This window comes from Oncorhynchus gorbuscha, linkage group LG17, assembly GCF_021184085.1.
Source record: "Oncorhynchus gorbuscha isolate QuinsamMale2020 ecotype Even-year linkage group LG17, OgorEven_v1.0, whole genome shotgun sequence".
Lineage (NCBI taxonomy): Eukaryota > Metazoa > Chordata > Actinopteri > Salmoniformes > Salmonidae > Oncorhynchus > Oncorhynchus gorbuscha.
Window position 1 is genome coordinate 49,887,764 of NC_060189.1, and position 144,179 is coordinate 50,031,942.

Here is a 144,179-nt window from a genome sequence, read left to right on the forward strand (position 1 = left end):
ATTGACAAAGACTCCAGTCACCCAAGTCATATACTGTTCTGTCTGCTACCGCACGGCAAGTGGTACCGGAGCGCCAAGTCTAATTCCAAAAGGCTCCATAACAGCTTCTACCCCCAAGCCATAATAGGACTGCTGAACAATTAATCAAATGGCTACCCACATTATTGGGTGGCCATTTGTTTTTACACTGATGCTACTCGCTGTTTATTATTTATGCATAGTCACTTTACCCCTACCTACATGTACACATTACATCGACTAACCTGTACCCCAAGACATTGACTCGGCACCGGCACCCCCTGTTGTTATCATTGTTATTTTATTCTGTGTATTTAGTAAATATTTTCTTAACTTTTTTCCTGAGAAAAAAAGAAACCCACACACTGCTCTTGATGGGATCACTGCTCTTATATAAGCTTTACATATCGACCTCAAGGCAAAAAGCTCTGATGAAGGCCTTGAGCCCGATACATAAAGCTTATTATTAATGAGCAGTGTGCGGGGTTCTCATTTTATTCAACTGTTACCTTACACCTGGAAAAAAGATAGCTCAGATGTGTGAGTGCCTTTTGAATTTTTAACTGTATTTTCCTAAAACTGCATTGTTGGTTAGGGGCTTGTAAGTAGGCATTTAACAGTATGGTCTTCACCTGTGGCATTCGGTGCATTTTACAAATTAAATGTGAAAGTATTTTTTTATTATTAGCTAGGAGACACAAATCACAGGGAAGAAGTACATTGCTGAAGGCATAGTAAGAGCTATCTTGTCATTGTCATGGCCGTCGAAAGAAGTGGACCAAAGTGCAGCGTGGTGAGTGTACATTCTCCCTTTCATTTAAAAATGTAGTCAACAAAACAACAAACGAAGAACCAACCGTGAAGCTTACAGGGCTATAGTGCCACTAACAAAAGTCACTACCAACTCTGAAAGGAGGGAAAAAGGGCTACCTAAGTATGATTCCCAATCAGACACAACGATAGACAGCTGTCCCTGATTGAGAACCATACCCGGCCAAAACAAAGAAATACCAAAACATAGAAAATAGATTTAAGTTGTAGTACCTACACGGACCATGACTGTCACGCCCTGACCTTAGAGAGCTTTTTATGTCTCTATTTTGGTTTGGTCAGGGTGTGATTTGGGTGGGCATTCTATGCCCATAAATTAAAGTGGGGTTTGAGCACCCTAACCACAACTCTTCTCAAGTCCTTGTTTTAATCCCTGTGATATGTCTGTCAATAGCCAACTGTCAATCATCCTTTTCATGAAAGAATGTAGACTGAAACCCCAATGGAGATAACAAACATTACCCCCACAAGCTGATCTTCACTCCTCCATTTAATAGTCATGGTTGGGATTGGATAATCTCTCACACACACAAAGAGAGAGAGAGAGAGAGAGAGAGAGAGAGAGAGAGAGAGAGAGAGAGAGAGAGAGAGAGAGAGAGAGAGAGAGAGAGAGAGAGAGAGAGAGAGAGATGCGCACGCAATCAGAGCAACAAGATTTGTGGCTGTTGCCATGTGAAAAGGGCAACCAGTGGAGCACAAAGAGCATTGTACATTGTAAATACCACCAATATTATCTTCCCCTTACTATTCATACTACAACTATTTTCACATTGCTAAAACACTGTACATAGCAGATAATACAGGGCGAACACTTGAAATATTTACTGTTAAATTATAATATTTTTTTGATTCATGTTGTTCAATGAGGTATTGGTGAATGGACATAGGACAGGGATCAGCATGCACCGGATGACTGGTTCGCATCACACTCAAACGTGCACTTGGGGGTGTGTTAGTTTGTGGCCGACCTGCACACAGCATGGGGTTAATTTCTGGTATGTGGCTGTGACTGCACTGTGGAATAGTAGTCTGTGTTTGTGTTTTCCACTTTCATGCATGTTGACCCTATATATAAAGGGTATATAACATATTTTCCATATATTGCATTTTACAGTCATTTCATGAGTTCATGCAGACATTTGCAGCCTAATGTAACCATATAACATAAATGATAGCCTACACAACCTTAGTTTATGTTCAACAGGGAAAGTAATTGTTATGGTCCTGTAGCAAAGCAATTGAGCATTACCAACGAGTGAATCCTTTTGGCTATTTTATTCTTTCAGACTCCTAGTCGCTTTGCTTTCTAGTTGAACGTGTATGGGAATCAGCAAGTAAAGCAACGAAGGCGTGTGAGCCTCGTTACGTCACTGCTTCCTAAACCCGAGGCATCCCGGTAGAAACAGTAGGCTACACTGCTGTTAAACCGAGGTTGCAGCCGAAGTGCACGCAGATGAACGATCGTGGACTCCAAAGTGCCATACACGCTTGATGAAAATGTCGCTTTTACGTATTTCGGAGGAGTTGAAAATGTAAATAATGTGGAATAACCGGTGTCGGATTGGTTCCTGTGTGTCACTTTATCGTTTTCTGCGACATGCTCGCAAACAAAATTTGTCAACATTTTCTGGGATTTATTTGAACAGAACTTTGGAGAGGTAGCGTCATCCAGCTCGTCTGGTAAGTAATCTAGGAAATAGCATTGCTTTACACTGATAGAGTAACGATAATGTATTGCATAAAACAATTGAAAATAGCAAGAGTCTTTCATAATGATCACCATCAACATTATTGACATGATAAACTTCCGAGGAGGCTTTAATAGTACATTTTACTGGCAGCCTATGCTTCACAATCTCCAAGATTCCACTCTCACTACACACACACACACACACACACACACACACACACACACACACACACACACACACACACACACACACACACACACACACACACACACACACACACACACACACACACACACACACACACACACACACACACACACACACACACACACACACACACACACACACACACACACACACACACACTATAAAGTTATGGGTGAGCAGCAGCATGTGCCGTCCAGAGCGCAGTGCTTTGGAGAGAAAATACCCTGAACAATAGTGAGAGAGCGCCATCAATCGCATATCGGTCACACTCCCATGCGCACAATTTCGGGAATAAGATATTATCGCAAATTTATTACTACGAATATTCCAGCGTGAAGATACTTTTTGAATAGCATGCGTGTAAATGTGCACTGCCTCTCGTTGCACACGTCTAAATTAAATTTGAGGTTGTAAATAGGAAAACACGTTTTCCCCCACATAGGCTCATAATAAAAGGTTGTAGGATATTTGAACCTCACTACTGTATAGGCCATTGTTTAGATTAATAGGGATACCATTCACACAAACGGTATTTAGAACAAATCAAACCTACACCCAAAAAACTATTTCAATTTGCTTGGATTACCTCAAACAATATTGGCACCGTGCGTAAATGTGCCAAAACGTTGTAAGCCTACATTGGGGGAATAAATTGTAATGTTCACTTTATGGATGCATGTCATATGCAATCATATAGGATAATAGTGCATAGGTATTGGCATGATTTGTCCCTATGAAATCATATTTTAAATGATTTGCCTATTAATATATCCAGCCTGCATCACATCCGGCAGTGATTGGGAGTCCCATAGGGTGGCGCACAATTGGCCCAGCGTCGTCCGGGTTTGACAGGGGTAGGCCGTCACTGTAAATAATAAATTGTACTTAAACTGACTTGCCTGGTTAAATAAAGGTTGCATAAAACACATAATAATAGTAATTATAGCATAGGAAGGAATAAATCATTGAAATTAGATTAGGAAATAGAGCCGATCAAAATTAACCGTTATCTCGGTTCTTAAAGCGGGGGAGCGAGCTGGTTGTTTTATCTTCATGCCAGCAAAGTAGATCCGGGCGTGCGCAACGCGGAGAGATACTGGGCGAATTCAGTGTTGAAGAAAGGGAGCAACGAGAAGAAGTGGAAAGAGTCGCGGAGAGGGAAGTCCACGTAGTTACCATGCAGACATTTGTACCTTACAAACTACATGAAAAACCGCCAAATCCACGCCGTTAATGAGGCAATAGGTATGTAATGTGATGTGTTTGTTGTATTGCTTTCCCTGTAAATGAGCAAGTTGTTTTTGTGGTTTGTGAATCGGAGTTAATAAAAGTTGAGATAGTCCGACCGGACTAGTTCTCTGTCAGTGGCGCTCGAGCAGTGGACAGAAATCACAGAGCCCTTTCCTTCCTCCAGTGAAGTTTAACGTTTTAAAGTGTTTAGGAAAGGTATTAAATCGGCTACTATCGAAATGAGAGGCTTTGGAAGTTGGTCACTGTTTTACGCTTTTTGTTTATGTGTGGGAATTGTTTTACACGTTGTGTTGTATTGGCGGTTCGGGCATTGTTGCCATTTCTTTAAACAGTCCATACATCTGGCTCCCGCACGGCTGCGGTGTCTACGTGAAATGAATTGGAATGGGGATCGCTGGTGGATGTGTTGGACAAATAAACAACAGACAGCAAGCAATGATTTTCACGAAGCTGTTTAGTTTTTGTCTTTTGCCATCCTCCAAGAATATGAATTCAGTAAAAAAAAGTTCATTATTCTATATAACATGGGAAAACGTGTGTGTGTGTGTGTGTGTGTGTGTGTGTGTGTGTGTGTGTGTGTGTGTGTGTGTGTGTGTGTGTGTGTGTGTGTGTTTTGTCATTCATTGATTTGCCAGGAATAGCCTAGTTCAGCAGTCGAAAAATCCTGGATGTGTATACAGACTTAATAAAAAATAAAAAACATTGTACATGTATTTATTTTACTTACGATTGCTTACTAACCTGATATTACCGTGCCATAAAGCCCTACACTCAAGACATGAATAGTTATCCTAATCCTCAGGGGGGGGGGGAATATATCCTCAAGGCATACTTTTTGTTGTTGTTGAAAGTTCTCATGCATGCATTATGCTACTAGCCCCATAAAATGTATAGATGTAGTCTATTGCCCACATACATTCAGCATGATCTAAGGCAGCTGGACAGCAGTGTCCGTCATTAGGCTGGGATGTGCTTTTCCGGATGGCAACCCTCTAAAAGCCCAAAGAGCAGCGCTGTGTTTATTATAGCACAGCCTACTAGACAGAAAGTAGAAAAGCTCAGGAACTAAGGCCCCAGAGTCAGTGTAGAAACAGCTTTTCGGGCTAGAATTCAGTTGTTTTGATCATACACTATTTCCAGGCATAATAATGTACTTGTGATATACATGTGAAATCCAATATGAGCACAAACCTGTATGCCTGAATGTCACTTCCTTTCGTGTTAGACCGTCTATTTTGAGTCAGTTTGCATATCTGGTTATGCGAGGACAGTACCACTTTTCCACCATTTCCAACCCTTTCTTCGTGTAATGTATCTGCTTGAGCTATTTTTTTATAATGACATGTAGATCAAAGCATTTCAAAGATGTACAATTAAAGGCTGGTAGAAGGAATAGTGAAATCTGCTTATCATAGCTTTGAAGTCCATTTTCGCTTGACCTGTAATGGAATAAGTGAGACTTGAATGCCTTACAGCTATTTGGTCATTACCAATGACCCCCGTCATCATTTCTACATAGAGGGTTGAATTAAATTACTATATATGTTCTGAAGTGAAGAGACTGGTCTCTGAATTGTGCTTTGAAACAGTAAAACATATTTACGTAGTGTGTCTTTTCTGTTAAACCTGTTGCTGAAATATTAAGAGGAATGCCGGCTAAGATAAATAAGTTATTTGGCCTATATCTTTTCTCCCTCTTCCCCTCTAACATAACACCCATTCATCAGCCTGACCATCATTTGTCATGCCATTTAAAGGAGTCCATTGAGGCTCACAGTAAAGAGAGGGATAAGGTTAGAGAGCTTTGTCGAGCAGATATTAAAGACAGCCATTCACCGTGCCACTGTAAAACCACAGTTCTCTTAGGAAGGTTCAACATTAAGCCCTTTTGCTTGTTAGCATAAAGACGTATTTTATTATGCTCTTAAATTAAAGCACTGATCCAGTCCTATTGAGATTTTCTGAAAAATGAATTAAATGTTTCATTTTATGTTTATTTATTTTTGCTTGATTCTAACCTTCTGTTTTGTGTGTCTCCAGGTGGTTTGGTAGAGAACACGGTACGAAAATGGGGAAATACTTGACTTCACTGCTCGTGCTGATCCTGCAGCTCCTCTGCGGCTGCACAGGGAACCAAAGGACGGAGACTGCATTGGTCCTGCAGTTCACTCACTCTGTTTACAATGCCACCATATACGAGAACTCTGCTGCTAAAACCTACTTAGAGAGTCATGCGAAGATGGGCATCTACATTACAGACCCCACCTGGGAGATACGGTACAAAATAGTGTCAGGAGACAATGAGAACCTTTTCAAAGCAGAGGACTACGTCCTGGGAGACTTTAGTTTCCTGAGGATAAGGACCAAAGGAGGCAGCACTGCCATTCTGAACCGGGAGGTCAAAGACCACTACTTGCTCACTGTCAAAGCCGTGGAGAGGGGCACCAACGTAGAGGCTCGCACCCGAGTCAAGGTCCAGGTCCAGGACACCAACGATCTGAGGCCTCTTTTCTCTCCCACCTCCTACAGCGTCTCGCTGCTCGAGAACACGGCCATACGGACCAGTGTGGCCAAGGTCACAGCCACGGACGCCGACATTGGGACGAACGGGGAGTACTACTACAGCTTCCGGGAGTGGACAGATATGTTCGCGGTCCACCCCACTAGCGGGGTGGTGACGCTGACGGGCAAGCTGGATCACGCTGAGACCAAGCTGTATGACCTGGAGATCCTGGCCGTGGACCGAGGCATGAAGCTCTACGGCAGCAGCGGCTTCAGTAGCATGGCCAAGCTGACGGTGAGGGTGGAGCAGGCCAACGAGCACGCGCCTGTCATCACCGCCGTCACCCTGGCGCCCTCGGGCACTGACCGCGACCCTACCTATGCTATAGTGACCGTTGAGGACAACGACCAGGGACCAAATGGGGAGATTGCGTCGTTGAGCGTGGTGGCGGGCGACCCCCTCCAGCAGTTTAAGGCCCTGAGAACTAGTCCCGGGAGCAAGGAGTACAAAATCAAAGCGGTCAAGGATGTAGACTGGGACACCCAGACTTTCGGATACAACCTCACGTTACAGGCCAAGGACAAAGGAAGTCCCCCACAGTTTTCTTCAGCGAAAGTGGTACATGTAACATCCCCACAGTTTAAAGTGGGCCCCCCTAAATTCGAACGTGCTGTTTATAGGGTCAATCTCAGTGAATTTGCCCCTCTCCATACACCTGTTGCCATGGTAACTGCCTTGCCAAAGTATCCACAGTTGAAGTATGCTTTCAGATATAAGGCAGAGAAGAATCGTTTTGCTATTAATCCAGACACTGGCTTAATCACCACAACTGGACCCATCTATGCGGATTATGCCACACAATTTGAACTACAAGTTATTACCATTGACAAAAAGGCAGCGACTAAGGTTATCATTAACATTATAGATGTTAACAATAATGCCCCTGAGTTCCAACGGACCTCGTACAAGGCCACTGTGGATGAGAATGTACCCGTAGGGACCAATGTGTTAGCAGTGAAAGCCACTGATCTGGACAGTGGCGAGAACGGATATGTGACCTACAGCATTGCCAACGTGAGCCCGCAGCCGTTTGTCATCGACTACTTCTCTGGTGTCATCAGCACCTCAGAGGAACTGGATTATGAGCTGATGCCAAGGATTTACAATCTCAAAATTAGGGCTTCAGACTGGGGTACCCCTTTCCGACGGGAGGTGGAGGCATCAGTTACTGTCACACTGAATAACTTGAATGACAATAAGCCTCTATTCGAAAATGTCGACTGTGAAGTCACGGTGCCTAGAGACCATGGCGTGGGAGAGCAGATAACGACGGTGTCTGCTATTGACGCAGACGAATTACAGCTCGTGCGGTACGACATAAAAGCTGGGAATGATCTTGATCTCTTTGAGTTGAACTCCAACTCGGGTGTGCTTTCTTTGAAACGAACACTGAGCGAAGGGGAGGCAGCTAAAGTGTCCTTCCATAGCTTACACATCAGAGCCAGTGATGGAGAGCATGAGACTGAACCAATGACTATGAACATCACTGTCATCACAGCTCGCAAGCCTGTCCAACTGAAGTGCGTCGACACTGGGGTTGCTACCATGTTGGCAGAAAAGCTGCTTCATGGCACTAAGATCCAAGCCCCAACTGAGCCCGACGATAACTTCATGGACATCCATTCGGTTAACCGCTACTCCCCTCAGTTTGCAGAGTCCTTCCCCAGTGTCATTGAGGTCAAAGAGGACCTTCCGATTGGGGCTAGAGTAGTCCATCTAAGCGCCTCAGACACAGACAGTGGTTTTAACGGAAAACTGGTGTACGTTATTTCAGGAGGAGATACAGAGAGTCGTTTCATTGTAGATATGAACACCGGTTGGCTTTTGGTTCACACTCCACTGGACAGGGAAACGACGGACCACTACACACTGAACGTCACAGTCTACGATCTAGGAATACCCCAGAAGTCCTCCTCCCGTCTTTTAGACGTTAAGATCTTGGATGCTAACGATAACAGTCCGCAGTTCTTGCAAGACTCATATTCGGTGGAAATAAGTGAAAACACACCAGTGGGGACTGAAATTGTCCAGGTGGATTCCACCGATAAGGACCAGGGAGATAACGGAGTAATCAGGTATTCAATTGTGGCCAACACTGACCAGTTTGCCATTGACGAGCTGACTGGAGTAGTGACTGTGAAAAAGCCACTGGATCGCGAGGTGCACCCGGTTTACATTCTGAAGATTGCTGCACGTGACCAGGCCGTTAATGAACCTCAACTCGTGTCTACAGTGTTGCTAAAGGTCATTCTCGAGGACGTCAATGACAATCCTCCCAAATTCATCCCGTCAAATTACGGTGTGAAGGTGAGGGAGGACCTCCCGATCGGCACTGTGATTATGTGGCTGGAGGCTCATGACCCGGATGTCGGGCTGTTCAGTCAGGTACGGTACAGCCTCATCGATAACGGGGATGGCAACTTCGATGTGGACAAAGTCAGCGGCGCGGTACGCATCCTGCAGAATCTGGATTACGAGAAAAAGCAGGTGTACAACCTCACGGCGAAAGCCAAGGACAAAGGGAAGCCCATTTCCTTATCGTCAACATGCTTTATTGAGGTGGATGTAGTGGACGTAAATGAGAATCTGTATCGCCCGTGGTTCCCCTCGTTTGTGGATAAGGGATTTATAAAAGAGGACGTCCTCATTGGGACATCCGTAATGAAAGTAACGGCTCAGGACGAAGACAAAGGAAGAGACGGAGAAATACACTACTCCATACGGGACGGTTCTGGCCTAGGGATATTCACCATTGATGAAGAGACTGGTGAGTTTCTCACTTTCTTTTCCTCTGTCATTACCATATTGCCCCTATGTGGAGGCCCATTTGGTTTATAATTGATTATTTAAGGCACCAAATGGGCATGCATGAATTGTAAATGACTGGGATGCAAAATGGGGTACAATCCCCTGTATCTGTGCAGACTGTGCTCTTCTGCCCATGCCCCCCCGAAATATCAGCGGTGGGGGGAAATGGTGAATAGAGGTGAGGTTCGCTTCCTGGAGAACTGCTAAGCTTCCTGATTCCTTTCATTTTTCTGTCTGAGAAAAGAGAATTGATGTCAGGAACAGCTGGAGCAGCTGTCTCCTAGACCTGTAGTAGACATTCCAAACTAGTTGCCGTGGAATTAAGAGGGTTGCTTAGTGATTTTACCCACTGACTCCCACTTTCCCACACAAGCACTGTTGTGCTGAACACTGCATTTTGTTTCAATGTTGAAAAATGAGTCATATGCAAATTTAATAATGCTTCATGCTGGCTCATCCCACATGAGATGGAAATTGTTTGCACAATGAAATAGGTATTTTTCTGTGATTGTCATATCTGCTTTAGTATTGCAAATCTAAATGGTTGTGTTGCTGGCGATATGCACTTTGCTGGCCTCTTTGTGGTCTTAAAAGGAAAGTAGTAATATTTTTTCAGCTGCTCACGGACGTTACAACACCTGTGCCAAGGGTTTAAAAATAAACAGTCTGGAATTAAAACGGTTTTGCCACAAAAAGCTACTGGTCACCCCCGTTTTGGGTGCGTCAGACCTGATTTGCTGCCCTTCGTTTTAAACATAGGTACCATTCTCTGGGTGGCTTAGTGCCAGTTTTTCCCTTTTTAAAATGTATTTCTGCATAGGAATATACATATTTAATGTACAAATGAAACTTGATGCATAAAACATTAGGTTTTTAGCATATATGTAGTCTATCCCCTAAGTCTGGAAGTTCAATGCAAAGTCTCTGGAAATGTAATTCACAGATTTTAAAGTATCTAAATGAGAAATTGACGAGAGAATGTTAATTTAGATTCAGGTGGAGGCATACACTTTATTAAGTGGAGTAAATTAGTTGGGCCTTCCATGAACCTGTGGGGAAATCACACTTTCTTTGCTGGTAAATTTAGCATGACGGGATGAGCTGGCATGAAGCATTGCTCCTTAAGGACCATCTGTCGGCTATTGTGCCTGTCCAGTCTTAGTGTGATTGTTCTCTCTGGGGTAGTTGTCAGATTGTTGCTTGTAGATATTTCTACCTCTTTTGTTCAAAGATACAGAGGGAAAATGTAAATAGAGCGAACTGGAGCGAGCCTTTGATTCTTGAAATGCAATTTGAAACTCATCTGAGATTGGTTTAAAAATGGCTTCGGTCCCACTCATCAAAGTTTTAGAAACTTTCTCACACACAATGCACTCTTTAGGGAATTGACATTTGAAACAAAGTTTTTATATTTAGGCAACAGAGATTTCTGATCTGTGGTTTGTTAGTTGAGAATCGGCCCTTGGCTTGGGGCTGTGGATCTTGGGACGAAATCTTTGAAGTGTTCTTGTTTCCGTAAGGGACACCCACTTCTTGTTTGATATCCCACTCCTGAATGTATTGGATGCAGGTCACCGGGAGCTCCTGACCTGCTCTTCCTCCCCTGCCCTCGACCTCCATGGCCGTCAGAGTGATTTATCAGGAGTGGCAATGATAGGATTGCCCTGCTATTCAGTCCCGTTGTTAGGGTTCACAGCCAGAGCTGGTAGCAAACCAAATATGCCCAAGGCAACGGTGTGCCTCCTGGGAATTCATGCATTGACTGAAGGTGGTTTGTGGGGTTGGTCTGGTTCTGAGCAGGGGAAAGGGGGTGCAAGGTTCCCACATGAGGATTATGCACTACAAGAAATCGATGTCAAACACACCCAGCATCACTTTCAACAAGTCATGCAGCCACAGCTAGTGCTCTCCGACAAGTAGAATAACAAGGGTTGAGAAGAGAAGAAAACAAATGGGAAAAGTGCTAAAACGAAAGGGTACATGCCAGAAACCACACACACACCTTAAGCTCTGGAAAAGCTTTTCTGAGGTGGCTAGTATGGGAAGGCTGGCTAACATCTGTGGCTGGTTAAGTTAAATGCCGTTTGGAATCTCATGTTCTCTGTATATGCATGCTTTATTCATCCCCTGTATCCTTTTGAAACCCCGGGTTTGAGAATGGAGGGGTAGTGATGAGGAATGTGCAAATGACAAGGTCTTCAGTGCCAATTTGACTCCCATACCTATCGTCTTACCGCCAAGAAGATACAATTTTGGCTCTCAGTTTATCCCCTTAAGCCTAAATCTTGAACTTTATAGTTAGGTACCAGCTTAATTTAGTTCAGTGAACAGAGGCGGAAATTCATTTATGTAACTTCAGCTTTCAATATATATATTGTTAACCCATTTCAGGGTTTTGTCTTTGCTAACAGCAGTAATTCAGCCATTTTTAGGTCAAGATAAGATTAGCAAAACCCAGAAAGTTGTTACTTCTAAGATAGGAATCAACATGTTTCCCCCTATCCAGTTCTTATTGTCCGACTGTAGACGGCTATATCTGCCAAACGTCTGGCCCGGGCCCATCTGGATCTCTGGCCCTTGTATTTACGTCTGCACATCACACAAACATGTTTAGAGCTGGGGGCTATGTGGAGCCCTGGTGAGATGTTGTGTGCAGTCCAAGTTAATTCTGGCCTCGTGTGCTCAGACACTGCTGTTGGGGTTATCGAGCTAACGGGGGCCTGACACACTTAAGGCCAGCTAGGTATGCCGCTCTCCTGATTGATGTTTCCAGGGCCAGGCATGGAATCTAGTTCCTTGATTTAATGAACATTCAGTTAGAAAAAGGAACAAACAGCTGGAGCTTGAGGTCATGATACAGAGCTAAGAACAACAAGATGGACTCTTCTCACAAAGTAGGCTAGTTCAGGCTTCAAGTGAAAGGGTGGCTGTTGTGGTTGGGCGTAGAATTTTAAGGCTGGGAATTGCCAGGGACCTCAAAATAAGATCTTATCACAATACTTAGGTGCCAATAAAGTGTTTATTGTATTTTTCATGATTCTACTGAATATATATTGCGAATCTATACTGTGATTTTATTGCGATTCGATGTTCCAAACATATTGCTCACAATACGTCTGCTGCAGAGGGGCAAGAGAGAGAGCCATGAAGAAACAAGTTTTGATCAGTCATAGTAGATGGAGAACAAGCACTGAAGGAAAAATACTGGTGCAGGTACAGCCACCTAGCTATATTGCGATATCGTTGATATATATATAATACACCCCCCTCATCACGAGTAGAAGTTGTTGTTGTGGGGTTGCCGAGGTGGTGAGTGGCATTCATTTTGGGACAAAGCCACTGGACATTCCATTCTCTCCGTGCATCTAAATTGAGATCGACTCTTAATGGTCTTCACTCTTCAGTGCACTATGAATGCTTTCACCAACGTTCCTAATATTTTTTTTTTAAAGACAGTAATGCAGCTGTTATTGCTGAGGGAAGGGTGGATGATGTTTGTCGTGGGCTGTGCTTGATTAGTGGTGAGGTAAGCTATGGACCTAGACCCTATATGTCCCCTACTGGTACGTTGTTGTCGACGCAGACAGTTCTCCAAGTAGATCAATTAGACTTGGTGCTTGCCAACAAAGGATTGATTGCCGTTTTATGAGGTCAGGGTTGGGGTCCTCTGTGATCAATTAAGCGCGTCTTTCTGTTAGAACTCCTAATACCTTGTATTTCAGCCTTTGACGTAAAGAGCTCGTTCGACCAGACTCTCTCTCGTTGTGTTTCTTCTCCAGGGGCTGCTTGTTTTGATGCTGTTTTGACAGCACTATCGAATGACTGTCTTTTTTAGTTCGTTAGCCTACTTTGTGAACTGTGGTGAAAATTCTATTTGCACTGATTCACTTAACTGGAGGAAGAAGAGCATTGGAAAAAAGAGTTGAAAATGCATATTGATAAGTCTCCAGGCTTACAATGTACTAGTAGTAAAGGTGTACAAATGTGTAGGCCTTCATGTGGTGTGTTTGCATTTATGTAGGAAAAAGGGAAGGAGTCTCAAACAGCCCCAGTGAATCACCTCTTCCGTCCAGATGCTCGTTGGATAATGTATGCATTGCCCTTTGCTCATTGGATAATGTATGCGTTGCCCTTTCGCTTCAAGTTGGAGGCAGCCGGTGTGCTGAAAGAGCTCTTTGTGGAGGCAAATTAAATAGTTTGATGTTTAATGGCAAATCTCTGTGAGCTTGTGTTTTCCCCTCTTCAAATCGGGCCTTCTTCCCCAAATTGCCCCCCCCCCCCCCCCCCCCCATTGCCCTTCCTGTCGAGAGTAAGGTAGGGCCGACCCTTAGTGATGCCAGATAAGGGAAGTATGTGCCGAATGGTTTTTGTCTTTTCATGTTTGGCTGCCTTCACTATCCCAGGGTGAGTGGGGTGGGGCGATAGTGGGAGGCGATAGCCGTGTCTGCACAACCAAAGCTTCATGGGAGATTGATTGAACCCAAGCACCCGTGCCCGGTCCCTTCTATTTTTTTGTTGATTCTATACGCAGAAGCTCAAGCCAGAAGTGTGACTCCTTCAGCACACTGAAAAGAGCCACATGACTTGTAATGGTCTTTACTTGAGCGCTGTTGCTGGGGCGACGGGACCAGGAATGTACAGCGGGCCGAAGTTGATTGTAGGATGCTAAATGAAAAGCACACTTTCCCCAGTTAAAGTTTGTTGCTTCTCTCAGCCCGTTAAGTATTTTTTTTGGTTGAAAACCTGTAAAGGTGCCGCGTGCAGATGGCGTGCTCGATTGCGAATGAACTCTTGTCATGCTAATCTAGTCAATTGAGACCAACGGCTAATAATGGTTGGTGACATTGTTCTTTTCTTTTTACATGTAAAGTAATGGTTGCACAGACATTCTGCAGACACATACAAGACTGCAGTAACTCCATGTTTTGTCACACATTTGACAGGATCGAAAAGCATCAAATTCAATTTTAGTGAAGTTTACTGGGATAATTAGAATGCTGAAACTTGGGCCAAGAAACCATTTTCCATGGTTGGGCCAAGAAACCATGTTCAGTTCTCTATCTTGGCGTTGTGTTCCCATGTTACTTTGAAAAGAACTGCAGTTCCCTGTGGCGTGTTCAGCTGAATGTGAAGTCGTTGTTTTCCGATCATTGCCCCAATCAAAATGGAGTTTACCGCAGTGAAAGGGGGTAACCGACAGAGGCTTAGCTGGCTGTTTATTTTCTCTGGATTATGCATTGGCTATCAAAGCGTAACTGACTGAATGTCAAAGTGAAATGGTACTTGGCGTACCGAGTCTTGAGGTTTCATGTGTTGAAAGACAGCCACTTAAAATCAAACAGCGAGAGATGATGCTCCTTTCGAAATTCCCCCCGTCCGTCATGTTCGCTGTTAAGCTGCCAATGTAGAGACCAAAGACAGGAAACATCAGAATTACGGTAGCATGACCAGAGACAGCAGCTTAATGGCACTGGGTTCAAGTCCCGTGTTATACAGATGGAGACAGTGATGTATTTTGGCCTAGGTGCCATGGTTGCCTCTTAGGTTTGGAAAGCTTGGAATAGACAATGCTGCCCAAACATGCATTTAAACTCCAACATTCCTGTCATACCTCTCAACAACTGTAATGCCTCTTTATTTATTTATATATATATATATATATATATATAGAGTCGACCGATTAGGATTTTTCAATACCGATTATTGGAGGACCAAAAAAGCTGGCCGATTTGAAGAAGAAAAATATATATATATTGTATTTGTAATAATGACAATTACAACACTACTGAATTAACACTTATTTTAACTTAATATAATACATCAATAAATCAATTTAGCCTCAAGTAGATAATGAAACATGTTCAATTTGGTTTAAATTTGGTTTAAATTGGAGAAAAAGTAAAAGTGCAATATGTGCTATGTAAGAAAAGCTAACGTTACAGTTCCTTGCTCATGACATGAGAACATATGAAAGCTGGTGGTTCCTTTTAACATGAGTCTTCAATATTCCCAGGTAAGAAGTTTTAGGTTGTAGTTATTATAGGACTATTTCCCTCTATACCATTTGTATTTCATTAACCTTTGACTATTGGAAGTTCTTATAGGCACTTTAGTATTGCCAGTGTAACAGTATAGCTTCCGTCCCTCTCCTCGCTCCTCCCTGGGCTCGAACCAGCAACACAACGACAACAGCCACCACATCGAAGCAGCGTTACCCATGCAGAGCAAGGGAAACAACCACCCGAAAGGCTCAGAGCGAGTGAAGTTTGAAACGCTATTAGCGCGCGCTAACTAGCCAGCCATTTCACTTAGGTCACACCAGCCTCATCTCGGTAGTTGATAGGTTTGAAGTCATGCTGGCAAAACGCACGAAAGTGATGTTTGAATGAAAAAGTGAATCTGTCTTTCTGCCCCTGAACCGTTCCTAGGCCGTTATCGAAAACAATGTGTTCTTAACTGACTTGCCTAGTTAAATAAAGATTAAATAAATGTGTAAAAAAAAAATCTGTTAAATCGCCGCCCAAAAATACAGATTTCCGATTGTCATGAAAACTTGAAATCGGCCCAAATTAATCGGCCATTCCGATTAAACGGTCGACTTCTAATATATATATATATATATATATTTTTTAACATTTTATTTAACAAGGCAAGTCAGTTAAGAACAAATTCTTATTTACAATGACGGCCTAGGAACAGTGCATTAACAGGGCAGAACAACACTTTTTTACCTTGTCAGCTCGAGGATTCGATCTAGCAACCTTTCGGTTACTGGCCCAACGCTCTAACCACGAGGCTACATGTCGCCCGAAATAGGCAGTATATAGGGGGCGGCAGGTAGCCTGGTGGTTAGAGCGTTGGGTCAGTAATCGAAAGGTTGCAAGATCAAATACCACTCTAATCTCCAAAGACAATAATAATTGAATGAAAAAAAATTATCAACCTTTGTAAATGTCAGGATTGCAGCCTCTTGGAAAATGAGAGCTGGCCTATATTTCAAGGCGCCTTATCTGTCTTCAAAAAAGACCTTTCCACGGGAACCATTTACCGCAGCGCATTGAGTACAGTCGGTGTCAGGGGGGCTTCATAAACATTTTGCAATAAGGGGAAGACAGACGGTGCATCGCGCCCGCTATTGTCAGAGGAACGGGGCTTGGCACCGGAGGGCCGGGAGGTAACAGGCCTTAAATTTATAACGTGATATTAAACCAGGTGCCCAGCTCACAGGCCCGCTCTGAGGCTTTCAAAATAACACTGCACTCTGTGACAATGGAAACTGCCTGGGCATGTCCCAATAGGCTTCCTCAACTGGAATTAATGGGCTAAATTCTGCCTGGGAAAAAAAATAGAAAAATCCCATCAGGCATGTTCTCATTGCATCACTCCCCTTTTGTTCATTAAAGACTCTCTCTCTTCCACTGTCTATCTTGCTACGTTCTCCCCTATCCCCCTCACTCCAGATGAATGCAGCCATTCTTTCATTTTTTTTCCCTTGGGCCAGAGAATCTAGAATAGGATTCTTATTTTATTGCACAGTGTCATGAAGCTATAGTTTTGAATATCCATGCCACTGTAAAACATGAATGTGCCACTGGTCTGTTAGTGCAGTTTTAGTAAATGGTAGTTGTTTTGTGCTTTTGGTTAGTACCCTCTCCTTTTAAGACTATACGACTAGGTCAGTATGTAGAGTGAAGCACACTGCTCCACATTGTTAAGTTGTCTGAAATTATTCGGTCTGTCTAAAGTTTTAAGGTAGCGTTTCCCTTAAGCCCAGCTGTTGATAGTGCTGGTTTTTGCCTCTGGTGGTGATAATCTTTTTTTTTGTAACATAATAAAATAACAATAATGAGGCTTTACACAAGGAGTACCGGTACCGAGTCAGTGTGCTGGGGTATGAAGTAGTTCAGGTGATTGAGGTAATAGGGACATGTAGGTAGGGGTGAAAGTGACTAGGCAATCAGGTTAGATAATAAACAGAGGAGCAGCAGTGTGTGTTGTGTTGGTGTGAAAGTGTGGCGTCAATATGCAGATGTGGTGTTTTGTGTGTGTGTGTCGGAGTCTGTGTAGTATGCATGAGTGGGTGTGTAGTCCAGTGAGTGTGCATAGAGTCAGTGCAAAAAAATGTAAAGGTCAGTGCTAATATTGCGGGTAGCCATTTGATTAATAACTATTCAGCAGTCTTATGGTTTGGTGGTAGAAGCTGTTGGTTTGGTGCTCCGGCACCACTTGCCGTGCGGTAATCACACGGCAAGCAGAGAGACATGCACTTTTTGTGTTGAGAGACTCCGTGTGAACTCCATCATGCATCTGTTTGGATGATTTGTTTTCCCGGATCTATACCGATGTACTGAATACCCCCTGAATGCCGGTCACTCTTCAAAGCACCACCATATTTGGTCAATGACCCCGATATGGTCTTTGACACTTCAATAGCCTGCTAAGTCCTCCTTTGCATGTTGATTCTAAGCCTTTTGCCGATGTGTTACCTTGTGTAACTCAAGCTGTCTGCAGTATTCAGAAATATCCACCATTCTATAAGGTAATAAAGACGATGAGTGCGACCGCGAGCCCTGTAGGCTATGTGGTCATCCCCATGAGGTGGAGTTTTTTCCTCCTTTGGCTGCACTTCATAGCCTTGTGAATTTTTCAAAAGTTTCAGGAATTAATACTTACAGTATGGACTGAAAAATGTTGGAAGTGCAGGGCTTAGCTTCTGAGAACTCTTGGAACCAAAGAGATGATTTGATTTAAGTTGCGGGGGCATGGGAAGCTTAGCTCAGGACTCTTTTTCTAATACACCCAGGGCTCTACGTGCTGGAGGAATTTGAAGCATTTCGCCAGGGCCGGTGGAAAGAGGGGGGGGGGGACTGAGAAAGTTTATGTAGACATGTGAGGTAGGAGTCCTAAGAAGGCTGAGGAATGCGAGGGGAAAGGAGAGCAGAATTACCAAGAGGAGGTTCAAAGCAGACGTCTGACTTTTTCAAGTGCAGACCAAGGGAGTGCTGGTGTAAGCCGAACGAGCTGATCTCTCGGTCTTGAGAAGACACGTTTTTGTTCTCTCGTGGTCTCCGAAGCGCGTAAATTATTCCTGTACGGCCTCTTGTTGTGAAGGTCATCGGAAGACCATCTCGACTCCTTTAGATATCTTTGTCGACAATAGAAAAACTGCAAAACTAGTTTTTCTCTGGGCTGTGTAAAGTTGACTGCAGCCTAATTCCTCATTACACGGTTTTCAATGCCAGAAAAATGTGATATTGACTCAGTTTCTGAAGTAGACGGCGTGTTACCATATGAAAATAAGCACAGGGGATAAACAGGGTTTTGCAAATCCTAATCCTTTTTTGACAACTGGTAATCTTTTTGGCGCTCTAATTTGTTTCAATTGCCAGCTTTTGATATCCATGACATGTGCAATCCCCTCCATTTGTGGCGGCGCCATTGTAGTTACAAGGCCTTCTGGGGAAAAGAGTTTGTCTCTCCCCAATTTAGCCCCCCGCCCACTAATTACCCCCTTTCATGACAGGGACCGTGGTCCTATACATGCCAGAAATACTGAGTACACCTCATCCTCGGAACTAAATAGGGAGCATCATAGTATAGTTCTGCAGTTACTACCCCCACTGTGTGGTACATTTTTGTTTTTTTCCCAAGGATCAGCTGGCTTTATCCAATCTACTGTGATAATTGCTGTAGCAGTGCAGAACTTCAGTAATATAAAGCCATCTTCTCTTTGCTGATGGCATAAGGACTGGTAGTGGGCTGCTAAAAGCCTGACGCTCATGAGCGAATGGAATGAAATGGTATGGGTGTGATTGCTAAATCCTTCTGATTCATCATTTATACACTGTAATTGTCCAGTCAACTATTGATTTGACATGTTTCGATAGACGCTTTGTCTCCTGGTAGGTTTATTTAAAGCCAGTCACGCTTTCATGTTTGAATAAAAAGTAAATGTCAACTGAAATTGTCATTGTGTTCAGTTAGAGGTTCATCGAAATGGGTTCTCTTTAAATTGAACTATTCTAGGCGTCAGAGCCTCATCAAACTATACATTTTTTTTGTTGGACTTTCTTACTTCTGCCGGTCGACCATTACAATGCTATTGTACAAATTGTCCTTATCTACCACAGTTTGTTTACGTTTCCTGTGAGGGGTGAGTTTGGGTCAAGGTCCTCTATGACGATGTAGTCTTGTTAGCCACCTGTTGCAGTGCAGAACTGCACTAATATAAAGTATTCTTCTCCATGCTAATGGCTCTAGGGTTGGCAGCGGGCTGCTTAAAAGCCCGACACTCCTGAGCGAGTGGAATGGTTCTGTTATGCCAGTGTCTCCCAGTCAAACGGATGAGCACTCAAGCATGGGCATCGTCTTGGCACGGGCACAACAAATGTCTCATCCCTCTCGCTCTCCCTGTTCTCTTTCAACTTCTATCACACATTCTCATCCTTACACGGAAAAGTACAACACACACACACACACACACACACACACACACACACACACACACACACACACACACACACACACACACACACACACACACACACACACACACACACACACACACACACACACACACACACACACACACACACACACACACACACACACACACACACTCCCTCTATCTTAGTCTCTCACTCCATTTTCTTTCACCCACTCAACCGCTCTCTCCATCTCATCCTCACTCCTTCTTTTCCCAGTCTCCACCCTCTCTCTCTCTCTCTCTCTCTCTCTCTCTCTCTCTCCGCCTCTCACACACTCAATCATACTCTTTCCCGGTACTCTCGCAGGACGCTAGCAGTCAGATTAGCACTCACGTTTCTTATTCGTGCTTCACATTTGCAAATCCCTGCACATCTGGTCTTCCCAGAAGCTATCTCAACGAGTGCAGTGAGTAGTTGACAGTGCTTCCGTGAGAAAAAAACTCCCACTTGCACATTTTGACTACTTTTCTGTTTGGCAATATATATATTTTTGTAATCTGTTTACTTCGTTATATAATCACTTTTTTTTCTCTTCTCGATTTCCACCTCACGATCGCCCCTTTGGGGGCATTTCACATTCGGTGCCAGCCGGCAAGCCTTGACAACCCTGTATGCCCATATGACATGGACCATATTACACCCTGCATGCCTTCAGAAAGTATTCATACCCCCTTTACTTAATCCTTTACTTAATTCATACCCCTTTTACTTAATTAATTGTTGTGTTACAGCCTGAATTCAAAATGGATTAAAATATATATTTTTCTCACCCATCGACACACAATACCCCATAATGACAAAGTGGAAACAGGTTTTTAGAAATGTTTGCAAATGTAGTAAAATAAAGTACAGACATATCTAATTTAAGTCCTCTGAGTCAATACTTTGTAGAAGCACCTTTTGGCAGCGATTACAGCTGTGACTCTTTTTGGGTAAGTCTCTTTAACAGCTTTTGAACACGTGGATTGCGCAACATTTGTCCATTTATTCTTTAAACAATTCTTCAAGTTCTGTCAAGTTGGTTGTTGATCATTGCTTGACAACCATTTTCAGGTCTTGCCATAAATGTTTAAGTAGATTCAAGTCAAAACTGGAACTTGGCCACTCAGGGACATTCACTGTCTTCTTGGTAAGTAACTCCAGTGTAGATTTGGACTTGTGTTTTAGGTTATTGTCCTGTTGACAATAACAATCTCCTATTGTCTGGTTGAAAGCAGAATGAACCAGGTTTTCCTCAATGATTTTGTCTGTGCTTAGCTCCACTCTGTACATGTTTTATTGTGTGAAAACGGTTACAAGCATATCCATTAGGTTTGGGCGGTATCCATATTACTGGCTTAGTACACAAGGGGCACCAAAAAACAGAAAAAAGCCCATTAGGCATCTTTTACCAGAATGCTAACAAAGTTATAGATACAGTGCCTTGCGAAAGTATTCGGCCCCCTTGAACTTTGCGACCTTTTGCCACATTTCAGGGTTCAAACATAAAGATATAAAACTGTATCTTTTTGTGAAGAATCAACAACAAGTGGGACACAATCATGAAGTGGAATGACATTTATTGGATATTTCAAACCTTTTTAACAAATCAAAAACTGACAAATTGGGCGTGCAAAATTATTCAGCCCCTTTACTTTCAGTGCAGCAAACTCTCTCCAGAAGTTCAGTGAGGATCTCTGAATGATCCATGTTGAACTAAATGACTAATGATGATAAATACAATCCACCTGTGTGTAATCAAGTCTCCGTATAAATGCACCTGCACTGTGATAGTCTCAGAGGTCCGTTAAAAGCGCAGAGAGCATCATGAAGAACAAGGAACACACCAGGCAGGTCCGAGATACTGTTGTGAAGAAGTTTAAAGCCGGATTTGGATACAAAAAGATTTCCCAAGCTTTAAACATCCCAAGGAGCACTGTGCAAGTGATAATATTGAAATGGAAGGAGTATCAGACCACTGCAAATCTACCAAGACCTGGCCATCCCTCAACTTTCAGCTCATACAAGGAGAAGACTGATCAGAGATGCAGCCAAGAGGCCCATGATCACTCTGGATGAACTGCAGAGATCTACAGCTGAGGTGGGAGACTCTCTCCATAGGACAACAATCAATCGTATATTGCACAAATCTGGCCTTTATGGAAGAATGGCAAGAAGAAAGCCATTTCTTAAAGATATCCATAAAAAGTGTTGTTTAAGCTTTGCCACAAGGACCTGGGAGACACACCAAACATGTGGAAGAAGTTGCTCTGGTCAGATGAAACCAAAATTGAACTTTTTGGCAACAATGCAAAACGTTATGTTTGGTGTAAAAGCAACACAGCTCATCACCCTGAACCGACCATCCCCACTGTCAAACATGGTGGTGGCAGCATCATGGTTTGGGCCTGCTTTTCTTCAGCAGGGACAGGGAAGATGGTTAAAATTGATGGGAAGATGTATGGAACCAAATACAGGACCATTCTGGAAGTAAACCTGATGCAGTCTGCAAAAGATCTGAGACTGGGACGGAGATTTTGTCTTCCAACAAGACAATGATCCAAAACATAAAGCAAAATCTACAATGGAATGGTTCAAAAATAAACATATCCAGGTGTTAGAATGGCCAAGTCAAAGTCCAGACCTGAATCCAATCGAGAATCTGTGGAAAGAACTGAACTGCTGTTCACAAATGCTCTCCATCCAACCTCACTGAGCTCGAGCTGTTTTGCAAGGAGGAATGGGAAAAGATTTCAGTCTCTCGATGTGCAAAACTGATAGAGACATACCCCAAGCGACTTACAGCTGTAATCGCAGCAAAAGGTGGCGCTACAAAGTATTAACTTAAGGGGGCTGAATAATTTTGCACGCCCAATTTTACAGTTTTTGATTTGTTAAAAAAGTTTGAAATATCCAATAAATGTCGTTCCACATCATGATTGTGTCCCACTTGTTGTTGATTCTTCACAAAAAAATACAGTTTTATATCTTTATGTTTGAAGCCTGGAATGTGGCAAAAGGTCGCAAAGTTCAAGGGGGCCGAATACTTTCGCAAAGGCACTGTATGTAGGTAAGACCTACCGAATGCCATTTTTGGTGAGTTTGGACATTTACAAGCGAATGTGAACGAGAGATATTATGCAAATGAACAAATGTTTGACGCATGCTTGTCCTGAATGCAGAGTCTGGGAGTCGCTAGGGCCACGGGCCTGCCTGCTCTGCTTGGTTAAGATGGGGCAGGAGCAGATGGTCTAGAACGGAGAGGAGAAGAAACGCAAGGAAATCAATCTGCAGTGGTAGCTGTACAGATAACTCATTCGAAGGCTTTTGGCTTCTCAAACACGGCAGAAAGCTAACACAATATGATGCCCCTTATTACTGACCTTATTAATTCAGCCGCTTACTTAGATAACTAGCAAGTTAAACTTAGGGATCGACCTGTCTCAGAATTGTTTTGTTTTTCACACCATTTTAAACAAAACGCATAAGAAATATATTGCTGTTTTGTAAATACAGATCTAAAATGCTTCTTATTGTAAATTTTGCTCAGCATCAAACAATTGTGCTTCAGTTGCACTTTTCCACTAGGAAGAGAATTCACGAATGAGCATTCTATCAAACGACAGCGCTCTGACTGACGTGTAACTACTTTTCTCTGATACTTTTCTCAGTGTAGCCAGCCTACTCTTCTTCGGTAAAATGCAATATTAACTTTAAGAAAAACATTAGGAAATCTAGCTGGTTCCTTTTTTTCTATAATAGACATTAGAAATATGATGGCCATGCATTGTTTTTTTTGCAAAAAAAGACTGCTTTTTTCACTTTTGTTGTCATTTGATGAATATTAAGCTTTTTTTCTGCTAAATGTATTGCACTAATGTGTTTTCTGTGAAGGAAGACTATAGCTGCACGTCGGTGATCAGTCTTTTGAAGCAAAAAAAGACTGGTTACTTTCAATATAAAACGCGATCCCTGTCAATACACAGCTGGTCTCATCTGCTCCCACTTTCTCCCATTGTGCTGTTTACAAACAAACACGCGACTGGTTCAACTGCTTTGGGGAACAACGGTAAGCTTCATAATGAAACATAATGTGACAGATGAAATGGAGAACGCGATCTGCTTTATCTCCTAACCTATTGCACAAGTTGACTGCAGGTATTTACTTAAAAAAAGTAACTACAAATAATAAAATGTACGGTATACGTCCAAGCCTAATACCATAACATGATGCAGCTACCACTGTGCTTGAAAATATGGAGAGTGCAGTATTTTTGCAGTATTTAGTGCCTTCTTGCAAACAGGATGTATGTTTTTCCTTATTTTGCCCTTGACAATTATGTTAGTATATTGGAGAAATTGCATTTTAGTATTTTGGTCATTTTGCAGATGCTCTTATCCAGAGTGACTTACTGTAGTGATTCCATAAATGTTTCTACAACATTGTTGTAACTACAGTTTTGCTCCATCCTCAGGTTTCTCCTATCACAGCCATTCAACTCTGTAACTGTGTTAAAGTCACCATTGGTCTCATGGTGAAATCCATGAGCGGTTTCCTTCCTCTCCGGCAACTGAGTTAGGAAGGATGTCTGTATATTTGTAGTGATTGGGAGTATTGTTACACCATCCAAAGTGTAATTAATAACAATGTTCAAAGGGATATTCAGCAATTGCCTTTTTTTTCTTTACCCATCTACCAATAGGTGCCTTCTTTTCGAGGAATTGGAAAACTTACTTACTAACTCCATTTCAGGTTTAAATTTTGTAGAAATGTCAAAATGCATAATTCCACTTAGATGTGGTATTGTGTATAGGTGACAATTTTTTAAAAATGTAATCCATTTTAAATTCAGGCTGTATCACAACAAAATGTGGAATAAATCGAGGCGTGTGAGTATTTCCTGGGTCCGGTTATACCCCCACGTGGCTGTAGGAAGTGTTATGGAGTGTTACAGTGCTATCCATTTCCCTCTTTGCCGCACTGCCTCCCTGCCTTATTACACGCCTCAAGCTAACTGCTATCCCTGGCTAGCAGTAATGATGAGTAATGACAAAAAGCACCTCAGACTCAGACATAAGATACAGTAAATCTGAGGTGAATAAAAACTCTGAAATCCCTGAAAAGTGAAATGTCAGTGACAGGTGTTTTGGAGTTCTCTCTTTTTTTCCCCGGAATCTTTCTATTCCCCCCTGAGGCATAATGTAGGCCTCTCTCTCGGTTACAGTCCTGCAGTGCAAGTGATTGAGTTACAGGGAGCAACAAAGGTTTTTGAAAGACAGGCCGTAGGAAAAGTAGGAGAGGTGCCATGGAGCAGTGTCTTATCATTCTTCGGTATATGGCACACTAGGACAGTGTTATAGACTCTCTGCCATATCTAGTGCACAGCAGTATGCAATTACCGCTTGCCTATACACGGGAACCAGGCCCACGCCCTGGCTTTATTATAACTTATTATCGTCGGCGGTGGGCCGGTCCAATGATCTCACTTTTTTACTGCTTTCGATAGCAGGTCATTGTGACCTTTTTTAATGTTAATGTTTACTTAAATCGTGCGGAAAGAGATTTTCTAGAGATTGTCTGCTTAACAACTGAGTCATTTCCTATTGCTTTAGCCCTGACATGACACAACACAAGCCTGCCTCATGATCAGATATATTTTTAAAGCCCCAAATAAAATGTGCATGAGAAACCACATCATAAACGTTGGGTAATCCTCGAGGGAAACAATTGTGCACCCATCCAGAGAAGGATTGCTGACTAGCCTGCTTTCTAGTGTGCCGTTTTGATGGTTCCACCACTGATCTCCTTTCAGTCATCGGGGTTGGGGGGGTATTGTTGTGAAATGTTAGTCCTAACAGGTCTTTTGAAAGCTCCTCTGTTTGCTCAGCTGAAAGCTATAGGCCCCTCATGGCATATGGCCTGCTGTAAAACACCAGGCCTGTCATGTAGAAACAGACAGTAGGGCCTGATGTCAATACCAACCTTCTACCCTACCATATTCCCCACACTGCTGTGCACCGACACCTACCTATGATTAAAATAGGGAGAAAGAGAAACTCATTCAGTGCCATCTTTCCTTTCTCTTTTTTTCTTTGTTCTCTTTCAAGTGCTATCTACATACTGAAAAATACATTTTTCCTAAGCGTTTGTTTGATCCCCTTAGCAGAATGCTGAATGCTCTTTGAGCTACATTTTGAGTGCTGGCCTTATTGTTTTTATATGTATGGACTAAGACAATTTCCATCTAAAAAGCTGGGAGTGAAATGGTTTTCCATATAGAAAAATTATATTAATTTTTCTTTCAGAAATCTTGTTAAGGTTCCGTCAATGGGACAGTTGTAAATCATGCAGAGCGTTATATTAGAGAAATAACAGGTCGGTACATATACGGTGGGGCAAAAAAAGTATTTAGTCAGCCACCAATTGTGCAAGTTCTCCCACTTAAAAAGATGAGAGAGGCTTGTAAGTTTCATCATAGGTACACTTCAACTATGACAGACAAAATGAGAGAAAGAAATCCAGAAAATCACATTGTAGGATTGTTAATGAATTTATTTGCAAATTATGGTGGAAAGTAAGTATTTGGTCAATAACAAAAGTTTATCTCAATACTTTGTTATATACCCTTTCTTGACAATGACAGAGGTCAAACGTTTTCGATAAGTCTTCACACGGTTTTCACACACTGTTGCTGGTATTTTGGCCCATTCCTCCATGCAGATCTCTTATAGAGCAGTGATGTTTTGGGGATGTTGCTGGGCAACACGGACTTTCAACTCCCTCCAAAGATTTTCTATGGGGTTGATCTGGAGACTGGCTAGGCCACTCCAGGACCTTAATGCTTCTTACGAAGCCACTCCTTCGTTACCCGGGCAGTGTTTTTGGGATCATTGTCATGCTGAAAGACCCAGCCACGTTTCATATTCAATGCCATTGCTGATGGAAGGAGGTTTTCCCTCACGATACATGGCCCCATTCATTCTTTCCTTTCGATGGATCAGTCGTTCTGGTCCCTTTGCAGAAAAACAGCCCCAAAGCATGATGTTTCCACCCCCATGCTTCACAGTAGGTATGGTGTTCTTTGGATGCAACTCAGCATTCTTTGTCCCCCAAACATGACGAGTTGAGTTTTTACCAAAAAGTTATATTTTGGTTTCATCTGACCACATGACATTCTCCCAATCTTCTTCATCCAAAAGCTCTCTAGCAAACTTCACACAGGCCTGGACATGTACTGGGGGACACGTCTGGCACTGCAGGATTTGAGTCAGTGCTACGTAGTGTGTTACTGATGGTAGGCTTTGTTACTTTGGTCCCAGCTCTCTGCAGGTCATTCACTAGGTCCCCCCGTGTGGTTCTGGGATTTTTGCTCACCGTTCTTGTGATCATTTTGACCCCACGGGGTGAGATCTTGCGTGGAGCCCCAGATCGAGGGAGATTATCAGTGGTCTTGTATGTCTTCCTTTTCCTAATAATTGCTCCCACAGTTGATTTCTTCAAACCAAGCTGCTTACCTATTGCAGATTCAGTCTTCCCAGCCTGGTGCATGTCTATAATTTTGTTTCTGGTGTCCTTTGACAGCTCTTTGGTCTTGGCCATAGTGGAGTTTGGAGTGTGACTGTTTGAGGTTGTGGACAGGTGTCTTTTATATTGATAACAAGTTCAAACAGGTGCCATTAATATAGGTAATGGGTGGAGGACAGATGAGCCTCTTAAAGAAGAAGTTACAGGTCTGTGAGAGACAAATCTTGCTTGTTTGTAGGTGACCAAATACTTATTTTCCACCATAATTTGCAAATAAATTCATAAAAAATCCGATAATGTGATTTTCTTTTCTCATTTTGTCTGAAATAGTTGAAGTGTACCTATGATGAAAATTACAGGCCTCTCATCTTTTTAAGTGGGAGAACTTGCACAATTGGTGGCTGACTAAATACTTTTTTGCCCCACTGTAAGTGCCTTATATCGGCTGAAAACTTAAATTCTTGTTAAAATAACTGCAAACTACATTTTGAAATCTTGCTCTGATTTATCATCCAAAGGGTCCCAGAGATAACATGAACTGTCGTTTTGTTAAATAAAATTATTTTTCATACCCTAAAAAGGTCCATATAGCACGCAATCATTTTTGTATTTCCACTCGTTCAATTTGCAAAGAAAGGAATCTGTGAAAATCTCACCCTAAATGTTGTTTGAACAAGTCAAATCACATTAGTATCTATTCCTCAGAGGTCCTAGAAGGTAACAAGACTTCACTGTTTCATTAGTGGTGTAGTTTATCCTATAGGACACCATATTTGGTCAGAGAGCTACGCCTTTATGGCACGCCGACGACTCGGGCGGCCATCACTTGAACGGCTGTATCTTTCTCAAATAAGCACCAATCGGGGTCAATCAAAGCTAGCTAGATAGCCAATGAGCTGGGCTTTACGGGAGTTTTGCCCAAATGACTCTGGAGACTTCACACTAAAAGTCTTGTAGGTCAGTCATTCTTCAAGTTATCCATTTGAAATTTTGCACATACACCGCTACCATCTTGTGGACCCTATCGGAATTATAACCAGAGTGACAGCTATAACAGTGACCTTTCTCTTGCATTTCAAAGATGGTGGTAAATAAACACTGGTTGGTTTTCTCTTTGTATTTTATTCTACCAGATCTATTGTGTTCGATTCTCCTACACTCAATTCACATTTCCACAAACTTCAAAGTGATTATTTTAAAATGGTACCAAGAATATTCATATCCTTGCTTCAGGGCCTAAGCTACAGGCAGTTCGATTTGGGTATGTCATTTAGGTGAAAATTGAAAAAAAGGAGGCTATCCCTTTTGGTTTTCCATTAAAAAAATATTTAATCATAATAAAAGAGCCATAAGAACTAATGATTCTCTCTTTCTTTCTCCCAGGGGTCATCAGAACCCAGGAACTCCTGGACCACGAGACCACCCCGCACTACTGGCTGACTGTGTACGCCACGGACGGCGGCGTGGTGCCCCTCTCGGCCTTCGTGGAGGTCTACGTGGAGGTCCAGGACGTCAACGACAATGCGCCGCAGACCTCTGAGCCCGTCTACTACCCGTCGGTGGCGGAGAATTCGCCCAAGGACGTGTCCATCATCCAGATCGAGGCGGTGGACCCGGACGCCCGGGCCGGCGACAAGCTCTCCTACAAGATCACCAGTGGCAACCCGCAGGGATTTTTCGCCATCAACCCCAAGATGGGTAAGACGAAGGCAAAGGCCGCCACTTTGAATTTTAAATTTATTGATTCCCAAGGTGGAATTGAATTCTCGCAGGCAAACATGTGTAGTGCTACTATGCTTTAAATGAAGTGCATTGACAGAATAGTAAAGGTAGAAAGAAAACAGCCAGTTAAGTTCATGCGTGTTATTAGTGTTATCCATTTGTGGTACAATGAAATGTATTGGAAATGGCCTTGTCTTTTGCTTCACATTTGCGAAGTGTGTTCTGTAATATGAAACACGAAGCACGTACAGCGCCTTGGATTTATCCTCCCACGTATAATGTGTGGCCAGCAATCAATTAACCATTGCCTAACAGATTGTAGGCAATAGGCTACATACCAACTGAGAGTCGAGTGTATGTAATGTCATGTCCAAATTAACCACTTGAAAGAATCCAACTCCTCTCACAAGGTCGTGAATATCGCTTCTCCATAAAGAATAAATGTCGAAAGAATAGATGTTCAATTGCCCTTTGAGGCTTTAAGGGTAAACAGGGCCAGTTGTAGGTTATCTAGGTGATATCAATATTTTTGTTTTTGTTTTATAAGAAGCCTTTGGTATCTCCAGTATGCCCACGTGATTTTAGCATGGTCGATAGGAGTGCTGTCTACAGGGATTTTCCCCACTAACCACAGAGCACAGTGTGTTCACATATGGTGTTCTAAAAATGGACGAACGTTGAATATTTCATCGTTATTCTTGAGGGGGTAAAGCCCACTGGTGCAGACAGTGATTTGACTTCAACATGAGCGGAAATAGTAGGAAAACGAGTACATGTTGCAAACTGAAGCTTTTGAAATGAAAGCTGAAGTTTTTGAATGTGGATGTTGTAGTTTTTTTTCTTCAGAGGACTGTGCGTTATTTTTTGGTGGGGTTTTGAGGAATTTTTCACACTTTATATTCAGTTTATATTCACCATGTTATTATATATATATATATATGAATGTGATTTATTAGTATAATATCATAGAGCTTGACTTTGTTCAGTTGGCTTTCATTACAATTCAGTCTGGACTTCAAATGCGTTATCTGCAGTCCCCATGCCAAGTTATGGATTTGCAGTAGTTACCATAGCAGCTGCTCAATATGAAAAGTCTGCTAGACTGAATCAAGTCAATCAGCAAAATTAGATTTGTATGTCCCCTTTTAATAATTAACACAGCATTGTTATTACAAACAAGCTTGTTTACTTTGATTGCATTGTGCAACCTTGTATGTCTTTCAGTAGCTGCTAATTAACAAACTCCATTTAAATCCTTCCTCTGAGTTTTGCGTACTCGTCTCTTGTTGCTTTTTTAAACTGACATGAGGAATGGGCGGTAGAGCAGTCGTCTCTCCCATTTCCCCCATTGACTTGTGTGGTCCCATAATCCAAAGGCGGTCCTCCCATCAACAAACTGTGGTTATTTTTGTAATAGCAGGGGCCAATGTAAATGTCCTTGACCAAATAAGGGTTCGTCATATAGCATGCTCTCTCTAGCTTTCCCGACTGATGGCAACTCTCCAAGGAGAGACAGAAAAGAAAGGGGAGAAAGAAAGAGTGCCCCCCCCCCCGTTTTTTTTCTTTCTAAGGCGCATTTGGCTGCATTTAGATCATTTAGGCATAGGTTTGATCATGAAGGTGGCAGTTGTGTGGGAGGTGGAAGGTTTGTGTGAGTGTGGGTGTGTGTGTGTGTGTGTGTGGGTTGACTGTAAGATTCCACTTAGACAGATAAGACATCCTGAACACAGTGGGCAAAGTGTATTTATTGCAACGGAGCAGGCATTCTTGAAGTGGAGCAGGCATTCTTGAAGTGATTTACAGTATAGACTAGTAGAGATGAGTTCGCCAGACTCATGCTGTCGAGATAATAGCCGTTGTTGGATTTTAGGAGTTGGCCTCGATTTTGAGTTTCTCCTATTTGTAGTTAGTATATAGGGCAGACCAGCCTAGACATGGATGCACACCGGTGATTAATCACATAAGATCTGATCAGCCGAAGAGGTTTAATTTCACCCAACGTTTTAACAGGATTGTCTGATTCTATTATACTGTGTTCCCTTAAGAGCTCCATTGGTGCCCTCTGATCAATGGGCAGGTCCATATTTGACCCCGGCCATTGATTTGGGCTGACATCCAATGATTTTCTTTTGACCTCTTGAGATGGAAAGCACGTCTCCGCTGTTGGAAACCCAAAGGCGTGTCTGAGAAAGTGAATTTGACGTGTCGGTTTGTCTATTTTCCGGTTAGCTGCTCAAGATCGGCCCCTTAGTCGCTTACACCGTTGTGTATTGTAGTTGGGTGTTTTTGCCTCCCATTCAGAGTCTGGATTGAAACTCCACGTTCTTTCTTCCTCACGTATCCGATATGAGTCACGTTCTTTCTTCCTCACGTATCCGATATGAGTCACGTTCTTTCTTCCTCACGTATCCGATATGAGTCACGTTCTTTCGACGCATTGTTCTTGGAAGTTCTAAAAACGACCCTATTTAGCTCCCACAGAGCAGATTTCAACTTGCCCTTTGAACCAAATGCTTCTACTTAGCCTACATATTACCAGCAAATATGTCCCCCCTTCCGGATTACGGGGTATTTAATGAAACTCAAAGCTTTACGGGGCTACTGAGTCTACCTGTTTATGTTCCAAACATGCACATCTGCTCCGGTTGCTATGTCGTTCTTCTCAAATGGTTCACACGAAGGACGGTGGTGAGCGAGGGATGAAACCCATTCATGCATATCAAAGTGTTTTACTTATTTTTTTTTCTATCAGTGGAACACCAGGGCTCCTAGCGTCAGGTACAAAGAGAAACTTTAACCAAATCACTGCCCCCGTATGTGTTTGTGTCATTTCTCTGGAGGAGAAGAAGAAAGTGAGAGTGGGGGGGTTGAGTGCATCTCAACTGTTGCTGAATACATTAAATGTAATATTCAGAAGTGAATGGGACACATTTGTAGAGAGAGAGAGAGAGGTTCAAAAACAGCAACGGGAGCAAGGCCCTGTTTTGGCATATCTACAAAGCTCTAGAAAGGAGTGGGGGGAAATTATTGTGTGGGTTTTGGCAAACGTTGCATACACACGCATAGCTAGCTAGCTTATTAGCTTTGAAGCTAACATTTCTTCCCTTCAGCCGTCTGCTTTAAAGTCTGACAGCTTCAAATGCAGAGAGATGAAGGCTTCTTCTCATGCCACTTTTGGGTCACCCTTTTCCCTATTTTGGTGAGCATTGCAGACACGTGTAGCTTAGCTAGCTATCATTGCCGCTAGCATTTTCCTCCTGTAGCTTATTGCCCGACAGTCCAAGGGCTTCAAACGCAGATGAAGGCTTCATCTCCTGGCTGCTTTTGTGTCACCTTGCCCTTTTCCCTGTGCAGTCCCCGTATCGGCTGGCTAAATCCCTGGACGAAAGGCTTACTTTATTTCTGCAGAGTAAACAAGTCCGGCTGTTTAGTTCCCTGTAACTCTAGGGGTTTCATTTAAGTGCAAGGCCAGCTCTCTCCTTCTCTCTCGCAAGACACCATGGCATTCCCATTCGGAGAAAGCTGACAATGGGAATTCATGGGATTTGGTGTTTCGCTTGGTCTGGAATAAAAAGAGTTCCTCCCCGCTGTTTGAATGTTTTTTCTTTTCCCCAGTCTTTCGAAGACGCCAAGGAGAATTGGGCCACTTGAATACTGTCTGCTTTGTGAGATTGACTCCTTGACCATCAATGTATGTATGCAGTCTGTGTTTGTAGCGTTGTATGTGCCTCCTCACATAACTCAGTGGTCTGTATCCAGAGCTGGTGTGAACGACTCTCCCCCTTTCTCCTTCACCTGATCTAGTGCTAACCCACCCACTCGCTGTGTTGAAGCGGATCAGGTTTATCATGATACACATACCACAGGATTCCCACCCTGCCTCCTCTCTCATTCGTCCCTCCCCCTCTCTCTCTGTGGGTTCAGCGTCCTTTTCAAACACCGCTCCGGTCGGAAAACACATTTCTGTTTTTCCCACCCTCGCTCGGCTTGACCCCCAGCGAGCTCTTATAGAAGTAGAGTTATCGAGTTACCCACCTCCTGCTCTGTACAAGCCTCCACTCTCACGTGCACTCTCCACTCTTTAAATCGCTACAAAGCTCTCGGGCAGTCGTCAGGGAGAGGTGGACGTGAGCTGCATCCCTGCCTAGAGGGAGACGAGGAAGACTGTTACTGTTAATGATACCTGGCGAAAGAGGGATTGAAATGACGAAGGCAGCCTGCTGCGACGGTTTGGACTGGGCTTTAAACAATGTCGGGAACTGGAGGTTGTGCTCAAACAGCCGTGACTTCTCGTCGGATGTACACTTGCACTCAGGAAACAGGGAGGGAGTGGGAGAGGTCAGCCAAAGGTCACAAGAATATCGCAGAGTCTGCGATAGCCTAATTCTAACTCGCTGGCAATCCTACTATGTAGTCCAAAGGTGATAGATCATGTGCTGATGATTATGATAAAGGTGATGATCATTGTGATCTGTAAAGAGCAAGAGCACCAATAGTCTCTGGTTCAGTATTTCAGTGTTTAACTACGATCCCTCTAGGACTCTCTTTTAGGACGATAGGTTCAAGGTTCCCGAGGAGCGAGATCAAACACTGTCCTTGCCCAAGAGACTATTGTATAGTCTGTTGTATGAAAGTTAGCCTTGGAGCGCAAACACACAAAACCTCCCCTTTCACAATGAGGCACTCAATGTTCTTCACTTGACAACAGTACAGCATAGCCCATTCACTTAGTTCTGCCTCCTCTTTTAGTCCTGACAATGGCGTGTCCTGTGTGGGACAGAGTTGTGTGTGGTACCACATTGTTTCCCCCGCATTTGTCGGCAGCAGTTGACCCAACGTATTGAAATTAATGGGAAAGATAAACCCAGGTGATTATTATTATTATTATTTAAAAAATATGTTTTGGCCACCATTGCTAGTCCTCCTCAGAGAGCCAGTCATTGTAGTAAATTGAAAAGGAATATCTCGGTATTGCGTTGGCAAGCATGGTTTCCTCTGACAGCTTTTATATGCATTTCTAATGCCGGTATTTGTATGAAAAGCCGTTGGAACAGGAAAAACTTTTAAAAAATAGCCGGTGGGGTCCGGGCTTCAAATCATCCTCTCCGTGATATACTCATATCGGCTTTCAGCGGCGCCTTCTCTATTAGAAAAGGGGAGAGAAAAAACATCTGACAATGTGCACCCGCGTTTTATCAAAGCGCCCAGGCCGAGCGCGAGGGGAAGCCAGATAGGAAATGGATAATACTACCAACAACTTCCCGCCGTTTCCTGCTATTCGGGGGCCGAACAATGAGCACGAGACACCAAATGTTGTTAAAGGAGCGAGAAAGGAGAGGGATGGAGTATACTTTTCTCAGGGAAAACTAATCCACCGCTTCACACCTGAACCTAATCCACACACCTGAACCTTTTGTAGGGTGTTTTTCTGTGTGTGTGTGTGTGTGTGTGTGTGTGTGTGTGTGTGTGTGTGTGTGTGTGTGTGTGTGTGTGTGTGTGTGTCTGTCTCTCTGTTTGAGAGTGTGAGGGAGGCCTATAGCACTAGGCTTCGAGGTTCATTAAGTATGGACTTAGGACACCTGTTCCTCCCGGCTCGCCCCTTCCTAAGCTCCTAAGCACCTCCCTCACCTCTCTCTGGGAACAGCTGAATCTACATCCTGGCACACCGGCCAGACTGTCTGTCTTCAGCGCGTGACTGAGAATGGGAATGTACACAGGAGCCCATGTAAAAAAAAACATACAAAAAACATGGCTGTCATCTGCCTGGGATTGGTGTTTTCTCACTCACACACAAGGTGTTTCCGGTCTTTCACTGTCTATTTTGCTCTACCTTTCTCTTCTTACCTCCCTCTCTCTGTTTCTCTCTTTCTCCCTCCCTCTCTCCCTCTAAATTGAAGCCAGACACATTACATTCAGGCATAATATAAGCAGTATAGCCAGTATGTAGATCCCAGCTGGTAATCAGCTCCACAGTATCCAATTACTCATCCTAGTCACCAACCCATACATCAATCACACTCTCAAGCAGGCATCTGGAGAGAACACCCCCCCCCCCCCCCCAATAAAAAAACAGATAGGGGCTGCATTCCTATAGGGACACCGTTAGCACAATGTTTTGCAACAGGAGATGAAAATGTGTGCCTCTCCTTGGAGAAGTCCCTCACTGTTTTAGCCAGTTGTCTTCCGTTTGGTGCCCTGTGAATGCGACCCCCCCCCGTCATATTTAACAATGGTAATCAGAATCAGTCACACCCAGGTGGCTCTGATACGCTTTCAATGTACCACGACCACAGATGACATTGACCTTATAAAAATTGGTCCGCGAAATTGCGTTCCTTCAGTGTCAATATTTATTTCTGTTCGTGGTCGTAAGCAAATGTGCTTCCTTGTGCTTCCGCTTATCGTCAGTCCTGCACATCCTGTCGGGGGAAAATTCCCAAGCTTCCAATAGTCCTCAGCTTCCATCATATGAATATTAGTTTTGGAGATTATATATTTTCCCAGATCTCCTGTATCCGTCCTACTCGAGAACTGTCTACAGAGAGACAGTGAGCTCATAGTAGGGGTCCCTCTTTTTGTGTCCCTAATGGGAACCTATTCCCTACTTACTGCATTACTTTTGACCAGGGCCCACTGTCAAAAGAAGTGCACTATGTAGGGAATAGGTTTCCATTAGGGACGCATGCATTGTTTGTTTATATGCCCTCTTATGAATATCCATTAGATGAGTCCTATTAGCTACCTGGTAGGAGGGTAATGAGGTAGGAAGCATCCCTATCCCTCCTTGGGGTGTGTATGCGTTTAGGGGAGCGAGGCAGGCATTTTAGTTTTGGAGTGATATAGCTGTCTCTCTCTCTCCTTCGCTAAATGCTAGCCATTTTCACAAAGAGCCCCTCTTAGCAGCAGGTGTGGGAGGGTCACGGGAGGGTATTGTCTGAGTCCACTTACACTGTGTCTGTGTGTGTGCCTGTCAGTATGTCCCTGTCCGAGTGTGTGGCAGGTTTCTATCTTGTTCTGTGAATCTGTGTCCCTGTCTGCATCCCTGTTTGTACGTGTGAAGTGGGCTCTTACGGGGACGCAGGGGCCTTTTTTGTAAGCTGTGTGAAGTGCGGCATTTCTCCCCTAGCTAAATGATACATCTGCGGAGGCCCATCATGGTCCCCAGTCAATGGCTCTGTGGCAGCTCACCTTTTTAAAGGAACACCCAAACAACCCCTTCTCTACTCTTAACTGTTTATCCTGCCTTATCTTAGAACCCCTCACACAAGTCGGCCATGCTTTGGGCTACTTCTTTTGGGATACTTTGCCGTGCGACACACACTTTGGGATAATGACGGTTTTCTTGGGCTGTGTGATGGAGCAACAAGTGCAGGAAACAAATGGCTGTTTTTTTTACCTACATTTTGGGTTCTGCTTGTGTCTCCCCGGAGACTAGCTTGGAGCTAGTTGGTAGATTCTACAATGAAACATGAAGATGTTGAAATTATTGTCTTCGGCACTCGCAGCTAGGAGAGGTTAAATGTTTTCTCCTTATGAGAAAAACGAGTCGCCCTGGGCCGTTATATATATTTTTTACCCTCAACACAACAGAAAAACAGCAATCCCGACCTAGATCAAATAATGAAATCTCGGGGAGATTTCTGCTAGTTTTTCAACAATTACGGTAAATATCTCAAGGCGCTCATATAGCTCGTTCATAACCGGGGAGGGTTTTAACCACCCACTGCAGACACCAACAAGATTCCCACACGTCTGCAGTCGACAGCTAAATATGTGTCACCCTGCTAGACTGCTAATCACTGCAGTAATACCTGGGTTGTGTCGTCCCAGCCTGGCATCGTCCCGACCAGCTCCCCCGGCCTCCATTTTGGAGACGCGGTTGTGCATGCTGAGGAGCGACCTCTCTTCTGCAACTGTTGTTTTTCCCCTCTTCTCAAAACAGCCTGGCTGTAATTACTGTCGGCCCCGGCTCAGCCCACTCCTGAGGAGGCTTGTGTGTGTTTGGACCGCTATATTGTGGATTATAACGGCAACCTTCTCTCTGCTGTCTTGTGTGTGTGTGTGTGTGTGTGTGTGTGTGTGTGTGTGTGTGTGTGTGTGTGTGTGTGTGTTTTTTTGAGAGCTGGTTTTTGGGTTTGGAACGGCAAGCTTCTCCCTGATGGCAGGCCTATATGTAGCCTGTTGGCAGGCCTATATGTAGCCTGTTGGCAGGCCTATATGTAGCCTGATTGCAGGCCTATATGTAGCCTGCCAACAGCTGTACAGCTCCTCTAATCTTAACACAATTTAGTCATGTTGACTTCTCTGTACTCTGTATCTAGGACTAGTCCCTATAGCTATACACCGACTGTAAAAAAAAAACTTTCCATGACATAGACTGACCAGGTGAATCCAGGTGAAAGTTACGATCCCTTATTGATTTTTAAGCCCTGAGACAATTGAGACATGGATGAAAGCATGAAGTGCCTTTGAACAAGGGATGGTAGTAGGTCGCAAGGCACACCAGTTTGTGTCAAGAACTGCTGGGGTTTTTCATGCTCAACATTTTCCTGTAGGTATCAAGAATGGTCCACCACAAAAAGGACAGCCAGACAACTTGACACAACTGTGGGAAGCATTGGAGTCAACATGGGTTGGGCATTCCCTGTGGAAACGAGTCCACGCCCGACGATTTTGAGGCTGTTCTGAGAAGAGAAGGGGGGGGGTGCAACTCAATATTAGGAAGGTGCTCTTAATGTTTGGTAAACTGTGTATAGTACTTACTGGCGGCAGTGTATTTCCAATCCATAGGCAGAATTGATCTTCAGAGGCTGGATGCCTGGAGCCGTGGCTCAGATAAAGATTGGAACGTACGCTAAGCTAAGAGTACCACTTCATAGTTGTTGACGCTTCTAACCCCACATCAAAGGACCGCTCCCGAGAGCTAGGAGACAGCTAAGATACTTTAAGAAAAAAAGAAAGATAGCTCCAGCCATCCGGATCAATTTAGAGCAACCTTTCCTAAGAGTTGTACCTCAGTTAAATTTAGCTTCTCGCTAGGATGGATGTGCAGAGGAGTCAACCCCCGTCCCTTCAATTAAAGCTGTGGAGGATTTTCAGCCTGGCACACTTGGCAGCTTGACAAAGGGGAACGTGTGTTTGTTTGTGTGTGTGAGAGCACAACCCCCTCTCTTTGCCAGTCTTTGTGAAATATGGGTAATAGTATTATGTATGTATGTATGTATGTATGTGTGTGTGTGTGTGTGTGTGTGTGTGTGTGTGTGTGTGTGTGTGTGTGTGTGTGTGTGTGTGTGTGTGTGTGTGTGTGTGTGTGTGTGTGTGTGTGTGTGTGTGTGTGTGTGTGTGTGTGTGTGTGTGTGTGATTCTCTCTTTCATTCTTTGGGAAATGGGGGTAATACGATCACTTTGTTCATGTCCATTGAGATGCCCTGCAAATTGTCCCAGTTTTCAGGACAGCCCCACCGATATGCCTTACCTTCTTTTACAAAGAGCCTTGTTCGCCAGTTAGCTGCTAGTCTCAACCCATAACACTACCCATGACCAAACTACCCAGCATTATTACAACAGTACAGTGTAGCCCATTGACTTAGCTGTTGCATTTGTCCTGACAGTGGCATGTTGTCAAGCGTCCTTCCTTTCTTAATTGTTCCCAATTTCCCGGACAAGCTTTTCCAACTTGTAACGCCTTCATTAGCTTTGTTCAATGTATTGCAAACAAAACAAAAACTAGCTTAGCACACAAGGGAAACATTGTCTTTCTCTAATGCTGATAGCGCTTTGTTTTTTATTTATTTCAAATTCCAAATGAACATTGTTACTTTTTAGGGTAAGGTATGACGCCCGGGGGAGCTCTGGCTCAGTTGAGTCCTTAATTTCCTGTGCAGGCCTATTTTGAGAGGTGCTGTAAATTGTGGGCTTGCTATTCTGGTTTGCACCATATGTGCCATTGATGAGCTCGGGTTTCGGAAATCCTTTTTTTTTTTTTGCTATGATAATCAGGTCGACCAGCCGGCTCTGGTGCGGTCTGCTCTGGCACGTCTACTCTGCACTCATGTCTACTGCAAGGTTACAATTACGCCGGGAGTGAGAATACGCTGCTTATTATTTGAGGAGAAGAGACTGCTCGTATAATGTAGCCATATATTTAAAACAAAATTATCTCTCTTCTCCCCGTCCTTTGGTTGAATCTGATTTCAAATCTCGAAAATCCTTAACCAAACCGTGGGGATCTCATTCGAAACCCCTACACAGACGAGTTGAGACTCTGGCGCTCGGGCTTGGGGCTGTAGTTGACTGTGTCTGCCTCTTGACTGCCCGCCTCTGTATTTGTTCAGCTTGCGCTATAAGCCTCAGTTAGAGTTTTAGAGGCCACCGCTTGTTACAGAGCCCGTCAGCGGACCTCCGCGATATTTCACTTGTGGCGGACTGTAAATCAGCTATTTGCCCTTTCATGCTTTGGTGTTAGTTTAGCTTTAGGAAGCATGTCATGCGTCTTGTAATGAAGTTTGTCTGCCATTACAAATATGCCTTTTTTTCTCAGTATTAGCTGCCTTTTTCTCTATGGTTTTGTGATTTCATTTTCATGATTGCATCAAGTCAAGAAAGTGGAATATCACATTGTCCTGTAGCAAGACGATGTAACATTGATGCAACATTAATACATTGATCGGGGCCATAGTACTAACAAACCTCTCTTTTCTCTCAACAGGTCTTGTTACAACTACCTCGAGGAAGCTGGATCGAGAACAGCAGGATGAGCACATTCTTGAGGTAAGCACCTTGTTTTGTCTGGTCTACCACTAACAGAAAGGGGGAGGGAGAAAGAAGAGGGGGAATAAAAAAAACGGTCTACTTCCTTGTCTGTCCGTCTGTGTGAGCCCTCGTGTTTGTTTGGAGAAGCATTAGCAGCACTGCTAATCATCAGAAAGGCCCTCAAGGACGACCTCTTCAGCCGAAACGGCCTTTAGGCTTGGCTGTCTTCAACCTCCAACCAACGTACTTTGGCCGAGCGCCAAGTGTTGCCAACCAAAACAAGCTGGTGCACAGAGTCGCAGCGCATAGTTCCACACTAACCGGCGGAAGGGGGTTTGGGTTTTGGATCATGATTCCGCTGTTTGAGATTACCAGGGGGGAATCAGGGTGACTGTGTCTTTGTTCTTCTCCAGTGTACCGTCACGGGATCGAGGGGGGCAAGCCGGGGCAGGAAGCGAACCTTCAACGCCGGGTTGATGTTTAAACTTGTGGATACTCACTTTTTCTCTCTCTATCGCTCTCTCTCTCTCTCTCTCTTTCTGTCTCTCCCTCTCTTTCTTTTCTAACCCCACCCTTCTTCCACACCCCCACTCCCCACTTCATTCCATTCCCTCTGCCCAACCTAACCAAACGTTTAACGCCAGCACATTTAATTTTGTGCCAAGATCGATTAACCAGATTGGGCGCTGCTTAATTATCGTTATAGGAGTTAATGCAATTTGCGGTTCATTGGATGCCAATTAATGCAGATGTGTGCCCGCATGCCAGCCACTCCCTGTGTTTTCATACTCAATTTACACAGTGGGACGCACTCATTTTATTCTGGGACTGGAGAGTAAAGATAGTGGGGGAGAGGAGGGGAGAAATCTGTTCTCCCGAGGGAGACATTTTACTGCCTCCCGCTTCTCCTTCTCTTCCTCCTCTCTCTTTCTCTGTCTCTCTCTTTCCCTCCCCCTCTCTCTCTCATTCTCTCCAACCACATGTATGACAAATTAAATGGCCTACTCTTAGATTTGAGTGCCGAGTTGCAGAGGCCTCAAGAGAGAGGAAAACTAAATTGAAGCTTTCGACACCAAAAGCCCTTTTTTAATTTGTTAAAGTGACCAGGCCAGGAGCCATCTGTGAAAACGACTGAGCAGATTCCCAGGGCAGTCAGAGTCCAAAGCCACCCTTGAGGGTTAATCTCAGGGGCATTGGTTGGTGTGTGACAGTAGAATTAAAGATGAAGAGAGCTGATAGCCGCTGTGTTTTTCCAACAGGCTCCTGTTTTTACGAATACATAGCCAGAGCCCGTTTGTTATTACTACGCTGTTCATTTGTCCCGTTTGAAGAAATGCTCCAGCAGACGTTAAATAACCACATTAAATGTTAACAAGCTCAAAGCGCTCCTCCAGTTCTTTCATGTTGGGGCCAAATTAAAATGCACAGTGACATTCGTAAACTTCTTTATACATACATACATACATACATACATACATACATACATACATACATACATACATACATACATACATACATACATACATACATACATACATACATACATACATACATACATACATACATACATACATACATACATACATACATACATACATACATACATACATACATACATGCATGCATGCATACATACATAACCCGTCAAACGTTTGGACACACCTACTCATTCAAGGGTTTTTCTTTATTTTTTAAAGTTATTTTCTACATTGTAGAATAATATTGAAGACATCAAAACTATAAAATAACACATATGGAATCATGCAGTAACTTAAAAAGTGTTAAACAAAGCTAAATATATTTTAGTTTCTTCAATGTAGCCACCCTTTGCTTTGATGAAAGCTTTGCACTCTTGGAATTCTCTCAACCAGCTTCACCTGGAATGCTTTTTCAACAGTCCTGAAGGAGTTCCCACATATGCTGAGCACTTGCTGGCTGCTTTTCCATCACTCTGCGTTCCAACTCATCCCAGACCTACGGCTCCCGAGTGGCTCAGTGGTCTGAGACACTGCCTCTCAGTGCAAGAGGCGTCACTGCAGTACCTTGTTCAAATCCAGGCTGCATCACATCCGGTCGTAATTGGGAGTCCCATAGGGCGGCGCACAAGTTGTCCAAGTTTGGCTGGGGTAGGCTGTCATTGTAAATAAGAATTTGTTCTTAACTGACTTGTCTAGTTAAATAAAGGTTATATTAAAAAAATGTCTCAATTAAGTTGAGGTCAGGTGATTGTGGAGACCAGGTCATCTGATGCAGCACCCCATCACTCTCCTTCTTGATCAAATAGCTCTTACACAGCCTGGAGGTGTCTTGGGTCATTGTGCTGTTGAAAAACAAATGATAGTCACACGAAGTGCAAACCAGATGGGATGGAGTATCACTGCATAATGCTGTGGTATCCATGCTGGTTAAGTGTGCCTTGACTTCTAAATAAATCACAGACAGTATCACCAGGAAAACACCACAGCACCTCCTCCTCCATGCTTCACGGTTGGAACTACACATGCAGAGCTCATACGTTCACCTACTCTGCGTCTCACAAAGACACGGCGGTTGGAACCAAACATCTCCAATTTGGACTCATCAGACCAAAGGACAAATTTCCACTGGTTTAATATCCGTTGCTCGTGTATCTTGGTCCAAGCAATGCTTTTCTTCTTATTGGTGTCCTTTAGTAGTGGTTTCTTTGCAGCAATTCAACCATGAAGGCCTGATTCACGCAGTCTCCTCTGAACAGTTGATGTTGAGATGTGTCTGTTACTTGAACTCTGAAGCATTTATTTGGGTTGCAATTTCTAACTCTAATGGGTCTTCCTTTCCTGTAGCGGTCCTCATGAGAACCAGTTTCATTATAGCGCTTGATGGGTTTTTGCGACTGCACTCGAAGAAACTTTCGAAGTTCTTGACATTTTCCGGATTGACAGACCTTCATGTCTGGACTGCCATTTCTCTTTGCTTATTTGAGCTGTTCTTGCCATAATATGGACTTTGTATTTTACCAAATAGGGCTGTCTTCTGTATACCACCCCTACCTTGTCAAAACACAACTGATTGGCTCAAACGCATTAAGACGGAAAGAAATTCCACAAATTAACTTTTAACAAGGCACACCTATTAATTGAAATGCATTCCAGGTGACTACCTCATGAGCTCATTGAGAGGATGCCAAGAGTTTATAAAGCTGTCATCAAGGCAAAGGGTGACTACTTTGAAGAATCTCAACTATAAAATATATTTACTTTTTTGATAACTCCATGTTTCCATCTGTGTTATTTCATAGTTTTGATGTCTTCACTGTAAAATGTAGAAAATAGTACAAATAAACACCCTTGAATGAGTTGGTGTGTCCAAACTTTTGACGTGTGTGTGTGTGTGTGTGTGTGTGTGTGTGTGTGTGTGTGTGTGTGTGTGTGTGTGTGTGTGTGTGTGTGTGTGTGTGTGTGTGTGTGTGTGTGTGTGTGTGTGTGTGTGTGTGTGTGTGGTGGTTGTGGAGAAAGGGGTTCAGACCAGGGTTTGAGGTCTTCCCACCTTCCCTCCGCCACCTTTGTCTTATAAGCTGATCTTAGGTCAGTTTTGCAAATGCCAGGCTCACCAAGATTAGCCGGGCATTTGCTCACTCAGAGACCTCCCCCACTCCCACTGCCAGTGGCGCTCACATGCATACGCGCTGGCATCTGCACACATGCACAGATGCAAGCATGTACACATACACACACCACCACCTACCAACCCCTCCCCATCATATACTCCATTCCTTTCCCCATCCACCTAGCCACCCCCCCTCCCGGCTGACCCAAATTTAAGGAAAACTTTGACTATGTACAGACGCAGTGAGCATAGCCTTGCTTTTGTTACAACACTGTATATAGACATAATATGACATTTGCAATGTCTTTATTCTTTTGGAACGTCTGTGAGTGTAATCTTTTGTTTATTATCTACTTCACTTGCTTCGGCAATGTTAACATATGTTTCCCATGCCAATAAAGCCCTTGAATTGAGAGGGAGGGAGGGAGGGAGGGAGGGAGGGAGGGAGGGAGGGAGGGAGACATGTTAGGACATGCTCGCCCAGTTCTGAAAGAGAGGCAAGTTTAATGTTCTGCTCATAGGCATATCTCTGCACCAACTTCCCAAGTGTCTATAGTCTCAGCCACTTTCTTGATTAATGCCCTCTGAAGTGTCTAGGCACTAATGCTTCACGACGACAGACTTGACAGTTGGCCGCCATTTGACCAGGGGTTTGTTGCAGACGTGCAACAATACGCACCAAGTGTAAACATTTAATTCCAAAAAGCCTGAGAACCACTGTGACACGGTCTTCACGTTGCTGTGACTGTCTGTCGGACATGGTGAGAGACTGGCCTCTGGTAAAGGCTTTGTTTTGAAAGAGTAGGATGTGCTGATGAGCAACTGTCTAGCACTGCTCGGAAGCGCACTCACCCACTCACCCACTCACCCACTCACCCACTCACTCACTCACTCACTCACTCACTCACTCACTCACTCACTCACTCACTCACTCACTCTGTCTGACTAGGTAAAAATCTGCCGTTCTTCCCCTGAGAAAGGCAGTTAACCCACTTGTTCCCCGTACAGTATTAGAGTTCAGTTCGTTTTTGTAATTGATGCTCCTATCTTGTCTCTTTGGTCGCTCTGCAATAATTACCATTTATGTTACATCCCAAATGGCACCCTATTCCGTATTTAATGCACTTGAGGCCTGTGGGCCCTGGTTGAAAGAAGTGCACGATATCGCGAATCGGATATAATTTGGGATGTACACACACACAGCCGAGTTCAGCTGTTCACATTAGCCCGGGTCCTCATCTTCAGCTTTTTTCCATCCACTGCTTTGATTTCACAGACGGAACTGTGGACAAAGCGTGTGTACCAATGACACTCTACTCCCTATATAGTGCACTGCTTTTGAACAGGACACCTAGGGCTCTGGTCAAAAGTAGTGCACCATGTCGATGTAGGGTGCCATTTGGGATGCATGAATATAATCTGAAAACGGGGCCAAATGAACTCATCTGCCCGTAATGGCAATGTTCATTACAGAATATGAGAATACGGGCCAACGTACCGGCAACACTGCTCCCGAGAGGCGCACGCCGCCCCAAACTCGAATGGTCCTCGTCATCCCATTTAATTAATTTTGTTCGGGCAAATAACTCGGGCGGCCTTGGACCGACTAGGCGCAGGAAAACAAAAACACATTATGCCGCTAATTGTCGCTGCTAGTGCCAAATGGCGTGTGACCACAACCCCAAAGTGTTTTTGCTAAAGCGCTGAGCAGATGGTTTTAAATGACTATTGTTCAGCTCTTTTATTTTTTATTTCTGACGCTTTAAGCTCAGAATTGCTCACATCTCTCCCGGCTGTGAGATAGACGATCCCCAGTTCAGTTTCCCAGTTACTCATGAGATTTAAGTGTGTTGTTTGTTTGGGTCATCTAAGCTTATTGCTGGCTGCGTACATTAAGCTGGCTGTGCATTTCATTTGAAAGACACCATTAAGCCAGGCCTAATTGACAAAGTGTTAAAGCAGCTGTGTTCAAACTACCAAGTGTTAAAACTAATGTTAAAACCAACTTAAGTCTCTCAAGCAAACTATGGGCTGTAGGGTTTCATCATTATTTTTGAACTATTTTTAATCAAACCTCTCCAAATGGGTTAACACATCGTGCCATTTGTGTTTTTTATTTTTTTAAACCCTGTTCCCAGATCAGTTTGTGCTATGTGTCAATGACCATGGTAATTGTCAAGAACGCACAAACTGATCTTGAAAATAAGAATTTGATCTTAACTGACTTGCCTAGTCAAATAAAGGTAAACCAATTTAACGGAATATATTGTTTTTGGAGCACTAAGAAGACATTGGGGAAGGGGGATACCTCTGAATCAGAGAGGTGCTGGGGGGCTGCCTTCATTGACATCCACGTCTTGGGCGCCCCGGGGAACAGTGGGTTAACTGCCTTGCTCAGGGGCACATTGCTCACCAAAGAAACGGGACCTGCTACATCCCCAAAATAACGACGAGTCTCATTCGCCTGTGGCAGGAAAGCAAAGCAGCAAAGCGAGTGCAGTCTTTGGACTGTCTTGTTGCGCTCGTCTCAGAAAAAAACGCCAAACTATGACTTTCCTCTCACATTCATTGAATCCATTCACCATTAAAAAAAAGAATGAGTGAAAGGGAAAGAAAGAAAGAATGAAAGGGAACAATTCAACTTCAATAAGCGAGCGAGTGAATAACAAGCCTGTTCCCTTCGCATATTGGTTCCTGGAAGCACAGCGTGGGTCTTTGAATAAAATGACTTGACAGCTCGCTAATCTCGGGAAGGAATTGCTTCAATTTTGGCAGCCAATTGACTAACTGAGAAACATTTGTGAGCACAGCAATGACATGGAGAGAGGGAGGAAGAGGTAGGGGGGAGAGAGAGAAGGGGGAGAAAGCGAGGGAAAGTGGAGAGAAGAAAGCGAGTTTGCTTTTTTACCTCTGCTCTCTTTGGTTAGTTCAAGGGCTTCGAATAAGGAACATCCTCAAACGTTGGAGCTCCGGTCATTACATATTTACTAGATGCAGAGTTTACTGCTTACACATGTGCTCCATTATTGCCTGGTCCCCCCCCCTCCTCTGAAGTACAGTGCCTTGCGAAAGTATTCGGCCCCCTTGAACTTTGCGACCTTTTGCCACATTTCAGGCTTCAAACATAAAGATATAAAACTGTATTTTTGTGTGAAGAATCAACAACAAGTGGGACACAATCACGAAGTGGAACGACATTTATTGGATATTTCAAACTTTTTTAACAAATCAAAACCTGAAAAATTGAGCGTGCAAAATTATTCAGCCCCCTTAAGTTAATACTTTGTAGCGCCACCTTTTGCTGCGATTACAGCTGTAAGTCGCTTGGCGTATGTCTCTATCAGTTTTGCACATCGAGAGACTGAAATGTTTTCCCATTCCTCCTTGCAAAACAGCTCGAGCTCAGTGAGATTGGATGGAGAGCATTTGTGAACAGCAGTTTTCAGTTCTTTCCACAGATTCTCGATTGGATTCAGGTCTGGACTTTGACTTGGCCATTCTAACACCTGGATATGTTTATTTTTGAACCATTCCATTGTAGATTTTGCTTTATGTTTTGGATCATTGTCTTGTTGGAACACAAATCTCCGTCCCAGTCTCAGGTCTTTTGCAGACTCCATCAGGTTTTCTTCCAGAATGGTCCTGTATTTGGCTCCATCCATCTTCCCATCAATTTGAACCATCTTCCCTGTCCCTGCTGAAGAAAAGCAGGCCCAAACCATGATGCTGCCACCACCATGTTTGACAGTGGGGATGGTGTGTTCAGGGTGATGAGCTGTGTTGCTTTTACGCCAAACATAACGTTTTGCATTGTTGCCAAAAAGTTCAATTTTGCTTTCATCTGACCAGAGCACCTTCTTCCACATGTTTGGTGTGTCTCCCAGGTGGCTAGTGGCAAACTTTAAACGACACTTTTTATGGATATCTTTAAGAAATGGCTTTCTTCTTGCCATTCTTACATTTCTTCCATAAAGGCCAGATTTGTGCAATATACGACTGATTGTTGTCCTATGGACAGAGTCTCCCACCTCAGCTGTAGATCTCTGCAGTTCATCCAGAGTGATCATGGGCCTCTTGGCTGCATCTCTGATCAGTCTTCTCCTTGTATGAGCTGAAAGTTTAGAGGGACGGCCAGGTCTTGGTAGATTTGCAGTGGTCTGATACTCCTTCCATTTCAATATTATCGCTTGCACAGTGCTCCTTGGGATGTTTAAAGCTTGGGAAATCTTTTTGTATCCAAATCCGACTTTAAACTTCTTCACAACAGTATCTCGGACCTGCCTGGTGTGTTCCTTGTTCTTCATGATGCTCTCTGCGCTTTTAACGGACCTCTGAGACTATCACAGTGCAGGTGCATTTATACGGAGACTTGATTACACACAGGTGGATTGTATTTATCATCATTAGTCATTTAGGTCAACATTGGATCAGTCAGAGATCCTCACTGAACTTCTGGAGAGAGTTTGCTGCACTGAAAGTAAAGGGGCTGAATAATTTTGCACGCCCAATTTTTCAGTTTTTGATTTGTTAAAAAGTTTGAAATATCCAATAAATGTCGTTCCACTTCATGATTGTGTCCCACTTGTTGTTGATTCTTCACAAAAAATACAGTTTTATATCTTTAAGTTTGAAGCCTGAAATGTGGCAAAAGGTCGCAAAGTTCAAGGGGACCGAATACTTTCGCAAGGCACTGTATATGCATTGTTTCGCTAAACTGGTTTTAAAACGTGCCTTTAATTGGAAATGTTTACGTGACAACACTCTTTTCAAGGTTGCATGGGAATATGGAACACAATGTCCGTTCAAAATGTGAAATGTGATGACAGTTAATTCACATAGATCCTTTGAGGCGTTTCATTCAACATTTCCCTCTTTTCCCTCTCACAGTCTCAAACAGGATTCCAATTGTAATTCCATGTTTTCCTCACAAATTCTCTCACGGAATTCCCATTATAATTCCATATTTCCTGCTCTTTTTTAGTTGTTGTTCAGAATAGTCACAGGCATTATAATGTCCATACTCCCATTTTAATTCCATGTTTTTCCAAACTTTTCCCAAATAGATCACCGTCACCGACCACGGGGTTCCCGCCAAATCCACCACGGTCCGTGTCATCGTCAAAGTCCTGGACGAGAACGACAATCGGCCACAGTTCCTGGAGAAGATCTACAAGATCAAGCTTCCAGAACGGGAAAAAACGGAAAAGGACCGGGCTCTGAAGCGGGATCCCGTGTACCGGGTGATCGCCTCGGACCGCGACGAGGGGGCCAACTCGGAGATCTCGTATTCCATCGAGGAGGGAGATGAGCACGGGAAGTTCTTCATCGAGCCAAAGACGGGTCTGGTGTCATCCAAGAAGTTCTCCTCGGCCGGGGAGTATGACATCCTCACCGTGAGTAGCCTAGCGCATTTTGATTCATCGTTTTTGTACTCTGAATTTTTCGCTAGGAAATTCCTCCGCATCTTATACTTAACAAAAATATAAATGCAACATGCAGCAATTAGATTTTTTTTTAAATGGAGAAAGTTCATATAAGGAAGTCAGTCAATTGAAATACATTCATTACGGCCCAATCTATGGAATTCACATGACTGGGCAGGGGCGCAGCCATGGGGGGAGGGGTCTGGGAGGGCATAGGCCCACCCACTTGGGAGCCAGGCCCAGCCAATCAGAATGAGTTTTTCCCCACAAAAGGGCTTCATTACAGACAGTTTCATCAGATGTCCGTGTGGCTGTTCTCAGATGATCCTGCAGGTGAAGAAGCCAGATGTGGAGGTCCTGTGCTGGTCTGTGGTTGTGAGGCCGATTTGGACGTACTGCTAAATTCTCTAAAACAACTTTGGAGGCGACTTATGGTAGAGAAATGAACATTACATGATCTGGTAGTAGCTCTGGTGGATGTTCCTGCAGTCAGCATGCCAATTGCACGCTCCCTCAAATGTAGACATCTGTGGCATTATGTTGTGACAAAACTGGACATTCAAGTGGCCTTTTATTGTCCCCAGCACAAGGTGTACCCGTGTAATGATCATGCTGTTTAATCAGTTTCTTAATATGCCACACCTGTCAGGTAGATGGATTATCTTGGCAGAGGAGAAATGCTCACTAACAGGGATGTAAACAAATTTGTGCACAACATTTGAGAGAAAAAGCTTTTTGTGTGTGTGGAACATTTCTGGGATCTTTTCTTTCAGCTCATGAAACATGGGACCAACACTTGACAGGTTGCGTTTATATTTTTGTACATATCGGACTGGGGGCTTTGATTTATTCACATTGATTTACTTTTACATTTCCAATGTACATGCCATATTGCATTTGTTGATAGCATTTTGAGGTTTAGGATAGTCACAGTACTTTTATGTCATAGTACTTTTGGGCCAGTGTTGCCTGTGATAGATTTATCTCACTTGACGGAATTAGACACTTAACACAGTAATCTCCCCGGACATCTGTTTAACGGGGGATGCCATGGTAACAGGTGTTCTGCTCGGTGGTTGTTTTTTTCCATGTGGGCTGGCTGGCCGTTCTTTGACCCCTTGGCCTATCTGTCTCTGTTTCTCACTCTATTTCTCTCTCTCTCTCTCTCTCTTCTTGCTCTCTCTCTTTCCTCTCCCCTGTCTCTCTCCCTGTGTTTTAATTCAAGTATTTTAATTCATGCTTTTTAAGTGCTATCCGCTGGGAATCCAGTGTGTTTTGTTGTATAATTTAGTTACCAAAAATCAATTCAAATCAATTCATTCCCTCTCTCTTTCAGATCAAAGCGGTGGACAACGGGCGCCCCCAGAAGTCGTCCACCTGCCGGCTGCACATCGAGTGGATCCCCAAGCCGGAGGTGGCGGCCAGCGCCCCACCCCTGGCCTTTGAGGAGCCCCCCTTCTTCTTCTCAGTGATGGAGAGCGACCCCGTGGCGCACATGGTGGGGGTCATCACCACGGAGACGTCGGACACGCCAGTCTGGTTCGAGATTACAGGTGAAACCTTGACGAGTGGCTGCAGGGTTCCGTTTCAGGTTGCGTGTGGGTCTGTGCATACGCGCATGCGTGTGTATGTGGGTCAGTTGAATGCGCTCTAGAAGGAGATGAATCTAGTTGTATAGACAAGGGAAGACATCCCCGGCATAGATTCTTGTAGCATTCTTCTTAGCACTAACCCAAGCAAAGCGAATATGTGTGAACCCAACAAACCCAAAAACAAAACCAACGTACAACCTATTTTCTCCTTGCTCCCTGTAATAATTGAGTCTCTAATAGTGACTTCTTTGCATGGTGAATGTTAACATCTCTACTGCATAAATTTCCTGAAAATACTTCTCCCTCCTCTCTTCTAACCAACGTTTGACTGACGCCTTGCCTCTCTCTTTTTTTCTCTGTGTTTTCTTCTTCTCTGCTTCTCTTCTCTTCTCCTTTGGGAATGTCTCTCTTGTACTGGATTTGGTTTGTCCAGAAGGAGACACGGGGGAAGTGTTTTACGTCGTTCAGATGGCTTGCGACCTCAACTGTACAGCGGAAGGTAGATCTGCTGTAATGGGATCTCTCTGCTGCCCTTGGCTGTATTAAGTGAACTCTCTAGTACCGTTGGAGATTGTTGACTGTGATGTTTGTCATGCAGATCTGGGTTCAAAAACGATTTGAAATCATTTCAACTGCTCTAGGTGTGCTTGACTGAGCTTGCCTGGCTTCATAGGCCAATAGGAGTGCAAACCCCGCCCCAAGAGTTCAAATGGCGTTTGAACCCAGTCGTGCTGTCACGTGGCTGAGCTTGTGCATTTTTTTCTGTCGTTCCTGTGATCGTGTGACAACAGATTTACGCCAACACATATACCGCACGTGAACATGAGCATATGGCTCCGTTTTGTCTATGTACCGTATGTGTATTTCATTCACGGTGTCTCGTGGAATCTATTGACACATGCAACTACCTGTATGTGATTGATGTATACACATCATACCACTTGCACATATGGTTCCATAATGAGCCTGGAAAGTTAACATAATAAGTACAGGGAAATGTTTCTTACATCGGTGATACACAGTGCAGTACATGTGTGCTTCTGTATGTATCAACAATAGGGATAATGTTGCTTATCATATTGATGTAGGCAACAGTATGGATAATATACATGTATTATTATACATGGATTACATACAATTTATGTATAAGTTCCTCTTGCCTAATGCCACGGCCAAACAGAACCGTATGTCACTGTTAGCTTACCTAGCTCCAGTACTGCGTTATAGTTTAAACAGGTGATGATGGCCCCACTCATTTCCTGTCCATTTTAATTTGTGCGCCCGCCTAACCCTTCCTTCCGTCGTTTCCACCAGGTGGGAACTACGACAGCCGCTTTGACGTGGGCAAGGCCAGCGGGACCCTGATTGTGGCGAGGCCCCTCGACGCCGAGCAGAAATCCAATTACAACCTGACAGTGGCGGCAACGGACGGGACGCGATTTGTCAGCACCCAGGTAATTGGAACGTTAATGTTTGTTGACGGCGGTAGAGTTTGTCACGGATCCTATGAGGTAGGATGAACCATGAACCATGGTTTGCACAAGAGTCCTCATTCTGTGTCCATCCGTTTTCAATGCTTTTAGTTGTGATTTTCGGCACTCTTGCCAAATTGAAATGAACTTGTGACTCCCTTTGTCAGACAGACAGACGAGGGGTTAAGCAAGGAGGTGGATCTAGAGTGAGGTCAGAAATTCCGTGCGCCCATCCATTGCCTGTTTTTGATTAGACTCGTGCGTGGGTTAACACCACACCGGGCATACTCCAGGTGCTCGCTTTTCCAAACTTGACCCCTAACATCATAACATGTGCTTGGCGGACATTCCTTCTTCTCTCTGTCCACATCTACCGGCGGCAGAAGAGGTCTACATCCCAAATGGAACCCTGTTCACTCTATCTTGCACTTTATAGGGAACAAGGTGCGATTTGGGATACAGGCAAGGAGCGTTCAGAACCGCTTTCTTGGCAGACCAGCTCCGGGATTCTTCCATTGTCTCATTTCTGATGGGCCTAGGAGCGAGGGAGGAAGAAGGAGAGGAGGGCGGAAGAACGGTGCCTGTCTAGCCAGGCGCTTTTTAAAAAGTGTGCATTCCACAGCCCGTGTTTGCAGCTTCGCCCCTCCTTCCCCCTCACTGAACCCGCATGTCTTTTCTTCTCCTTTTCTCTCCTCACTCCTCACTCCTCTCGCTCTCTCTCTCTCTCTCTTTCTGTATCTCGCTCTCTCTCTCTCTCTCTTTCTGTATCTCGCTCTCTCTCTCTCTCTCTCTTTCTGTATCTCGCTCTCTCTCTCTCTCTCTTTCTGTATCTCGCTCTCTCTCTCTCTCTCTCTTTCTGTATCTCGCTCTCTCTCTCTCTCTCTCTCTGTATCTCGCTCTCTCTCTCTCTCTCTCTCTTTCTGTATCTCGCTCTCTCTCTCTTTCTGTATCTCGCTCTCTCTCTCTCTCTTTCTGTATCTCTCTCTCTCTCTCTCTCTCTCTCTCTCTCTCTCTCTTTCTGTATCTCTCTCGCTCTCGCTCTCGCTCTCTCTCTCGGGAGATATGAAAGTGCATTGAGGACTCCCGAAAAGACTGGGGCTAAAGAAAAGTGCAGGTCCACTTTACATTCTTTAATCCCGAGAGGAACAATCTCTTGAGGTTTAGAGGCGTGCAGAGCTGTAAAGGTTTTATGAAAATCCACAACTAGTCACCTCCAACTCATGGCAGATGCATAATGATATAGCGATTATGTGAAATTGTTAACTTATTGGCCTCTCCGTTTCCAATCCACAGTCCAGACCGGCATTCAAATAGCATTTGTTTACATTCAAAGTGTTTCATTGTGCATGTCTAGTGACAGGTTTGCTCTTTTAGGACTATCCTATTCATTCCATTGTGCCAGGCAAGCTCAATCAAAGTATTTGAAATAAAACACACACTATTTCAACTAGAGGTTGACCGATTTATTCGGCATGGCCAATTAATTAGGGATGATTTTCAAGTTTTCATAACAATCGGTAATCAGCATTTTTGGACGCCGATTATGGCTGATTGCAGGCCAAGGTAAGTTGCTAGCTAGCATTAAACTTATCAACTTATTAAACTTATAAAAAACAAATCAATCTTCACATAATCACTAGTTACCTACACATGGTTGACGATATTACTAGGTCATCTAGCTTGTCCTGCGTTGCATATAATCAATCGAATCACAGCCTACTTCGCCAAACGTGTGATGATTCAACAAAAGCCCATTTGTGAAAAAAGCACAATCTTTGCACGAATGTACCTAACCATAAACATCAATGCCTTTCTTAAAATCAGCACACAGAAGCATATTGTTTTAAACCTGCATATTTAGTTAAAAGAAATTCATTTTAGCAGGCAATATGAACTAGGGAAATTGTGTCACTTCTCTTTCATTCATTGCACGCAGAGTCAGGGTATATGCTACAGTTTGGGCTGCTCTTTCTTCCTCCCTCGCTCCTATGACATGACATAACATTGAATGTTGTGCAATGTAACAGCAATATTTAGACTTGGGTTTGCTACTGTTCCTTATTTCACTGAAAGAATAAGAGTTTTGTTTTCGAAATAATAGTTTCTGGATTTGACCATATTAATGACCAAAGGCTCGTATTTCTGTGTTTATTATAATTACGATAAATTGGTATCGGCTTTTTTTGGTCGTCCAATAATCGGTATCGGAGTTGAAAAATCATAATCGGTTCGACCTCGAATTTCAACCCAGGTTCCTATCCATAGTCACAGTCTCGGCCTATCGACTCTGGAAATTCCAATGAAATTCCAATTCCAATGGTTCTGTGCCTCTTCTCAAAAGCATTAAGAGATCTGTTTTGGGGGGGGGGGACTCTACTTGTTGTCTCTGCCTGTAAATAGAGCCTTTTATCATGTGGCCCTGTGCGCCGCCGAGCCCCTCTCAGCCTGCTGGGTTGGGGCAGCGAAGCGGGCGGATGTGTTTTCCACAGCCCGCTGAAAGAAGAGTCGCTAAATGGAGGCTTCAGATCCATCACAGAGCGCCCTATTGTCATGTGGAGAGAGACAGAGACACACACACACACAGGCAAAATGCACACACACACACATACATGCATGCTTTCATATGTAAGCACACACACACAAATACATACAGTACCAGTCAAACGTTTGGACACCCTTACTCATTCCAGTGTTTTTCTTTATTTTTACTACTACTGCTACATTGTAGAATAATAGTGAAGACATCAACACTATGAAATAACACATATGGAAGCATGTAGTAATAAAACAAGTGTTAAACAAAATACACTGCTCAAAAGAATAAAGGGAACACTAAAATAACACATCCTAGATCTGAATGAATGAAATAAAATACTAAATGAAATAATGAATGAAATTAAATACTTTTTTATTTACATAGTTGAATGTGCTGACAACAAAATCACACAAGTATCAATGGAAATCAAATTTATCAACCCACGGAGGTCTGGATTTGGAGTCACACTCAAAATTAAAGTGGAAAACCACACTACAGGCTGATCCAACTTTGATGTAATGTCCTTAAAAGAAGTCTAAATGAGGCTCAGTAGTGTGTGTGGCCTCCACATGCCTGTATGACCTCCCTACAACGACTGGGCATGCTCCTGATGAGGTAGTGGATGGTCGCCTGAGGGATCTCCTCCCAGACCTGGACTAAAGCATCCGCCAACTCCTGGACAGTCTGTGGTGCAACGTGGCGGAGGGTGGATGGAGCGAGACATGATGTCCCAGATGTGCTCAATTGGATTCAGGTCTGGGGAACGGGTGGGCCAGTCCATGGCATCAATGCCTTCCTCTTGCAGGAACTGCTGACACACTCCAGCCACATGAGGTCTAGCATTGTCTTGCATTAGAAGGAACCCAGGGCCAACCGCACCAGCATATGGTCTCACAAGGGGTCTGAGGATCTCATCTCGGCCAGGCTACCAGAACATGGAGGGCTGTGCGGCCCCCCAAAGAAATGCCACCCCACACCATGACTGACCAAACCGGTCATGCTGGAGGATGTTGCAGGCATCAGAACGTTCTCCACGGTGTCTCCAGACTGTCACGTCTGTCACGTGTGCTCAGTGTGAACCTGCTTTCATCTGTGAAGAGCACAGGGCGCCAGTGGCCACCTACACCACCCGATGTCACAGGAATGCCATAAAGATCATCAAGGACAACAACCACCCGAGCCACTGCCTGTTCACCCCGCTATCATCCAGAAGGCGAGGTCAGTACAGGTGCATCAAAGCTGGGACCGAGAGACGGAAAAACAGCTTCTATCTCAAGGCCATCAGACTGTTAAACAGCCACCACTAACATTGAGTGGCTGCTGCCAACACACTGACTCAACTCCAGCCACTTTAATAATGGCAATTGATGGGAAATGATGTAAAATATATCACTAGCCACTTTAAACAATGCTACCTAATATAATGTTTACATAGCCTACATCATTCATCTCATATGTATATGTATATACTGTACTCTATATCATCTACTGCATCCTTATGTAATACATGTATCACTAGCCACTTTAACTATGCCCCTTTGTTTACATACTCATCTCATATGTATATACTGCACTCAATACCATCTACTGTATCTTGCCTATGCCGCTCTGTACCATCACTCACTCATATATCTCTATGTACATATTCTTATCCCCTTACACTTGTGTCTATAAGGTAGTAGTTTTGGAATTGTTAGCTAGATTACTTGTTGGTTATTACTGCATTGTCGGAACTAGAATCACAAGCATTTCGCTACACTCGCATTAACATCTGCTAACCATGTGTATGTGACAAATAAAATTTGATTTGAAGTCACAGAAAAACACAGCCATTTTTCCAGCCAAAGAGGAGTCACAAAAAGCAGAAATATAGATAAAATAAATCACTAACCTTTTATGATCTTCATCAGATGACACTCATAGGACTTCATTTTAAACAATACATGTATGTTTTGTTCGATAAAGTAAAAATTTTTTTAAAATGTTTACATTGGCGCATTATGTTCAATTGTTCCAAAACATCCAGTGATTTTGCAGAGAGCCACATCAATTTTCAGAAATACTCATAATAATCATTGATTAAAGATACAACTATTATGCATGGAATTATAGATACACTTCTCACTAATGCAACCGCGGTGTCAGATTTCAAAACAACTTTACGGAAAAAACACACCATGCTATAATCTGAGTACGGCACTCAGAGACCAAAACAACCCAACCAGATATCCGCCATGTTGTGTAGTCAACAGAAGTCAGAAATAGCATTATAAATATTTACTTACCTTTGATCTTCATCAGCATACACTCCCAGGAATCCCAGTTCCACAATAAATGTTTGTTTTGTTCGATAATATCCATCATTTATGTCCAAATACCTCCTCTTTGTTAGCGCGTTCAGTTCACATATCCAAATTCATGCCGCGCGATCACTAGGTGCAGACAAAGTCAAAAAGATCCGTTACAGTCAATAGAAACATGTCAAACGATGTATAGAATCAATCTTTAGGATGTTTTTAACATAAATCTTCAATAATGTTCCAACCCGTGAATTCCTTTGTCTGTAGAAATGCAATGGAACAGAGCTCGCTCTCACGTGAACGAGCATGGCCAGCTCGTGGCTCTCTGGCAGACCTGAGTCATTCCCCTGTCATTCACCCCCATTTCACAGTAGAAGCATCAAACAAGGTTCTAAAGACTGTTGACATCTAGTGGAAGCCGTAGGAAGTGTGATATGACCAATATCCCACTGTATCTTTGATAGGCAATGAGTTGAAAACCTACAAACCTCAGATTTCCCACTTCCTGGTTGGATTTTTTCTCAGGTTTTTGCCAGCCATATGAGTTCTGTTATACTCACAGATATACATTTACATTTTACATTTAAGTCATTTAGCAGACGCTCTTATCCAGAGCGACTTACAAATTGGTGCATTCACCTTATGACATCCAGTGGAACAGCCACTTTACAATAGTGCATCTACATATATTAAGGGGGGTGAGAAGGATTACTTTATCCTATCCTAGGTATTCCTTAAAGAGGTGGGGTTTCAGGTGTCTCCGGAAGGTGGTGATTGACTCCGCTGTCCTGGCGTCGTGAGGGAGTTTGTTCCACCATTGGGGAGCCAGAGCAGCGAACAGTTTTGACTGGGCTGAGCGGGAACTGTACTTCCTCAGTGGTAGGGAGGCGAGCAGGCCAGAGGTGGATGAACGCAGTGCCCTTATTTGGGTGTAGGGCCTGATCAGAGCCTGGAGGTACTGAGGTGCCGTTCCCCTCACAGCTCCGTAGGCAAGCACCATGGTCTTGTAGCGGATGCGAGCTTCAACTGGAAGCCAGTGGAGAGAGCGGAGGAGCGGGGTGACGTGAGAGAACTTGGGAAGGTTGAACACCAGATGGGCTGCGGCGTTCTGGATGAGTTGTAGGGGTTTAATGGCACAGGCAGGGAGCCCAGCCAACAGCGAGTTGCAGTAATCCAGACGGGAGATGACAAGTGCCTGGATTAGGACCTGTGCCGCTTCCTGTGTGAGGCAGGGTCGTACTCTGCGGATGTTGTAGAGCATGAACCTATAGGAACGGGCCACCGCCTTGATGTTAGTTGAGAACGACAGGGTGTTGTCCAGGATCACGCCAAGGTTCTTAGCGCTCTGGGAGGAGGACACAATGGAGTTGTCAACCGTGATGGCGAGATCATGGAACGGGCAGTCCTTCCCCGGGAGGAAGAGCAGCTCCGTCTTGCCGAAGTTCAGCTTGAGGTGGTGATCCGTCATCCACACTGATATGCCTGCCAGACATGCAGAGATGCGATTCGCCACCTGGTCATCAGAAGGGGGAAAGGAGAAGATTAATTGTGTGTCATCTGCATAGCAATGATAGGAGAGACCATGTGAGGTTATGACAGAGCCAAGTGACTTGGTGTATAGCGAGAATAGGAGAGGGCCTAGAACAGAGCCCTGGGGGACACCAGTGGTGAGAGCGCATGGTGAGGAGACAGATTCTCGCCACGCCACCTGGTAGGAGCGACCTGTCAGGTAGGACGCAATCCAAGCGTGGGCCACGCCGGAGATGCCCAACTCGGAGAGGGTGGAGAGGAGTATCTGATGGTTCACAGTATCGAAGGCAGCCGATAGGTCTAGAAGGATGAGAGCAGAGGAGAGAGAGTTAGCTTTAGCGGTGCGGAGCGCCTCCGTGATACAGAGAAGAGCAGTCTCAGTTGAATGACTAGTCTTGAAACCTGACTGATTTGGATCAAGAAGGTCATTCTGAGAGAGATAGCGGGAGAGCTGACCAAGGACGGCACGTTCAAGAGTTTTGGAGAGAAAAGAAAGAAGGGATACTGGTCTGTAGTTGTTGACATCGGAGGGATCGAGTGTAGGTTTTTTCAGAAGGGGTGCAACTCTCGCTCTCTTGAAGACGGAAGGGACGTAGCCAGCGGTCAGGGATAAGTTGATGAGCGAGGTGAGGTAAGGGAGAAGGTCTCCGGAAATGGTCTGGAGAAGAGAGGAGGGGATAGGGTCAAGCGGGCAGGTTGTTGGGCGGCCGGCCGTCACAAGACGCGAGATTTCATCTGGAGAGAGAGGGGAGAAAGAGGTCAGAGCACAGGGTAGGGCACTGTGAGCAGAACCAGCGGTGTCGTTTGACTTAGCAAACGAGGATCGGATGTCGTCGACCTTCTTTTCAAAATGGTTGACGAAGTCATCTGCAGAGAGGGAGGAGGGGGAGGGGGAGGAGGATTCAGGAGGGAGGAGAAGGTGGCAAAGAGCTTCCTAGGGTTAGAGGCAGATGCTTGGAATTTAGAGTGGTAGAAAGTGGCTTTAGCAGCAGAGACAGAGGAGGAAAATGTAGAGAGGAGGGAGTGAAAGGATGCCAGGTCCGCAGGGAGGCGAGTTTTCCTCCATTTCCGCTCGGCTGCCCGGAGCCCTGTTCTGTGAGCTCGCAATGAGTCGTCAAGCCACGGAGCGGGAGGGGAGGACCGAGCCGGCCTGGAAGATAGGGGACATAGAGAGTCAAAGGATGCAGAAAGGGAAGAGAGGAGGGTTGAGGAGGCAGAATCAGGAGATGGGTTGGAGAAGGTTTGAGCAGAGGGAAGAGATGATAGGATGGAAGAGGAGAGAGTAGCGGGGGAGAGAGAGCGAAGGTTGGGACGGCGCGATACCATCCGAGTAGGGGCAGTGTGGGAAGTGTTGGATGAGAGCGAGAGGGAAAAGGATACAAGGTAGTGGTCGGAGACTTGGAGGGGAGTTGCAATGAGGTTAGTGGAAAAACAGCATCTAGTAAAGATGAGGTCGAGCGTATTGCCTGCCTTGTGAGTAGGGGGGGAAGGTGAGAGGGTGAGGTCAAAAGAGGAGAGGAGTGGAAAGAAGGAGGCAGAGAGGAATGAGTCAAAGGTAGACGTGGGGAGGTTAAAGTCGCCCAGAACTGTGAGAGGTGAGCCATCCTCAGGAAAGGAGCTTATCAAGGCATCAAGCTCATTGATGAACTCTCCGAGGGGACCTGGAGGGCGATAAATGATAAGGATGTTAAGCTTGAAAGGGCTGGTAACTGTGACAGCATGAAATTCAAAGGAGGCGATAGACAGATGGGTAAGGGGAGAAAGAGAGAATGACCACTTGGGAGAGATAAGGATCCCGATGCCACCACCCCGCTGACCAGAAGCTCTCGGGGTGTGCGAGAACACGTATCATTCAAACAGTTTTAGAAACTTCAGAGTGTTTTCCATTCAAATATACTAATATTATGCATATATTAGCTTCTGGGATTGAGTAGCAGGTATTTTACTCTGGGCACCTTATTCATCCAAGCTACTCAATACTGCCCCCTAGCCATAAGAAGTTAACAAAAAATTTGTGGAGTGGTTGAAAAATAAGTTTTAATGACTCAAAGTGTATGTGAACTTCTCACTTCAATTGTATCTTTCGGTCTTCCTTTCCTGTGGTGGACAACATGAGAGCCACTTTCATCATGGCACTTGATGGTTTTTGCAACTGCACTTGACATTTTCCAGATTGACTGACCTTCATGTCTTAATGTAGTGATGGACTATCATTTCTCTTTGCTTATTTGAGCTGTTCTTACCATAATATGGACGTTGTCTTCCACTCCTACCATGTCACAACACAACTGATTGGCACAAACACATTAAGAAGGAAATAAATTCCTCAAATTAATTTTTAACAAGGCACACCTGTTAATTGAAATGCATTCCATGTGACTTCATCGTGAAGCTGGTTAAGAGAATACCAAGAGTGTGCAAAGGTGTCATCAAGGCAAAGGGTGGCTACTTTGAAGAATCTCAAATATAAAATATATTTAGATTTGTTTAACACTTTTTGGGTTACTACACGATTCTATATATGTTATTTCATATGTTTGATGTCTTCACTAGTATTTTACAATGTAGAAAATAGTAACAAATAAATGAAAACCCTTAGTAGGCGTTTCCAAACATTTGACTGGTACTGTACACGCTTGCACACACACACACACACACACACACACACACACACACACACACACACACACACACACACACACACACACACACACACACACACACACACACACACACACACACACGCGATCTTCGCCAGCCATATGACCATTCACTTCAGCTGACCCCTCCTTCATTCTCTTCTATCCCAGTCGATACAGTGACTTATTAGTCAGATTTGGCCATGTTCAGAATACATAAATATCGGGTATCGCTGATTCCCCTGATCAGTTCTTTCCTCAGACAGCGAGGACGTTGTCATAAATGAGTGTATTTTATAGGAAATGCGGTTCCAGTTGGGACGCATTCATGTTTTGACCAGTGGGATGGCGTGACAAAGGGGAGAAGTTACATAACACAATTAGTCATGGCGCTGACAGTGGTCAAAAGGCTCGGCACCCCGTTTTTTCAAGTCTCCTCTCGTTACTGTGAGGGGTGTGTGAAGGCCTTTGTGGAGCCGAACCCTCTTAGTTAGACATCAGAGAAAATCAGTTGCAGGCCGCGGATTAGCACACATACAGGGAATTTGGGGAGTGGCGTGGGGGTGGTCTGGCCCGTTTTAGGGTGCCTGTGTGTCAGGGGAGAGAGAGCGAGAGAGAATGCAAAATGTGTCAGTTTGACGATCTGTTGATTTTAAAATACTTCTATCTATATATATATATATATATATATATATATATATATATATGATTGTCCCCCTGGATTTGTCTGCTTTTATAAAGTTCAATATTCTGTTTCAGCTTTTTAAGGTTTGGAGTTGAGTCAGTGGAGATAACAGAGTAATTGACTTTGTGGATGACACCCAAGTAAGATCCATTTTTGTGACGTTGCGTGTAAACCAAGGGGAAGATTATAAAAAACTAAAAAACAACAGAACATGCCAAACAACGGATTCAAGACACAAAGGGATGTTTTGGGTACTTTGTTTTCTGTGACGGAGGTGTGCCGTGGACCCTGTGGCCGGGATTATGCCATTCGTTTAGTCGAAACGGAACACGCACACAGTTTCACTTACCTTCTCCTTCAATTCAAAGTCATGTCGTGTCTGCCTCTGCCAGACTTGATGGCCTATTTTCTTTTTTTCTCTCTCCAAGGAATGTGTTTGGTTGTTTTCTTGTCTTCTCCCTCTCTTTATTTCTCTCTTTCTGTTTCTATCAGTCTCTCGCACCGTTTCTATCGGTCTCCATCTCTCTCTTTCAATTCTCTTTCTCTCCCTCCCTCTCTGTTCCCTTCCAAATTTGAGGTTCTCCCTCCCTCCCTCTCAGTCCCACCATGCACAGATCATTATTTTTCTTTATTCTGTTAAGGGAGAATAAGGCCTAAACAAGAAACACTGGACCTCTGTTGGTCGTGTTCTATTTCAATCCTATTTCGAGAAGCATGTAGCGACAGGTTGGACCGTGCCAACATCCCGGACCCAAAAACCTGCCACTTGGCGGGGGCGGGGAAGGGGCATCATTGCCCGCCTTACCAGGACATGGCGCCCGCTGAGGGAGGTGGCGTTTTTCTGCCTCACGTGTACCATGTTGGACGCCGCGCACGGGTCTGCTTTGGAGGTCTGTGTGGGGGAGGTGTGAACTCTCTCTCTCTCTCTCTCTCTCTCTCTCTCGCTCTGGCTTCATTTTCCCTTTCTGTCCCTCTCGGAAGTTGCTGGCTGGCTCTCGCTCGCGCTGTTGTTTGTTGTTCGGTTGTGGTTGGACCTAGGCTTATATGCCGGTTCCAGCTGCCTTGCTGACCTGTTCCTAGCTCTCTGACTGGCTAAGTGACACCATAGTGAAGTAAAGTGTTTCTGTGTGGTGTTCTGTTATGTGGGAGTTTGTCTGTCTTTCTGTCCACCTCTCTCTCTCTCTCTCTCTTTCCTGTCTTTCTGCCTGCCTATACCTACCTACCAACCGAACAGTCTGTGTCTCTGTTTGTCTGCCTCTTGCTCCAGAGCGGCGCCTCTGTCTCTCTCTGTCTCTGTCTCTCTCTGTGTGTGTGTGTGGGTCAGCTGATCCGAAGCAGAGGCGGAGAGAAACATTCCATCCTGGGCACCTCATCGGCAGGCTGCCCCCGTCCATTCCTTTCTTACCATCCTCCTGACCACCCTCCTGCTCTGCAGTCGTGCTTCAAGCTGTTGTGTCCACAATCTGCCTCAGCTCCCATTTATCGGTTTTCTTTTTCTCTCTTTCTCTTTCCATATTTGTCTTGTGTGCTTTTCTCCATCCGTCTTGTTCCTCACTCTCCTTTTCGCGTAGATGCTGTCCGTTTTCACCTCCTTTATCTAACTGTTTTTATTCTCTTGGAGCCGTCTGTTCCCCTCTTTCTTCATATTGCATGTATTATGTCTTTATATTTTCTCTCTTTCTCTCCCTCACTGTCTCCTCTCTGAATTTCACCTTCTATTTCTCTTTTCTTTCTGTCTCTGCCGCTCTTTTTTTTTCTCTTACTCATTGTGAATTGTCCTCTCCTCTCAGCCGTTTTCTCCCTTTCAGTATCTCTCTCACCTTTTAAAACAAATAATCTTTCTCTTCATCCTTCAATCTCTTCATCTGTCATATGTTTCCGTTCACCGTCTCAGTCCCAATCGTGTTGCGTTGACCCGAGTCCCTCAGGAAGGTATCAAGAGTGAGGAAACTTCTCTCCTTTGCCGTCGTTTCAACCCCCAGTCACACTGCATCATTCAGATTCGGGGGGTAATGCCCCTTTGAAAGTCTCATGAAGAGGCTATATGCTTTCCTCCCCGAATGTGTTGTTTTTTTCCTTGAAAAATAGACCGATGGATAGATGATAGTGGACATAAGTATTTTTCTTGGTCTCGTCCCCCCCCCCCCCCCCGCCCCTTTCCTTACTGACGGTATGTAGACTCACTTGGTGGATGGTTGAGCGGATAGGAGCGGCCACTCTCCTGGGATTTCTTTTTCTATTGCTTTTTTTCTCTTTCTCTCAGGCCCAGCCGCTTGTGAAGGGCCCTCCTTTTGCTCACAGCGCTATCTGCCCCCGTCCAGATTGAAACGCATTGTGTAGGGGCTCAACTCGTGGTGGCTGGTTGAGAATGTTTGTATGTGTGTGCAAACTGGATCGCAGAGGCCCCGGGGACCTCAGAGAGTGTGACGTCTGGCGTGACATGAAACGAGGCGCCTGGACTAGAGAGAGAGAGACTGGTGGGCTGCCAAGAGGGTCCTATCCATAACACCACAGACACCCCACTGGGGACCCCTTTGTGGTCACACTGAGTACAGTTTCAAGGAGGATCTAAACAGGACCGTGCACAGGCGTTTTGGTGCTCAAAAATCACTTTCAGAGCTCAAAAATCACAACATACCAAATGTCTCTCTAGCCAAAATGTCCAAATGTATAGACCTATTTATTTTCTAAATCAACAGCCAACATCACACATTGTGAGCAATCTTAATGCCAGACGACCAGAGGTGATTGGCATTGGGAAAAGAGGGTCTTATCAGCTGATCGGGGCGAATGATGACGTAAATGTGCTAGCTAGTTCGCTGTGCTGTTGAAACCAACTTTTTTTTTTACTTGATGTGAGTTTGTTCTGCTGCTGACATCTAAGACGCAGTCAAGTTGCCCCATTCTATGTCCCTAACAGTGAGAGACACAGATATGACAGATACAACTCTAAAGTAGCCTCCTACCAGCATTCAAGTCTCGCAGCTAGTGGCCCCTACATGCAAGTCAGACAGGTGAGCTTCTTCGGGCTGGGCAGGGCGGGACATTTCTGAGAGCTTATGACATTTGCTCGTTTGATGAGCACTAGATGACAACCAAAAATGAAAAGAGAATCTAAATTGAAACGAAACGTAATTCATAGGAGGGCAAAAGGGCAGGTGCTCGGGCACAAGTTGAGCCCCATCTGTGGACGTGCCTGTATCCAGATAACAGCCAGTTCCCTACAAAACTGTATGAGATAGAAAGCGAGAGGGATAGATTAGAGATGCAACTGTACAGTTGCAATATACGGTACACAGTGGTATGCAATTCTACTTGGACTGAGAAGAATATCTTCCAGAAGCTTAACTTTCATCCAATCCGCTAGCAGACTGATACAACTCTTGACTGTTAGCATGCCTCTACCATTTGAGACTGCCAGCTCCAAAGCCAAAGCACTGCCTAACTAGTATGTAACGTAGCCAATAGCTGTACACCCCGCTGCTTGACATGGGCATCTGTGAACCCAGCCAGCCCTGCCAACCTCACAGCACACGACAGATTTTTAATGTTATCGCACCCGTCAGATTAGGCTATATTTGTCTCCTGCGCTCTGCTGGCAGTGCTCTCCATCCTCTCGTTGCTGTCAAGAGGCACCAACGGACATTTTTTGACAGCGTAGCAGAGCAGAGGTGTGGGCAGTGAGTGAGCTGCCTATTTCTGTCCTCTTGACTACGATTCCTACCGTAGCCCTGAATGCAAACATTGCCGGTCCTAATATTTCTCTTATTTCTTAATTCCATTCGTTTACTTTTACATTTGTGTGTATTGTTAGTTATCACTGCACCGTTGGAGCTAGGAACACAAGCATTTCGCTACACCCGCAATAACGTCTGCTGAATATGTGTATGGGCCCTTTGATTTGATTTGAACCGTGCCGCGCCGGCTCAAATATTTTGTTTTCACGTTGTCTTTTACAGCACGCTTCTAGCAACTATGGCGGATGTGCAACCAGGCCAGCCCAGTATGGCTCAGCTCTGCTTGGCTCAGTTTGGCCCTATATAGTGGGATTCAGGTATACGGGTTCCAGCTGGATGTGTTATTCCCATGTGGGACATTGCCCCCTGGTGGCTGGCATCCAGGTGTCCAATCTGTGTTTTCCCTTTTGTTTCCGCCGTGGAAAAGCCCACTGCCGGGCCAGCCACAGCCATTCCATGGGCTCGCCCTAATCCCTCGTCGGAAGTCCAGGAGACGAGTGGCTGACGTTGATTAAAAACAAGCCTCGCTGGATTTTTAGTTTAAGGACCAGGGATGTGATGCTTTGTATGAAATGGGGGGGGTACTTCCACATTGCCAACTGTGGTATTGTGACAAAAAGGTCTGTCTCCGTGTGGAAAATATATTTTGCAATATATGTGTTTTGTTGCAATATATGTTTTGGAGTGTGATGCTGTGTTATGAAATTACACAATGGCACTTTTTTAAAATCAGAGATCGTGTGCATAAATATATCTGTCAATGTATTATTATACGCTCCTACTAAAGTGTGCCTCGGTGTATGAGCAGATATTTTTTTTTTTCATAATCAATCTTCATCCTTGAACTATGAAACCCACGTTGTCCGTGTGACAAATAGCCGGTGAACCTTTTTGAATCTACAATATACTTCTATATGCATTTCACGTTTCACAACCGCTGGCTTACTTTGATGTCGTTTATCAAGCGATCACCTGTAACTTTATCACAGCCTCTTTAACGCTCCCTCAATGCTCCCTCAATGTGTCTTCACCTGAATTCATTAGGGCATTCAGGTGAAGACACATTGAGGGAGCATTGAGGGAGCGTTGGGCTATCCCCACATTGATTTCTTGTTTTCCTTGTCGGCAGTGCCAAGTGGCCATCCGGTGGAAAATATTTCACAACACTGCTCATCACTTGAAAGATGGATGGAAAGGGATGTAGAGAGGGGAAGAGGGAGTCGGGAAGGGAGAAAGTGGGAGGGAGAGATGGGTAGTAGAGGATGAAAATAGCACTCTCGGGAATGGAGAAAGGGAGAGCGTGAGTGAAGAATGGAGACAGAGAAACAATTACTGAGAGACAGTGAAAAGTCAACAACATCATGCATTACTCTCAGATTGACCCTGACTCAAATATTCACAGCATCATGCATTACTCTCAGATTGACCCTGACTCAAATATTCACTACACTGACATCTACCATCCCTCTTCCCTCCTTCCACCAGGTGCTGATCCGTGTCATCGATACCAACAACCACCGGCCCCAGTTCTCCCAGCCACGCTATGAGGTGGTTGTGGCCGAGGACACGCCGCCAGAGACCGAGGTGCTCCGGATCGGTGCCACGGACGAAGACGATAAGAACAAGTTGACCTTTACCCTCTTGAGCAGCACCGACCCCTTCAGTCTGAAGAAGTTCCGTCTGGACCCGGGAACCGGTGCCCTCTACACGGCCGAGCGGCTTGACCACGAGACCATGCGGCGCCACACTCTCACTGTTATGGTACGGATTTCATGGATTTTCTCGAATCTACCTATTTAATAATGTGTGTTATTATTCTGGTATCAGTGCTGAGTGTGCTGGAAAAACGTGCTAGAGCGTTGTTCGAAGTGGTGTGGTGCTCAGACAATTAACACATGCACTCTACACCCCGAACGAACCCACTCAGCCCAGCCAATCGGAATATGACGTTTATATCATCATCATTATTACCATAGAAACGGAACAGATAAAAGGAATGTCGGTGTTCTATTAGCATATTATGAAAGGTTTGATTCTGAGCCACTTTCTCCATTGAGAGAGTAACATAGGTTTCAGACCACCCTCTCCTATTCAGCCACTGTGTGTGTCTCTCTCAATCAGCCACTGATTAATTGTTTGTTTGTTTGCTGGTATTTGCCATTTGGAACTAACCATGCAGCACCCATCCAAAGTGACCCCCCCCCCCCCATTCATTGTTTACTTGTTTGGATCACTGGGAATTAAGACAAAATTAAGAAAAATAGTTCCTTTGATGTGTTTTTTTTTTTTTTACGATTTGATGAGTTGCCATGTTAATGAAGTTACTGTTGAGGGAAAGAAAAGTTTTCTTCAGATTGTATTCCAACTCACCCATTCTCTCTTTTTCTGTCATCCCTATCTGTCTCCTCCACTGTCCTATTCCTTTCTCTGCATCTCTCTCTGTCTCTTTTTCTTTCTTTCTCGCCCCCCCCCCTCCCCCCAGGTACGTGACCAGGACATCCCTGTCAAGAGGAACCTGGTGCGCGTCATCGTGGACGTGGCGGACACCAACGACAACGCGCCGTGGTTCGCGGGCTCGCCCTACTCCGGGCGCGTCTTCGAGTCGGCCGCCTTGGGCTCGGCAGTCCTCCAGGTCACAGCCCTGGACAAAGACAAGGGACAGAATGCAGAGGTCATCTACAGCATCGAGTCAGGTTGGCTAACAGCACCACAGGCGCCCTCGACTACATTCTTAGGAGTAGCATAAGGTTGCCCCTAGATGCGGATCTTGGGTCAGTTTTGCATTTTCCACACTAATGGTTAAGTTTAGGATTTGAGGAGGGGAAGCTGATCCTAGATCGGTACCTAGGGGAAACTTCACCCCGGAGCCACATTCTTAACATGTCAGTCATACTGGCATTCTCTAGCCTCTGGCCAGTCATGATAGAGTTATGCATAGCAGCCCAGTTAGCGATACCAACGCATGGGCCTGGGGAAAATGTATGCAGGGCATCCAGAGGTCCCCTGCCCACTGACCCTCGGTCGTGAATGGAATACTTCACGCAAAGTAGGAGGACTTTGTCAGAGGATCTCCAAGCATGTGGGAGTTGGGCCGATGCCCCCTCTGAATTTCACACCACTGTTTTCCCTGTAAAATAAGCTGTGTTTTGGGAGAGGGTCGGGCATGTAGTCATTGGCTGGGTTCTTTGTTTAGGATGTACATTTTTCAGATAGTTGAGAGGACTCAAGCTCATTGAAATGTATCTTGCCGGAGAATGAGTCAGGTTTTCAAGCAGAGGTGGACTGGTGTAGGCAATCTTCACAAATGCCTTTCGAGAGCTATGGCCATTTAGGGGGTGAGGGAATGAAGGGGGTCATGTCAATTTAACTAAATCTAGACATCAAAAGTAGATTTGTTTTTGCATTTTAGCTAACCCTAACCCCTTTCCTAACCTTAACCTAATTATCCTAACCTGCTACTTTAATTATCCTAACCTGCTGTGTAAGTTCTCCTAGGCTGTATCCCTTTTAGACAAAAGCAGGGAGTATGCTAATCATAGGGGTTCATCTTGAATTTGCTGTATTGTTTTAAAGAGGTCATACCAAGGATCATTTTGCTGTTAAGAATTTGAAAAGTAAAAAAAAATATATATATATATATATATATATATATATATATATATATATATATATATATATATATATATATATATATATATATATTCTTAGTGCTATTAGTCCAAACAAAAACATTGAATAACAGATTCACTACATGGAACAACAGATACACCCCCAAAACAAAAAAATCTGAATGAAGTTTTTTTCTTAAGTGTCTGTTCTATATCTGAAAGATATAGGACATGTATCTAACCCATTATTTTTGACTCTAATCAGTCTCCATATATACTTCCATTTAAAACCTATACCGGGAAACCTTCAGACGAGTCTTGTGAGGCCTGTGGGCATCCTAGAGAAAAACATGATGTTCGTGATAGTCTCACCTTCCCAAAGAGGGAAGTTGTCAGATCGGCTGTACTGACCTCAGACGTGTCCCAAGACGCTTGTGGGGGTCGTGCAGCAAAACAGAGAACACAATTGTTCGTGAGAGTCTCATCCTTCCATAGAAGGGTCATAATAGTTTGTAGGCCAAACTGTGTGGACGCTACCGACGATTTTGTGAGAAGACACATTTTCAGGATGTCTTATGGTCTGACGCTCTAGCTCTGTCACCTGTCACAGCAGATGCAGAATTGCGCCATCGGCGGATGCAGTGGATTGAGATACATCCTCTGCAAAAAAAAATACACTTAAATTGACAGATTTTTATGGGGATTTTTTATTATGCTAATTAGATTTCCTCGAGGGCGCTGGCATTGACTCTATAGCCAATTCAATTTACGGTAATCAAGAAGCCTAAAATTGCACCCTGGCTTTAATGTTTAAGAAATGCACACATTTCCGGCTGGAATGAAAATCAATGCCATAGTAACCACATTAATAAATCTTCTTGTGTTCTTTTTTTTGGAACAGGAAATGTTGCAAACTCATTTGCCATTGATCCGGTGCTGGGCACTGTTACCGTGGCTAAGGAGCTGGACCGAAGCAGCAATAACCAGTTTGAACTAGCTGTGAAGGCAAGCGACAAAGGAACCCCTTCGCTGACTGCAACCGCCACCGTCCACATCGCTGTCACCGTGTCGGACAATGCCACTCCCAGATTTACTGCCAAGGAGTTCTCTGCAGAGGTCAGCGAATTGGCCCTCCCCGGAAGTTTTGTAACCATGATCACAGCAACCAGCCAGTCCTCTGTGTTCTACCAAATCAAAGGTGGCAACACTGATGGCGCATTTGATGTAAACCCAAACTCCGGTGTGGTTGTAACTTCGAGGACTTTGGACTATGAAATGACCCCTGAGTACAGACTGACCATCCAGGGAACCAACATGGCTGGTCTTGCTAGCAACACCACTCTGCTGATTCACCTGAAGGACGAAAACGATAATGCCCCCATCTTCCTCCAGCCAGAGTTCACAGGCATGATTAGCGAATTGGCTCCCATCAACAGTGTGGTCTTGACCAGAGAAAACACCCCGCTGGTCATCCGCGCCTCGGATGCTGACCGCGATGCCAACGCCATGCTGGTCTATCAGATCGTCGAGCCATTCGCTCACAACTACTTTGCCATCGATTCCAGTACGGGAGCCATTAGAATGACAACCACTCTGGATTACGAACAAAGGAGTGTATTCCGCTTCACCATTCAGGTCCATGACCTCGGAATTCCGCGTCTGTTCGCCGAGACAGCCGCTAACGTGACCGTCGAAGTCATCGATGTCAATGACTGCTCACCACAGTTCAGCCAGGAGCTCTACGAGACATCCGTGATCGTGCCGACTTACAAAGGTGTCGAGGTAATCAAAGTCAGCGCATCAGACGCAGACTCCAGACCAAACTCTAAACTCTTCTTCTCCATCTCAGAGGGGAACATCGGGGAGAAATTCAAGATGGATTCCAACACAGGCATCATCACTATCCAGAACGTCACCCAGCTAAGAAGCAGGTACGAGCTCAGGGTGAGGGTCTCAGATGGCAGGTTCGCCAACACAGCATCAATAAAGATAAACATTCGTGAGAACAAGGAGAGCAGTCTGAAGTTCACTAGGGACTCCTACAAGGCTTACGTCAAAGAGAACTCCTCTGAGAAGAAAACATTAGCGGTCATTGCCGCTGTGGGGAACCACATCAACGAACCCCTCTTCTACACCGTCCTGAACCCAGACAAGAGGTTCCAAATCAGCCACACTTCCGGAGTGCTCTCCACCACAGGGATACCTTTCGATCGTGAGGCGCAGGACACGTTCGACCTCGTCGTGGAGGTGACCAGGGAGGACGCTTCCGCCGAAGTGGCCCACGTTCTGGTGACGGTGATCGTAGAAGATGTGAACGACAACCAGCCCATGTTTGTCAACCTGCCCTATCAAGCCTTGGTCCAGGTGGACGCAGAGGAGGGTCAGGCCATCCGTCAGGTGACGGCAGTGGATGGGGACATGGGTCAAAACGCTGAAATCCATTACCACCTGAAAGAACACCACAAGCACTTCCAGATAAGCCCCTCAGGAGAAATCTCCCTCAAACAACAGTTAGACAAAGACTCTCTCAACAGTGAGTTTGTCATCAACGTTGTGGCCAAAGATGCAGGAGAACCAGCCCTCTCGGCAGAAGTGGAAGTGCCCATAACTATAGTAAACAAAGCCATGCCCGTGTTTGAGAAGGCATTCTACAGCATCGAAATCCCTGAAAATATCCAGTTACACACACCTGTAGTTCACGTCCAGGCTACTGACTCTGAAGGCCCCAAGATAGTATACACCATCTCTGAGGGAGATGCCTTCAGTCAGTTTTCCATCAATTTCAACACAGGTGTCGTACATGTAATTCAACCTCTAGATTTCGAGGCCCACCCCGCTTATAAATTGAGTGTCCGAGCCACAGACTCACTGACTGGGGCCCACGCTGATGTCTTTGTCGATATCATTCTGGAAGACGTCAACGATAATCCCCCTGTCTTCCAACTAAAGTCCTACAACGCAAATGTTTCTGAAGCTTCCTTCATTGGCACTGCAGTTTTGCAAGTTGCTGCCACAGACTCCGACACTGGCAACAACAAAATGCTCTTCTACCAGCTAGTTGAGGACAAGGAAAAGAGCTCAGACTACTTCAGCATTGACCGTGACTTGGGAATCATCTGGACTGCTCGCATGCTCGACCAGGAGGAAAAGCAGCAACACAAGCTGACTGTCCGCGCAGTGGACGGAGGAGTGCCTGCCCTCTCCAGTGATGTCACTGTGACCATAGATGTCACTGACCTGAATGACAATGCTCCGGTGTTCACTGAGCGCTCTTACAAAGCCACAGTCAGCGAATTGGCCCCCCGCGATTACTTCGTCACCCATGTCCAGGCGTCCGACGCCGACAGCTCAGACGCCGGCAGGCTTGAGTTTTCCATCTTGTCTGGCAATAAGGACCAGAACTTTGCCATGGATAAAAACACTGGGGCCATCGTCATCTCCAACCACCGCAAACTACAGATGGAGCCACTGTACAACCTCAATGTGTCTGTGTCAGATGGTGTATTCAGGACCTCGGCCATGGTCAAAGTCATAGTCAACGGTGCCAACTTCCACAACCCCACTTTCCCCCAGCTCGATTACGTAGTTGAACTCACTGAGAACTCGCCGGTCGGAACGTTAGTTGCTGAGGCCAAAGCCACAGATAAAGACGCTGGCACATACGGGAGCCTAACTTACCACATCGTCAACGATTTTGCCAAAGACAAGTTTTCTGTCAATGAAAATGGAGAGATTTTCACCCTGGAGATCCTAGACCGCGAGAACGCCATTGAGAAGGTCATCCCCATATCGCTCATGGCAAAGGACGGTGGCGGCAAAGTAGGCTTCTGCATTATTAATGTGATTTTGACAGATATCAATGACAATGCCCCACAATTCAGGGCAGTGGAGTACAAAGCCAATGTAGCATCGGACGTCCCCAGGGGAACCACCGTGGTGAAAATCGCTGCGTCAGACATGGATGAGGGAAGCAACGCAGACATCGCTTACACTATCGAAGCCGACGTGGAAAACGTGGAGGAGAACTTCGAAATCCACCCCTTCAGTGGAGTCATTGTCACCAAAGAGAGCCTCATCGGACTCGAAAACAACCTCTACGCTTTCTACGTTAGGGCAAAGGATGCTGGGAGTCCTTCCAAGCAATCCGTCGTCCGCGTTTATATCAGGATAGTGGCCCCTGAGGTACCGGTCCCCAAGTTTGCAGAGCCACACTACCGGTTCACCATCGCCGAAGACATGCCCATCGGCACGGATATTGACGTCATCCAGGCAGAGAGCGAACAACCGGTGTTCTACAGCCTAGTGAAAGGCAACACCCCGGAGAGTAACCAGAATGAGGTCTTTGTGGTGGATCGGGACACTGGGGCCCTGAAGCTGGAGAAGAGTATGGACCACGAGACCACAAAGTGGTACCAGCTCACGCTGCAAGCCCAGAGCCAACAGGAGGGCTACGAAACGGTGGCTTTTGTCAACATCAACATCCAGGTCAAGGACCTCAATGACAACAAGCCTGTGTTTGAGTCGGACCCGTATGAGGCGGTGGTGGTGGAGAACCTTCCAGATGGCACGCCGGTGATCCAGGTCAAAGCCACTGACCAGGACTCGGGCACCAACGGTCAAGTCATCTACAGCCTGGACCCCAAACAAACTTTGGCTGAGATCTCTGAGCTGTTCGCCGTCAACAGTGAGACAGGCTGGGTGACGACATTGAAAGAGCTCGACCGCGAGAAGACCAGCAAGTACTCCATTGTCGTGCTGGCCACAGACCGCGGAGACAAGGTGCAGCTGGCGACCAGCGCCACTGTGAAGGTTACTGTGGCCGACGTCAACGATAACCCGCCGCGCTTCACTGCCGAGATCTACAAGGGCACGGTGAGCGAAGACGACCGTCCGCCCAGTGGAGTCATTGCCATCCTGAGCACGACGGACGCCGACACGGAGGAGATCAACAAACAAGTCAGCTACTTTATCACAGGTGGGTTTTTATCTCTAACAATACCAGTATTTTTTCTGCTCACAGCTCATGGCTTGATAGCCTTCCCTGTTTGTGTTAATAAACAGCTTTAATAAACAAAAGAGGATTAGATATTTACACCCACTTAAATATGAAGATCACATCTCCTCTCTGAACATATAATGCACATTCTTTATCTGTAAACACTTTGAATCGACTAATTTGCGAAAGATCAAGGCAAATATGTAGGTCATCAGTAAGAAAGAAAGAAAAAGATCATGTTTAATTATTTTGATGACATTTTGAAATTGATGGTGGGAAATGCACTTCCTCTGGTGCTCTGGTGCTCATTAACGGATGGAATGACTGTGCCACATTTAATAACCAGAGATTTTAGAAATGAGCTCTCATATTAGCTTGGATACACATTTCCTACTACACAAAAAACCAGCCTCCTTATTATGGTTTCCTGTGTACCAAACATTCTTCATGAACGTTGGTTTGCAAGTTGAAGTGGTTATGATAAATGAATAATAGGACCATTACCTGAGTAGATTTGCTCAGGCACTATAAAAGATCCCGGGGGTTGAGCACGACTCTGACCAGCGGACAGCTTTTGAAATAGGAAGCGACAACTGGTAGACATGGATGCAGTTCCTCTTTGCGCTTCGCGACCACTCGCAGGACAAGATCTTCTCTGATTCCAAGAACAACCCGCCATTGATGTATGATTCAGTACGGAACACAAGCTCGCAAACCCTTGAGAGACACACACACACACACACACACACACACACACACACACACACACACACACACACACACACACACACACACACACACACACACACACACACACACACACACACACACACACACACACACAAAACCACTAGTCCTCTCGAAATCAGAGGCAGGGGCCATATTGTGACGCGTTGCTCATTAGTTTGAATGCCATTCTCCCCATTTGACTCTCCCTATTGACTCGCTCCCCACTGACCCTCCCCATTGACTCTCTCACCATTTAACTCTACCCATACAGGAGGCGACCCTCTAGGACAGTTTGCGATCGAGCACCTCCAGAATGAGTGGAAAGTGTCTGTCAGGAAGCCACTGGACCGCGAGGAGCGCGACAGCTACCTCCTAAATATCACCGCCACCGACGGCACCTTTTCTGCCAAGGCCGTGGTCGAGGTCAAAGTCCTGGACGCCAACGACAACAGCCCGGTTTGCGAGAAGGTAAAGAGAGAAGGCAGGCCACTAAAAAATGTCATGTTATCTGCTTGTGGGGGTACACGCTATGCGTGACAAGTATCTGGGGGAAGGAGGGAGCGAGGGAGGAAAATAAGAGGTTTGGAAAGGCTTCTCATTGAAGAAAGGCAAGCGAAAATTAAAGGGTAATTTTCTAGCATTGAGGGCTATTTTTACCAGCTAATGCATTTCCATTGCTGATTGTATTATGGTTTAAGTGCATACTGCTGTCAATTGTAATGACTTTTCATTCTAGCCCTCTATCCATTTCCTCCCTTGTTAATATACCTATTGAATGATTGTTATTCTTGCATATTCTACCTTACCTTTACTTCTCTCTGTCCCCCCCCACCATCAATCTTTTTTCCTACCTTCTGATGTCTTTTCCCCTCTTCCCTCCCACACACTCTCTCATCCTCCCTTTCTTGCTCTCTCCACTCTCCGCTCCCCCAGTCCCTCTACACAGAGAGGGTCCCCGAGGACGTCCCAGCCGGCAGGCTCATCCTGCAGGTCTCGGCCACGGACGCAGACATCCGCTCCAACGCCCACATCTCCTACGAGCTCCAGGGACCGGGAGCCGAGCTCTTCACCATCGACCCCGACACAGGTGTGTGTGTGTCCGTCTGTTTTCCTGTCTGTCTGTGTTTACACCTCAACACACTTGATGTGTTGACTAGTCTGCCCATGCTACCATACAGCTAATCCAAACTCAAAATAACCACAGGTTTCATGTCTGCCGCAATGTAGAGTCGTTTCGAGTCATTTCAAATGGCTGCATTGCGCTGGCATTCATCCAGTTTACATTCACGGCACGTCCAAGGTTATTCTGACTATTATGACTATCAAATGTCCATGGGTGCGTGATGGCAGCATGACATGTAACACTAACACACACACACACACACACACACACACACACACACACACACACACACACACACACACACACACACACACACACACACACACCAGTTTTACAATGCCATGATTTGATGTTTGAGCCTTGCATCCCTACACTCACGGACCCTGTCTTTTGTCTCCCTCTGTACCGTCACAAACAGACACAGTAATAACCTCCCAGTGTGGACACCAGTCATGCACACTGCACACTTTCTGATTGAATCATAATCCATCCACCCCTGTGTGTGTGTGTGTGTGTGTGTGTGTGTGTGTGTGTGTGTGTGTGTGTGTGTGTGTGTGTGTGTGTGTGTGTGTGTGTGTGTGTGTGTGTGTGTGTGTGTGTGTGTGTGTGTGTGTGTGTGTGTGTGTGTGTGTGTGTGTGTGTGTGTGTGTGTGTGTGTGTGTGTGTGTGTGTCTAATGGCAAGGTGGATTTTGTTTACGTCGCATCCTTTTTGATGATTATTTTTAATGCATTTTGCCCCCCCCGAGAACATTTCCCCCAGAGGATTAGCGAGCGATTGCGCCAAGAACCCCAGTTTCATTGCACATGTTCTCACCTGAAGGTTTCGAGTCTCCTCTGCAGAAATACCAGTTAGCTCCCGTTAACCCCCACACTAAATAAATAAGAAAGAGAGAGAGAGAGAGAGAGAGAGAGAGAGAGAGAGAGAGAGAGAGAGAGAGAGAGAGAGAGAGAGAGAGAGAGAGAGAGAGAGAGAGAGAGAGAGAGAGAGAGAGAGAGAGAGAGAGAGAGAGAGAGAGAGAGAGAGAGAGAGAGAGAGAGAGAGAGAGAGAGAGAGAGAGAGAGAGAGAGAGAGAGAGAGAGAGAGAGAGAGAGAGAGAGAGAGAGAGAGAGAGAGAGAGAGAGAGAGAGAGAGAGAGAGAGAGAGAGAGAGAGAGAGAGAGAGAGAGAGAGAGAGAGAGAGAGAGAGAGACTTTTACAACAGAGAGAGAGAGACTTTTACAACAGAGAGAAGAAGAGCAAAGAATCTGGCCATTTCAATTTGGCCGCAATAACATCTGCTAAATATGTGTACGTGACCAATAAAATTGGATTTGATTATTGCATGCTACGGAACACTAAGAGGCTTGGTTAGTAACGGCAGTTTGTGTGCTTGTGCGGGCGCCATGTGTGTCCAGCGAGACCCCGGTAATGTTGGCATGCACCATATCCCAGGACACCTCCTAGCTGCTCTTAGCTGCCAACTACTCCTGTCCTCCTGCGTCCCCCCTCCTCCTCCTCCCTGTCAATTATTTATTTATTTATCTCCATCCTCTTCTGAAATCCATTAGTTGTTTGGATGTGGGTTGGATGCCTGGATCAGGGGAAGGGGTTTGTGGCATACAAGAGGACATGAGGTCTCAGAACATGCACAAATGCAGGCACACGTTGTCTGACTCAGTGATCTGTGAGAAGTGTTACTTCTGAAAGCACCGAAGCGGCTAATGACAACTTAAAAATAGAGGTGTGTGTGTGTGTGTGTGTGTGTGTGTGTGTGTGTGTGTGTGTGTGTGTGTGTGTGTGTGTGTGTGTGTGTGTGTGTGTGTGTGTGTGTGTGTGTGTGTGTGTGTGTGTGTGTGTGTGTGTGTGTGTGTGTGTGTGTGTGGAGGTGAGCATGACAAGGTTGTTAGGGTTTCGGGAACTAAATGTTGAAGTGAAGTTTCCCCCCTAGTTACAGATCAGCTTCCCTCAACCTGAAACCTTTTGTTTTGGCGACTGTGAACACAATGGACAGAGTGAATTATCTTAACGGGACCATAGAAATGTAGTTATCATTTGTACCCGGTAGCGATTTGTTTTGCCCGTTGATTGACACGTGCCTTTCTCCGTCTTTCATTTCCCAGGTGAACTGAAGACCCAGCAGCCCCTGGACCGCGAGGAGGAGGAGGAGTACCACCTGACGGTGCGGGCACTAGACGGCGGCGGGCGCTACTGCGAGGCGGCCGTGCACCTGACCGTGGAGGACGTGAACGACAACGCACCACAGTTCACCTCGGGCCCTTACGCCATCACCATCTTCGAGAACACGGAGGTCGGCACCTTCGTGGCGCGGCTGCTCGCCACCGACCTCGACACCGGTACGTTTGTTTGTTTATTTACAAACGAGTTGATCAGTTTTGTTTCTTGTTCTTATCTTACCAGTCTTTGACCAGGCAATGCTGAGCTCTCTGGTCTCGTGCTGTACCCCCGGCGCTCTCGACGTTGTGCACAATGCGCAGTATGTTGCCTCTTTCTGTCGACTCTGCCCACGTCCGGTAGCCGCCGCGGAGCTCGACGTCGTCCGTCAGTTGAACTTAGTCGAATTTGAACCGCGCCGTCTTTATTTGTGAACAGGCGAGTCACTTCATAATTCATCTTTCCGCTGAGAAATACAGACGGAGTTGTTTGAGAAGTATGGCTGCTTTGCTTTTCCCCTGCAATGCTGACTCCACAGGATCACAGTAATCCCCACCTCCATTTTACACCAGTCTCTTATAGCGTAAAAAACGATGATAGGGATGAAATTCTCTTCTACTTCGAGCACTCGATTCTAAAAAGGCCTAATGGCCATTTTCTACTTGCCATTTTGCCAGTGGGTAAGTCACAACCCACACGTTCTCTTCCCAGTCTTCTATGACTTTTGTGTTTGTGTCCCTGTGCGGCTCTGTTGGTAGAGAATGGAGCGTACAGCTTCAGGTTCACGGGTTCAGTTCCCGCTGGGGCCACCCATACGAAAATGTCTGCGTGCACTACTGTTAGTGGCTCTGGATGAAATAGTCTGCCACATGGCATATATTTACACCGTCTTTCAGGAAACCCGCCTGATCAGGAGCAGCCGCGTTGAGACGAAACCTATTGGACCCCAGAACTCCCTCAAATGGAGGACAGCTGAAAGCGCTACTGTGTCGCGGCCGTATTTAAACTCAAGAGCTCTGATACTAGCGAGCTCCCCTAAAAATGGGACACGGTTGGTACTTTTAGCGGCACTACCAATTTGACTAGATAGGTTCTGTTTTTTTTACTGGCATTTGATAATGACTCCTCTGACAGGGCAAGGTGTTCTAGACTAGGGGAGCGTGTCAGCCTGTTCCCTTCAAAAGTCTCTCTCTCTCTCTCTCTCTCTCTCTCTCTCTCTCTCTCTCTGGTAAACTGACAGTTTTGACAGATTTAATGGGATGTAAGAACTGGTTCGCTCAGGAAGTAAAAACCGGGGGCCTGCTTTTTGGACAGCTCTTCCGCCCGGGGTTGGCACACTAGCACGGAATTCCGAAAGTCCGCTCTTACTTCCATGCCAACATATAGGATATCTGAACGGAGGAATTAGGTTCTCACCCTCCCCCAATTTTAGCTGTAGGTGCATTTCGGATCATTTGGAGCTGGAGGGAGGGAGACCAAATCGAGACAGCATGCAGAGTTCTGCAAAAATATCCTCTGTGTACAACGTAAAACGCCAAATAATGCATGCAGAGCAGAATTTGGCCGATATCCGCTAATTATCAACATCCAGAAAAGAACCACCTAAAAGGAAGCGATTCCCAAACCTTCCATAACAAAGCCATCACCTACAGAGAGATGAACCTGGAGAAGCGTCCCCTTAGCAAGCTGGTCCTGGGGCGCTGTTCACAAACACAAACACATCCCACAGAGCCCCAGGACAGCAACACAATTAGACCCAATCAAATCATGAGAAAAAAAAAGATAATTGCTTGACACGTTGGAAAGAATTAACAGAAAAACTGAGCAAACTAGAATGCTATTTGGCCCTGAACAGAGAGTACACAGTGGCAGAATACCTGACCATTTTGACTGACCCAAACTTAAGGAAAGCTTTGACTATGTACAGACTTCGTGAGCATAGCCTTGCTATTTTGAGAGGCCACCATAAGCAGACCTGGCTCTCAAGAGAAGACAGGCTATGTGCACACTGACCACAAAATGAGGTGGAAACTGAGCTGCACTTCCTAACCTCCTAATGTATGACCATATTAGAGACACATATTTCCCTCAGATTACACAGATCTACAAAAAATCTGAAAGGAAATCCAATTTTGATAAGCTCCCATATCTACTGGGTGAAATACCACAGTGTGCCGTCACAGCAGCAAGATTTGTGACCTGTTGCCACAAGAAAAGGGCAACCAGTGAAGAACAAACACCATTGTAAATACAACCCATATTTATGTTTATTTATTTTCCATTTTGCACTTTAACTATTTGCACATCGTTACAACATTGTATCTATCACACTCTGCTAACCCTGATGTCCTTGCCGTGTCTGAATCCTGGCTCATGAAGGCCACCAAAAATTATGAGATTTACATACCCAACCCAACATTTTCCATCAAGATAGAACTGCCAAAGGGGGAGGAGTTGCAGTCTACTGCAGAGATAGCCTGCAAAGTAATGTCATACTTTCCAGGTCCATACCCAAACAGTTCGAACTACTAATTTTGAAAATTACTCTCTCCAGAAATAAGTCTCTCACTGTTGCCGCCTGCTACCGACCCCCCCCCCTCAGCTCCCAGCTGTGCCCTGGACACCATTTGTGAATTGATCGCCCCCCCATCTAGCTTCAGAGTTTGTTCTGTTAGGTGACCTAAACTGGGATATGCTTAAAACCCCGGCAGTCCTACAATCTAAGCTAGATGCCCTCAATCTCACACAAATCATCAAGGAACCCACCAGGTACAACCCTAAATCTGTAAACAAGGGCACCCTCCTAGACGTCATCCTGACCAACTGGCCCTCCAAATACACCTCCGCTGTCTTCAAACAGGATCTCAGCGATCACTGCCTCATTGCCTGTATCCGCTACGGAGCCGCAGTCAAACAACCACCCCTCATCACTGTCAAACACTCCCTAAAACACTTCTGTGAGCAGGCCTTTCTAATCGACCTGGCCCGGGTATCCTGGAAGGACATTGACCGCATCCCGTCAGTTGAGGATGCCTGGTCATTCTTTAAAAGTAACTTCCTCACCATTTTAGATAAGCAACTAAGAACAGATATAGCCCTTGGTTCACTCCAGACCTGACTGCCCTCGACCAGCACAAAAACATCCTGTGGCGGACTGCAATAGCATCGAATTGTCCCCGCGATATGCAACTGTTCAGGGAAGTCAGGAACCAATACACGCAGTCAGTCAGGAAAGCTAAGGCCAGCTTCTTCAGGCAGAAATTTGCATCCTGTAGCTCCAACTCCAAAAAGTTCTGGGACACTGTGGAGAACAAGAGCACCTCCTCCCAGCTGCCCACTGCACTGAGGCTAGGTAACACGGTCACCACCGATAAATCCATGATTATCGAAAACTTCAACAAGCATTTCTCAACAGCTGGCCATGCCTTCCGCCTGGCTACTCCAACCTCGGCCAACAGCTCCACCCCCCCCCCCTCCGCAGCTACTCGCCCAAGCCTCTCCAGGTTCTCCTTTACCCAAATCCAGATAGCGGATGTTCTGAAAGAGCTGCAAAACCTGGACCCGTACAAATCAGCTGGGCTTGACAATCTGGACCCTCTATTTCTGAAACTATACGCCGCCATTGTCGCAACCCCTATTACCAGCCTGTTCAACCTCTCTTTCATATCGTCTGAGATCCCCAAGAATTGGAAAGCTGCCGCAGTCATCCCCCTCTTCAAAGGGGGAGTGACCCTGGACCCAAACAGTTACGGACCTATATCCATCCTGCCCTGCCTATCTAAGGTCTTCGAAAGCCAAGTCAACAAACAGGTCACTGACCATCTCGAATCCCACCGTACCTTCTCCGCTGTGCAATCTGGTTTCCAAGCCGGTCACGGGTGCAGCTCAGCCATGCTCACGCTAAACGATATCATAATCGCCATCGATAAAAGACAGTACTGTGCAGCCGTCTTCATCGACCTTGCCAAGGCTTTCGACTCTGTCAATCACCATATTCTTATCGGCAGACTCAGTAGCCTCGGTTTTTCGGATGACTGCCTTGCCTGGTTCACCAACTACTTTGCAGACAGAGTTCAGTATGTCAAATCGGAGGGCATGCTGTCCGGTCCTCTGGCAGTCGCTATGGGGGTGCCACAGGGTTCAATTCTCAGGCCGACTCTTTTCTCTGTATATATCAGTGATGTTGCTCTTGCTGCGGGCAATTCCCTGATCCAGCTCTACACAGACGACACCATTCTATATACTTCCGGCCCGTCCTTGGACACTGTGCTATCTAACCTCCAAACGAGCTTCAATGCCATACAACACTCCTTCCGTGGCCTCCAAATGCTCTTAAACGCTAGTAAAACCAAATGCATGCTTTTCAACCGTTCGCTGCCTGCACCCGCACGCCTGACTAGCATCACCACCCTGGATGGTTCCGACCTTGAATATGTGGACATCTATAAGTACCTAGGTGTCTGGCTAGACTGTAAACTCTCCTTCCAGACTCATATCAAACATCTCCAATCGAAAATCAAATCGAGAGTCGGCTTTGTAATCCGCAACAAAGCCTCCTTCACTCACGCCGCCAAACTTACCCTAGTCAAACTGACTATCCTACCGATCCTCGACTTCGGCGATGTCATCTACAAAATTGCTTCCAACACTCTACTCAGCAAACTGGATGCAGTTTTTCACAGTGCCACCCGTTTTGTCACTAAAGCACCTTATACCACCCACCACTGCGACCTGTATGCTCTAGTAGGCTGGCCCTCGCTACATATCCGTCGCCAGACCCACTGGCTCCAGGTCATCTACAAGTCCATGCTAGGTTAAGCTCTGCCTTATCGCAGTTCACTGGCCACGATGGCAACACCCACCCGTAGCACGCGCTCCAGCAGGTGTATCTCACTGATCATCCCTAAAGCCAACACCTCATTTGGCCGCCTTTCGTTTCAGTTCTCTGCTGCCTGTGACTGGAACGAATTGCAAAAATCGCTGAAGTTGGAGACTTTTATCTCCCTCACCAACTTCAAACATCTGCTAACCAATCGCTGCAGCTGTACATAGTCTATTGATAAATAGCCCACCAATTTTTACCTACCTCATCCCCATACTGTTTTTATTTATTTACTTTTCTGATATTTTACGCACCAATATCTCTCCCTGTACATCACCATCTGTTCATTTATCACTCCAGTGTTAATCTGCAAAATTGTAATTATTCGCCTACCTCCTCATGCCTTTTGCACACAATGTATATAGACTCCTTTTTTCTACTGTGTTATTGACTTGTTAATTGTTTACTCCATGTGTAACTCTGTGTTGTCTGTTCACACTGCTATGCTTTATCTTGGCCAGGTCGCAGTTGCAAATGAGAACTTGTTCTCAACTAGTCTACCTGGTTAAATAAAGGTGAAATAAAAAAATAAATAAAAAGGTCTTTATTCTTTTGGAACTTTTGTGAGAGTTATGTTTACTGTTATTGTTTTAAATATTGTTTACTTCACTTTTGTTTATGATCTATTTTACTTACATTGGCAATGTAAACATGTGTTTCCCGAGGCAATAAAGCCCTTTGAATGAGCTTCATTTACATTCCTTTCACACATGTTGGTATCGCATATATCACACACACGGACCTGTAGAGTTCTAGTTTGTGTCTTTATCGCCAGCCCTGTAAAATGTGTATTGGCTGATGTATGTCCGTATTGCCAGGAGAACCGAAGAGTCCCACGCACAGGGAAAAAACAAAGTCAATGCCCATCTATGACGACTCTGACGAGACAAAATACACATTTCTGCCACAGTCCAGGTCACACAGTCCTCGCTCACTCAGCCAGTGGCCATTGGACTGAGTGTGTGCGTGTGCACCGGCGTGCGTATCCGACTTCCATTGTCAGATAGAGGATTCATTCACTATTCGTGCGGGATATCATCGACATTTGAGACTCAGAGTATTTCTTTGCTCCAAATGTTGACACATTTTGAGCACTGCCAGTTCCCGACACCAGTTGTGCTATCTAAACCGGCTCACTTGGGTTGAAGATATTTGGCAGTTTCATACTTACTCGCGTCCTTGTCCCTGCTGTGTGCCCACTGCCATGGCGGCGCTTCTCAAAGTGGTTTCTTATCGGTCTGGGGGAAAGAAGCTAACAAACTATGAAGCTGGTTGGTGACCTTTGTTGGCGTTTAAGGGAGAAGTTATGCTGACACATTCCTTTCTCTATTTCTTCTCTCTCTCTCTCTCTCTCTCATTTTCTCTTTCTCTTTCCTCTCTATCCCCCTATTTCTTCCCATCTCTTTCCTCTCTATCCCCCTATCTCTTTCCTCTCTATCCCCCCTATCTCTTTCCTCTCTATCCCCCCTCTCTTTCCTCTCTATCCCCCTATCTCTTTCCTCTCTATCCCCCTATCTCTTTCCTCTCTATCCCCCTATCTCTTTCCTCTCTATCCCCCCTATCTCTTTCCTCTCTATCCCCAGTTATCTTCTGAAGTGTTTTTTTTCTTTCTATTCCTTGTCTGTGCTGTCCCTCGTTCTATTGGGTAAACAACATTCATGTGGCTCATACTAGACGCAAACAAGCTTTCTTGCCACTTTGGGCTGAGGAGGAGCATCTTTGTTACCGCTGTCGATAAAGTTTCAACGAATGCTGTCTTCCGAAGGCACAGTTTAATCAAACCCACGGTGCCGAATTTGGAGATTAGCATGTAGACATTTTGTCTGCCTGTGGTTAGGTAAAATGGCAGACTGATTTTGGATACCAGATAGGGATGCAAGATAATAGTAGGAACATAGTTTTATAAGGTACTGCATAAACATGACAAAATCAGGCCACAGTGTTGGAGGAAACGTCCAGAAGACTGGATATGAAGTATAATCGCCTGGTGTCGGGAGTCGAGATTGCTTAACAATTTGACGCGATCCACATAGACGTCATCAAGCAATTTCCGTCGGCCGAGTAATTTGGTCTGATAAAAGCGACGGTGACTGGAACCAACAGGTGGCAATAAGCCGGGCTCCCGCCGACAAGAACTGCATCCCAAATGGCACCCTGTTCCCATTGCAGTGCACTACTTTTGACCAAGGCCCGTTTGGTCAAAAGTAGTGCACTATCGAATAGAGTGCCATTTGGGACACAGACAGAGTCTCTTTATTTGTAATGAGATGCGCTGAGGAGGGGGTGTGTGTGTGTGTGTGTGTGTGTGTGTGTGTGTGTGTGTGTGTGTGTGTGTGTGTGTGTGAGAGAGATGTGGGCCACCTGCAAAAAAGGCATTATGGTTATTGTCCACATCCGTCTCTGTCTTGTTTTTGGACCGCCCTGTCGGGAAGCGGCAAGGTGTTATAACGAGGGCGATGTGACTTGCATGTTTGCGTTGTGAATGCTTTTGGTCGGCGAAAAGGGTATATGGTGTTGAACGGCTGATATGACAAAGTATTGTTCCTCAGGAGTGTGTGACTGTATTGCTGAGAAAGTACACTGAGATTTATATTGTTTCCCGTTTGGATTGTTCATGGTTTTGCTTTCCAACAAAGGCAAAACGATAATGAACTGTCACTCAGAGTAATGTTAGTCTAATGCTCTTATGTCAGAATATCAGATTCTACACATTTAGTTTTATTTTAGTCCATGTGTTTTTAACACGATCTCCATCTCTCTCTGTCTCCTCCCCAGGCTTGAACGGCGACATCCTCTACTCCCTCGCCGACTCGGCCGACGGCCATTTCTCCGTGGACGAGCGTACCGGCGTCATTGCCTTAAAAAAGCCCCTGGACCGCGAGGCGCGGGCTGTGTACGAGCTCAAAGCGCGCGCCTCCGACCGGGGCTCCCCGCGCCGCCTCTCGTCCCTCTCCCGCGTCACTGTCTCCGTGCTGGACATCAACGACAACCCGCCCGTGTTTGAGCACCGCGAGTATGTGGCGGGCGTTTCGGAGGACGTGGCGGTGGGCACGCAGTTGCTGCGGGTGCACGCCGCTAGCCGGGACATTGAAGCCAACGGCGAGATCGCCTATGCCATCGTGAGCGGAAACGAACACGGCATGTTCAGTGTCGACCCTCAGACTGGTATGTATCTCTCTCTCTCTCTGTATCTCTCTCTGTATCTCTCTCTCTCTCTCTGATCTCTCTCTCTCTCTCTATCTCTGTATCTCTCTCTGTATCTCTCTCTCTATCTCTCTCTCTCTCTGTATCTCTCTCTCTCTCTGTATCTCTCTCTGTATCTCTCTCTCTCTCTCTCTCTCTCTCTCTCTCTCTCTCTCTCTGTATCTCTCTCTCTCTCTCTCTCTGTATCTCTCTCTCTGTATCTCTCTCTCTGTATCTCTCTCTCTGTATCTCTCTCTCTGTATCTCTCTCTCTGTATCGCTCTCTCTCTCTCTGTATCGCTCTCTCTCTCTCTGTATCGCTCTCTGTATCGCTCTCTCTCTCTGTATCGCTCTCTGTATCGCTCTCTCTCTCTGTATCTGTATCTCTCTGTATCTGTATCTCTCTCTGTATCTGTATATCTCTCTGTATCTGTATCTCTCTCTGTATCTCTGTATCTCTCTCTCTGTATCTCTGTATCTCTCTCTCTGTATCTCTCTCTCTGTATCTCTCTCTCTGTATCTCTCTCTCTCTCTCTGTATCTCTCTCTCTGTATCTCTCTCTCTGTATCTCTCTCTGTATCTCTCTCTCTCTCTCTGTATCTCTCTCTCTGTATCTCTCTCTCTCTCTCTGTATCTCTCTCTGTATCTCTCTCTCTCTCTCTGTATCTCTCTCTCTGTATCTCTCTCTCTCTCTGTATCTCTCTCTCTCTCTCTGTATCTCTCTCTGTATCTCTCTCTCTGTATCTCTCTCTCTGTATCTCTCTCTCTGTATCGCTCTCTCTGTATCTCTCTCTCTGTATCTCTCTCTCTCTCTCTGTATCGCTCTCTCTCTCTGTATCGCTCTCTGTATCGCTCTCTCTCTCTGTATCGCTCTCTGTATCGCTCTCTCTCTCTCTGTATCTCTCTCTGTATCTGTATCTCTCTCTGTATCTGTATCTCTCTCTGTATCTGTATCTCTCTCTGTATCTGTATCTCTCTCTGTATCTGTATATCTATCTGTATCTGTATCTCTCTCTGTATCTCTGTATCTCTCTCTGTATCTCTGTATCTCTGTATCTCCACCTCTCTTCTTCATTTATATGTCTCGCCAGGGGCACCATATTATGACTACTACCTTTGTGTGTATGTGTGGCATACACATATCTTGTTCTGGAGGCAGCCCTGCAGAGTGGTCACTAGCTGTTTTGAACCCTAACCCTAACCACACTGCTAACCCTAATGCCTGACATTAAATTAGCCAATTTTGACTTTGCAGCTGGCCTATCTAAGGGGCGATCACTCAGTAAACGTCAACCTGCGTTTCAAAGGGGACGTATCAGATGACATGTCTGTTGTGTACATTGGGACAGTGGAGGAACCTTCTTCTAATCCATCCGTCCTATCCTCCCTCTCCCTCTTTCGTCTCCCCTCCAGGTGACATCTTCGTCATCGAGCCGCTGGACTTCGAGGCGTCCCACGAGTACTACCTGACGGTGGAGGCCACGGACGGGGGCACGCCGCCGCTCAGCGACATGGCCACGGTCAACATCAACCTGACGGACGTCAACGACAACAGCCCCGCCTTCGGCCAGGCCACCTATGCTGCCGTGGTGGCCGAGGACGCCGAACCCGGCAAGACAGTGGTGGCGGTGAGTTGACCGATGAGTGACCGTTCTGATCATTTGGTCTGGTGTTTCTAGAAAACTAGAACAAAAAAGCATATAAAATCGCTAAAGGAATATATTAGAGTTTGTTTGCGTTGTGTTGGAACCTACATGTTTTTGTTTTGCGGGGATTCCCCTACCATTGTATAGGCAGTGCGCTTATGTCGCGTCTGTCATTTCTCTTCTGTTTCCCTCCCGCTCATAAAATACCTTTTCAATCACCGCACGCACACCTCATCCCATTATTTCACCCCTTTCTTAACTAGTCTTTCAGTCAGTACCCTCTCTCTGTCACGTATCAGTTGCTGTGTTAGATCACCTTCTGGTGGTGCAGAGTTAAACGAGGACCTCCCTCCGCTCTTCATACTGTAACACACACACACACACATACTAATGAATTAAAGACAGGTGACTCACGTCCCTTTCTGACCCTCTCCCCTTCCCCCTTTTCTATTTGTTTTATTTTTACCTTTATCTAACTAGGCAAGTCAGTTAAGAACAAATTCTTATTGTCAATGACGGCATAGGAACAGTGGATTAACTGCCTGTTCAGGGGCAGAATGACAGATTTGTACCTTGTCAGCTCAGGGATTTGAACTTGCAACCTTTCGGTTTATACAAGTCCAACGCTCAAACCACTAGGCTACCCTGCCGCCCCGATATACATTTTCTAACACCTCTTCCCTTGGCCCCTCACCCCTCCTCTCCCTCTTTCTTCCCCTGTGTCCATGTGTTAACTGTGTCTAATCAACCCGAATATAAATGATTCGTCGTTAACTTCTTACAGCTGAAATCCTGTTAACGGGATTGATTTGACAAGAGCCAGTGAAAGTGTAGGGCGCCAAATTCAAACAACAGAAATCTCATAATTTAAATTCCTCAAACATACAAGTATTATACTCCATTTTAAAGATAAACTTGTTGTTAATCCCACCACAGTGTCCGATTTCAAAAAGGCTTTACGACGAAAGAATACCATGCGATTATGTTAGGTCAGAGCCAAGCCACAGAAAATCACAGCCATTTTTCCATCATCCAAAGAGAGGAGTCACAAAAAGCAGAAATAGAGATAAAATGAATCAATAACCTTTGATGATCTTCATCAGATGACACTCATAGGACTTCATGTTACACAATGCATGTATGTTTTGTTCGATAAAGTTCATATTTATTCCCAAAAATCTCAGTTTACATTGGCGCGTTATGATTTTGCAGAGAGCCACATCAATTTACAGAAATACTCATCATAAATGTTGATGAAAATACAAGTGTTATGCATGGAATTAAAGATGTACTTCTCCTTAATGCAACCGATGTGTCAGATTTCAAAAAAGCTTTACAGCGAAAGCACACCATGGAATAATCTGAGCACATGGCTCAGAGACCAAAACAAGCCATACAGATACCCGCCATGTTGTGGAGTCAACAGAAGTCAGAAATAGCATTATAAATATCCACTTACCTTCCCAGGAATCTCAGTTTCACAATAAATGTTTGTTTTGTTCGATAAAGTCCATCAAGTATGTCCAAAAACCTCCTTTTTATTTGCACGTTTAGTTCACAAATCCAAATTCACAAGGCGCAGGCACTTAGTTCAGATGACAGTTCCTTTACAGTTCGTAGAAACATGTAGAATCAATTTAGGATGTTTTTATCATAAATCTTCAGTAATATTCCAACCGGACAATTCCTTTGTCTTTAGAAATGACTTAGCTCATGGCATTCTGCCAGACACCTGGTTCAAACAGCTCTTATTCGCTCCCCCTTCATAGTAGAAGCCTGAAACAAGGTTCTATAGACTGTTGACATCTAGTGGAAGCCTTAGGAAGTGCAATCAGACCAAATTGTACACTGTATATTGGATAGGCAAATACATGAAAATCTACAAACCTCTGATTTCCCACTTCCTGGTTGGATTTCTTTTCAGGTTTTTGCCTGCCATATGTGTTATGTTATACTCACAGACATCATTCAAACAGTTTTAGAAACTTCAGAGTGTTTTCTATCCAAATCGACTAATAGTATGCATATATTAGCAACTGGGCCTGAGTAGCAGGCAGTTTACTCTGGGCACCTTATTCATCCAAGCTACTCAATACTGCCCCCCAGCCATAAGAAGTTAAACAGGATTGTTATGTTTGCCCGTTTCACACACGTGTGAATCCTGTCCGTCCCCTGATTTCCCCTAGGATCCAATACTGGCCAGGTGTGTGTGAATATATCTGTCCCACGGTCTCGTGTCAGAGCAGGTGTGTGTGTAAGTCTACATCTGTGTGTGTCGTCCTCGGCGGCTGGTCGTGACTCTTCCTCTCTCCTGTTGTCTTGGGTCATAGGTGATGGCGGAGGATGCAGACGGGCCAGCCTATAACCACGTGCGTTACTCCATCGTGGCGGGGAACCAGGGCAGTCCCTTCACCATTGACCCAATCAGAGGAGAGGTCAAAGTGGCACGCCAGCTAGACAGAGAGACGGTATGGTGAAACATTCAAACGTTATAATGGATGGGCATTGATGTAAATTCCTTCAAATGCATATCTGTGGAATGTCTTTGAAGTGTGTGTGTGTGTGTGTGTGTCAATATATGCATTTGTGTGTGTGTGGGGATATCTAATTCTGTCTTCGGTGACACCTTAATTGCACTGTAGACTGCAATCAAACTGAAACGCTGAGCCAGTTTACCAGTCAGCTTTGCATAATCGCTTACAAAAGCAGTAGAGAGTGAGAGGTATTAATTCTCTGTCTTCCTCTCTCCCTTCTCTCTTTCTATCTCCATTTCTTTCTCGCCACCCCACCCACCCCTCTTCCCTCCCTTCCCCATCAGACATCGGGGTACACGCTGACGGTGCTGGCGTCGGACAACGGCGTTCCGGCCCGCTCCAGCAGCGCCACGGTCAACATCGACGTGTCTGACGTCAACGACAACCCGCCCCTCTTCTCCCCTGCCAACTACAGCCTCATCATCCAGGTGAGGAGGAAGGGAGGAATGGATGGAAGGAGAGAGTGGGAGGGGAGGAGGGTGGGGAAGGTGGGAAAGAGAGGCCAATGGGGAGAGAAGAGATGAGGAGAGGATAGAGAAGAAGGGAGGGATGAGGGGTTGGAAGTGAAGAAAGAAGTGGTGAGATGACTGAAGGTGTAAGGTTTCGAAAGATGATACAAAAAAATGCATCTTTCCTCCCTTTTTACTATCAGGAAGGGAGGGAGAGATTGGGCAAATAGGGATGCACCGTCAGGTATCTCTGTCTTTACTTTTGAGGAGCCGACAGTGAGAACCAGAAATCTGATATAGGGATTTGGTGTCTGTGCACAAACGCACACATATATACGCACACTGAAAAAAATGGCTTAGCCTTCCAGGAAGAGAAAGATTGATTCACAAGATTGATTCCCACATCAAATCCCCTCTTCCTGCTCTCTCACACAGCAGTCGTTACTGCCCACAGTATCCCCGAATACTAAGTCTAAACCACTTCCTTTTCTCGCAGGAGAATCGTCCAATGGGGACCAGCGTTGTCCAGCTCATGGTGACCGATCGGGACGCCACGCACAATGGGCCGCCGTTCGCCTTCGCCGTCGTCGATGGCAATGAGGGGGGGGTGTTCGAGGTGAACCAACAGGGGGTGCTGCTGGTGGTGGAAGAGCTGAAGAGGAAGACCAAGGAGAACTACCTGCTGCATGTCCAGGTACTATAGGAGCATATATGCAGTGTTGGTTGGTCACTCTCTCCTTCTATTACTGTATTTCCTTGACTTTATTTATCTTTCTATCTTTCTCTTTATGTGTGTCTCTCTCTCTCTGTATCTATCTCTCTGTATCTCTCACTCTCTCTGGATCTCCTTCTCTCTGAAATTCTCCCTGTATCTCTCTGTGTCTCTCTCTCTCTGTATCTCTCTCTCTGTATCTCTCTCTCTGTATCTCTCTCTCTCTCTCTCTCTCTCTCTCTCTCTCTCTCTCTCTCTCTCTCTCTCTCTCTCTCTCTCTCTGTCTCTCTGTCTCTCTCTCTCTCTCTCTCTCTCTGTCTCTCTGTCTCTGTCTCTCTCTCTCTCTGTGTCTCTGTCTCTCTCTCTCTCTCTCTGTGTCTCTCTCTCTCTCTCTCTCTCTCTCTCTCTCTCTCTGTGTCTCTCTCTCTCTCTCTCTCTGTGTCTCTCTCTCTCTCTCTGTGTCTCTCTCTCTCTGTGTCTCTCTCTCTCTGTCTATCTCTCTCTGTGTGACTCTCTCTTTCTCTCTCTCTCTCTGTCTGTCTCTCTCTCTGTCTGTCTCTTTCTCTCTTTCTCGCTTTCTCTAACTCTCTCTGTATCTCTTTCTCTAACTCTCTCTGTATCTCTCTTTCTCTAACTCTGTATCTCTCTTTCTCTTTCTGTATTTCTCTCTCTGTCTTTCTGTATCTCTCTCTGTATCTCTCTTTCTCTTTGTAACTCTTTCTCTTTCTGTATTTCTCTTTCTCTTTCTGTATCTCTCTCTTTCTCTTTCTGTATCTCTCTCCACCCCCTCTACTCCCCCATCATACTTATACCTATGCTTACCTCTCTTCTATTCTCTCCCTTCTCTCTCTTTCTGTGGAAAATAGCCTGATCTGCCGCTGCCCACTGTGATAAACCTCTCTTAGAAACATCAAAATGATAACAAGATCTATAGCGTCAAATCTAAATAATCACCATGTATAAATAAATTAAAAATCCTGCTGCCCTCTCTCACACCGAGTGAATCAGAGTGCAAGGCGGAACATCTCACATGAGAGGCATAGTGGTGAGCGCCGTAGCCAGCTCGCGTGTTGCCAGTCGGTGAACTACTGTCCTCGCTCTCTCTCTCCCTCCTCGGAGAAAAGGAGTAGGCGGATGAGAAAGAAGTGCGATTTCTCGACTCAGACTAACGTTCTGAATGTTGCAGATAGAAATATACTGAGCAGAGCCGAGATGGTTTCCCTCTTCTCTCTGACCGACAATTCCATCTGTTCTACACTGTGTATTTCTCTCTTAACGTTTGGTAATCCTCCCCGAACTCTCCAGAGGTTGCTGTAGCGTCTCTGGCTGTGTAAATGCCTTCCTTTTTTTGTCTGAGCACATAGGCCCTTAGTCTTTCTGCAGGTGGTCCATGTTGACTTGTGTATTGATGAGTGTGGAAGGTTCAGCATCAGGAGAATGGAAGAGCATAAGCTCCCTCTACAGTGGGGAAGTGGAGCTGCATACAGCAAAATGAATGGCAGAGATGGAGTACTTCCAACACGTGTCTAGTTTGTTTTTTCTGCTGTACCCCGTATGTCATTTGGTTAGCCTTCTGAGCGCTCTTGGACGATAAGTGATTTGGCGATACTAGAGTATAATAAACAAGCAAACTAACACGCTACTGACGCAGTGATAGTCCATCATAGGTCGAGCACAGTTATGTTATTACCCGTGTAGGGGTGATATGGGGGATCGCTGAGTGATAGTCTGCTTTAACATGGTTGCCGACATGGTGGCAGTTATTTGGGCTTATACGTTGTCAGAAATAGTACTTTTTGTTGACTTGTTGAATGAAAGCAGTAAAATTAAGTGAATCGTGTCAAAGTTTTGGAGACATTTTATAACTAGGCCTAAGTCCTAGTATGAGTTTTTGATAATTAATATGCAAGCTTTAGTTGGGTCTCTCTCTCTCCCTCTCTCTCTCTCTCTCTCTCTCTCTCTCTCTCTCTCTCTCTCTCTCTCTCTCTCTCTCTCTCTCTCTCTCTCTCTCTCTCTCTCTCTCTCTCAACAGACACAACGTGTGACTTATCCCTCTCTCCTCTCCCTTTTCTCCCTCTAGGTGGCTGACAACGGCAAGCCCCAGCTCCTCTCCACGGCCTACATCAGCATCCGGGTCATCGACGAGAGTGTCTACCCGCCCGCCGTCTTCCCGCTGGACATCTACATTTCTGTCGCCGGCGAGGAGTACCCCGGCGGCGTGCTCGGCAAAATCCACGCCACCGACCAGGACATTTACGACACGCTAACTTACAGTCTCTCACCTCCATCATCCCAGGATAACGCCGAAGACGCTCTGTTCACCATCTCCGCCGCGGACGGGAAAGTCATCGCCCAGCGCCCACTCGACGTGGGCCACTACCCGCTCAACATCACAGTCACAGACGGGCGCTTTTCGGCGACAGCCGACGTGAACGTGCACGTGCGCCAAGTGACTCGGCAGGCGCTGGACAACTCCATCGCCGTGCGCTTTGCCGGCATCGCGCCCGAGGAGTTCATCGGGGACTACTGGCGCACGTTCCAGCGGGCATTGAGGAATGTAGCGGGGGTGAGACGCAGCGAGGCCCAGCTGGTTAGTCTGCAGCCCTCCGAGCAGGGGACAGGAGACCTGGATGTTCTACTGGTTCTGGAGAAGTCCGGGAGTCCCTACCAACCACAGGAGGTAAGAACCATGACCACGGCTCAGAGTAGGAGTGCTGATCTCAGATCAGGTCCTCCCCCTGTCCATATCATCCTATCAATTGTGATCTGAAAAGGCAAGACTGATTCTGGATCAGCACTTGCTTTGTTTACTAGCCAATGAGGTTATGATACCGATAATAATACCAATAGCATATGTAATAATTTAACGCAATATAATGCTTGTAATAATGATGATAGGGATATTAACTTTAGCATAACATATAATATGGCACACTATGTATGAATAGCTTTTAAAATGCTGGTCTGTCTTCCACTAACATAAAAGTACGAATAGAAGACGGGCAACCATAGAAATTGACCAAATGTATTTACAGTTGTGAAATAGAATCAAAACTCTAGGATTCATCATGAAGAATAGTCAAGTGCCGAATTCGCTGCAATATGTCACATGTCCGTTTAAGGACTTCCAGATTGATCTTTCAGTCTTTTTAACGTCTTCACCGTTGCTCCTCCAGGTGGTCTTCCGCAAGCTCAACTCGTCTGCGGCGGTCATCGAGGAAATGACGGGCGTGCGCCTCGTGCGCGTGGTCAAGAAGCTGTGCGCCGGCCTGGACTGCCCGCTGCGCTTCTGCGACGAGGTCATCAGCCTGGACAGGACCGCCATGTCCACCTATAGCACGGCCCGTCTCAGCTTCGTCACGCCACGGCACCAGCGCACGGCTACCTGTCAATGTGAAGGTACTGACAGGCACACACCGAGACGTACATGGGCCTACACACACACACACACATAGGCATAGATGTGCATAAATAGTCACACACACACACCTTTACCCCTCCCACCCCATCACACACACATAGACCTAAACCACCACACACACACACCCCTCACCCCCTGACCCCATTCTGGCTTCATCATGCTCTTAACCCGTGTACGTTGTTGTTCAAGGTGGCAAATGTCCCACGGTGAACAAGCTGTGTGATGCCAACCCCTGCCCAGAGGGCATGGAGTGTGTGGCAGACCGGAAGGAGGCCAAGTATAGCTGTGTGTGTACAGATGGTGCCAAGCAGGGCAAGTGCTCCGGTAAGAGCAGACACACCTCTCATCCTATCTGACTCTCTCTCTTCTCCCCCTCTCTGCATATCTCTCTCTCTCTACTACCCCTCTCTCCCTCTCTCTCACTGATATGAAGCTGTCAAATGAGTATATATGAACCTACTGTTTGTTTTGTCTCTGTATTCACTGTCTAGTTATCGGTCTCTCCCTCTTCTTATCTCTCCCCCCCATACTTATCTTTGTCCCCCCTCCCCAGATGGCCAGTCCCTGACGTTCAGCGGGACGGGCTATGTCAAGTACCGTCTGATGGAGAATGAGAACAAGGAGGAGATGAAGCTGTCCCTCAGGCTGAGGACCTTCTCCAGCCACGCCACCGTCATGTACGCCAAGGGCACCGACTACAGCATCCTGGAGGTGGGTCAAAGGTCAAACACTGTGTGCGCGTGTCCATGTGAGAAGACGCCGGATTCTAGCTACTAGCCACAGACTATAAGAACATAAATCTCCTTCCCACACCATTTCAAGTCCACCGTAGTATTTTTCCCAACTTGGGCATGAAATCACAGTAAACAAACCACTTTCTTGTCTGTGCTGTGGGTACTGTCCTATTTATTCTGAGTCTGCTGCTCCAGCTCCCAGTCCCATGCCCAATCCCCGTATTAGCCCATGTTATCCTGTGAAGGCAACGGCCTGATAATCGCTAGCTGCCAGGACCTCCCCTTGGGGGGGCCACCATGCTGTGTGCTGGTTGTCTTTTATGATCCTCGGGTGAAAGGGCTCTGGGAATGCGGTGGTGGGACTGCATGTCGAACAACACACACAGCCGTGCTATTTTCAGGGAATGCTGAGAGGGAAGCTGAAAGCACTTTCTCACACATTCCTCACCGGTGTACGGTCTAGGTGCCAGAGGATCAGCTAGCTATTCACTACGTAGTTCACTACTTTTGAGCAGGGCCCATAGGGCTCTGGTCAAAAGTAGTGCACTATAGAAGAAATAGGGTGCCATTTGGGACACTAGTGCTCCAAGGGGTTTAGCTTACTGGTTTGAAAATTACATGGTATCACAAGACAATGTGATACGGTAAGATACATTATATACACAAAGGTATGTGGACAGCCCTTCAAATTAGTTGATTCGACTAATTTCAATCACACACATTGCTAGTGTATAAGGTGTATAAAATCGAGCACACCGCCATACAATCTCCATAGACAAACATTGACAGTAGAATGGCCTTACTGAAGAGCTCAGTGACTATCAGCGTGGCACCGTCATAGGCTGCCACCATCCCAACAGGTCAGTTCGTCAAATGTCTGCCCTGCTAGAACATTTATTTGTACTGCTCTGGTTACATTTGTTACATTTGTAACCAGTTAAGAACAGCCCTTAGCAGTGGTATATTGGCCATATACCACACCCCCGCCCGTTCCTTATTGGTTAATTATGGTAGCCCCGCCTTGGCAAGGTGACCGTTTTGCCATATTGCTGCTACTTATCCAGGCTGGTTAGAGCTGCAGAAGTTCCTATGGTGGGTAGGGACTAGCGGTTCTATCTGGACGGGGCCTAACTCCTCTCTCTCCTTTTCTCCTTCCGTCAGATTGTGAATGGCCGCCTGCAGTACAAGTTTGACTGTGGCAGTGGCCCTGGAATCGTCTCTGTACACAGCACCCAGGTAAACGACGGCGACTGGCACGCGGTCACCCTCGAGGTGGATGGCAACTACGCCAAGCTGGTCCTGGACCGCGTGCACGCCGCCTCGGGCACAGCGCCGGGTACTCTGCGCACACTCAACCTGGACAACAGCGTCTACTTCGGCGGGCATGTGCGCCAGCACCCCTCTTCCACAGCTGGACGCCACGGTCGCAGTTTGCCCCTCACCAATGGGCTCCGAGGCTGCGTGGAAGCCATCGTGCTTAACGGCCAAGAGCTGCCGCTCAACACCAAGGCGCGTGGCGCCCACGCCGTGCTGGAGGACGCGGTGGACGTGGCGCCCGGGTGCGTGCTGGCGCCCGCCACCGAGGGCTGCTCCAGCAACCCCTGTAACAACGGGGGCAGCTGCTCCTCACTGGCCAACGGAGGTACGAAGCTCCCGTTGTGGTTTTTGTCGCCCGGTGTCGTGTCTACTCGAGTTGCGTAGTTATGCTCCTCAACCTAGTCTGCTTATAATGCCCAACGTTTTGATTATCTGAAGATGATTACTGTGTCATCCGAATGTGCGTTTCTGAGCCCAAAGTTAAAGTATACAGCTGTAATCCTCATTCCTCAACCCAAACCTGTTTCCCCCACGGCCCTGTGAACACCAAATTACAATGGCATGTCCAACCTTTCTCTTATGCTTTCTCTGCTGTTTCACCAGGTTACTTCTGTAAGTGCAAGGCTTCGTTCATGGGTACTCATTGTGAGATTGGCATCAGCCCATGTGCCTCCAACCCCTGCCTGTACGGGGGGAACCTGCGTGCCACGCGGCGACGACCTCCACTGCCAGTGCAGAGGGCAGTACTCGGGACAACGGTATGAATCTGTCTCTTTCGCATAGATATGATGCTTTTATGAACATAGTGTACTGCTTAAGGGTGAAAATGAATTGTAGATTTGGGAGCTCAGACGAACCATTTTTCCTGGCTTTTGCTGACAGATATAAGGATGTATTACTTGTTATAAGCGTGGTATTAAAGATTATGCCCTCTTACCAATTTCAATGTTTGGATGACATTTTCAAAAAAAAAATTATGTTTTGGCATGTGTTGTATAAATATTTTGACAGAGGAAACAATCTCATCTTATCTGCATTTTTGTTGTTGCTCCTATCCAGGGCCTCAGTATTCTCCATAACATCTGTTAGCACTCCTCCATTCGCTTAATCTGAAATGAAAATCGAGCCTGAGCCTCGTGTTGATAACAAAAAACGGAAGCGTTGCACTGTAGGAAATGGCATTGAGCGTTTCCGCAGAGCTGGAATCGCATGCACGCGTCTCGATAATTCTCTGAGATACTCGGATGCCGCATTGGATCAGTGACTGTCAGGAAGTAATACGGTTATTTCGCATTACTCTTTGGTCTAGGCTGCTGTACTGAATACGTATCTTTTCGCTACAGGTGCCAGGTGGGGCCGTACTGCACAGACAACCCCTGTAAAAACAGTGGGAAGTGCATTGACAGCCTGGATGGTCCTGTGTGTGAGTGCGAACAGGGATTCCAGGGTGACAGGTATGTGTGCAAAAAGGGCGGCCGTCTTACTTCTCAAAGCCACCGTTTTTCCCGTAGTCCATTTGCCAAACGACTCTCTTTTACTGTCAACGTGTTGCTGTCTCTTGATCCTCCGTGTCCTTTCGTCGCGGTGCAGGTGCCTCGGTGATGTGGACGAGTGCCTGAAGAACCCGTGCTCCAACGGCGGCCAATGCCAGAACACCTACGGCTCGTACACCTGCAACTGCTCCCTGGGCTACATCGGGTGGCTATGCGAACTCCGCTCCGAGGTCCGCAACGAGTTCATCTCCACCTCCTGGAACATCGGCCTTGAGGAAGTCATTGGTATTGTGGTCTTTGTGGCCGCCATTTTCCTCCTGGTCGTCCTCTTCGTGGTCATCCGCAAGAGGGCGTGCCGAAGAAAGTCCAAGTCTGACGACAACAAGCGCAGCCAGGGAGGCCTAGGAGCGCCGCACCCCTTCCTCCAGGGGCCCTACTTTGACGCAAAGCTCTGTAAGAACATTTACTCTGACATTCCGCCGCAGGTGCCTGTTCGGCCCAGCTCGTACACACCCAGCATCCCCAGCGATTCGCGCAACAACCTGGACCGCAACTCGTTTGAGGGCTCGGCCATCCCCGAGCACCCCGAGTTCAGCACGTTCAACCCGGACACGATGCACGGACACCGCAAGACGGTTGCCGTGTGCAGCGTGGCGCCCAACCTGCCTCCGCCGCCGCCCTCCAACTCGGTCTCCGACAGCGACTCCATCCAGAAGCCCAGCTGGGACTACGAGTACGACGGTAAAGCTCCTTTACTCCATATCTTTATTGTTGATTCACATTTGTAGATTCCCTATTATAGATTTTTTTAGGCTCATTGGTGGGAATTACCTTCACATCATTCACGGTGTGTCCAATGGGGTTGGGACGATTTATATGATTAAATCGACTATCGTGATATTTGATATTGACGATAAGCCGGGAAATGCAAGAGTTATACTCTTTTTGAACTTTACAAATCAAAACTGTGCAGTTTTATCAGTTCGACTGAATGAATATGTCGAAATGTATTAACATATTATTTTTTCACCATACTAAGATTGTCATTAAATAATTTGACAATATTATAAATATGGACATCAATTGTACAGTCTGGAATGATCTATCTAGTCATTAAAGGGGCAAATATCTCTCAACCCTCGTGTCCAATACTAAAGCCAAAGTACAAAAACCCCTTGAACTTGATCACAGTAGAAATGTAGCAAATTCCTGCGTGTCGTCTCTTTCCGGACATACTACTTCACCCACCTACATCTCTGTGTGTCTGTGCTTCTGTACTCCAGCTAAGGTAGTAGACTTGGATCACTGTTTGACCAAGAAGCCAGTGGAGGACAGTGCCTGTCACTACAACACCAGGGGCAGTATGTCTGAGGTCCAGTCCCTCAGCTCCTTCCAGTCCGAGTCCTGTGACGATAACGGTATGCATCTGGACAGAAATGGTCAACCTCTTTTCTTTGATAAATGTCCTAATGTATTGACTAGATTGATTTATACCCAAAGTGAACCAAGTTTGGTCGTCTACAGACCCATATTTGTTCTTAATGTAGATCTAAATATGTTCTTTTACTTTGGTTGTATAATTCTGAATTCCCGAAGCAGTACATCAGACTCTTGCATGTTTGCAGTGGAAAGCACACGTGGGGATGCTTGTGGAAAACTCTTCTGGTTCTTGTTTGACTGCTGTTCTTTGTAGAGTGGCCCCTTGGCCGTAGTTGACTTGTGAACATGCTACATGCTAATCATCGCTCTTTGCATGCCGTGATTGGCTGCGGCGGTGGCTCTGTGGGGTCATGTGTTCTTCTCTCTCCCTTTTTGCTGCGGGGCTTCAGTTCCCATTTGGATCAAATCGGTCCACAGACCCAGAACACGGTTTTAACTAGGGGTCAGCTTGTAAGTCCTCAATCACCTCGGTACAGAAGGAAGCGATCAAAGAGAAAAAAAAACATTTAGCAAGATTCTCCAGGGGAAAAAAAGGCCTTTCTGTTGTCGGTCTCTTTCTTTTTTTTCTCTCTCGCCCTCTACTCAGCCCGAGCCGCCAAACAGGCGTGCTTGTACAGACTTCCCCACTGCAGTGGCAGGAGGGGAAATTAGCATTAGCCAAGGAAGTTTGCAAATTAGCATCATAACATGATTTTAAGTTATTGTCTCTTATTTTACTTGTATGTCCCTTTTTTTTGTCTCTCTTTTCGCATGTGTTTCTTTTAAAACAAAATCTAGCCACGGATGGATGTTTGAAGAAGACAGCGAGGAGAATTAAGCAAGGGTATAAAGTACATATGATGGTTCTTCTCCCATATCTGCCCTCATTTCACATTGGGTTGTGGGGAATGTGTTGGCCATCAATCACCACAACCTTCATCTGTACTTATCCTTATAACCTGACATTGAAAACCTGCTGGATTTCTGATACATCGATCTAATGTATTTATCATAGATATCTTTACAGTATATCTATATAGAAAATATTTCAACTTCTTTGTTAAGTATTATTTAGTTGTTTTTTTAGACTGTATTTGGACAAAAATATAGTCTTAGCTATTTTAGGGCTGGAAAGGCGTTTTTATCCTTGAGAATTTCTCTGATCCTTCCTTCCATACTATCAATGGCACCCCTAGCATCTCTGTATGTTGTTGCTGTGTGTCCTCTTGTACAAAGACCAAACTCCCCTCTCCACCGTGTCCCGTTCCACCTCTGTGTTGTAACCAACCATCGAAACCCAAACATCCAATGTAGACATCCTTCAACATCATGCAGTCAGTCTTACCCTCCCGTCTTCGTCCCACCTCCCCCCCCACCAACCAAAAACTACATACGTTTCAGAGCAACACAGGGGGGGGATGTTTTTGTAGGGAAACGTTTCTCGAACGTCAGTTTGACGTTTCCCGACGCAAAACGTGCTCTTCCATTTTTGTTTGGTTTCTTTTTCCAAATCATTTGTACTAATGTAAAAATATTCCTCATCTGCTCCTTTCCCTTACCTTTCACAAGCCTCCATAGTGACGGTTATCCACCTTGTCAACTCTGTTATTGACTCGGTGGAAGGAGAAGGTACTTTTTTACTACTATCACCTCAATACTTGTTAGTCGGTGCTTCTGTGTGGTTTCTGTGTGGTTGCGTTCCGTAGTTTCCAAACCTGGGTTCAACTACTATTTGAAATCTTTCAAGTACTTTGAGTGTTTGATTCCACCTGCCTGGATTAGTAGCAGGTGGGCAGAGTTTGCATTTTAAAAACACATTTCTATTGGTTCCATTGCAACAGGCAAGCACAGTTTTAAATGATTTTGAATACTATTTTAACCCAGGTCTGGTAGTTTCATGCTCCGTCCTCAGTGTCAGGATGATGAGTTAGGCCTCGGAGATGCCATTTCCTTATCCAATGACATGCCCCATCTCATTGACATCCAAATTATTGTCATTTGAATCGCGCTGCCTAATTTGAGTCTCAAAATTGAAATGTCTCACACGATTGGCCAATTAACAGAGCAGCGAAAATGTCATTTGGAAGAGGCTAGGTTCATTTCCCTCGCCCCTCAATTGACCGTTTAAGAAAATGGCACTTGTTTGTATTGCAAGCGTGTATCTTTACTCAAGAGCAGTAGGTGGTTTTTTTTCATGTTTCATTCTTTGTTCATTCTTTGTTCTGAGCTTCTCTCCCCCGGGTTCTTAACTTGACTTGTTTTCCCTCTCTCCCGCCTCGCCTCGTCTAAAGAGTCTTTTTTGGCTCATGATCTCAAGAACCCAAGAGGTGACTGTTTTGTCATTTTTTTGCCTGAAGCCCAGTGGTGTCCCTCCCCATTACTGTCAACCAACAAAACAATCCTTTGCATGACGTAGATGCTGTGAGGAAATAAGACTGGAAATGTGTAAGCATTATTTGGTCGAAACAATATCACATCGATAGTTATCAACTAAACATGGAAACTCATTTTGTCACAGTACTTCAATTCAAATCCCTCACATAGACCCTAAAATGTGTTTTGTGTCCCCGCTTTCCCCCAGTAACTATAACAGTCCCACGTTGAATGAAGTTAGATTCCTTTGATGTCTAACACACAAAAAAAATTGAGCCAATTTTAAAGCAAATGTTTGAAACGTTGCTTTGAAAATCACTAATCGTATTCACCCCCATTTAGAAATGATCTCAGCATAAACCACTCCAGAAAAGCAGTAAAAGTGTCTGTTTCAAGTGTATTACATCTTAATCAGTATTTGTTTATACTATGTATGTGTACGTGTATTTGCAAAGAATGTGTGTGCATTTTAAACTGTTTTGGAATTTTTGTGTTTATTTTTTAACACATCCAACTGAATGTGTTGGTGTGTCATGAAAATTGCATGGTGTGGGTTTTTAACACTAACATGCTGCTGGTGTGTGTGTATGTGCTTTGAGGTGTAAGGTGGTGGGACCTGTGGTGTCTAATTCTTTGCATCCTGTCCAACAGGCTATCACTGGGACACCTCTGATTGGATGCCAAGTGTTCAACTTCCTGGAATCCAGGAGTTCCCGCAGTATGAGGTCGTGGAGTCCCCGGCCCCCCTGTACAGTGACCCAAACGCCATCGAAACTGACTACTACCCCGGCGGCTACGACATCGAGAGCGACTTCCCGCTGCCGCTAGAGGACTTCCCTGCCCACGAGGACCTGCCCCTGCCGCCGCTACCCGAGTATGGCGACCGCTACGCCACCCTAGAACCACCCCGGAGGGACCTGGCGCCTCCTGGCAGCCCAGGTTCGAGTTCGGCCTCGGGGGTGCGCCACCGCCCACCACTGCCCCAGCTCTATAGCCTTAACCAGTACCTACCGCACCACCACTACCCCAGCGACGCTGAGGGCAGCCTGGGCCGGGGCAGCTCCACGGCCGCCACCAACTCCACCCCGACGTCCACCATGGGCGGCGCCAGCAGCTACCGGGGCGGCTACCCCATGGGGTACGGACGGGGGGACTTTGAGGCGCCGGCGCTGGACAACATGTCCATGTCCCTGTACACATCCACGGCCTCCTGCTCGGACATGTCGGCGTGCTGCGAGGAGTCAGAGGTCATGATGAGCGACTATGAGAGCGGTGACGAGGGACACTTTGAGCAGCTGGCCATCCCCGCACTGGACTCCCAACAGCACACTGAAGTCTGACACTGGATCCAAACAAAAGTGCCTGAACCCCCACCCCCCACCCCTCCATCTCTACCTTATGTTAACCCCCTCTACCCGTGTATGTACACACTACAACTACACACAACACAAAGAGACACTACACTGACACTGACACACTTATATATACAGTGCCTTGCAAAAGTATTTACCTCCCCCCTTGCCGTTTTTTCCTATTTTGTTGTATTACAACCTGAAATTTAAATAGATTTGATTTGTATTTCATGTGATGGACATACACAAAATTGGTGAAGTGAAATGAAAACAATTACTTGTTTCAAAACAATTCAAAAAAATGACAACCGGAAAAGTGGTGCATGCATATGTATTCACCCCCCTAAATAAGATCTGGTGCAACCAATTACCTTCAGAAGTCACATAATTAATTAAATAAAGTCCACCTGTGTGAAAGGTGTCACATGATCTGTCACATGATCTCAGTGTATATACACACCTGTTCTGAAAGGCCCCAGAGTCTACAACACCACTAAGCAATGGGAACCACCAAGCAAGCGGCTCCATGAAGACCAAGGAGCTCTCCAAACAGGTCAGGGAGTGGAGAAGTACAGATCAGGGTTGGGTTAAAAAAAAATATCCAAAACCTTGAACATCCTATAGAGCACCATTTAAAACCATTATTAAAAAATGGAAAGAATATGGCACCACAACAAACCTGCCAAGAGAGGGCCGCCCACCAAAACTCACGGAGCAGGCAAGGGGGGGCATTCATCAGAGAGGCAACAAAGAGAACAAAGATAACCCTGAAGGAGCTGCAATCAGATGATACAAACCACCAACATCTATTTTAATTCCAGGTTGTAAGGCAACAAAATAGGAAAAATGCAAAGGGGGTTGAATACTTTCGTAAGACACTGTACACAGAGAGAGAGAGCAATGAATTTGTTCACCTAAACGGGAGTAATCGGGACTGGTCTTACTCTGAAGGCTGCTTGGCTGGGTGGCAGTGTCTTCAAGGAGATACCATTTAGCACTGGACCCCGTAGCCTCCTCTATATCTACTCAGTCCAAATCCTGCAGTACTGGAAAAATACCTGTGTTTGAGTTGGCTGTGCCATTGCTTTAAGTAAATGTCAATTATGCACAAGAAATGTCTGACGGAAAAGTACTTTGATGTACAACTACAAAGGAAAAAAGAAAACCATTGACACCATTAACAATTATGATAAATAAAACACCGAATTCAAGGTGATATCTGTATTTGTAGAGGTAAAACAGTGCAAACGGATTTTTGATACAAATCCTCGTTCATTTTCAATGTAAATTTAAATGTACAGTTTTGATTTCAAGGTTTACTAGGTTTTGTAGATATTTCATGCTTTTGTTTCCCCCCCCAAAAAAAACACAAGTTAAATGATGTGTTACATTATCAACCTTACTGTTCCTCCATTCACAAGAAGAAGAAAAACAAAACTTGTTTAACAAAAGAGAAGAGCTCTGCTTTTCCAAAACACAATGTATCCGTTGAAAGTTGATCGTCTCCTCTGCTCATTTCAGAAAGGGTCTTTCGATGAGCGACTGCATATTCTTGTGTTGTTCAATTTTTTTATTTGTTTGTTTGTACATGGTGACTTTGGAACCTCTTTATTTTTCCACCACGAAAATGGGACCCAATATATTTATAGTGCAAAGTTATCCATAGACACTTGACTTTTTCAGATGTCTATGTGGGTGTGAGCAGTGCTATGGTCTTGTTAAGGTTTTTATTGAATACTGCCATAAGCTCACGCTTTCCTACTGGCAATAAATTATTCCTAAAAAAAAAAAACATTTGGGTGCCTTGTCTTTTATTTGTTGCTGGTGTTTCAAGTATTTCATTGAATTCAATTCGATACAACTTTATTCATCCAACTTTATTTAGGGGCAATTAAGTAAAGCAAGTCAGGGTAAACATCAACGTCAACTGTAGAAATATCATGTATGACGTAGTTGAAGTTTACATACACTTAGGTTTGAGTCATTAAAACTCGTTTTTCAACCACTCTACAAATTTCTTGTTAACCAACTATAGTTTTGGCAAGTCGGTTAGGACATCTACCTTGTGCACGACACAAGTCATTTTTCCAGCAATTGTTTACAGACAGATTATTTCACTTATAATTCACTGTGTCACAATTCCTGTGGGTCTGAAGTTTACATACGCTAAGTTGACTGTGCCAACAGCTTGGAAAATTCCAGAAAATTATGTCATGGCTTTAGAAGCTTCTGATAGGCTAATTGACATAATTTGAGTCAATTGGAGGTGTACCTGTAGATGTTTTCAAGGCCTACCTTCAAACTCAGTGCCTCTTTGCTTGACATCATGGGAAAATCAAATGCCAAGACCTCAGAACACATTGTAGACCTCCACAAGTCTGGTTCATCCTTGGGAGCAATTTCCAAATGCCTGAAGGTACCACGTTCATCTGTACAAACAATAGTACGCAAGTATAAACACCATGGGACCACGCAGCTGTCATACCGCTCAGGAAGGAGACGCGTTCTGTCTCCTAGAGATTAACTTACTTTTGTGTGAAAAGTGCAAATCAATCCCAGAACAACAGCAAAGGACCTTGTGAAGATGCTGGAGGAAACAGGTACAATTGTATCTATATCCACAGTAAAACAAGTCCTAAATCGACAACTTGGAAGGCCGCTCAGCAAAGAAGAAGCCACTGCTCCAAAACCACCATAAAAAAGCCAGACTACGGTTTGCAACTGCACATGGGGACAAAGATTGTACTTTTTGGAGAAATATCCTTTGGTCTGATAAAACAAAAATAAAACTGTTTGGCCATAATGACCATCATTATGTTTGGAGGAAAAGGGGGAGGTTTGCTAGCTAAAGAACACCACCCCAACCGTGAAGCACGGAGGTGGCAGCATCATGTTATGGGGGTGCTTTGCTGCAGGAGGGACTGGTGCACTTCACAAAATAGATGGCTTCATCATGGGTCTTCAAAATGGACAATGACCCCAAGCATACTTCCAAAGTTGTGGCAAAATTGCTTAAGGACAACAAAGTCCTTCTGCGGTTAATGTCGCTCCATCTAATGCATACCTTCATACCAGCAATCAACAACCTCATGTGTTTTCACAGCTCGAGGTCTCATTATGACTGTATTCCTCGACTTCACTGTGCATGTATGTGTTAATTTTGAATCCTGCTTAATCCAGAAATTATATCACATTTCGATTTCAGATCTGTCTAATAAGGTTGATGTGTATCACAAAGGTATTTGGCTGATTTGTGCTGAACTGGAAGGTGATGTATAATAAAAAATATGATCAATTCTCGTCAAATCTCTACAGACAACTCTTACAACGATCCTGTCTTGATTACGCTCAGCGCCACCTATTGTTCTGGAATGGCCTCGAGTGACATAATCAGGAAATTGTCTAGCCCTGCATAGGTATAGTCAGACAGCGTGTTAGGCCGATACAGTAACACATATTCCCTGTTATCATGTTAACATCGAAACTGAGTCGCATTACATCTTGGTTACCAGCCACAAACGAGGTTCATTTATCAAAACTCACCATGTTTGAGTTATTGAGATCCCTCGTTAATCATGTTATTGCAGTTTAGCTTGAACTTGGCATCATGCTACATTGCTGCTTCAGGTCATGGACTTCAAACATTGGTCTTAACAGACTTAACTGTTTATTTCATATACAGATCATCTGGAGCATTCACACTCACCACATGCACCACTATATAAAACAATGAAACTACAACTCTAATAGGTATTACATTTAAGATCCAATTGAAATTCAAGTGTATTGTAAAAGTTGAATGCACATACTTCAACATGACTGCATACTGATAAATGTATTCTTGCAATGTTCAGTTATTCATCAACTTTAACATTATGAACACGTTAATCATAGATAGAGCTTATTTAGTACAGTTGATTGCTATTGCATTTTATTTAGAAGATTAGGTCAGAATTATTCAGGAAACAAGAGGTGCCAAATAAAAACAGGTGATTTGTAATTAGACTCAAGATTCAAATTCATGTTTCCTTGAAAAGGTACATTTGTCTGATTAAAAGATGCATGTCAACGATGATTCAACGGGTAAATACTTTTTCATATAAAGATTTCCTTCAAAGACCCCAACATCATCATGGTAGAAAAATGCTCCAAATTTCATCGTAGGCTTTGGTTTTTAGGGTTGACTTTCCCAGGCTACCGTCGTACGTGCTACTTCATTGTTGTTCAACAACATGAATCGAGCCTGTGAACCTGGAGAAATGGCCATGCTGAACTCGTAAAAATAGACATCATATGCAGGTATCTCTTTCGTAAAGGAAGTCTCTTTTGTAAAATACACTGCCCCACTGGTAGGTTTGCCACTCGTTGTTGTGGACGCTGTCCGCAGAGTAGTGCCTTACCCACGAGTAATTAAACACCTCCTTCCAGTCAGCGAAGGACGTCTTCAGAAACAGGTGAGCGCAGGCGTAGCCATTTTTTATGTAGAGCTGCAGGCTAGTGTCGTAGCCTTTCACAACAATGGGAATCGACCCATCCACATCGTCAAATTCAGCACCACGCCAGACTCAGTCATGTCCCAGAGAGATTTTCCGTTTATGCAGCCTAACCTGAAGACCAGAGTTCAGGGCCACGGAAACGTCCGAGGTTCTGGATGTGTTGTTGCCGACGAGGGGACTCAGCTAGTTTGGTCGGACTAGCATCATCCTTGAAAAGTCCCACCACCATGTAACGGTCCATGATTTTAGGTTCCTCCAACTAATTTTCAGGTGGCCGTTCTCAGCTGGTTTGACTTTGACAGCTGGTTTGAAGTTTGATCAGGTAACAATCATCCTCTATCTTGATTTCCACCAACTGAAGCCTTTCGGAATCGGACCGACTTTGCGGAACAGACTTGAAATTCGGGTGTCGGGCACGTTTGATATCCTGATTGCATCAGAAATGCCTCCAAACCGGCCAATGTGTTGTTTCTCCCTCTGACCATCTGTAACATGTGAATGTCTCGTAAGAGGTCGAAGCCAATGCTATTTGTGTGATTTGGATCAAAGGACTTTGCTGAGTTGTCATTGAGCGGATACACTTGAGTGACAAAGACCTCGTCCAACCTGAACTGATTTGACCCATTGGCAATCATCCTGTCCCCGTTTCTGTTCCCTGACTTCAGTGACTTGTAGTAGCTTTGAGTGATATACTCCGGCAAGGTCCAAGAGTCAGCCTTACTGATATCCCCCACTGCGTAGTAAGCTTGCCTCTTTGGATCGGTCAGAGCTGGGAGGAAACTCGTTATTATTGAAGTAACCAAAGCAATAGTCACCACTGGCTGGATCGAAATGGGTTTGGATGATGTCATGCTTGTTGTCGATCTCTGATTGGTCAACAGACCCCTAAAGCAGATGGAGACCATGTCGTAGAAAGACGTTGCTGTACCATATGCTTCTCCGATCCCTGATTTGTATCAATGGTTGGAAATGTAGAGGCAGTGGACAGGAAGAGGAGCAGGGAGGGACCAAGGAAAATGTACTTTTAGAAAGGTTCAACCACTTTTCTGATACGGTAATATGTGTATATCATAAAGACATCAACATGCTGTGTACCGTGTACTGTAGTAAGGATATAGTACAGAAATTAGCATCTTACCTGCTCTTGAAGCTGTCTTTTTGCAGTGTATCTTTGCTACTAAGAGATCTGGTGTATTTATATGAATTCATACCCATTGTGCAAACATACCATGCTGAGGGCAATTGTGTGGGTGGACCGCTGATGTCTGGAGTGTTATCCTGGTCACATCTATTGATCAAGGGGTATTGCCTACTGCTAACGGTTATTGGTTTCGCAGGTGCTCATACGATAGATTTGATGGACTTTCTTCTTTCCCTTCTTTTCTGGCAAAAATATCCAGTAGCCACTGCATTTTGTCATCAACTGTACACGTTGACCATGGACAAATGTTGCTACTATTTCCTTCGAGTACTTTTTGGATTAAAGAAAAGCTTTACAACTGAAAATGTACAAGGCCCCAATTCAATCAGTTGCAGATAAAGGAGCACCGCACCACAGACTCAGTCAGAATGATTAGGCTTTACGCAGGTGTGGTTTGACATCAATATTAAATGACAATGCCTGTGAGAGGAACGTCTCTGATAAACATTCAGAGTGAAGCCATAGTATGTTTCTGCTTTATCTCGGATTGAGGCTCTGAACGGTGGGAGGTCTTTGTCTGAAATGAATCCAATCAGACTGTTCTGGGTTCAATAATATTTTTAATAATTTCACTTCAGATGTGCTTGATTGAGCTTGTCTGTTGCAATGGAACCAACAGAAAAGTCCCTAAAGTGTAAACCTGGCACTCCAAGTAGGCTAAATCAAACACTCAGAAAGATTTAAAGTATTATGGTTTGAGTGGGTTTGATTGAATTGAGCCCTTATAAATTAGTAAATGGTGTTACTCAGTTATCCGGTTATTTCCTTTTGCAGTGATAGGGAAGGTTGAATTTAAAGAGGGGCTGAATTTACCGATTCCACCTGGGCTCTTTTGGTACTCATTAACAAAGCGAGATTTGGGTCTTGGGGGTGTGTTTCGATGTGGGTAGGCTAGTTCGACATTGCAGCCGACAGTGCAGGCGACTGCCCACTGACTGCACCTTGCACCATAAATAACTACTCATTATTATTTGCAGATCAGTCAGTCACCCTTTGCCCACAATGCATCATGTATTTGATGCTTTCGAACAGGGCCAGTGTCTTACGTTCACTATATCAATGCCACGTAGGTTGTTTTCAACCAGAGAAGTTGTTTTTTTGCGTTAAGTTTCTCTTTAACCAACAGTCAATCAAAGAATTAAAACATTTACTGGAATGAGGAAAACCGTGCGTTTCCTACACTGTAGGAAAACTGTTTGTTTTGTGTGTATTATGAACAGGGTTATTAGTGAGCTATTTGTCTGAGAAGTACATTGTCATGCAAGAAAAAGCACCTGACTATTTTATTTTGTGTTTCATATCAAATGGAATACAAGATGTTCTAAGAGAGGGCTGAATTTTTTTTTTTGCAATCACCCTACAGTTTAAGAGGCACATATGAGTATAAGACAAGGGGATAGATTGGGATTTTTAATGTTCATTTGTGTCTGGATCTGTGTGTCTGGTTAGGTGTAATTGCACCTCTTGTTAAGATCAAATAACATTGGCTCTGGCAGTTAACTCATACACGTGCACACACACACACACACACACACACACACACACACACACACACACACACACACACACACACACACACACACACACACACACACACACACACACACACACACACACACACACACACACACACACACACACACACACACACACACACACACACAGGTGAAGATGGTGCCTGAGTAGAAGGCAGATGTTTTACAGGCCCCCAGCCAACTGTGTTTTTTTGTTAGTTTATTTGTGTTGTTCGTTACTTATTATGTGCATAATGTTGCCGCTACTGTCTCTTTAGAACTTCTAGACATCAGGACTGCGATTACTCACCACGGACTAGCAGAATTAATTTTTTTGACACTGATGAGACAGACGCAAAGGATATACGTGATCTGCATGAAGAGGCTCCTTCTGAAAATTTGTAGGATATCGAATGAACCCCAACTTCCCTCCATTCAGCTAGAAAACGTGCAATCTTTGGAGAATAAAATCAACAAGTTACGCGGAAGACGAAACTACCAACGGGAGGACATTAAAAACTGTAACATCTTATGCTTCACGGAGTCCTGGCTGAACGATGACAATATCAACATACAGCTGGCTGGTTATACGATGTACCGGCAGGATAGAACAAGGGGAGGCGGTCTACTGTAGGGCAAAAAAATATTTAGTCAGCCACCAATTGTGCAAGTTCTCCCACTTAAAAAGATGAGAGAGGCCTGTAATTTTCATCATAGGTACACTTCAACTATGACAGACAAAATGAGAAAAATAAAATCCAGATAATCACTTGGTAGGATTTATAATGAATTTATTTGCAAATGATGGTGGAAAATAAGTATTTGGTCACCTACAAGCAAGATTTCTGGCTCTCACAGACCTGTAACTTCTTCTTTAAGAGGCTCCTCTGTCCTCCACTCGTTGCCTGTATTAATGGCACCTGTTTGAACTTGTTATCAGCATAAAAGACACCTGTCCACAACCTCAAACAGTCACACTCCAAACTCCACTATGGCCAAGACCAAAGAACTGTCAAAGGACACCAGAAACAAAATTGTAGACCTGCACCAGGCTGGGAAGACTGAATCTGGATGTGGCATGGCTTGCTAACCATTACATACTACAAAGGGAAGCACAGCCAAGAGCTGCACAGTGACACGAGCCTACCAGATGAACTAAACTACTTCTATGCTCGCTTCAAGGCAAATAAATGCGAAACATGCATGGAGCACCAGCTGTTCCAGAAGACTGTGTGATCACGCTCTCCGGCAGCCGATGTGAGTAGGACCTTTAAACAGGTCAGTCGGATTACCAGGACGTATACTGCGAGCGTGCGCTGACCAACTGGCAAGTGTCTTCACTGACATTTTCAACCTCTCCCTGTCCGAGTCTGTAATACCAACATGTTTAAGCAGACCACCATAGTCCCTGTGCCCAAAAACACTAAGGCAACCTGCCTAAAGACTACCGACCCGTAGTACTCATGTCGGTAGCCATAAAGTGCTTTGAAAGGCTGGTCATGGCTCACATCAACAACATCATCCCAGAAACCGTAGACCCAATTCAATTTGCATATCGCCCCAACAGATCCACAGATGATGCAATCTCTATTGGACTCCACAACGCCCTTTCCCACCTGGACAAAAGGAACAGCTTTGTGAGAATGCTATTCATTGACTACAGTTCAGCATTCAACACCATAGTGCCCTCAAATCTCATCAATAAGCTAAGGAGCCTGGGACTAAACACCTCCCTTTGCAACTGGATCCTGGACTTCCTGACGGGCCGCCCCAGGTGGTAACGGTAAGTAACAACACGTCCGCCACACTGATCCTCAACACAGGGGCCCCTCAGGGGTGCGTGCTCAGTCCCCTCCTGTACTCCCTGTTCACTCATGACTGCACCGACAGGCACGACTCCATCATTAAATTTGCAGATGACACAACAGTGGTAGGCCTGATCACTGACAATGATGAGACAGGTCAGTGACCTAGCAATGTGGTGACAGGACAACAACCTCTCTCTCAATGTGATCAAGACAAAGGAGATGATTATGGACTACAGGAAAAAGAGGACCGAGCGCTCCCCTATTCTCATTGACTGGGCAGCAGTGGAGCAGGTTGAGAGCTTCAAGTTCCTTGGTGTCCACATCACCAACAAACTAACATGGTCCAAGCACACCAAGACCGTTCTGAAGAGGGCACGACAAAACCTATTCCCCCTCAGGAGACTGAAAAGATTTGGCATGGATCCTCAGATCCTCAAAGGGTTCTACAGTTGCACCATTGAGAGCATCCTGACGGGTTGCATCACTGCCTGGAATGGTAACTGCTCGGCCTCCGACCACAAGGCACTACAGAGGGTAGTGCGAACGGCCCAGTACATCACTGGGGCCAAGCTTCCTGACATCCAGGACCTCTATACCAGGCGGTGTCAGAGGAAGGCCCTAAAATGGTCAAAAACTCCAGCCACCCTAGATGTAGACTGTTCTTTCTGCAACCACACGTCAAGCGCTACCGGAGCACCAAGTCTAGGTCCAAGAGGCTTCTAATCAGTTTCTACCCCCAAGCCATACGACTCCTGAACAGCTAGTCAAATAGCTACCCTGACTATTTGCAGTGCTCCCACCCCTTCATTCATCCACTCTTTACATCACTGCTAGTCTCTGTTGTCATCTATGCATAGTCACTGTAATAACTCTCCATGTACATACTACCTCAACTAACTGGTGCCCCCTCACATTGACTCTGTATCGGTTCCCCTCTGTATAACGTCTCGCTATTGTTATTTTACTGCTGCTCTTTAATTACTTGTTGCTATTATCTCTTATTCTTGTCTGTATTTTTTGTAAACTGCATTGTTGTTTAGGGGCTCATAAGTAAGCATTTCACCTGTTGTATTCGGGCGCATGTGACTAATACAGTTTGATTTGATTTGACACACACATACACTGGAAACACTCCCCCAGTCTAATAGAATATGTTCACTTTACATTAGCTCTCATTAGTGGTCCAGTCTTTTAAAGAAATCGGGAAAAACATACCCATTCTTCAAAAATACGTTTTGTTTACACCTGATTGATGTCTCAGCCCTTATAGAGAGTTTCTATGACACATCACATGCATTAACATCAGGTCATACACGTCAATAACACCTTTTCATTGAAAGCCCCTCACTTACCTAGCTAGCTCTCAAAGAACTGATGAGTTCATGGCTACATCCCAAATTGAATCCTATTCCCTATATAGTGCGCTACTTTAGACCAGAGCCCTATGGACCATGGTTAAAAATTAGTGCGCTATATAGGGACAATTATGCCATTTAGGATGGAACACGTCTATTCAGTTCACTTAAAAGTCACCTCTTATTGCACAGGAAGAGTCTTACAAAGGTCCCTAAAAAAGGCTTTGAAAAAAAAAAGATGTTGAATACTGTGTTTCCAGTATATTTAACCCTTTATTGGACCAAACCGGCCTTTGTGTCAGTAGTACTGTACTATAGATGTATTTATGAAGGGATGAATGAATGAGTTAATTAATTACATACATTTGTATTTGTTACCCATCCTCTAAATGTACAGTGCAAGATTGTTAATGGATTACATATATGAATAAAATAATTATGTAACTGCTTGATGTTATCAGTTAGAGCAGGGTTTCCTACAACTGAAGGTGGGAAACAGGGCTGCCTAAGTATGATCCCCAATCAGAGACAATGATAAACAGCTGCCTCTGATTGGGAACCATACAGGCCAACGAAGAAATAGAAAATTAGATTTGCCCACCCAAGTCACACCCTGACCTAACCATGACAGGGGTGCACGTTTAGATGTTTACACTAGCACTACACAGCTAGCTAATTAAAATAATCAACTAATCATGTAGCTTTGATTATTTGAAGTGCTAGGGCAAAAAAACAAATGAGCACCCCTTGGGGACCCCAGGACGGAGTTTGGGAAATGCTGAGTTAGAGTTACAATTGGCCTGATGATATCAATTAGAGTTAGAATTGGCCTTATTCAAGGTGTGAAATGGAATGTTTGGGAGCTTTTTCTTCTCAGAAACCCTTGGTGCCGTGTCTGCTGCCTATTCAGACCTGCTCTTTTGTAAGTAGGACATTCTAGGGGCAAACTCAGTCCACCCATATGTCAACAAAATCAATATAACATTTGTTTTCCCTCGGTGACAGAATTAGAATTGTTAAACAATCCGTAAACTTTGACATGGTGTATTATCGCCTGTCAGACCGAGACATTTTAATGGTCGTATCTGAAAAATGACCAAATAAATAAATGGGGAAAAGTTGTGCCCATTTAATTCACTTTTTGCACATCATGGTCCCCTGTGGGCCTTCATTTCCTGCTTGAGCAGACTCCTCCAGAACTTCTACGATGTCCGTCCCTCCATCCTAATGAGTTATTGGAGTTTGAATCACGCCATTTATCAACAGAAATGTGTGGGGGAAAACACTTTTAAAACTCTCAGGAGCACAGTCTGGCCAATTTCTTATGGAAGATGTAACTCAATGCCATTTAAAAAATATATATTAGTGGAGGCTGGAACAGGGAGAAATGGAGAGGACTGGCTCATTGAAATTCCTGGATTGGAAAAAATGGAACGGCATCAAACAAATGCAAATGAATGTTGTGTGTTTATAAATACGTTTTGTTATAGTTGTTCTCAGGTGAGTGGACTTTGTAGATATTTCAAACCAAGGGTTCTGTTTAATCAGATGTCTAACCAGCTTTCCATGTTGTGTAAAAAAAAAATTGACATTTCTGCACAATACAAATAATTGTTGCAATGATTTGGTCCAATTTGACAAAAATATGTTGAATTATTTTTGGGGGTTTACATTTATTCGTCATTTAAAATAGAAGAAGCATATGTCAGACTGGCTGTTACATATATGGTGCAACACCACCTTTTGTGTTGTCTTTTGTGTTGTCTTTTGAGATTATGCTTTTTCTCGATTGAGACCCATTCGGAACCATTCTTCGACCCTGATCTGCCTCAACTGTTGCGTGGGGTGACACATAGGGTGAGAATATACAGTTTAGGTAGATATTCCCTTAATCACAGATCTAGAATCAGATTACTAATCTTAATCCTAACCTTAAACATTAGGGGGATCAAAAAATGATCTGTGCCTGGAACAGAGGTTGAGGACCGTTTATAGTCTAGCTATTTCACAATCATTCATGCCTTCCCTTAATCTTAAACTCCACAGATCCAAATTAATTCCCAAAATGGCATGTGGGGCGCATTCTATTAAACAAAATCGCGGCTATAATTGCTTAAAATGTTTAACCTTCTAGATTCAATTGAGGAACCGGTGCTTCAATCTAATTACATAACAATCTCGGAGAGATCGTTTTTTTTGCATTTTATGTGTCTCAATCCACCAGTGTCACACTTTCGCATCTGAGGTGAAATGTGACAAAGTTGTGTTTGTCAGACCATGAGACATCCCGAAAATCGTTCTTCGCATGAAAACGTCTGTAGTAACCTAACGGGTTGATCTACAAACTAATGGGACCCCGCTGTGGAAAGGGGAGATTCCTTTTCGCTCTTACAACCCCCGCAAGTGTCACGGGACTCGTCTGAAGGTAACCGGTACCAATTTTAAAAAACGAATGTAAGTATGAAGGTACTATTGTTCGGGTATTAATTATGAAAGTAGTTTTATTTTCACAGTAAATATGTGTAAAAAAAAAGGAACAAACGTTATTTTATATCTCCTGAATTTAGGACAGACACTTCAAAACCTGATGAATTACTTTACTGTCCTTTTTTGCCAATCTGTTATTCAATGCGTTTCTATGGGCTTTAGTCGTAAAGGCCAAAAATCTATATTTTATCAAATATATTACAACTATTTTATATATTTGTTTTATATCTAAAGGGTTAATTATCTAAAACTTTAAATAATTAATGAGGAACATAGAATAATGTATAGGACCAGGAATTACTGAGTGAAGTTTGGAGTAGGCTGCCGTTTCTGCCTGGAGTGCAGTGGTTTGTCACTGGATCAGCTTGATGCTGTAGTAGCACTGAAATCCCACCAGATGGCGCTGTGTAACAAATACTATTGACAGCATACAATCAATTGTTTAAGTCATATTGATAGGTCCTTAAGACATTATGGGGGAGTTGTCCTCGAAAATATATATTCTAAATGATGATGTATGCAGGCATCTGGTTAGTATTCACTGGGTGTTACTGGGTGCTTTAGTAGAGGTTATACGTTTCTTTAACTTCCAACCCTCAAAGTAAGACCAGACAAGGCCAGATCAGGAAAAGCTCATGTTTTCGGCTTGAGTAAATATAATATTGATAGTCTGCTGCTGCTGCTGCTGCTGCGCGCGTGCGTGTGCGTGTGTGTGTGTGTGTGTGTGTGTGTGTGTGTGTGTGTGTGTGTGTGTGTGTGTGTGTGTGTGTGTGTGTGTGTGTGTGTGTGTGTGTGTGTGTGTGTGTGTGTGTGTGTGTGTGTGTGTGTGTGTGTGTGTGCATGCTGAGTTGATGATAAATCCGTTTTGAATCACCACACGTAAGCGTCACATAGAATCAAGTGTGTATTATTTCAAGACTGTGCCTGTGTCAGATTGTGTTAGGCGTTTTCTGCACTAGAGGGCAGTCACCACTAAGCCTGCAGTAGTCACATATTCACAGGTGGTGAATATGTGTTTGTAGTTATGCTCCGCTAACTGAGTGATGATACAGCAGCCCACTTAACGCTCTACAAATGGAAGAAAGTCATATGTACACGTTCCTGAATCGCTGCCTCAAGCTGAAACAAAACAGTGAGGTTGGGACTTCACATTCACAGGTTTAGATTAGAATAACGTTGTTATCCCCAAACTTTAATCCGGAGTTTTAAACTTCACATCATCACTAGTCTTTCAGACCACTATCTCTATAAAAAAAAATGTTGTCAGTGAATGATGCAGGTTAAAAATGTAGGGGAGAGTGGGGTTAGTTGAGATGTTGTATCTACATTCGGTATCACTACATCAAGGTGATGGTGTTGGTAGGTCAAACTTTCATTCATGGAATGCGGGTGTTGTATATTGTATATCTTAAATGTATGCCTACATTCAGATATATCCCTGTTCAATATCACTTACCCTTCCAGTTCTTGACCAGTTCTCTGGGACACGGATCTTGTTTCGATGTGCCAATTCGTAGGCAAGTTTTCTGCATTTGAGGCCACTCAGCCCATAAAACTGGTCCCTGAGATTCTTGATATGCAAGCTCAGACTCCACATCATCAGAAAATACCCTGTGGCTCTTCTACTGGCTTCTTCCCTTCTCTCACTTCCTTATCTGCTCTGTAACAATAAAAAAAAACACTATCTTGATTTCATATGCATGACACATTGTAAAAATACTATGCATATTATGCATACAGTGGACAAAATGTAAATATAATTTGTATGGGGTATGGTGGCCATTGGCTCAACATGTTGACTATATTTGCCCACAGAGCTACAAGGATGCACTTTCATGCTAGGTTTAGGACCTCATATTGTAGCTTATAGAGCCCCCAACTGACGTGTAGAACAATATTAAAAGGACCTACTTTGTTTTAGACACAAGCATCATAAAACCTATAACACATTTATTTGACTTTGTGAACATTTCTAGACCTAACTTGCTTACTGCTTTTTCCATGTGGTTTCTTCCTTCACATACTCCATGGAATGATGACCTCTGCCTAAATATCTGGTCACATGATTCATTTTGTGTAGGGTTTCCTAGAAACAAGAGTGGCTCAACTAAATATTTGGTTCAACTCACCACACTACCCCCTACAGGCAAAAAATACTTAGTAAAAATCTGTATATATGCCATATTCAACTGTCCTTGTTTCTTGCCTTGCTTCACCGCCTCCCAAAACACTGGTGTATATTAGCCGCGTCAAGCCTGTTCCAAATGACAAGTTGACTAGGGGTTAATGGGTGTTGTCCACCTTACACTCCTTAACAGTGTCATGACTCTCCTGACTGTGGATCAAAGGACCCATCAGCTAGGCAAATGTTTGAAGGTAGCCAGTCCCCCCTCTCTCCCACAGAAGAGGGGAAGGGGGGCTGTGCCGGTCTGGACACCTTAACACTGGGTCGTACATTTAAGCAGGAGGGAACTTTCCCTCTGTGCCTTTCAGTATCCACCAAAGAAAGGCCTTTGTCTACAGAATACCGTTGCCTTCTAAATTAGAAAATCGTTTTTCATATAAACGTGTGCCCAGTCAGTAACCAGGCCCAAGTGACATTGTCTCGGTGTGATGGAACGCCCCCTTTTAACTTGAGGATAAAAGCCTTGGTAACGAAATGTACAACAGACCAAAACCATGTCGGGTTGCTGCTGGCGTGTAAAGTGGTCAGGAGCCTGAACCTAAATAATTAACCTTGAGACCAAGCAGATGGACGGTGTGAGCCAGATGTCACAAATGGTTAAAACTACAAGACCAGACAGCGTGGAGCGGCGGCTCCACATTACAAAATGGTTAGAAACTCTGTAACTCTCAACACGAGTGAAGAAGATAAAGACTAGAACATTCACAGTCTGCAGCTGTGCATGTAAAAGTGGTCCTAGAACTTTCAGTAAAAGACACAAGGTGGGAAGGAAGAATCCTTCCCAGTCAACCTTTAGGAAAATCTGAAGTATCTATTCTCACAAACACTCCAAGACGAGCCGAGTCTCACACCGAAGTGGGATAGGACACTCAAACCCTTTTTGAGAAAATGGTTCAACAGAGAGACAACGATCAAGGACAGCTACACGTAAATATATATATTGCATTTCTTCTCCGAATGATCGGTGGTTCATGTGCAAAGTATTACTATTCCTTTGAGTGTAAGTTCCAAATGTATTCAAGTTCTCCCTTTCTCTCCCTCTCTTTATCTACCTCTCAACTCTACATATGTGTAACAAGCCGTCATATCTTGACAGTCCACTAGGGACTTTTGTCTCATGTAAGTGTGTATGTGTATTCTGTGTTATTATTTAGTTAGTTAGTAAATACATGATTAAATCCATTTGTGCAGTACTGAATATTCAGAAGGGCTAGGTTTCAGAATGAGACTGATGAGGTAATGATTAATAAGTGACTGTTATTGATGTAAGAGATATCTATATATCTTTAGAGTTTAAGTCGGGAGATAATAAATCATTAAACAACTTTTTCCGTAGTGCCCCAAAATCCTGATGAGTTAATTGTTACATGGTTAATTTAATCGAGTAACAATTAAACATAGGTAGTTTGACTTAATAAATAACAGTCATCACATTATGAAAGTCACGTCACAACAACAGTCGTGGGTATATTTTCTAGGACAGTTGTACACGCTGACCGAGTTGATATACTATAGACTAGTCTAGAATATTACCAAGTACTGAGTTTTATGCAGGGAAGGGGTTGTATGCCACACAGGATCTACTGTAGTTTGTATCTGTTCAATTCCAACGATAACTGAATTACACCGAGTCTCAGATGTTTTAAAATGTATGCCAAACAAAAAATGTATTTAAAGCTTAACAAACCATACAGTGACTACTTTTTAAATGTTTAACTGAACATTATATACAAATACATATACTGGAAGAACTGCGCAGATGCAAAGTTTGGTAACAGAATATTGCTCAAAACTTCCTCAGTTCTTTATGTGACTATGTTTTCCAAAAACTCTTAAATGTAAGCTCTTTACTAAGATTCAAAGATGTCTGCAGAAAGAATGGGGTGTCGGCTATGACATGACACTTTGAGTTTGAAAAAAATCTCTTTTGGTTATTGAAGAATAAAAAGAATAGGATTTACACCTGGTAACAGAATTATGGTAATGGGATTACATCATGGGTCCCTGATCTGTACTGTATAGAAATGCATGATTATGGCTCTGAATGGCATTCTGTTCATGGTGAGTTTGAAGTTTCAATGTTTACAACAGGTGTAAGACAGTACAGTGCATTTCTGACCTCGATCTCTTTCTCACAATGCAGTGATAAGAATATAGTTAATAATAGAAAATAGAATAAACCAACTAAAGTAAGAAAAATGTGCATATTTATGTATCAATCTGCACACTGGCTAATATTAAAAAGGGCTCCGTCCCTAAACAAGACAGGATGCACAAGAAAATGCTAATATCGGTTCCATGACATGAATAGGATTTGCGCCATGAATGCTAAAACGTTAACATTTTGGAAACAGTGCCAGGGAAACTAAACCAAAGCATGGATTGCTGTCATACCTCGTCCATAGACCTCTTACAGGCCAAGGGCACCAAGGTAACTGTCCCTTTAATAGTGGTACAACAGCTACAGCTATCACAAACAGCTTACAGTTGTAATGTAGAAAATCAGACTTTTTCTAACGATCATTTTTAGCATTCGTCATTATTCAAATTTCTTTCCAAATGGGTGGCTACCAAATCTTTCAAATAAAATACAATTGTATTTGTCACACACGCCAAATACAACACCATACAGTGAAATACTTACTTGCAAGCCCTTTAACCAACGATGTGATTCAAGAAATAGAGTTAAGAAAACATTTACTAAATAAACTAAAGTAAAAAATGTAATTTAATAAAAAAGTAACTAAATAAAATAACTAAAATGAGGCTATATACTGTTACCGAGTCAATGTGCGGGGGTACAGGTTAGTTGAGGTAATTTGTACATGTAGGTAGGGGTAAAGTGATTCATTTGATTAATTGTTCAGCAGTCTTATGGCTTGGTGGTAGAAGCTGTTAAGGAGCCTTTTGGGCATAGACTTGGTATTCCAGTACCGCTTGCCGTGCGGTAGCAGAGAGAACAGTCTATGACTTGGGTGACTGGAGTCTTTGACAATTTTTAGGGCCTTCCTCTGCCACCATTTGATATAGAGGTCCTGGATGGCAGGAAACTTGGCCCCAGTGATGTACCCTGCTGTACACACCACCCTCTATAGTGCCTTATGGTCGGGTGCTGAGCAGTTGCCATGCCAAGCAGTGATGCAACCGGTCAGGATGCTCTCAATGGTGCAGCTGTAGGACTTTTTAAGGATCTGGGGAACCGTGCCAAACCTTTCCAGTCCCCTGAGGGGAAAAAGGTGTTGTCGTGCCCTCTTCATGACTGTGTTTGGACCATCAGCTCCTTTGTCTTGCTCGCATTGAGGGAGAGGTTGTTGTCCTGGCACCACACTGCCAGGTCTCTGACCTCCTCCCTATAGCCTATCTCATCATTGTCTGTGATCAGGTCTACCACTGTTGTGTCGTCAGCAAACTTAATGATGGTGTTGGAGTTGTGCTTGGCCACCCAGTCGTGGGTGAACAGGGAGTACAGGAGGGGACTAAGCACGCACCCCTGAGGGGCCCCAGTGTTGAGGATCACCGTGGCAGATGTGTTGTTGGTTACCCTTACCCCCTGGAGGTGGCCCGTCAGGAAGTCCTGAATCCAGTTGCAGAGGGAGGTGTTTAGTCCCAGAGTCCGTAGCTTTGTGGGCACTATGGTGTTGAACGCTGAGCTGTAGTTAATGAACAGCATTCTCACAGAGGTGTTCCTTTTGTCCAGGTTGGAAAGGGCAGTGTGGAGCGCGATTGAGATTGCATCATCTGTGGATCTGTTGGGGAGGTATGCAAATGGGAGTGGGTCCTATGGTATCCGGCATGATGGTGTTGATGTCAGTCATGATCAGCTTTTCAAAGCACTTCATAGCTACCGACGTGAGTGTTACGAGGTGGTAGTCATTTAGGCAGGTTACCTTCTCTTTCTTGGGCACAGGGACTATGGTGGTTTGCTTGAAACATGTAGGTATTACAGACTTGGACAGTGAGAGATGTTGCTGACACATGCCATATCTTACAACACCTGGATAGGTATTTAAACGTATCACCTAACCACATCGCTTGTTATAGTGATCTGCTGCCCGACTGCACAGTCGATGACCTGGCATTCAACCATTGGTTGATGCATGCAACAACATCTGAGAAGTGGAATGTGTCCATTGCACTGGGTGTGTTCGAGCTGTAAGGCTAACGAAGCCGACTGTTGACGAAAGTTGCCGAGGGCGGTGTCTCTGCGACATGTAGAAAAGTTTGATAAATAGCAAGTTAACTTCTCTATGTTTGCTGCATGGCAATCGTTGGCTGTGTGGCTCATATCTTAATTTAGTCTGTTTAATTGGATAGCTACACCCCCACACAGCAAGGCCTTATGGGCATTTTAGTTGTTATTGGTCTTATTTCATGTTATCACCCAGTTTCATGAACTGCCTGCACTGTGTGAACTTCACACATAAAAATAATAGGCTTGTTCGGCCAACATTACAGGCGATTGAATAACACCAAATGAATGCAGAGATATAGCATATGGTCATCAGTATCCATTCAAAAAGTGTTCATGCAAGACACCTCTGGTTACCCATATGCCCTGGTCCACTAACATCTACACCACATGAATTGTCCTGACAATAACACCCACTGTCAGATAAACCCATCTACATGATGTGCTGTACAGACAAATTACTGGAATTTGCAGCTTCTATAGACTAATGCTAGAGGATATAGAGCATTTCTTATGTGGATCTTCATTCCCCCACTATTGGAGGGAGGCATGCTGACTCTTAGTGTGCAGAGCTGGAGCATGCAAATGACAGCATCCCTGGATCTATCTGACTCTAGTTGTTGTGTGCCACCTGGGCTGTGTTTCGACAGGCAGCCCAATACTGATCTTTGTTTGCGCTAATTGGTGTTTTGACCAATCAGATCAGCTCTGAAAAAAGATCTGATGTGAAAAGATGTGTTTGGTCAAAAGACCAATTTAGTGGACAAAAGATCAGAATTGTGCTGCCTGTCTAAACACAGCCCAGGTATAGTGTCCGATGCACTGAGCTGCTGCATATTTGAGAGAGAGAGACCATATTAGAGACACATATTTCCATCAGATTACACAGATCGACAAAGAATTCGAAAACAAACCTGCTGTTGATAAACTTCATATCTACTGGGTGAAATACCACAGTGTGCCATCACAGCAGCAAGATGTGTGACCTGTTGCCGCAAGAAAAGGGTAACCAGTGAAGAACAAACACCATTGTAAATACAACCCATATTTATGTTTATTTATTTTCCCTTTTGTACTTTAACCATTTGCACATCGTTACAACATTGTATATAGACATAATATCACATTTGAAATGAATGTATTCTTTTGGGAACTTCTGTGAGTGTAATGTTTACTGTTCATTTGAATTGTTTACTTCACTTTTGTATTTCATCTACTTCACTTGCTTGGGCAATGTTAACATGTATTCCCCATGCCAATAAAGCCCCTTGGAGAGAGATGACATGTTATATATCATCACCTACTAGAGCTTGTTAGCAGTGGTAGCAAGAGAACTCATCATTAGTGAAATTGAGTGGAAGAAAATCTGTCCAAGTCTCATGAAGGACAGCCAATTGGCCCCCCAGTGAACACCCAATGCTTTTTGAGCGGCATCTCAACTGCCACTCACAGCGCACATGTCCCATGTGTGGCTTGAGGCAGGGTTTTCCAAAACTCGGTGGTCCGATGCCACGCATGCCCCGACCACCTTTGAAGTTGGCTCAAACTTAATCTCACAGCTTAAATTGTTTGAAAAATATATATATTCAAAAAATGCAGTCCGTGGCCGCCAATTTAAGCATGTAACACTTGGTAACTGCCCACGAGCGCTTGGAAATTCCAGACCGTTTTCTCCTCATCACTCCAGGATGAGTGCGCTTCCTTAAACAATCCAGTGCCATTGGTTATTCCCTTTATACAGGGGGTACCAGTACCGAGTCAATGTGTGGGGTTACAGGTTAGCCGAGGTATAACATTTTATTTTATTTGACATGGTGTTGGAGCAGAGAGTGCAGCTGAGGAACGTGGAGGCCGGACTGAGGGACAGCGAGGACAAGGTGGCCGAGCGGAGAGTGGAGCTGATTCTGACCAAGAACAAAGTGGCAGGCTTGTAGGGGGTGAGAGATTGGGAGTGAGAGAGAGAGAGAGAGAGAGAGAGAGAGAGAGAGAGAGAGAGAGAGAGAGAGAGAGAGAGAGAGCCATGAAAATATCCCGAATCAAGTATTGTTTAACTCAGCAGTGGTAATTGTTACATTGTTGGACTTCTCTTGTAGCGTTTGAGACAAGAGAGACAGCCAATGAGGGAAATGTTGACCAGCAGAATGAAGAGATGATGGCTCTGCTAGTGTAACTGGAAAGAAAGACACAGGTATGAAACTGGTTTAATTGTGCATTGACAGCTGGTTGATGTTAACCTCCAGATCAAAACGAGCCTAGGACACAAGAGGAAAACAGGCAAGGAGTCTGCTTTTAATGATTCTTCGGTCTCATTTTACCCTTGGTTGCCAGACTGGCAAGCCAGTGAGGGTCAGATTTCAGATAATTAAGTGATGAGACTAAGACATATCTCTTACAATTCTGTATGTAAGAGCTGTGTCATCAATGCTTATCCACGTTATTCTTAATGTTGTTGTAGCTTTTGAGGTCAGACTGAGCGTCAGTGAGAGCCAGGTGGAGTAGCCGAAGACAGAGAATGCAGCAGGTAACACAAAATGGGGTCTCTACATGACAAATCCTTCACTACAGTGTAATTTATTCTTCATTTCCAGCATCATGATCACTCAACATAATCCACACAGACCCATTTTATTCCCAGACACTGGTTTATGGCAGCGCTGAGTGTACTTGATTGCGATGCATGTAAGGGTAATGTAATTCATTGTCAAGGCATCTTCTCCCATTTGTCCCCGTGTTCACAGCTGAGTTGGATTTTCTCTGCTCGTTTGGGTTCAGGAGACGTTGGACCCTACAATGGCGAATTCCCATTTCATTGGACTGAATTGACTGAATTGCAATGGAATTGATCCCAACCCTGTGGTCTAATGTGGCAAAAGGTCGCAAAGTTCAAGGGGGCCGAATACTTTCGCAAGGCACTGAATGTCACATATCCACTTGTTACTCGATAGAAAGACAGAATTGATGTCACTTCCTGTTTCTCCTAGTCTACTAGTTCACTGTCAAGGATGACAGTGACAATGCTTACTATGGAGCACGCCTGCTAAAGAACGGCAAGAGTATAATTAAGCAATAAGGCATGATGTGGTATATGGCCAACATACCACGACTAAGGGCTGTTCTTATGAGCGACGCAACATGGAGTGTCTGGATACAGCCCTTAGCCGTGGTTTATTGGCCATAAACCACAAACCCCAGAGGTGCCTTAATACTATTATAAACTGGTTACCAGCGTAATTAGAGCAGTAAAAATAAATGTTTTGTCATACCAGTGTTTTACGGTCTGATATTCCATGGCTGTCAGGCAATCAGCAATCAGGGCTCAAACCACCCAGTTTATATTGTTTAACGTTGAATGGAATGATCATCTCGGTCATAGTTATTCAGCCAATGGCCTTACTGCAGAGCAGGAGGAGGGTGATGTGGTGCACGTGAATCTCCCAGAAGGCTACGTACTATACGAGAGTGTACAGTAGACAACCACGGGTATCTCCAGTGACTTCCTGCTCTTCCCCATGTGAGGGCAACTGGAAGGCTGCATCTCAATAGGCTTAAGGGGCTTCCTGTCCTTGTCTCCTTTCTGCCATCTGTACTGATACCAAAGAACGGGACTGGTGAAAGCAGATAGCCGGTATATTGCGTTGACCTATCTTGTGGTTTCAGAGCAGTGATGATATAGGAGAGGGAACCATTTAAAACCTTTGAGATGCTCAATGATGAAAAGGGTGAAATCTGCCAAATGGCGATGTCATACTGATTACCAATAAAAACAATGAGAAGTGAAAAATACTGTGTTGTGTGTCATTGCGATCACTCTCCCTAAGACAGAGGTTCACTTCAAGGCCTGTTAAAGTCCTGCGCACTGTCACACGTTAAAAGGTAATTTATGCTTAAGCCAACATGCCCAGCATTTACCATGAATTAGATCTCTGCGAACACCTGTGAAAGTGCCTTTAAAAGGCACATTGTTGGCTGTATAGAGCACTGAGCTACGCCTTGCATTGAGTCATCACGCTTTGTCGGCAAGGCACTTTTCAAAGGCAATGCTCCCACATTCGCGGAGACGGCATTCACAGTAAACACCGCATACGTCAACTCAATCGGGAATGACCTTTAAATGGCGGACAGCCAACAAAGCACGATCGGATTGAATCCGACGCGTATCTATTATGTTTTTCTTTCTGTCGTCTACTGTAGGAGTATGGATGGTCATTCAGTGTCGTGAGTGCTCACCGTTAATGCAGAGAGGTCTTAAGTGGTCCACCTCAAAGGGCGAGGAGTTCATCAAACAGTCCTCTACCGCCCTCTCCCCGCAAAAACCCTCCGGGGCCTGCTAGGCAGAGAGCGAGAGAGATCAGTCGTCTCCCAAATCACTCTTAACCATCCTCTCCCCCCCAGCCCTCTTTTGTTTGTTGCCCTCCTTTCTATCCTTTTTTATCCGTTCCATTCCAAAATAAACACGACGATTGAGATAGTAACTTCTCAAGGTGCAGCTCGCACACTTTGGCGGCCGAATATTATCACTTATGACTTGAGAGGGTTCTGCACAGCCTTTCCTGTATTGATCTCTGAGTGAAATACGAACAAAGGTGTCCATTGATTTTATAGTCCCCCCCCTCCCCTCCCCCCCTGAAATGCTCATTCAGTGCTTATTGAGCCCATCCTTATTTCACAAGTGTCAGAAATAAACCTGTAGGCTTTTTAGTCTCACACAGATACCCCTGGGTTCAAATACTCTTTCGAATAACGATTTTAAATACTTTGAGCGGTCACTTTAGCTGGCCTGGAGTATCAGGTGGGCGGGGTTTGCACTTTTGTGACTAGTCCTATGGTCCAAATGCATCAGGCAAATTAAATGAATCACTGATCAAGTATTTGAAATTATAATTTTATTTGAACCCACGTCTGCCCTATAGTAGCAAAGAAGTACATTTGAACCTGGCTAGAATTACATAAAGAAGATAATCAAAGAGACTAGGAGGAGACCAGGACATGTGTGGCTCCATAAGGGGTGGGTGCTTGATTGGTTTAGAGGTCTTTTCTGAACAGGGCATCAGAAACCATGTCCAACACACTCTGGTGGCCATTTTGAGTCATAGATCAATCACACCAACAGTTTCCTCAAACACGAGAGGAAGAGAGGATGGCTTTCACTTCAGCAGTAATAAATTCATGAACTTCTTTGAGGAAAAGATCATGATCATTAGAAAGCGAGTTTTGGACTCCTCTTTAAATCTGTGTATTCCTCCAAAGCTCAGTTGTCCTGAGTCTGCACAACTCTGCCAGGACCTAGGATCAAGAGAGACACTCAAGTGTTTTAGTACTATATCTCTTGACACAATGATGAAAATAATCATGGTCTCTAAACCTTCAAGCTGCATACTGGACCCTATTCCAACTAAAGTACTGAAAGAGCTGCTTCCTGTGCTTGGCCCTCCTATGTTGAACATAATAAACGACTCTATATCCACAGGATGTATACCAAACTCGCTAAAAGTGGCAGTAATAAAGCCTCTCTTGAAAAAGCCAAACTTTGACCCAGAAAATATTTTTAAAACTATCGCCTATATTGAATCTTCCATTCCTCTCAATTATTGGGGAAAAAGCTGTTGCGCAGAAACTCACTGCCTTCCTGAAGACAAGCAATGTATACGAAATGCTTCAGTCTGGTTTTAGACCCCTCATAGCACTGACTGCACATGTGAAGGTGGTAAATTACCTTTTAATGTCATCAGACCGAGGCTCTGCATCTGTCCTCGTGCTCCTAGACCTTAGTGCTGCTTTTGATACCATCGATCACCACGTTCTTTTGGAGAGATTGGAAATCCAAATTGGTCTACACGGACAAGTTCTGGCCTGGTTTAGATCTTATCTGTCAGAAAGATATCAGTTTGTCTCTGTGAATGGTTTGTCCTCTGACAAATCAACTGTAAAATTCAGTGTTCCTCAAGGTTCTATTTTAGGACCACTATTGTTTTCACTAAATATTTTACTTCTTGGGGGATGTCATTCGAAAACATAACAGGAAGATCACATGTGACTCAACCCACTCAAGTGACGCACCCCTCCTAGGGACGGTATGAAAGAGCCCTAGTAAGCCAGTGACTCAGCCCCTGTAATAGGGTTAGAGGCAGAGAATCCCAGTGGAAAGAGGGGAACCGTTCAGGCAGAGACAGCAAGGGTGGTTCGTTGCTCCAGAGCCTTTCCGTTCACCTTCCCACTCCTGGGCCAGACTACACTCAATCATATGACCCACTGAAGAGATGAGTCTTCAGTAAAGACTTAAAGGTTGAGACCGAGATTGCGTCTCTCACATGGGTAGGCAGAACATTCCATAACAATGGAGCTCTATAGGAGAAAGCCCTGCCTCCAGCTGTTTGCTTAGAAATTCTAGGGACAATTAGGAGGCCTGCGTCTTGTGACCGTAGCGTACGTGTAGGTATGTACGGCAGGACCAAATCAGAGAGATAGGTAGGAGCAAGCCCATGTAATGCTTTGTAGGTTAGCAGTAAAACCTTAATCAGCCCTTGCCTTGACAGGAAGCCAGTGTAGGGAGGCTAGCACTGGAGTAATATGATCAATTTTTGGGGTTCTAGTCAGGATCTAGATCAACATCTTGGCCATGTTCTGTTATAATCTCCACCCGGCACAGCCAGAAGACGACTGGCCACCCCTCATAGCCTGGTTCCTCTCTAGGTTTCTTCCTAGGTTTTGGCCTTTCTGGGGAGTTTTTCTTAGCCACTGTGCTTCTACATCTGAAGTTGCTTGCTGTTTGGGGTTTTAGGCTGGGTTTCTGTACAGCACTTTGAGATATCAGCTGATGTAAGAAGGGCTATATAAATAAATTTGATTTGAATCCATGTAGATGAACAATGTTTAAGCCTTGAGACAATTGAGACATTGATTGTGTATGTGTGTCCTTCAATGGGTGAATGGGCAAGAAACAAAATATAAGTGCCTTTGAATGGGGTATGGTAGTAAGTGCCAGGCGCACCGGTTTGCGTCAAGAGCTGCAACCCTGCTGAGTTTTTCACACTGAACAGTTTCCTGTGTGTATCAAGAATGGTCCAACACCCAAAGGACATCCAGCCATCTTGACACAACTGTGGGAACCATTCGAGTCAACATGGGCCAGCATCCCTGTGGAACGCTTTTGACCCCTTGTAGGGTCTATGCCCCAATGAATTGAGGATGTTCTGAGGGCAAAAAGGGGTGTGTGTGTGCGTGTGTGGTGGGGAGGGGGGGGCACAACTCAATGTTAGGAAGGTGTTCCTAATGTTTGGTATACTCAGTATATATGGTTAGAGCGAAAGTGGGGGGTATCCTTCACTATTATAGCTGATGGGTGGTGAGCATTATAGCACAAAATGGCTACCATAGCATCTGATGCTCAACATTAGCATGAGGTTACCGGCTTATAATAGGTCTATAAAGTGCTTTGAGCACTTGGGAAGGTGCTTTTAAGTGATCCTTCCTCATTCGTAACTCATCCATCTTTGGCATTGGCATGACAGTCACATGTCTTGGGGAGGTTGAGCACATCTGTGGATCTAAGGGCGTATATGTTTTAATGCATGGGAGATCATGCCTAAAATGACGATGGCGATCCTATTCAATACGGTGGCCGATATCTATATGGACATGTGGTCCACTAAGTCAGTCAAAAGGGCTTTTCTCATGGCAATCAATGCAATATTTTCATGATCATTTTAAAGGCCTAAATATATATGGTGATTTCCTGTATATAGTATTGTAATGTTGTGATATTCTTTGTTCAGTCAGCCATTGATTTCACATTCATCAAAACAAACTGTATTATTTTTACCAAACAATATGAAAACGGTGAACACAAAATGAGCAATAAAAACAAATAACCCCAAAGTGACAAAGCTGCATGTAAATGTGTTTAATAGCCATGTTTACCCAAACACGGAACCGTGAGAACACGGAACCGATCATTGAGTCTCTCGTCACAGAGTAATGCAATTGCCTTCTGAATGTCAAAGTGCGGAAATTGAGAAAACGTAAAGGCTCTCATTTGTAGCATGGCATTTTGGGAGTCATGTCTGAGCAATTTGAGTTCTATAAAAGTTTATTGCTTGCTAATCTCTCTGTGTGTGTGTGTGTGTGTGTGTGTGTGTGTGTGTGTGTGTGTGTGTGTGTGTGTGTGTGTGTGTGTGTGTGTGTGTGTGTGTGTGTGTGTGTGTGTGTGTGTGTGTGTGGTCATACCCAGACAACAGCACTAAAGATGAGAGCCAGGTCCTCAGGACCACCGCTCTCCAGTGAAATAAACCCAAGAGAGTTACAGTGGAATGGGGCTAGGTGTTGAACTGGTGGAATCAATGTTTGTTTCCACGTCAATTCAACCCAAAAAAAATGTAATTTGATGACGTTGAATCAACGTGGAAAGCTGATTGGATTTGAAATGCGTCGTCAACGTAAGGGAACTTTGCACCCAACTTTGAACCTAAATCCATGATGAGATTTTTTTGTTGATTTCATGTTGAATTCACATGAGTTGATAGCTCAACCAAACGTAAACCAAACTATGATTTAAAATTAGGGGTGTGCCGAGTAGTCGAAGAAAACGAGTATCGTAACGGATATGGGCAATTATCTGGATACAATTATATTCAGAGTATTTATTTGAATTATCTGTCCTAAAAAATAAAAAGTGTACCAGGCGCCCGTCTTTCTTATGTCAGTCAGTCATGTGCGACGTTCTATGCGGTCTAAGTAACTCAACTGGCTAGTTTGCCTGTCTGTACAGACAAAGGAAGCTGTACATTGACCCTGCAGGTCTGATTAGATAGAGTGAAGCTGTAGCCTATTTTTCCATCTACTCACTTCATATTTTCACCCAATCACGTTTCCTAATTTCCCTCGCTCGCACGTTGTCAGGCTGATCATTTAGATTGCTGCTGTCTGCTACTATGATGCATCACACGGCGAGGACATTTTCTGTCAAGCTAACAATGTGCATGATATCTAACAAGTGGGACGAGGGTAGGAAAAAAAGATTAAGCTCTGATGCGCATTCTGAGTGACAGCAGACTTGGCTGCCTGCTGCAAGCCGAGCGTGCGTCTCCCCCTCTGTGCGCTGCTCCTAATCAACAGCTTTTTGAAGAGAACATGCAGGGGGGTATTTTGCCAACATCTACTTACGCCTATTAAAACTCTTCAGTTTTTACCGATCACAAGAATCATTGGATCCGAGTGGACTGCCATAGAGGGGCACACACACACACACACACACACACACACCTAACCAGGGTACTGTTGTAACCTGAGAGCGTGACGATAACCCTGCTTACTCTTGGAAGTCCACATGGAGAATTGCATTATTTTGTGTGTGTATACATGTGGCCATACATTTCACAGAACGGGAGCTCAGTGTGGTGAGGGAGAACTATTTGTCAGCACAGACAACACAAGTTCCTTAACAATTGCTATTTAAATGTCATAAAACGCTGTGTGTTGTCAGTCAATTTCTATTTTCCATTATGACAAAATGGACTGATACAATAAAAGCACAAAGGTACATTGGTAGAGCATGTGTGCGGACACACAAACCCAAGCAAGGACACGCACACACAAATACACCCCCCCCCCAAAAAAAAACACATGAACAAAACACAAATACACACTCCCACACGCAATCCCAACCAGTTTATCATAGAACTCTGTACTATCACCAGGCATCGTATACGAATGGAGCGGTACTCCGTTTGGCATTTCAAAGGTCACGCTACCACGTGGATCCTACTGTCTTTTACGTCCGTCTTCGTTAGACAGAAAGGTCAAAGGACTGTCCTCGGAGCCCTCAGGCAAATATAACCTCATGACAATGTGTCCAATTTTAGCCTTGCCACTGGTAAGGAGCAGTGGGAGATACACACTGGGCCCGTAGGGCTCTGGCCAGAAAGCAGTGCACTATGGGAATAGGGTGATATTTGAAACGCATTCATACTGTTACCCCTGTGACTTCTTCTCCAGTTCCCCTTTAATTTGCGGCACCTCGTCACATAGGATAGAATAGAAGAGTTGTTCAACGCCTTTGACCCTCTTACATTCAACAGTTAACTAAACAGTGTTAATTAAAAGTGATATGATACCCTGCTCTACAAAAAAAAGACTTCACCTCACATAATTCCTGGCTATAAAGCACAGGAGAGGCTGTGATTGTACAGTCTGGGATCGAGTCATAACACAGGTTGTGATTTTGTGTCACAATATCGTGTTGCTTCAATATATCCACATAATTTTCCTACCTCATGATGCCATCTATTTTGTGAAGTGCACCAGTCCCTCCTGCAGCAAAGCACCCCCGTGCATCATGGTTGGGATGGTGTTCTTCGGCTAGCAAGCCTCCCCCTTTTTATTCCAAACATAACGATGGTCATTATGGCCAAAAAGGTATATTTTGGTTTCATCAGACCAGAGGATATTTCTCCAAAAAGTACAATCTTTGTCCCCATTTGCAGCTGCAAACCATAGTCTGGCTTTTTTTATGGCGGTTTTGGAGCAGTGGCTTCTTCCTTGTTAAGCGGCCTTTAAGGTTATGTCGATATAGGACTCGAGTTACTATGGATATAGATGCTTTTGTACTTGTTTCCTCCAGCATCTTCACAAGGTCCTTTGCTGTTGTTCTGGGATTGATTTAGACCTTTCGCACCAAAGTATGTTCAGCTTTGGGATACAAAACGCATCTCCTTCCTGAGCGGTATGATGGTGCATGGTCCCATGGTGTTTATACTTACGTACTATTGTTTGTACAGATGAACGTGGTACCTTCACTCCTTTGGAAATTGCTCCCATAGATGAACCAGACTTGTGGAGGTCTACAATTTGTTTTCTGAGGTCTTGGCTGAATTATTTTGATTTTCCCATGATGTCAAGCAAAGAGGCACTGAGTTTGAAGGTAGGCCTTGAATACATCCACAGGTACACAACCTATTGACTCAAATTATGTCAATCAGCCTATCAGAAGCTTCGAAATCCATGACATAATTTTCTGGAATTTTCCAAGCTGTTTAAAGGCACAGTCAACTTAGTGTATGCAAACTTCAGACCCACTGGAATTGTGATACATTGAATTATAAGTGAAGTAATCTGTCTGTAAACAGTTCTTGGAAAAAGTAGATGTTCTAACCGACTTGCCAAAACTATAGTTTGACATTTGTGGAGTGGTTGAAAAACGAGTTTTAATGACTCCAACATAAGTGTATGTAAACTTTGACTTCAACTGTTGATGAGGTTGGCTTCAACCTAGTCAAAAGAAGGGGATGGCCACTATGCCATTGTGATGGTCTCTGGACAGCGTGGAGGGAATATCACCATGTGCTCAGCCGTTAGCCAGCAAGGTGTCCTCCATCACCATGCCAACCTAGGTCCCTAAAACACCGCCCTTCACAACACATTTCTGAACACACTACATAGCATTCTCATTCAGAGGGGTGGACAGAGCAGCCCAGGTATGTTGTCATCTGGGACAACGTGAGTTTCCACCGAATGAGCCATTTGCATTTTCTGGTCCTGAAAACCCTTTATCTTAGTGTAGTAACATGGTATAGTTATGTTTACCAATAGATGGCAGTATCGACTCAAGACGGGAATTTCCTTCCCGCTATCCGTAGCTATTTCCTATGTCTGCCTATATAACTGTGATTAAGGCAGCCTCAGGTAGTTTAAATCAGGTGCATTAGAGAATCTAATTCTAAGTTACAATTAAATAATAAACCGTCCTTACGACTCATCAATCTTAGAAGTCTCTAAGGATACTACATATTTGGCGATGAGGATAATTATGGAGAACTGCGTTGGATTATTTTTGCCACGAATTTAACGGAATGTTTGGCGTGCGGCGCGGGAGGTGAGACTCAAGTGAGCGGTAGAAGATTCAGGAGGGTTGATTCCCTGGATACGGGTAGGACAACATATTGACAGTGTGAGGGGAGAAAGAATCGGAAAAGATGGCTTTGGCAACAATAGGCTTGCTACCACCATTTGATCCTAAAAATCAGGAATGGGAACACTTCTTTGCTGCTAATGAAACTAATAACTGATGCCGCTATATAGAAATCCATACTCCTAAGCGTCGTCGGTGCACAGACGTACAGCTTAATGAAAAACCCAGATAAACCAGGAGAAAAGTCAGTCCGATTTAGTCGAGCTATTATTAAAAAATCACTTCAACCCATAACCCAGTGAGATAGTACAAAAATTCAAGTTTGATTCATGCATGAGAGAAACTACCGAATCAGTGGGGGAATATGTGGCTGAGTTGAGAGAACTAGCATTGGACTGTAACTATGGGAATGCATTATCGCAAATGCTACGCGATCGGCTTGGGTGCAGGATTAATGATGACAGGATACACTTATCAGAGCCTAATCCCACTTTTTGAGAATGCACTCAAACTGACCCAGGCCATGGAGTCCGCGAATAGAAATGCACTGGATTTGCAGGCAACTGTGTGCCATACAGTAAAAGAGAGCAGCTCTGAGCACGTAGAATTTCAAAGAACGGAAAACCGTGGTGCAGCAGCCGATAGACTGTTATCGTTGCAAAGGCAAACACGCAGCGTTTGACTGTAAATGCAAACACGAAAAGTGTTATGCGTGTGGGATAATAGGCCACGTTGCGAGGGCGTGCCGCAATGAAATATAAAAAGCCACGGGCTACAGAAAAGAGAACGGACAGGAAACCGAATACATCCAGACCGCTCTAGCTACCGCTCTATTCAAGTCATAGAAAGTGAGTGCGCAGACGCAGAGCAAGCATTCTCAATGTACAGTGTACAGGCGGCAAATATGAAAAAGGTGGAGCCTTTCATTGTGGAAATGAGGAATAAATGGATCTAAGGTACCGTTTGAACTAGACACAGGATGTAGTGTCACGCTGATGAACAGGTCCCAATTCTATAGGAAGTGTGAAAAACGTTGAAATGCCTAACCTGAGAGATACCCCCCATTAAACTCAAAATGTACACTGCGATTGGAGTTGTTGATGTTCAAGTGGAATATCAAGGACAAAAGAAAAGTCTGACTCTCTTAGTAGTGGAAGGTACTGGCCCCAGTTTACTAGGAAGAGGGTGGTTGGAGGAAATAAAATTGAACTGGGATGAAATTAAACATGTCACCACAGCAGGTTCTTTCAAAGCATGAGTGTGTTTTCAAAGAAGAGCTAGGGACATTAAAAGTGGTCCAAGCTACCATTCATGTTGCTGCTGATGCTACGCCCAGATTCTATAGGCCAAGATCCGTTCCATATGCCATGAAGCCTAAAGTGGATGTGTAAATTGACAGACTCTTAGCAGAGGATATAGTTATACCTGTAAAGTTTTCTGAGTGGGCAGCACCAGTTGTTCCCATACTAAAACCAGATGGTTCAATCAGACTATGCGGTGACTATAAACTGACTGTAAATAGAGTTTCCTCTCCGGAGCAGTACTCTATACCCAAAGTGGAGTATTTGCTTTCAACGTTAACCGCAGGGCAACAGTTCACAAAACTGGACATGAGTCACACATATCAGCAGGTGCTAATTGATAAAGCTTCACAGAAGTACCTGACCATAAACACCCACAGAGGGATGTTTACCTATAAACGCTTACTTTCGGGGTGTCTTCTGCACCAGCTATCTTCCAAAGAACAATGGAGGCAATTCTGCAGGGGATACCCAAGGTAGTGGTTTACCTCGACAACATTCTTGTCATGGGAGTCACGAAGGAGGGGAACATCTCAGAAACTTGGAGGAAGTTTTGAGGAGGATCTCCGGCTGAAGAGGAGCAAGTGTACACTGTTAGGTGATGAAGTGCAGTACCTGGGTCACCAGGTGGATGCCAAGGGGTTGCACACAGTCAAAGCTAAAATGAGGGCTGTTGTGGAAGCTCCAGCTCCGACAAATGTTACAGAGCTGAAAGCCTATCTAGGCTTACTGAACTATTGTAATCGCTTCCTCCCTAACCTCTCTACCCTCTATAGCTCCTCTGCATCAACTGTTAAGGAAGGACGTGGCCTGGAAATGGTCAGAAAGACCGGAAGAAGCTTTTTCAAAGTCAAAGGTTTTACTGCAATCAGCTGAAGTGCTAGTGCACTAGTCAGCAGACAGAGATCTCGTCTTATCGTGTGGTGCCTCATCGTATGGTGTGGGGGAGGTGCTATCCCACCGGATGGAGAATGGTGCGGAGAAACCTACCGGGTTCATGTCAAGAACGTTGTCGCCAGCGGAGGAAAAAGTACTCTCAGCTGGACAAGGAAGGACTGGCTGCCGTATTCGGAATACAGAGATTCCACAAGTACTTGTACGGGAGAACATTCACTATTGTGACCGACCATAAGCCTTTGATCTCTCTGTTCCATGAACAAAAGCCAGTACCACAAATGGTCTCTCCAAGAGTTCAACGTTGGGCTGTGTGGCTCAGGGCCTACGAGTACAGAATAATTTACAAACCAGGTAGATACCATGGGAATGCTGATGCTCGGAGTAGGCTGCCACTTCCATAAATGATCATTCAGGAAGAAGAAAATGACCAGGTGTTGATGATCGATGTGTTGGTTAAAGGATGTCACGTTATCACAGTGCATGAATTTATCCTGAAAGGATGGCTTACAGTGACAGAGCCTCAGATCATGCCTTAGTACACTCACTGCTTGGCATTGAGTGTTCGAGATGGATGCGATCTGTGGGGTTCAAGAGTAGTTATCCCACCACAAGAGCGGGGTATGCTACTCAAGTTGTTGCATCAGTCGCATCCAGGGATGTCGAGAATGAAAGGCCTTGCGAGGTTATACGTCTGGTGGCCAAAGATGGACCACGACGTGGAAAATGAGGTTAGCCTGTTTTTTTAATGGGTTTCTCCTTTTGGGTCTAGAAAGTGTTATATGCTCTGGTGCTCTTCCATGCCGTCCTTAGGAGGGGTGCGTCACTCTCTCCAAATTTCTTTCTCTCTTTCTCTCTTGCTTTCTCACTTGCTTTCTTTTTCTCTTGCTTTCTTTCTTGCTTTCTTTCTTTCTTTTTCTATTTTTCTCTCTTTTTCTCTCTCTCTCTTTTTCTCTCTTTCTCTCTCTCGGAGGACCTGTGCCTTAGGACTACCTGGCATGATGCCTCCTTGTTATCGCCTCCTGGCCGTGCTGCTGCTCCAGTATCAACTGTTCTGCCTGCGGCTATGGACCCCTGACCTGTTCACTGTGATTACTATTATTTGACCATGCTGGTCATTTATGAACATTTGAACATCTTGGCCATGTTCTGTTATAATCTCCACCCGGTACAGCCAGAAGAGGACTGGCCACCCCTCGTAGCCTGGTTCCTCTCTATGTTTCTTCCTAGGTTCTGGCCTTTCTAGGGAGTTTTTCCACTGTGCCTCTACACCTGCATTGCTTGCTGTTTGGGGTTTTAGGCTGGGTTTCTGTACAGCACTTTGAGATATCAGCTGCTGTATACATTTTATTTTATTTTGCAATAAATTAGATTTATACACAAGACACAAGTGATCAAAAATACTGCATTTTGGAAATAAATGATAATGTTTTTGTTACTGTATTACATTTGTGTGTGTTTATTTATGTATATTTTGAGTAGGTATATTTTACAACCGGCTATAATTTAACACTGAAAATGCAAAAGGCATAAACCTACTGATGGGATATTCATAGATGTGTTTTGTGTTGATCACATCAGTGTGTTCGTTGGTAGACAGATCTAGTCATATGACGCATGTGCGTCATTTTGATGCAAAAACATTTTGGAAAGGGATAAAACCGTTTTGAATGCAGCGTTTGCTTTTGCCAGAGATTTGTAGAGTTTTGCATTTTGTTTAGAGTTTTGGGGAAATGGGCCAAAGAGTCAGCAAATATGTGTAAACAATTGTGTAAAACTGTGATATAAAATATATATTGCATTCTGTAAATACCTGACGGCTTACTGCCGCCGGTCACTGACCAACAGGGTTGGGTAGATTACTTTCTAAGTGTAATCCATTACAGTACTAGTTACCTCAAATTGTAATCAGTCATGTATATGTTGGATTACCCAAACTCAGTAACGTAATCGGATAATGTTAAGTTACTTTTGGATTGCTTTCCCCTTAAGAGGCATTAGAATAAAACAGAACACTCCAAAACGCCTCGAAACACGTCACGGACCTCTGGAACCTGCGCCGGCTGGTTACAACGGTAATTGCGAGCCCTGTGCCTCCTCCCCGTGTCGCTTTCTCCTTAGTAGCCCTCCGTTCATAGTTTTTTTTATGGAAATCTCTCTCCATCTCTTTTCTGTGTTTTCCTCTCTCACTTGTCTTGTTCATTTCTCTCGCTCCAACTCGACTGGCCGTCTAAGAGTAACCTGGGGACATACCGTGGAGTTTGGATATGTCACGCTTACAACAGGACCGGTTGGCTCATTTAGTGCTGTGGGTTCACTGGCCTCTAGGGTGATTTTAAAATACCCAAATGCAGGACAAAGGGATTTTTTGGGGACAGTGTATCCTTCATGAATAATGTTTGTGGGCAACACCCCCCCCCCCCCACCAAATCCCCCTTCTGCTGCACCGAAGGATTGAAGCGGGCCTATATGCCAATCCTTTGCCTGCCGCAAAATGCGACCATGCAGAGACAGGAGACCAAATCCGTAGATGTTTTATGAACCTCTGGGAAAACTTGGCCAAGGAAACATTTCTGATTGGTCTCAGGGAGTGTAAAACAGTTCGGGAAGGGAGACTTTTAAAACGGGTTTGTGTGAAGTAGCAGCAAATATGTTTAAGCACTTAATGAGCATGGAGAGCCTCACAAGTTTGACGAAATCACCTTATATATTTTTCAGTCTAACACAGCTATTTACTTAGAAATGTGTAGCTTACTGTAGCCGAATAATATACATTGCCTTCACACCCCTCAACTATTTTCACATGTTGTTGTGTTACAGCCTGAATTTATAATTGGATAAAATGTATATATTTTTTTGTCACTGGCCTACATACAATAACCCACAGTGTCAAAGTCGAAGTGTGTTTTTCAAAATGTTTACGAATGAATGAATAATGAATGTCTTGAGTCAATAAGTATTTAACACCCGTTGCTATTGCCTAAATAAGTTCGTAGAAATGTCCATAACAAGTCACATAATAGGTTGCATGGACTCACTCTGTGTGCAATAATAGTGTTAAACATGATTTTTGAATGACTACCTCCTCTCTGTACCCCACACATGCATTGTAATGTCCCTCAGTCGAGCAGTGAATTTCAAACACAGATTCAATCCCAAAGACCAGGGAGGTTTTCCAATGCCTCACAGAAAAGGGCACCTAATTAGTAGATGAGTTTAAAAAAAAACGGAAATCCCTTTGAGCATGGTGAAGTTTTTAATCACACTTTGGATGGTGTATCAATACACCCAGTCACTACAAAGCTACAGGCGTCCTTTCTAACTCAGTTGCCGGAGAGGAAGGAAACCGTTCAGGGATTTCACCCTTTCAGGCCAATGGTGGCAGTTACAGAGTTTAATGGCTGTGATATGAGAAAACTGAGGATGGGTCAACAACATTGTAGTTGCTCCACAATACTAACTTAATTGACAGAGTGAAAAAAAGGAAGCCTGCACAGAATAGAATATTCCAATCCTGTTTGCAACAAGGCACTAAATTAATACTGCAAAAAAGCAATTAATTGAATACAACATGTTTTGTTTGGGGCAAATCCAACAATACAACACAATACTGAGTACCACTCTCCATATTTTCAAGCATAGTGGTGTGTATGCTTATAATCGTTAACAACTGGGGAGTTTTTCCAGGATATGTTTTTTCAAGTTGTTGTTGAGGAATGTGGGAGGGGTCGGGTGGGGGGGGGGGGGGGGGGGCTATAAACAAGCCCTGGGGCCTATGATTTCTTAATCCGGCTTTGACTGTACCACACAATCCAGGACATGTGGGCACCCACCCTACTGTCTAATATTGACAGAAAGGGCTCAGGGCAGTACACAAAAAGCATGATTATGTAATGAATGTTGTTTTCGCTCTTCTCTCTCTCTCTCTCTCTCTCTCTCTCTCTCTCTCTCTCTCTCTCTCTCTCTCTCTCTCTCTCTCTCTCTCTCTCTCTCTCTCTCTCTCTCTCTCTCTCTCTCTCTCTCTCTCTCTCTCTCTCTCTCTCTCTCTCTCTCAATTCAATTCAAGGGGCTCTCTCTCTCCATTGAAAGACAGGGTGACGGCATATAGCTGTGCCGAGGGAAAAGGAAGAAAAAAGAACAAGATGAAACGCAGTGGAACGTTTGAACATCTTGTACTGCAAATTGACATGTGTGATTAAAAATGACAATGAAAAGAATACACGGAGATCCTAAAAAGAAACGTCCATGCAAAATATCCAGACAAGTAGTACCTGCTTACCACATGATCGCCTGTACGATCTCAAGGAGTGCAAAAGTAAATGTATAGACTATGGCGACTTCTTCACTGTAACGGGGGGCGCCTGCAATGGGAGTTCAGATACGGCAGGTTCTTTTTTTGATCTGCGTCACCATGAAACTATCTCACACCATGACTCGTGTGAGGACGAGAACTGCACAACACCTCCGCAACTGTCTTCAATGGGGCCGGGGTTTTTGGAATGTGGTATCAGTGCACGGAGAATAACAACGGGCAAGTAATATCAAATGGATGACCATTGTTAAAGGGAAGAATAGCATTAAGGAGAGCGGAGTGACTACTGAGCTGAACTGAGGGGATGAGAATAAGGACAATGGACGAGACATTAAGGATCCCTTAGTTTGGATTAATTTCTGAAAAAATGGGCGAAGTTGCATGTGCCTCAGAGGTTTCTAAAACGTGCACGTGGGGGGACCTAACAACAGGAGACGACACACTCGGGAGAAGGGAAGCAAACAAACACACATGAACACGCATACACTCACACTCAGTCATGCGCACAGACACTCACAGACATTCGGAAAAGATACTACATGTTGCTAAAAGACACACACACACACCCCTCTTCCAGACTGCTATGAATAAGGCTCTTTGAGTTGTCTGGGTCCCTTCTTATCAACAGAGCACCCTTACCCCCTTTCCTGAAGTGGCTTATAGGAGAACATGGAGTGGATCCCTGTACTGCTAGCCCTTTTGTCACTCCAGTCCCCAGTGATCTCCCTCTCACCAGCGCTGACATCACCCCTCACAGGACACCTTGTATTTTGGGGGGGTGAACACGATACGAGAGGAAGTCGTTCCCACGCCACTGCCTTTCAATCCATAATCCCAGCGAGAGGGGGGGTAGGATGTGTGTGAGGGTGAGGAGGGGGGCGCGCGCGTGTGTGTGTGTGTGTGTGTGTGTGTGTGTGTGTGTGTGTGTGTGTGTGTGTGTGTGTGTGTGTGTGTGTGTGTGTGTGTGTGTGTGTGTGTGTGTGTGTGTGTGTGTGTGTGTGTGTGTGTGTGTGTGTGTGTGTGTGTGTGTGTGTGTGTGTGTGTGTGTGTGTGTGTGTGTGTGTCCAAAAGAGACAAAAGAACATCAGTAATATAGAATCCTCATTAAATTGAGTGGGGGAACATAATCCAGGTCAACGTGACCTGAGAACACACACCTACACACCACACACACAATTTATATCATGTGCATGAGAGAAAAACCATCAAGAGAGAAAATAAATGCGAAAGAGAATGACATTGATTAAAGATGAGGTCATCGGGATGAGACAGCTGTGGCCAGGGAGAGGGAGGAAATGTAGAGGAAAATGCTGTGTATGTGTGTGTGTAACTGATAGATTACTGTATATGAAATGTGAAATACAATTTGATGGATTAACAATGAGGTTATCGGCTAGAGACGTGCGTGCGTGCGTGCATGCGTGTGCGTGTGTGTGTGGTGTTGTGCGACAGGGAAGACACCTATGATGGACACGCAGAGAGGGCGATTGGGCGAACACTGCCCCATCACTCACACTGGACTGTCAACTCTACAAGACTGTCTGCCAGTACAGATACATATTGACAGTATCTCAAAGAGGAGAGAGCGAGAGGGAAAGAGCGTGAGATTGAGAGAGAGAGAAAGAAAGAGAGTGGAGAAATCAAGAGGAGAGCAAGTAGAGGGTAGACAGACAGAAAGAGTGAGGTAGGGGGAGAGAAAAAGAAAGGGAGTGGAGATATAGACAAGGGGGAGTTAGACAGGGACAGTGTGTGGAAGAGAGGAGAGGGAGTGGATAAGCTGACAGAGAGTGAATGGGAGACAGTCGGATTGCATATGTGTGAATGTCTCTCTGACTGTCTGCCTGGCTGAGAATGGGAGGGAGAGAGAGAGAGAGAGAGAGAGAGAGAGAGAGAGAGCGAGAGAGAGAGAGAGAGAGAGAGAGAGAGAGAGAGAGAGAGAGAGAGAGAGACTACTCCAAGCGCCTTTCTCACTTTCTCTTGGCATGACTTATTATAGAGGACAGATGACCAAGTTTTCACAAAACCAGGGGCAAGACAACACCACACAAACCCTTTATCAATCTGACAGGCTGCATCACATCACGTTGTGGGTTAATTAATGTGGCTTGGAGAGACGGGGGAGGGGGGACTTCTATAGGCACTGCTCTGGCCACAGCAGGGTCGAGAATGATACTGGGGTAGTTGGGGCTATTGGTAACAATTAAGAGAGCAGTGTTAAGTTAGATTGGTGTTGATGTGTTGGGGGCTTGGGGAGGGATGAGGGCTGTTAACTGTCCCAAGGAAGACTCATTGCTAGTTAACAAATTCCAATTTCTTCATTACACAGTTGGAGCTCACCTGGCAGATCTCTCATGTTCCTTGAGTTGTGTCTCTGGGCGATGTCAATCAAGCCATACATAAAGGTGTGGTTGAGGTTAGGTGTGTGTAGGAAGAAAGGAAGGAAGGAAGGAAGGAAGGAAGGAAGGAAGGAAGGAAGGAAGGAAGGAAGGAAGGAAGGAAGGAAGGAAGGAAAAAAGAAAGAAAGAAAGAAAGAAAGAAAGGAAGGAAGGAAGGAAGGAACGATACATTTTAAAATGATTCACAAAGGGCCCTGAAAGCAAATCATCTATAACATCGCTTTCCCCTGTCCCGTGTTTTCAAATCAGTGAAGCAACTGAAGGAGATGACAAGAAGCCACTTCAGACTTTCCCTAAAAAAACAACAACAAGTTTAGGCTTTGACGTCAATCTGGAACGAGAACAAAAGTAGGGAAGACACAACACGTTGGTCATCTGCATCTTCACCAAACACAAATGTGTTTTCCACAGCTTGTCACGGTTCCCATCCGTAAGCGGAAAACACAATTATCTACAGTTGTCACGACGGCATAAACGTAGGACTCATCGTTGGCTGTGATGCCATAATCACATTTGCACGAGCCACTGGAGGCATGAATTGTCTGCCTCTAATTATATTAGAAATGCCCCAAATGGCACCCTATTCTCTACGTAGTGCACTATTTTTGACAAGGGCGGCTCATATAGTCTGGTCAAAAGTAATGCACTATGTAGAGAATAGGGTAGCATTTGGAATGCATGCAT

General features: G+C 44.6%; 1 protein-coding gene and 1 long non-coding RNA gene across 2 annotated transcripts; both read left to right on the forward strand.

The window, feature by feature from the left end:
* The first annotated feature begins 3,846 nt into the window (after positions 1-3,846).
* On the forward strand, positions 3,847-103,656 carry LOC124001586 (protocadherin Fat 1-like). The gene is given in 30 exon segments (XM_046308499.1): positions 3,847-3,992; positions 6,039-9,328; positions 28,744-29,058; positions 39,791-39,852; positions 48,483-48,812; positions 50,179-50,395; positions 50,868-50,933; positions 51,749-51,888; positions 66,819-67,094; positions 67,816-68,026; positions 69,843-73,916; positions 74,938-75,134; positions 75,600-75,753; positions 77,890-78,123; positions 85,599-85,988; positions 87,419-87,633; positions 89,982-90,119; positions 90,470-90,613; positions 91,131-91,328; positions 93,427-94,026; positions 94,523-94,745; positions 94,957-95,091; positions 95,321-95,478; positions 96,663-97,143; positions 97,422-97,507; positions 97,509-97,576; positions 98,162-98,272; positions 98,409-99,052; positions 99,595-99,729; positions 102,755-103,656. Coding segments are annotated over 29 exon segments (13,953 nt in total). The 5' UTR covers positions 3,847-3,992; positions 6,039-6,066; the 3' UTR covers positions 103,444-103,656.
* Positions 103,657-124,782: 21,126 nt separating this feature from the next.
* LOC124001692 lies at positions 124,783-125,750 on the forward strand. The gene is made up of 3 exons (XR_006832840.1): positions 124,783-124,878; positions 125,146-125,211; positions 125,429-125,750. It is a non-coding gene; the product is annotated as an uncharacterized LOC124001692 (long non-coding RNA).
* The last annotated feature ends 18,429 nt before the right edge of the window (positions 125,751-144,179 follow it).